Below are 135,301 nucleotides of genomic sequence, written 5' to 3'. Positions count from 1 at the left end.
AAAGCTCAGCACCCCCACCCCAACTCACTCCCAACAGGAGGTGCCACATGTCAGGCATTCTTGGTCATTTTCTCTGCTGTATGGGGGGATCCATGCAGGTGGGGCAATGGCACCAAACCACTTTTATCTTCCAGAAAAACTAGAAATTTACACCCTCAGAATGATCCTCTCATATTTCTTTGGCTTTCTCTCTTGTTATCCCACTCTCATCCCCTCATCAGCAATGCAGCCTCAGCTGCACCAGTATAGGGGGGTCCCACCTCCCCTGTGGCATATGCATGTGCCATGCACGTTTCTGCTTCCATACCTTTCCACATGTGCCCTGGCCAGGAATGCCTTCTCCTCTTGCTCATTCATCTTCCCCAAACATTAAGGCTCAGCTCAATTCCACTGCATGCCTTCCACCTCAGATCACTGTCTGCTGAGATCTTGTAGCACTTACCATCCTCAACACCACTATTTGGCTCTTGCCAAATACTGTTTTTCTCTTTGTGTAGATTACCTTGTATGAATATCTTTTTTTTTTTTTTTTTTTTGAGACCCAGTCTGGCTCTGTCACCCAGGTTGGAGTGCAGTGGCATGATCTCAGCCCACTGCAACCTCCGCCTTCTGGGCTCAAGCAATCCTCCCACGTCAGCCTTCGGGGTAGCTGGGACTACAGGTGTGTACCACCACACCCAGCTTATTTTTGTATTTTTCCATAGAGGCAGGGTTTCCTCATGTTGCCCAGCCTGGTCACAAATTCCTAGGCTCAAGTAATCTGCCTGTCTTGGCCTCCCAAAGTGTTGGGATTACAGGCATGAACCACCGCGCCTGTCACTTATGCAGATCTTTTATCTGCCCAACTAGATTTCAAGCCTTTTTAGGGGAAGGACATTTCTTCAAACCATCCCAGACCCTACATCCATGGGAATATGACCTATTTTTTTTTTTTCATGGAGGTGAAAAATAGCTTAACCCAAATATGAGGACAATGGCATTTTTCACAAGGTAGGAGACTGGTTGGGAGGTGTTTGATGGGGATGACGGGGGGTCCTTTCTGGATCTCCTGCCTGTGTTTCACCCTGTGAATAGTACTCACATTGGCTCTTCATGTAAAGATGAGTAGGTCAAGCGATGCTCAAGTAGGTCAAGCGATGGAGCAAGTGGGTTTGCTCCAGTGTGGGCGGAATGCAGTGCTCAAGTTTCGCAGGCTGCTGTCCGTGGTCCTGAACTAACACCTTCTGCGAAGGAAAGCTGGGTACTGGTTTGGTGACTCTTATCTAACAACTCCCAGGGGTTATAGTTTTAACATCTCACTTTTTTTTTTCTAGCTGTTTAAACTTTTGAAAATTTCAGATAGCGACAGATTAATTAGAATCATGGCTTTGTTTCTCAAAAATGTATGGAGCTTTATCATGTTTCCAATAGTCAGACATTTTTCACCTCTGAGAAACTGGAGGTGGAGTCATGTGTCTCCTCCATCATGTCCCTCACAATATTTTTATGATTTTAAGACCCAGTTTGCTCCATGAAGGAGTGCATTCCCACCTTTTTACATCATTTTGTAAACATCGTATTAGCTTTACCTCTTGCTGACTGGGTGAACTTGGACAGGCCAATTCACCTATATCGGCCTCAATTTTCTCTTTTTAAAATTATGGCAGTGACTAGGCACAGTGACTCATGCCTGTAATTCCAGCACTTTGGGAGGCTAACACAGAGGATCCCTTGAGCCCAGGAGCTCAAGACCAGCCTGGGCAACATAGTGAGATTCCCATCTCTACAAAAAATAGAAAAAAAATAGCTAGGCATGATGGCACATGCCTGTGGCCCCAGCTACTCAGGGGGCTGAAGGAGGAGGATCAATTAATCCCAGGAAGTGGAGGCTGCAGTGAGCTGTGATCTCACCACTGCACTCTAGCCTGGGTGACAGAACGAGACTCTATCTCAAAAAAAAAAAAAGTAAAATGGTGGGAGTGATGGTGCAGAAGATTTGGACTTGATTACCTCAGAGATCCCTTTATTTGCTGAAATGGTGGCTCCTGATTCAATGCCCCTGTCTCCCACATCTCCGTGGACGTTTCCTCCCAAGCTCTTTAAAATAAACAAGAAAATCTAGGTCATTCCCTGCATCAAGCTCAAAGGCAGTTTCTCAGGGATGGCCTTACTTCAATTGCTAGTCATAAGGGGAGGGCTTCTGCCTGTGAGACCCGCTCCCATCACAGAAGGGCATCCAAAAACACCTGTTCCTCATCTCTCATGTAGCAGTGACCTTACCCATATCCTGGCTTTCCTGGTGGAAGTCACATGATAAAAAGCACTTGGTCCCAAATGTAAGCAGTGGGGTGGTGTCTACACATTCTGGAGTAGGTCTGTGCCTGAACAGGAGGTTTTGAGGACAGCAAAGGCTACTGAATTGGCCTCAGAACCAGGGAGCCTTCCCAGCATGGAGGATCTCAGAGGCCTCCAGCTGCTGTCATATCCCTGATGAAGGGGCTTAGAAGAATCCACAGCCTCCCTCTCCTATCAGTCCCCTTGGCTCCCAGCTCCAGGATAAGTGGTTCAGGGCCAGTGGGTAGATAAATCCCTAGCTTAAGCCTGGACCTCCCTGGGTGTTGCAGCTACCTCATCCTGAGATCCCAGTGAGAGATCTTCCTCCTGAGGCATTGAGTGCTAATAAATAATAAATGCCACAGTAGGCACAGAACAATGATACTGAGAGGCCAGAGAATTTTTACAAAAGTGGGGAGCCGAGCCTCAAGTGCATTTGTCCCAGAATCACAGGGCCGGAAAGGTCCTCAGGAGGTGACCTTGTGTCCCTCATAGCCTTGCTGATAGCAGAAAGGAAGAACAAAAGATGCATACAACAAACTCCGGATGCGGGGTGGGGGCGGGTGTGGTGGCTCACACCTGTAATCCCAGCATTTTGGGAGGCTGAGGTGGGCAGATCACTTGAGGAGCTCGAGACCAGCCTGGCCAACATGGTGAAACTCCCTCTCTACTAAAAATACAAAAATTAGTCGGGTGTCGTTGTGCATGCCTGTAGTTCTCCAGCTACTTGGGAGGCTGAGGCGGGAGAATCTCTTGAACCTGGGAGGTGGAGGTTGCAGTGAACTGAGATTGCACCACTGCACTCCAGCCTGGGCAACAGAGCAAGACTCTGTCTCAAACAAACAAACAAAACAACAAACACACACTCCAGGACCTCCAAGCCCAACCTCACCTCCTAACTAAGAAAGAAAACCTAGTCCTGGGAAAGGGGCGTGGGGACGCAAGTGCTTCTCTGAGCAGAGCTCACTGTGCAACCTTGAGTATAGTTCTTAAACATTTTGGGCCTCAGTTTTCTCATCTGCCAGTTAGAACTGTGTGCAGAGGAGCAAGTGTTTGGGATGTCCTTCTGCAATAAGAGTGGGCCCCACAAGCAGAAGTCCCCCATTACTGACTTGGGAGAATACTCAGTCTAGTTCAATGACCATTTAGTATTTCACTCATTCATGTATTCATTCAACAACTAATTATTTGAGCACTCACTAGGTGCCAGGCCCAGTGTCTGGTGTTGGAGATGCAGTGACAAACAACACAGGCAGGGCCCCTCTTCTCACAGAGCTTGCTCTCTAGTGCCTGGGGAAACTTCAGAGAGCTCTGAGGCAGTTGGTGAGACTGCTTCAGAGGAAGGCAGGGTCTCTCTTGGCCAGGGCCTTGGAGGAAGCAGAAAGGAGGAAGATGAAAAGGATGGTAATGATGATATGGAGGGTTGATTGATTGAATGAATGAATGAATGAAAAGTTTTGGCTTCTTCATGTGGTGTAAGGAAGAGAGGGGGGTGGTTAATGTGTTGATATCACTAATCCAGGCCAAAACACTCAGATTTTAAAAGTGACCAAAATATGTCAGCAATATTAATTTAAAAGTCTTAAAATGTGCATGCCCTCGAACCCAGACATTCATCAAGGATGCAAATATGAGTATATAAAGATGTTCAGACTGGGTGTGGTGGCTCACACCTGTAATCCTAGCACTTTGGGAGGTGCTAGGGAGGCCGAGGCGGGTGGATTGCTTGAGCTCAGGAGTTCAAGACCAGCCTGGACAACATGGCAAAACCCTGTCTCTACTAAAAATGAAAAAAAAAAAAAAATTAGCCAGTGTGGTGGCACACACCTGTGGTCTCAGCTACTTGGGAGGCTGAGGCATGAGAATCACTTGAATCCAGGAGGTAGAGGTTACAGTGAGCCGAGATCATAGCACTGCATTCCAGCCTGGGGTGACAGACACTCTGTCTCCAAAATAATAAAATACAATGAAAAATAAAATAAAAGTTCCTTATGGCAATGTTTATGAAAGCCCCCAAATGGAAAACATCCAGCTATCCATTCTACTGGGGATCAACTAATTCACACACACAATGGAGTATTATACAACCATTTGGACTGATGCTCTAGAAATATAGCAACATGGCCAGACGCAATGGCTCATGCCTGTAATCTGAGCACTTTGGGAGGCCAAGGCGGGTAGATCTCCTGAGGTCTGGAATTCGAGACCAGCCTAGCTAACATGGTGAAATGCTGTCTGTACTAAAAATACAAAAATTAGCCAGGGGTGGTGGCGGGCACCTGTAATCCCAGCTACTTGGGAGGCTGAGACGGGAGAATCACTTGAACCCAGGAGACAGAGGTTGCAGTGAGCCGAGATCACACCACTACACTCCAGCTTGGGTGACAGTGAGACTTCACCTCAAAAAACAAAAAGAAATGTAACAACACGGTAAAATATTCATGATACATAAATGGAGAAGACATGTATGGTACAACTTCCTATGTACATGAAAAATGTCTGAAGACACACATCATATTAACGATAGTTGTTTAAGGTGGTAGGTTCATGGGTGTTAAAAAATTTTTCTTTATGTCTACTGGTATTTTCTTTTCTATTTTAATTTTTAAAAAATTTTTTTAGAGATGATGTCTCTCCATGTTGCCCAGGTTGGTCTCAAACTCCTCGGCTCAAGCAATCCTCCTTCCTTGACCTCCCAAAGTGCTAGGGTTACAGGTGTGAGCCACCATGCCCAGTCCCAGTGGTCTTTTCTTTTTCTTCTTTCTTTCTTTCTTTCTTTCTTTCTTTCTTTCTTTCTTTCTTTCTTTCTTTCTTTCTTTCTTTCTTTCTTTCTTTCTTTCTTTCTTTCTTCTTTCTTCTTTCTTCTTTCTCCTTCCTTCCTTCCTTCCTTCCTTCCTTCCTTCCTTCCTTCTTTTTTTTGATAGAGTTTTACTCTTATTGCCCAAGCTGGAGTGCAATGGTGTGATCTCAGCTCACTGCAACCTCAGCCTCCCAGATTCAAGTGATTCTCCTGCTTCAGCCTCCCGAGTAGCTGGGATTACAGTTGCATGCCACCACACCCAGTTAATTATTTGTATTTTTAGTATAAACGGGTTTTCACCATGTTAGCCAGGCTGGTCTCGAACTCCTAACCTCAGGTGATCCACCCACCTTGGCCTCCCAAAGTGCTAGGATTACAGGCATGTGCCCCCACACCAGGCAGAACTCTCATACACTGCTGGTGGGAACGTGAAATGCTACAATCACTTTGGAAAGCAATTTGTCAGTTTCTTTAAAAATGAAACATATACCTCCTAAATGACTCAGCCATTCCACTCCTAGGTACTTACCCAAGAGAAATAAAAGTGTTTGGATACTTGTACATGAATATTCATGGAAGCTTTATTTGTAATACCCCCAAAATGGAAACAACCCAAATATCTATCAATGGATAAATGAATAAACAAGTTGTGGTATATCCACATAATGGGATACTACTTTGCAATAAAAATAAATGAACTATTGATATATGCAATGACATGGATGCATCTCAAAATAGAAGCCAGACAAAAAGAATACATTCTGGATAATTCCATTTATATAACATTCTAGGACATGCAAATGAATCTGCAGTGGCTGAAAGCAGGTTTATGGTTGCCTGGGGATGGAGAGGGAGGAACGAGGAGAGAGGAAGCAATTGCAAAGGCGCAAGAGGAAGTTTTGGGAGGTGAGGGGTGTGTGCTCACTGTTTTGATTGTGGTGATGGCTTCACAGGTGTATACATATGTCAAAACTTGCCACATTGCACCCTTTAAACGTGCACAAATGTATGCCAATAAAGCTGTTTTTAAAACAGAGACTGCCACGAGAACAGAGGCAAAACAATCAATGCCTCCCAGTTTCAAGCTGCTTTGGTCATCATGGGAGAGCATCGCTGTCCTCATCTCACGCACACAGAACCTGGAACCCAAAGGGGTTAAGTGCTAGTCTGGACAGAGCCCATGGCCAGATTCTTTCTTCTCTGGATCCAGTGCTTTCTTTGCAAAGCATTGGGTGTGCTTCCAGGAGCCTCCCAGAACCTATCAGCATGCCCTGAGCTGAGGGACAGGGTGTCCCTGCCACCTGAAGGTATATTCTCCCCTTCAGTTCACACTCCTCCCCCAGTCGTGGTCCCTCAGCCTGTGTTTGCAGCCAGGAGGCTAGCTTTATTTGCAGAGAGGCTGTGGTTGCAGCATCTCCCCAGGGAAGTAATAAAGAGTGAGAATGAGATAAGGGACAGAGGCAATTATCTAACAACCTGCTGTCTATGGCAGAGAAGGACTCAGGCCAAGCTGGGGATTCCTGCCCCATCCCATGTCCTTGAGATACTGGCAGGGCCATCCTGCCCAGAAGAGTTCTCCTGGGCAGAGGGTCACAGTGGGGGTTAGAGGGGAAGGAGATGGTAGGAGGTGGGGGTGGGTGGGGTGGGGGTGCCAGGCTGGGCCCTAGAAACACTTGGTTTCTGTCCATGTGTTCCTCCCAAGCTCCAGGGCACCCCACGGCATCTGGAGTCAGAGCTGGCGTGGGATCCTGGAAGAGCTGAATGAATGCAGGCTTTGCGTGTGGACAGACCTGGGTATGCATCCTGGCGCATACATATGTCAAAATAGTGGGGTCTCAGTGACCACCCCGGTGAATTGGGGGTAACAACTGGTCCCTGCGCCATGTGACCATGCCTGTAAGGTTCAGTCAACCCCACTTGCCCTCCCCTTGCTTGTTCTTCTAGTTTATGTTCTCCTTAGACTCTGCAAACCAGAGAAGGGACGAACTGAGGCAGGAGGCCTTGAGCCTTGAGAATGGATGGGAGAAGGAGAATGTGGAGAAATGGGGCAACCGTGTTTGCTGGGCACTTCCTGTAGCCCAGTGCTGGACAGAGCACTTTACACGCTCTGTCCCCTTTAATCCCCACAACAGCCCCATGAAGTATTCACTGTCCTCCCAGCTTCCCCAAGAAGAACATTGAGGCCTCCCAAGAGCAAGTCATTCATCCAAGGTCACAGAAAGTAGACAGGCAAAGATAGGCCTTGAACCCAGGCGGCCTGACTTCCAAGTCCCTGTCTTGCAGCTGAAATTCCCCACCAGTTTTCTGGTCTTTGCATTTCTGAGTCCTGTCCCTACTAGTTGGGATGCTTTCCCCAGCAGGGATGCAAGTTCGGATTCTCTCTGCAACTCCTTGTTACTCAAGCCACCCCATGATTCCTCACGTGTGCAGAGCGCTCTACAGTTTACAAAGAACTCTTTCATTACTACGTGTACCATGGGTGGTTCCGAATCCCTTGAAACAAGAAAGGACTGTTATTATCCCCGTGTCTACCATGAAGATGGTACAGATCCCTTCCTAGAGAGAAACAGACATTGATGTGCATTGGACCATTTTATCTGTACAAAAAGTAAACATTATTAGGCCCAGTTTATAGACGTTAAAACTGAGGCCTGGAGGAATTAAACAGCTTGCCTAAGTTCACGAAGCTAGGGAGTGGTTGAGACAGTATTTCCTCCCAGATTTGATTGTCCCCAAAGCCCAGGCTCTTCACCACTTAATCCTCTGCAAGAAGTAATCACTGTCTGCCTTCCCCAGCCTCTCCCTAAAGAAGGCTCTGAGGTTCTTTATCTGAAGACTCAGTCCTGCCATTTCCTGAGTCGATCAGACAATATTCATGCATTTGTTCACGTGTTCAACAAACAGGAATGAGGACTTGCTGTGTACCAACAGCCAGACACTTGGTGTCTGTTAGCCACAGGCCCTGCTCTTGAAGGATTCACTGGAGGACAGAGATGAATGAGGTGGTTCATCTTGGGATACAAAGTGCAGAGACCACACAGGCACCTTGGTTCATTCTGTGCAGAGAAAAGCTATCTATTTTGAGTCTCAATATTTAGCAGTTTCCATAGACACCAGATCATAACTAATTAGGCCAAAGCAAGTGTTTATTTCAATCTTTGATGTCATCTACTTCTAACGTTTTATCCAGTTACATTTATTTCAATCATTCATTCAACACTAACTGAGCGCCTACAAGGCCTTGTACTTGAATGAAAAAATTAATAGTAATAATCATAACAATAACCAAAAAGATTTACTCACATTGATTGATAATTTCTTTTTTTCTTTTTCTTTTTTTTTTTTTTTTTTTGAGATGGAGTCTTGCTCTGTCACCCAGGCTGGAGTGCAGTGGCACAATCTCTGCTCACTGCAACCTCTGCCTCCCGGGTTCAAGTGATTCTCCTGCCTCAGCCTCCCAAGCAGCTGGGACTACAGGTGCACACCACCACACCCAGCTAATTTTTGTATTTTTAGTAGAGATGGGGTTTCGCCATGTTGGGCAGGCTGGTCTCAAACTCGTGACCTCAAGTGATCTGCCTACCTCAGCCTCCCAAACTGCTGGGATTACAGGCGTAAGCCACTACATCCAGCCCGATGATTGAGAATTTCTTATGTGCCAGGCACTATTCTGAGTGCTGCACAGGTATTAATTCATTTACTGCGCAACGGCCCTTTGAGGGAGGCACCGTTATTATCTCCTGTACAGGACGAGGAAACTGAGGTGGAGAAAGGTTAAAGATTTTGCCCACTCAGAAATACTATTGGAGAGATATCTGTCACCATCTGATTTCTGGTGATCCAAATGCAGCTGAATCTGAGAGTTAAGACTTCCCTCCCCAGGTCCCAAGCCCCATGTTCCTCTTGCTGGTCTCTGATTCTAGTATCAATCTTTTATATCCTTGTGCTTTTTATATAAGGCTACCATGAAAATAAGCACACGCCCACCGGCCCAGGCCCACAAGCTGGCTCCACGACAAGGCCTACCTAGACTAAATGCTCGGAATTGGGGGTTGGGGAGCATTTCCAGCAACCCTGACACACCCAATGGCCTCAGGACAGGAGGTCTCTGAGAAACGTTGTGGGGGAACATGTGACTTCCCTTCCCCTCCAGCCTCTTCCCACACCTCAACACATCCGAGTCCTCATACATGACCAAGTAGAAGTCAGGCCCTGATTCTGGTGAGAAGGTCGCAGGGATTTGAGCCAGACAGAGTGCAATGAAAGCCCACTTCTTATCCAGAGGTCCTGGGAGTTAGGGAACAAGCTGGAGGGTCCTCAGTGCTGAAATCCAGGGGGTCTGTACTCATTTGTTACAGTGTCACTAGAGCCCTGGGGACAGGGTTGCCTTCCCTTCCCCTCCCTGCTGTCCTCCAAGGCCAGCTCCCAGGGAGGCCTTGCTGCCCCTCCAGCCCTCGCGGACCTCTCAGAGCTTGTGGCCATCAGATCATTGACCCTGAAGGCACCCTACCAATTACCTTGATGAGAAAACCAAGACCAGCCGGAAGGCGAGTGGAATTTGGACTAGAGTCCAGAGCCCGCGACTCCTGTGCCCTGGTCCTTACTCCCTGCTTCCTTCCAGTACCCTAGGAGTGGTTTGCACCTGCCAGAAATGCAGCCCAGTCATACGGTTGCCCCCTTCCTGTGTGTCCTTCCTCCTCACCTGCTCAGGAAGTCAGAGCAGGAGTGCACAGGTCTTCCTGTGGGTGTTTCCACCCAGAAAGCTGCCTTTGGGTTTATTCCAGAAACATGAGATCAGAGGACCTTTGAGCTGAGACTCAAAGAGGCCTAGTTCAAGTCTGAGGTCTGATGGTTTGGGAGGCAGGACCTGGGGCAGGTGACTCACCCTCTGATCTCAGGTGCCTCGTCTGCATCGTGGGACATGGAGGCTGGCAATGGCTTGTGAAGGTCAGATGACGAACATCATCACTGCACCTCCCAGCTGTGAGCTTTGCACACAATATTCTGTGTGATTAGTGGCATCAAGACTTGAACCCGAGATCTCTGCTTCCAAGGCTGGGACTCTTCTGCCTGCAGCACTCTGCCCCTTGCTGTGGAAAAGGTTCTCAGAGAGGCAGGGGCAGTGTCCTCTACCTCTTGGAATTCCTAGCATGCGAATCACAGAAGGTGTCCTAATAGACATATTTCTGTGTCCTTGAATGTCCCATTTACATTTTCCTGACTTCTGAACAGCCTGTGCCTGAGCTGGCAAGAAGCCTCCCTCTCGGGCACCTGTGGCTGCCTGCCATCCCATTCCCACGCCTGAATCAATTGGTCCCCAAGTTCTGTTGTTTTCTCTTATTGTTTTCACGCGGAGGAGTTACCTCCTGCCAAATCGGGAAAGGAGGTTGGAAGAAAATAGCGCAACAGCTGTCCTGAGTCGCGCACTGCCCTTGATTGGCCAGTGCCAGGTTTGGGTGGGGTTTCCACGTGGCTTCGTGACAGGCGTCACCTCTCCCTTGGCATCTGTAGTAAACGCTGTTGCTCTGAGCCTCGTCCCCTCAGCCCCCCGCTGACATCAGCTGTGTCCCTGGTGGTTTGTCTTCAGGCTTGATGGTGGCTTCCCAACTGAAAGCTTTACTGTGTCTCTCAGTTTCTGTACTTCAGACTTTTTCCCAGCAAAGTGTGGGGATTGGGGGACAGTGGTCCATGGGTACACACCCAAGCCTCATCATCATTCAAGACAATCCTGAGGTGCATTTTACACCATTCCTCACGTGGTCCCCAGTGGAATCAAGCCCCAGTTACCCACATCAGTAGCCAGCTCAGTAATGCACACTGAGTGGCTTTCTCTCCTTCCTGATCTCACTCTCCTACGCCCTCACTTTGGTTTCCTGGCATGGATTCCATGTCAACTCCCTGCACCTGAGTCCTTGTCTCAGGCTCTGCTTTAGGAAGAGCTCAAGCTAAGACCAAAATGTGAGCCAGACTTGTGGAAAGTGTGAGGAGGATGAGGAGGAGGAGGAGGAAGAGGAGGAGGAGGGAGGAGGAAGAAGAGAGTGATGCCCTGGTTGAGGAGTCAGGAGGCCTGAGTTCCAAACCTACAACACCTTACACACTCAAGATTCATGGATTGAATGCATAAATGAATGAGTGAGTGAAGAAATTAAGCCAGGCGTGATGGCTCATGCGTGTAATCCCAGTGCTTTGGGCAGCTGAGGCAGGTGGATCACCTGAAGTCAGCTTGGCCAACATGGTAAAACCTGGTCTCTATTAAAAATACAAAAAATAGCTGGGTGTGGTGGCGTGTGCCTGTAGTCCCAGCTACTCAGAAGGCTGAGGCAGGAGAATTGCTTGAACCTGGGAGGCAGAGTTTGCAGTGAGCCGAGATCACGTCACTACACTACAGTGAGACTGTAACACACACACACACACACACACACACACACACACACACACACACACGGAAAGGAAAGAAAAGATGGTAGATATTATCTTGACTATTTTGTAGATTTGGGAACTATGGTTGGCATTTCTAGTGCCCATAAACAGTTTCTTTTTTTTTCTTTTTCTTTTTTTGAGACAGGGCTTTCTCTCCTTCCCAGTCTGTCACCCAGGCTGGAGTGCAGTTGCATGAATAGCAGGAAGAGGACACATATTCTGTGGATGTGGCCTGTGTGTCCAGAGTGTGTGAGCCACTAGCTCCCTGCAAGGCTAACAGATAGTGAGTGATTAATTAGCTGGGGAGGCTGGAGGTGGGTGGTTGCTGAGTTGAACTGAGCAACAGATGGAAGTTATCCCCACAAAGGGAAAAGGGCCCCCACCCCACCATACACCCATCATCCAGCACCAGGAGCTGTGAGCTGTTGAGCTGTGGAAATCCTTATGTTGACCCACTGGGGGCAGGGCATGAATTGGGACTCGCTGCAATTGAAAGTTAATTTTAAGTATGATACAGAAGGGGGGCTGGCATGGGGCTGTCCTGCTTTGGCCTAGAGGTGAGCTAGGATTAGATTGATTCTACAATTGCGAAGATGAAACCCCAAAGCCAGAGTCATCTCAGGTTGCATTACTAGAAGTCTATCCCCCAACACAAGGGAAGGGAAAGTCTACCATGGACCAGACTAATGAAGTCCTCACTTTGCTCCCCTCCAGTGGACTGGAGACCTGGTCCTGAGCCCAAGACCCTTCAGCTGAGCTGCAGGGACTCAGTGTGCCGGAGCTGAGAAGCTGCAGAGTCCAGTAGACCTGGGGCTTGGATTCTGCCTCCATCCTTCACGACTGTGTGACACTGGGTGAGTCACATCACCTCCTTGAGCTTTCTTTTTTTTTCTTTCTTTTTTTTTTTTTACTTTTGAGATGGAGTCTAGCCCTGTCGCCCAGGCTGGAGTGCAGTGGCACGATCTTGGCTCACGGCATGAGCTTTCACTTTCTACATGTGTAAAAAATGTGGCCAATAACACTTTCTGGAGTTGTTGCAAAGATTAAATGAGGTAATATAGATAAAGAGTCCAGCACAGTGCCTGGAACATGTCAGGGCTCCACAAATATGAGTTTCGTCTCCTAACCTCCTCCCCTCCATGGCAGTCCTACTCCCCACCCACAGACTGCCTGCACCCCTCCTGGTTGACTGAGGCTGTGTCTGCCTCGCCCACCTGACTGCAGGGCGTGCCTGCAGGGTCCAGGAGGACCCAGGCTGCTGGAGTCTGAATCCTGTCTCCACCTTATCGGCTGTGTGACCCTGGTCAAGTAACTTTACCTCTCTGTGCCTCAGCTTCCTTGTTGTAAAGTGAGGACAACAACAGTACCTACTACATAGGATCGTGCCCCGCTCCCCTGCGTTTAGAGAATTTGTTGTTGTTGTTGTTTTGAGATGGGGTTTCACTCTTGTTGCTCAGGCTGGAGTGCAATGGCACAATCTCGGCTCACCACAACCTCTGCCTCCCGGGTTCAAGCGATCCTCCTGCCTCAGCTTCCCGAGTTGCTGGGATTACAGGCACGCGCCACCATGCCCGGCTAATTTTGTATTTTTGTAGAGATGGGGTTTCTCCATTTTGGTCAGGCTGATCTCGAACTCCCAGCCTCAGGTGATCCGCCCACCTCAGCCTCCCAAAGTGCTGGGATTATGGAGAATGTATTTTAAAATCATGAAATAGTTCCTAAATACAGAAAAGAATCCAGGTTTCACATTTTCACATTTGCCATTTGCTTCAGACCTTCTTTGTTTACGAAGAAATACACTGTCGGTGATTTGACTCCATCCTGCCCCCGGCATCCTGGTTCCTTGCACAAAGCCAGAGCCTGCAGCCTAAGGCAGGATGGAGTTCAGGGTCGGAGCATGCAGCATGAAGGAGCTGCTGGCATCTTGGGAGCTCAGGGTGGCTGCGGGATTAGTATCCCAGAGACGTCTGTTTTAGGCAGATGACTTGCGCAAATGTTGCAGGTGTGGATAGAAAAGGGGAAGGTAAAACAGGCAGCAGGGAGACCAATTGAGGGTGGTTTCTGTCATCCAGGGAAGAGGGGTTACAGCTGGGAGCAGGGTGGAGGTTGTGGGAATGCAGATTTGAGGGTTTGTTAGGAGGCGGCTTGGCGAGGGGGGAAGAGGTGAAGATTGGATTCAGGCTCAGGTGGTAAAGTGGATGGCGCTGCCTGTGGCTGCAGTCCTGAAGGGCAGCGCCTGACCTGGAGTAGATGGAAGCAGTATTGGTTGTGGTGAGGGTCAGGGCCTGAGACCAGGGCCAGAGGCATTGATGTGAAATGGGGAGGATGGGCTGGGGAGAGTGGAGGGGACAGAACAGAAGCTCGAAGGCACTGGGATTTAAGGGACCCACGGAGGACCAGCCCACAAGTATGTTGGCACCTTCTGCCTCCTGGCCCCAAGGTGTGTTTCTGACACCCACATTCCTATTCCCAGTTCTGAGTCTATTGAAGGCTCGAGCCCTGCTGATTCAGCCCCTTTCCCAGGTCCATGCCCCTCGCTCATGCCCTTGTACTCCAGGGAGCCTGACTGAAATTGGGCAAACCCAAAACCCACCTTGCCTAATGGCAACTCCACCCCTCCTTCCAAGTCACATCATCTACTTATAGGATAAGACCTCCCTTACATTAAAAAAAATGTGTTTAAGCTCGTTTAAGTTTCCATCCTTTGTAAATGAAAGAACTCTCACTAATGCATGTCCCAAGGCTAATGTCTCCTGGATGTCACTCTTGAGACCTAATGTGAACACTTTGTTTTAGAGATTTTTCCAGCCAGCCATGGTGGTTCTTGCCTGTATTCCCAGTACTTTGGAAGGCCTAGGTGATGTTATTGCTTGAGCTCAGGAGTTCAAGACCAGCCTGGACAACACAGCAAGACCCCATCTCTTCAAAATAAAAAAATTAGCGGGGCGTAATGGTGCATACCCAGCTACTCAGAACACTGAGGTGGGAAGATCACTTGAGCCCAGGAGTTCAAGGCTACAGTGAGCTATGATTGCACCACTGCACTTCAGCCTGAATGACAGAAAGAGACTATCTATCTATCTATCTATCTATCTATCTATCTATCTATCATCTATCATCTATCTGTCTATGTATCTATTCTATTTCCAGAATCACCCACACCCTTATAGTGCTCAAGCTATGCCAGTTTCTCTAGGTATATCCTGTTAGTATTAGTCATCTATTATTGTGTAACTAATTATAGCAGTGCCCCCTTATCCATGAGGGATATGTGCCAAGACCCTCCCCTGCCCTGTGAATGCCTAAAACTGCAGATAGTACCAAACCCTATATATACTATGTTTTTCAACCTGGCAACTAAGATGGCTGTTAAGTGACAGAGAGGTGGATATGCTGGACAAAAGGATGATTCACATCCCGGGTAGGATGGAATGGCAAGGTTTTATCATGCTACTCAGAATGGCAAATAATTTAAAACACATATTAATGTATAACATTTTCCATTTAATATTTTTGGACTGCAATTGACCAAAAGTAACTATAATCACAGTAAGTGAAACCTCTGATAATGGGGGACAACTGTTCCTCAAAACAGTGGCTTAAAACAACTCTCAATGTTTATTATCACACAGTTTCTGAGTGTTAGGAGTCCAGAAGTGGCTTTGCTGGGTGGTTCTGGCTCAGAATCATGAGGTTGTGGTCAAGTGGTTGTAGTTGTGAAAGTGTAAGAATCAAACTAGAGTCACTAATGCTAAGAAAACCCTGACAAATAGAGCCAGGAAAAGGCCATGAATAAAGGCTTCTTGCGCTTGTATGCCTGATAATAAAAAAGACTACAAAAACCACAACCTTACACAGAGGCCATTACAACCTTACACAAAAAATACATCTGCAAGGACACCTACCCAGCAAATGCATGTCCAACTTTCAACTGGTATCACCCTTGTTACTGATTTTTGTAGCCAAGGATAATTATTTCAAGACAGTTATCTAATTCTCCTCATTTTTCCTTTAAAAACCTTTGTCTTCCTTTATCTCCCTGAATATGCACATAATTTACTACGGCACACAGATTCCCATTGCAATGCTCTAGTCCCAAATAAACATCTTTTATTTTAGAGAGCCTCTCTATATTTGTTATTTAGGTTAACACAGTCAAGGTGTGGGCCAGGGTTGCAGTCATCTGAAGGTTCAAATGGGGCTGGAGGACCCACTTGCAAGGTGGCTCAAGCACACAAATGAAAAATTGGTGCTCCAGCCTGGGCAACATAGGGAGACCTTGTCTCTACAAATAAAAAATTAAAAAAAAAAAATCATCTGGGCATGGTGGCACATGCCTGTGGTCCCAGCTACTTAGGAGGCAGAAGAGGGAGGATCTCTCGAGCCTGGGATGTTGAGGATACAGTGAACCATGACTGCACCACTGCACTCTGTCTGGGAGACAAAGTGAGATCCTGTCTCCAAAAAATAATTTGTGCTGGCTGTTGGTCGGAGGCTTCAGTCCCCTACTCTATGGGTGTCTCCATGGGCTGCTTGAGCATCCTCCTGACATGGTGGTTGGCTTCCCCCAGAGAGAATAATCCAAAAGAGTGCCAGCTGGAAACTGTAATGTCTTTTACGACCTGGCCTCAGAAGTCATTTACCATCATTTCCATAATATCCTACTGGTCACACCAGTCAGCTCTATGCAGTGTGGGTGAGGACTGAACCATGGCGTGAATACCAGGAGGTGAGGATGACTGGGGACATCTTGGGGGATGCAGACTCTAGGCTACCTCATGGTAATGACTTGGGCACGTTCCTAATACCCCTGACATCCTGGAGAGAAAGGCTCACCCACCACCCCTGCCTGCATGAGCCAGCCCTATCTGGCTGTCTCTCCCACTCCTGTGGGCAGCTGCCCCAACTCTTCCTCCAGAGCTGGGGGGCTGGTAGGACCCTGAGAACAGCCTCCAGCCCACCAGTCTAAGCTGGACACCATGGCAATGGACTCTTGTCCACTTATCTCTTTGGCCATCTAGGGAGCATTACTGTAACTTTGGTGAATCCTTTGATTTCCTTCTCTGACGGGGTGACAGGCTGTGGGCCAGAGAGGCAGGGCTGAAGCCATATGTGGCAGGACATGGTCCAAAGCTCCTCTTCCTAACACAGCTACTCCCAATAGCAAGTATACAGGAACTAGGGCCATTTTTTAAAATCTCATCTTTAAAAAGTGGTGTAGGAAAGAGCACAGACACTGGAACAGGTGGCCTCAAATCTCCACCCCAATGCTTGCTATTTTTGCTTGGCTAAGACAACAAAATATCCTGATTCTCAGTTTCCACATCTGTAAAACAGGGGCAATAATAGTTGTTTTAGTACATTTTGTGTTGCTGTAAAGGCATGTCTGAGGCTGGTAATTTCTAAAGAAAAGAGATTTATTTGGCTCATGATTCTGCAGACTATATGAGCATGGCACCAGAAGCATGATGCCAGCATCTGCCTCTGGTGAGGGCTTCAGGAAGTATCTAATCATGGCAGAAGAGGAGGGAAGCCAGCGTGTCACATAGTGAGAGAGCAAGAGAGATGCCGGGCCTCTTCTAAACAACCAGCTCTTACGTGAATAATAGAGTGACAGCTACTCATTCCTGTGGGGGAGGGCATCAAGCCATTCATGAGGGATCTGCTCCTATGACCCATACCACTCCTAATTGGCCCCCACTTCAACACTGGGGGATTACATTTCAATATGAGATTTGGAAGGGACAAACATCCAAACCTTATCAATAGTGCTGTCAAAAGATAAAATTACAGCAAACTTAGTTATAGATCTAATTGTCTTTTATTCATAATTCATGAATAAAGGCTGCCTCTACTCTACAAAATAGAATGAGTGCTCTCACTAGGCAAAGCAGAGCAGTGAGCTTTGTAAGGTGAGAATAAGGAAACAGAATAGTAGAAGAGAAACTGATTCATTAATGTCAGGTTACTTCAGGTTACTTTCTCATAAAGGTCAAAGAAGAGGGAATTTTCCTATTAGGTTGACTCTGGTAGACTGAAATTTACTGTTTTCAGGAGAAAAAAAATGGTCTGTTTTAGGATTTATCTGCTTCCTTAGAGTTTCAGTTCGATTATGTGGCATTTAGAATGAGTGACTCCATTTTGATTTTGTCTATTCTGTTGGGGTCTAGTGCAGGGGCTCAGTCCATTGTTTTGTTTAACAATGCCTATCTCTGGCCAGGCATGGTGGTTCATGTCTGTAATCCCAGCACTTTGGGAAGCTGAGGTGGGCAGATCACGAGGTCAGGAGATCAAGACCATCCTGGCTAACACGATGAAACCCCATCTCTACGAAAAATACAAAAAATTAGCCGGGCATGGTGGCAGGCACCTGTAGTCCCAGCTACTTGGGAGGCTGAGGCAGGAGGCATGAACCTGGGAGGCGGAGCTTGGAGTGAGTGGAGATCACGCCACTGCACTCCAGTCTGGGCGACTGAGCAAGACTCCATCTCAAAAACAAAAACAAAAACAAAAACAAAACAAAAACAAAAAACAATGCCTATTGCTAGTGTTTTAACCACCCAACTGGTTCTTCTTGCCCACTGCATAGATAGAGCTAATTTACTGAGACAGCGGTATGGCAGTAGAGAAAGAGTTTAATACATACAGAACCAGCTAAGTGGAAGACAGGAGTGTATTACTTAAATAAATCTCCCTAAAAGCTCAGAGGCTAAGGTTTTTAAGAATAAAAACCTAGGGAATGGGGAATGCTGACTGGTTGGAGATGAAATCCTAGGGGTGTGGAAAATGATCCTTATGCTCTGAGTCAGCTTCTGGGTGTACCAGTTGAGTCATGAATCACGGGTCCAGGTGGAGTCTGTAGGTTGCCACAATGCAAAAGTCTGAAAAGCATCTCAAAACACCAATCTTAGGTTCTACAATAGTGATGTGGAGCAATGACTGGTTATCATTTAACTATGCCTGTATTTTAGCAGAATTCTAGACCCTTCCCACATTTGTAATCTAGTAGGCTTTCATTAGTTTTATAAAGGTGGTTTCAGGGGTTAGTTTCAGGGAAGGACTATTATCATCCTTGCTTCAAAGTTAAACTATAACCTAAGTTCCTCCCCAGGTTTGCTTGGCCTACGTTCAGCAAAGAGTGAGGACAGCCAGCCTGTGGGGCTGGAACCAAGAAGGAGTCAGCCATGCTGGACTCTCACTGTCATCATCTTTGCAAAGGTGGTTTCACTGTTGAATGAGAAAACGTGTAGTCCCAGCCCACACCTAAGACTGAGGATGACTTTTGTGTGATTACGATTGTTAAGCTTTATGTTCGTGAGAGGAAGGGCAGGGAGGGATGTAGTAGCTGAGGCAGGATTGGAACCTGGCTCTGGTAACTGGCTTCCTTCCCCTAGGGCTGCAGGAGCGTCCTTGTCCCCTCCCTCCATGTCTCCCCTTTCACTGGATGCCGTCCACTCCCCCTGGGAGCCTCTTGGCTCTCTCTGCTCTTTCCCACACAACGCCTAGAGCTCACACAGGCTGTAGGGTTTCTTTTCCTGACGGAAACTAGAGCACCTCCCCTGCCAATCAATCACCCATCAATCCGTCCACTGTGTGGAGGGAGAGGTGCTGAATTGTAGACTTACCTCCACTCCTTCTCTCCAGAAAAATCCTTCCATGGCTCCTCCTGGTCTAAGGCGAGTCCTGAAGGCACAGCCCTCCCCAGGGTGCCAGGAGTCCCAGGCTGTGGGGACAGGGAAGGGACTTTTATCAAACACCTGCCCTTTCAGAGATCCTGATCTTCCTGTCCACCCCCCACATCTGCCCTTGTGATGTTCTCTTACTGATGGGAGCGTGTCCTGCCCATCAGGGTAACCTGAGGCAGAAAGAGAAACAGTGAACACATTGAAAACTGCTGATTTACACTACAGATGCTACAGGATATCATCCCCAGATTCCTAACCCTGAGCTTCCAGTGCCTGAGATTCAGGGCTGACCTGGATGCGGACTGTGATGTCAGCTCTGCAGCCACACCCTGATCCAGCCAGGCACATAGGAGGTTCTCAACAAACATTTGCTGAGCCACTGAAGTTGCTTCAGAAGGGCTGCCTTGGACTGCTGAGTCCTTGACTTCCATTTCTCCGGGTGGTGGGTGCAGGAGTTTGGGTGGAGGAAGCTGGGGCGGTTCTCTCCAGTGGAGCTGTGGTGGGAGGGTCATTACCTAGAAGCACAAGGCCTGAGAGGCTCTGGGTTCCTGGGGTGGCGGGTGGAGGCTGCTGTTTGCTTTAGTCTCTACTCAATCCCTGCTCACAGGTTGTCTGGCAACCATTGTTCATTTACTCACCATTGACTTTGAAAATAAAAATCAATTTCCTTTATGACGTGAGCCAGAGGGCTACATTAACCCCCAAGTTTAAGCAGTCCAATTTTATTGCTCAAAGATTTATGAGCAAGGATGTACACAGAGCACTATTTATAATAAGAAGGTTTTTGAACCACAGTATCTATCAGAGAGGTGTGATTAAAGGAAGGCCCTCTCTTACAACAGAATATTCTGCAGCTGATAAAATAATGATAGAGATCTGAGTGTACTGATAGGGGAACATTCTCATAATGTAAGTGAAAGACACAAGCGGGTTATGGAACAGCGTGCAGTGTGTTGCTGTTTTCATTTAACAAATGTGCATCTGCGTGCATGTGCCTGTTACTTAAAAACATTCTGCAAGGGTACACATGGCAAACAGAAACAGTGATTTTCACTCTGGAAGGGGATTGCAAATTTCAATTATCTGTCTATCTTTCTCTACTATTTAATTTTTAAAATAAAGCAAGCCCGTGTTACTTTTTCAATCTGCAAAAACAATAATGTCATTTCTTTTTCAAATGGAGAATTCCAACTCTGAGGGCCAGAGGAACTGCCTCTCCAGGGCCCACTGGGGGTTGAGACTGCATGGATCGTGCTGTTGTCCATTTGGGCTGATATAACAGAATGCCTTAGACTGGGTGGCATAAACAACTCACATTTATTTCTCATAGTTCTAGAGGCTGGGAAGTCCAAGATCAAGGTGCCAGTAGATCCTCATTGTCTGGTGAGGGCCTGCTTTTGGTTTATAGATGGCTATATTCTCACAGTGTCTTCACATGGTGGAAGGGGCAAGGCAGCTCTCTGGGGCCTCTCTTATAAGGGCACTAATCCCCTGCCCCATGACCTAATTACCCCCCAAAGGGCCTACCTCCTAATACCATCGCACCAATGATTAGGTTTCAACATATGACTTTTTGGGTCATATGTTGAAACCATCACAGGCAGCCAGGGCCAGGCTGGGGTTGAGCAGAGGAGTAGTAGGAGGAAGGGAGGCCAAGACTTCCCCTGAAGGGCAACCAGAACGCTTCCAACTAGGGAGTTCTTCTCTCCAGTCCCTGGGAGTGTCCAGGCTGAAGCTGGGTGCTGAGGAGGGATGTCCTGCAGTAGTGGAGGCTGAGCCAGATGCCTCCTAGAACCCCAGAAGTGGGAAGGTTGAGCCAGTTCACTGAGAGGGAGGGAGGACAGGGCATGGACCAGAGTTGGAGGCAGTGGAGGGGCCCAGCTCTTTTGACTGATCCTCTCTTTACTCTTTCTTTCCAGGCTGGTGTTCCCTCAGGCTCCCTCTTGGCCTCACATTCTATACCTTACTTCTGGGTGTTCTCATTCATCCTTCTGGGTGATCTCATTCATGCTCATGACTTCAGCTACCATCTAGAGCCTGACCATGCCCTCCTCTCCACACTTGAGCTCATCCTCCAGGATGGCCCCTGTTCCTAAAAGTCATGCTTGGTTATATCACTCTCTTGCCTGAGATCTTCCATGGGCTTCCTTATGTCTGCAGAAAGGAATAGAAGGCCTTCTGAACCTGGCTCCAAGCTAAGCCCTCCCCAGTTCCATGCATCTTTTCTTTTGCATAAGCATTTATCTCTCCATAATGCCACTCCTCTTGTCTACAAAACAAACTCTTCTTTTTTTAAGACCCAAAGATCAACCTCCATGGTGAAGCCTTCTTAGTTTCTCCAGGCACCCTATACTCTGTGCTCCCATAATCCTTTGCACACCCCTTGACCACAGCACTCATCACACTTTGCCATTAATAGTATTGATTTGTCTTTGTCTCACTCTCAGCTTGTGAGTTCTGTGAGGCAGATGGCTTTTTCACCCCATCTCCAAGCTCAGGGCCTGCACATAGAGGTGTCCAGAAAGTGCTGGTAGGATGGATAGACAAATGGTTGAATGAATGGATGGATGGATGGATAGATGGATGGATGGATGGATGGATGGATGAATGGATGGATGGATGCTTGGGTGGATGGATGGATTGGTGGATGAATGAATGGATGGATGGATGGATGGATAGATGGATGGATGGATGAATGGATGGATGGATGCTTGGGTGGATGGATGGATTGGTGGATGAATGAATGAATGGATGGATTCCATTGTTCCCCTCAATATATGAACATGTAATTTCTCCCATCTAAAAAAAAAAAAAAAAAAAACAAAGCAAGAAACTCCCTTGATTCTACTTCACCTCCCTTTCTTTATAACAAAGACTCCCACAAGAGTGATCCACTATACCAGTCTGTTTCCTCTTCTCCCATGCTCTCTAGCACCCCCTCCAATCAGGCTTTCACTACTCCACCAAAACTGTGCTGAAGGAAATTGCCAGTGACCTCTACATTGCTAAATCTAGTGGCCAGTCTCAGTCATCAGCTTATTTGACCTTGGCAACATTGGACACATGTACATTTTTGGAAACACATTCTTCTCCTGGCTTCCAGGAACCTGGCTCTCTTGGCTTTCTTTCTACCCCAATGATGGCTCCTTCTCACTCTCCATAGCTGGCTCCTCCATATCTCCCCAACCTCAGACATAGGACTCCTCTTCTGTTATAACTCCCTTAATGATCCCATTCATTTCATGGCAAATGCCTTACCTTCCCCTCAAAATGTGATCCTTGCAACCTCTCCCCATCTGAAGAATCAGCAACTCCATCCTTCCAGGTACTCAGGCCAAAGATCATAGAGCCGTCCTTGACTTCTTTCTCTCTCTCACCCACATCCAACTCCTCAGTATCCCCATGGCTCTACCTTCAAAACATATTCAGAATCCACCCACTTCTCTCCACCTCCATGGCTACCACTCTGATTCAAGCCATCTGGCTTTTGCCTGCTAACAGTTCACTCCACTGTTGTCCTCTACTCCTACTGTCTCTTCTTAACCCAACTGCCAGAGTGGTCCTTTTAAAACTTAATCCAGATTGTGTCACTTCCCTGTGCCAAACCTTCCTATGGCTTCTTATCTCACTCACGGTGGAATCTGAGGGCCTCATAGCGGCCCTGAAGGCCATACATGATCTGCACCCCCTGCTGCTGTTACATCTCTGACGTCATCTCCAATCTTCTTCCCCTACTGCATCCATACCACTCCTCAAATATGCCAGCTCTGCTTCTGTACCACAGAATTCACATTTATCATGCCTTCTGCCTGGAATGCAATGTCCTAGATACATACCTGGCTCATTCCTTCACCTCCTTCAGGTATGGACTCGAATGTAACCTTCCAGGTAAGGCCCTCTCTGCCTCATCGTTCTCTAGAACACATCACCAGCTGTCACTCTTTAGAGCTTCCCACCTATTTATACATCATTGTCTTTCTCCATTAGACTATTAGCTCCATGAGGGTAGGGGTTATGAGTTTTTCTTCCTGCTGCACCGCTGGTGCCTAGAACAGTGCACAGCATGTGGTAGGCTCCTATGTGGATGAGTGAATGAATGATCTGATGAATCCTCACATAGCCCTCATGCAAGTATTGCTCTACCCATGTTTTGGATGAGGAAGCAGAAGCACAGAGAGGTTTGGGGAGCTCATCCATGGCACTTGGCTCTAGCGTACATGTTCTAAATACCATGCAATACTATCTGTGGAATGGGGATGATAATAATATCACTGCCTTGCAATTCTCACGAGGTTGTTTGGGGCTCACATGAAATGATGCTCGTGTATATTCTTTCAAACTATAAAACTGGATACAATGATAACTGTTATCATTCTCCCTCCAGTGAGAATTAATGTCTCACTGGGGAGGAACTGATATGAAGACCTTAGAGATCACCTAGTCTAACCCATGATTGTAAGATGGGCATGAAAGACTTAAGTTCAGGACAACTGGATCACTTCTAGGCAGGTGCTGGATGGCTTTAGACAAAAAAAGCTGGCTGACCTCTCATACCACTACCTCTGTGTGAGGAGCAGAATCTCTAGGTATCCATCTTTCCACCCATCCATCCATCCTTTCATCCTTTCTTCCATCCATCCATCCAAACATCATTCATCCTGTGCATCTATCTACCCTTCCTTCCATCCATCTACTTATCCATTCATCCATCCTTTTATTCTTCCTGCCCTCCATTTTTCCATCATGCATCCTTCTGTCCATGAGACATTCATCCTTTCTTCTGTCAGTTCATCTATGCATCCATCACTTCCCCTATCCTTCCACTCATCTATTAATCCTCCATTTCTTAATTTATCCATTTTTTCCACCTAATCATTTTCCCAACTATTCATTTTCCCATGTACCCATCATTTTGCACAACTCATTTCCTGAGAGCCTGCTGTTTGCCAGACCCTAAAGTCAGAGCCAGTGACACAGAGGTCAATAAGACATCCGCTCTCCCAGAGCTGAGGGGAGCTTGAACAAGTTCAAAGAGATAATGTGGGAAAGTACCCAGTGAGGCTCTTGGGGTGCACAAGTGCTTTAGGTCCTGGAGCTCTGTTTGCGACTAAGTTGCTTGCCTGAGGCCCCATGCTGGTAAAGACTAGGACTAACTGGAGTGGGAGCTGGCCCCAGAGCCCAAGCTTTGAGTGATAATTCTTCTTGCTCCACCATGCTGTCTCTTTTCCTGAGAGAATCGCCTGACCACTGTCAGCTGTGGGGAGAAAATGCTAAGCAGGGGGAAATGCCAGGGCTGCATGCACCGAGGGACCCCATGCTGGCCATCCTCCTGGTGCCATGCTCTCCATGACATGAGTGCTCTCAGTCCAGGGAATAGGCAGGCAGGAGAGGGGACTGGTGAGCCAGCTGGGTGCCAGCAGGCAGGAGGCCGTGTGGGGGAGGGAACAGTTAATTCATTAGTCCTGCAGGCCAACCATGCTTTTCACATTAAGCCCCTTTATCTCCTTGCAATTGCATCTGATCAAGGCAATAGAAAGCAATTTGGTTAAGTGGTTAATTTAATCACGCTGCAACCGTTCAGAAACCACTTAACGCCTCTGACTGCGATCGGCTCTGCCGTTCTCTGCTTACCTGGCAAGCACGCTTCTTCTAAACACAAGGCTTTTGGGCCCCCAGCAACTCGTTTTGCAGAACGATAAAAATGACAGCACGCCTTCCTGGCTCAGCCCTTTCAGCTTGAAAACCTGAGAGAGAGGGAACATGATGAATTCTGTTCCCCATTTTTTTCTTCCCAACAATTGTATGGGTGTAGGCACACCTTCAGCTCACAGGTGCTGGAACTGCCTCTCAGAGAGATGGACTTCCTTGCCATTCCAAGAATGTCTTATTCCTAAGCCTTCACCTTCGAGCCAATTGTATCATTTTTTAATTACTTCATTCTCCCATATTACTTTTGTAATTAAAATTCTTTCCATTATACTCCCCAGCCCCCTGAGTTTTCCATTTTATCTCCTAATTACTCAGCAATTTGCTACCCTCTCCACCCACGACCACCAAGGTCAGGCCCATATGACTTTGTGCCAGAACGACTGCCACCCCTATCCTGCCCCTACCGTCTCGCTGTCCCTATCTTGATGTCCTCTACCTGTCCGCTGCGTTACTGCCTGCAGGTCTTTCTAAAGATCTGATCTAGCCAAGCCTCTCCCCTGCTGAAAACCCCAGTGGCTCCCATCACCCACCGGGGCACCAGAGCCCTTCCCAGAGCCCCCAAGTGATGGTGAAGTGACCAGGGAGGCTCCAGGGCTGCCTTTCTGTGAGATTTACTCTAGAACTCAGCTCCCTGGGTGCATGGTATAGGACACCATCATTGCCACTGCTGTGTTCTGTTTCTCCTTGGCTCAGAATCTGCCCACAGCTTCCCACTACCTGCAGGATAAAATCTAAGCACGTTAGGGTTGCATTCAAAGCCCTTCACACTTCAACCCTCACCTGCCTTTCCTCCCACTTGAAAGGCCCTCACCATTTCCAGAACAAAACGTGCACTTTCAGCCTCAAATTTAGGGAGCTCTTTCCTACCACAGAGCCTTTGCACGTGCCCTTTCCTCTGTCCAGATCCCCATTCCTCACACTCTTCCCTGAAATCCAGCTCCTCAGTCTGCCCCTCAGTGGCTCTCCCCATGACTGACCACGTCTCACAGTTTAGGTCTCAGTTTGAGACTCATCTCCTCACTTACACCAAACCCTGACCCAGTGATTCCCAGGTGATTGATTTATTAAGAAGTGCTGTGTGGGTAGAGATGTCGGGAAGGGGTTGGGGAAAACAGGACAGGCAAAGGGGAGAAGCTGAGCAAGCGTGGGATCTCAGCCCAAGTCCCAGACTCAGCCTGACCCCATGGAGAGCTGTGGGGAGGAAATTAGGTCTCAGGTTTTGTTTTGTTTTCCTGGAGACAGAGTCTCACTCTGTCACGGGCTGGAGTGCAGTGGTGTGATCACAGCTCACTGGAGCCTCCACCTCTGGGCCCATGCTATCCTCCCACCTCAGCCTTCTGAGTGGCTGGGACTACAGGCACGTGCCACTACACTCAGATAGCTTTTGTGTTTTTTGTATTGATGGATTTTGATCATGTTGACCAGGCTGGTCCCAAACTCCTGGGCTTAAGCAATCTGCCTGCCTCGGCCTCCCAAAGTGCTGGGATTATAGGTGTGAGTCACTGCACCTGGTTCGTATTTTTTCTGGACTCCAGGCAAGGGACCTACTGGGCATTCATATTCCTGCAGCAGTCAGTCAGCGGCTACCAGCCTCCCTGGAGAAGACCTGCAAAGACTGCTGAGTTGCAGTGTACTCAGCTGAAAACTGGGGCTCTGGAATTAAATAAGAAAGGGAGATGGAGGTTAGGTTAGGCGGTTCACAGGGTCTGCCACAGTCACCATCATTAGATGGTGTTTTGGAGATTCTGGTCACTAAACAAGGCATAAAACAATCATAAAAGTTACAGCTCTCGGCCAGGCGCGGTGGCTCAAGCCTGTAATCCCAGCAGTTTGGGAGGCCGAGACGGGCGGATCACGAGGTCAGGAGATCAAGACCATCCTGGCTAACACGGTGAAACCCCATCTCTACTAAAAAAATACAAAAAATTAGCCGGGCGTGGTGGCAGGCGCCTGTAGTCCCAGCTACTCGGGAGGCTGAGGCAGGAGAATGGCGTGAACCCGGGAGGCGGAGCTTGCAGTGAGCTGAGATCCGGCCACTGCACTCCAGCCTGGGCGACAGAGCAAGACTCCGTCTCAAAAAAAAAAAAAAAAGTTACAGCTCTCACAAAGGAATAGACACAGGAACCTTATCTGAAGATAGTGTAACTTACAAGTCCAGTGAATCTCTGAGGGGAGGGACCTCTTTAGAAAGATACTGCAGAATCTCTGGGGAACAGATGATTGGAAAATGTTGACTGAAGGAGATAAGAGAAAATGGGAATACTGAGCAAATGAAATGAGATAACAATAAAGTTCTGTGTTTTTAAATTTAAAATGTTTACCTTTATTTAAATTTTATCTTTTAAATAAAGATAAAAATACAGTTTTTAAACGTTGGAAAAACCGGTCATGGTGGCGCATTCCTGTAGTTCCAGCTACTCAGGAGGCTGATGCAGGAGGATCGTTTCAGCTCAGGAGTTTGAGGCTGTAGCGAGCCGTGATTGCCCCACTGCACTCCTGCCTGGGTGACAGAGTGAGACCCTGTCTCTTAAAACAATGCTGAAAAAAAGAAATGAGCATAACCTAATATGAAAATATAAAAAGACAATAATTAAGGTGATGTAGTAGTGGTGTGTGGGATTAAACAGATAAACGGCCATGGTGGCATCACTGAGGCAGACTCTAATGGATGGTTTGCAGCTGTAAGGGATCCTATGGAGACACCTGAAGAGAGGCAAAGCAAAAAAAAAAAAAAAAAAAGAAAAGGCACAGATGTAGAACTTTCAAGAACACTACACTTGGAGTCAGGAGACCTGGGCTGAAATCCTGGGGACCAGCTGGGGACCCTGAGATGTCAGGTACATGACATGTACATTACATCATGTACGTGTACATTACATGGCATGACATGATGTAATGTATCTGAGCCTTGATTTTCCCTCCGTATAATAGAGACACTCACATCTGACTGTTGGAAGATGATCAAAGAACTTTTAATGGTAAAAAAGAAAAAATAATACTCGTGACAAATGACAAGTATTTTGGAGTAAGGTTCTGAATTTGCGAGGTTAAGAAAAGCCAAACTTCTTATTACCAGCAGATAGTAAATGGACTTTTCTTTTCATTCATTCATTCTTTGTTTTTGGTGGGGCACAGAGTCTTGCTCTGTCACCCAGACTGGAGTGCTGTATACAACCATGGCTCACTGCAGCCTTGACCTCCTGAGCTGAAGCGATCCTCCCCGCTCAGCATCCCGAGTAGCTGGGACTACAGGTGGGAACCACCATGCTAGGCTAATTTTTAAATTTTTTGTTTAGACAAGGTCTTGCTATGCTGCCCAGGCTGGTCTTGAATTCCTGGCCTCAAGCAGTCCTCCAGCCTCAGCCTCCCAAAGTGCTGGGATTACATATGTGAGCTACCATGCCTGGCCAACAGTAGACTTTACTGAAACCCCATCTGAAAATCCGTATCTTTTAAATTTTGTATATAGTTCATTTACCTTTATTGTGATTAGTCATAGTTTGGATTTGTATCTAACTCCTTATTTTAGGTTTTCCATTTATCCGGCTATTTCATCTTTTTCCTTCTTTAATGTTGTATATTGGATTGATCAGGTTTTCTTAATTCCTCTTTGTTCCACTACCAGTATAAAGTCATGCATTCTAATTTTCTTCATTAGTGGTTACCCTTAAAATTTTAACACATTTGATTTAATAAACCCTAAGGTTAACCAAGATTTCTCTTTCATCCCAAATAATAAGAGGGCCTTAAAGTGTTTACCTTCAATTCTACCCTCTTGTCTTACATGTTATTGTTAACCAGAGTTTTTATGCTTAAACGTCTCCAAATTAATCATAGTTATTATTGTGGTTCCCCATAGTGAATATTTATTTAAATTTATCCATGTTGACCAATTTATTTGATCAAGATTTCTTTGAATAACTAATTCCTTCCTTGAGATCGGGTTTTTTTCTCTAGCACGTTCTTTAGTAGTGCTTAACATGGATTAGTGATGGTGACTCTCTCAGTCTTTATATCACCCTCATTTTTTTTTTTTTTTCTGTTTTGAGATGGAGTCTTGCTCTGTTGCCCAACCTGGAATACAGTGATATGATCTCGGCTCAGTGCAACCTCCATCTTCCAGGCTCAAGAGATTCTCCTGCCTCAGCCTCCCGAGTAGCTAGCATTACAGGTGCCCGCCACCATGCCTGGCTAATTTTTGTATTTTTAGTGGAGATGGGGTTTCACCATGTTGGCCAGGTTGGTCTCGAACTCCTGACCTCAGGGGATTCACCCACCTCGGCCTCCCAAAGTCACCCTCATTTTTGAATTGATGCATATGCTGGCTGGTAGTTATGTCCTCCAGCACTTCAAAATCTGATTAAAATATTACTCCATTATCCTCTGGATTCCATTGCTCTGACTGAGAGTTTGTTGTTCCTTTGTAGACAATTTGTCTTTTCTGAGTCTTTAAGATCTCTTCTACTTTAGGGATGTAAAGTTTCTCTAAACTATATCTAATTGTGGAATCATTTATTTTTATCCTGTTCAAGACTCATTGTGCTTCTTCAACTCCAGGTTTTATATCCTTCCTCTATAAATAATGGCTGGGAATTTTCCCCAGTACAAGGAAAATTCCCAGCCATAACTTCTTCCAATATTACCTTATTCCTGTTCCTGTATTTTAGTCTTCTCATTTTATCCCCCAGGCCTCTGAATTTTTCCTTCATATTCTCTATCTCTTTAACTTGTTCATGTTTTAGCTTCTCTTTATGTCAAGTTTCTATTCCTCTTGTACAGAGATGAGCACCCTCCCTGCCCACCAACTGCTTTTCTGAGTCACCCCTGACTCAGGGCGAGGATCTCCCAAGCCCAGCCCCAGAAAGGACCAGTGGCTCCCAAGGCCCCAGATGCTGGTGTTGAGCTGCTCGGGGTGGTGGGAAGACTCAGAAGCAGGAGATGAGTGCTCCTTTTTCCAGGCTGCCTCAACCCTGGGCCTACAGGCGTGAGCAGAGGGCTCAGCAGGTCCCAGCCACATCGGAGACCTGAAGGGAGGAGATGCTTCCCTGGAGCCTTGACAGAGGCCACCTGGGTCCCCTTCCTCCTACACCAGGGAAAGCTCCAGAGCCCCTTTGCCATGGCCCGGAGTGAAGCACAGACTATGACCACACATCCTGGTTCCCCTCCACTGGCTCCAAAATCAGGGCCAGGCTCCAGGCGTGTTTGCCTCTCCACTGTTCTTCTCCACCTCCCTGCGCCTACCTCACCCTTTATCTTAAAATAAGGCTGACCTTATCTCAGCCATCATGGTATGATGGAGTGTTTTACTGTGCTCTGGGCTCTGTGCAAAGAGTGAGGTGGGAGCTGTCTGCCTTATTTTACTTACGGGAAGACTCAGAGAGGTTGGGCTATTTGCCCATGTTTACACAGCAGACAAGTGGCAGGGTCGGGATTTAGAACCATGCACCTAACCACTGGACAAATGGCCCCTGAGGATACCAGGCCAGAGGAGGGAAAGGAGCCTCCCACAGCTGGTGAGGGCAGAGGCAGAACTCGAATCCAAGTCTCCCTACCCCCCTATTTGTGTGTTGCAGGTAATCGAGCCAATTCAATGGAGGCGGACCCTGCTTTATGCAACTCTGCTGTGACCCAATCCTTCCCCATGGGGCAAAACCAGAAGGTGGCTCTTCAAGCTGCTGAAGCATCCCTGTCCCTGCAGGTTTTGTTAAATAGCAGCTCCCCCTAGTGCACTGAAAAATGACAGAATTGATTATCCGAGAGGGGAAAAGAGCAGAGAGAGAAGGGGAGATGTGAGGGGAGAGAAGGAATGAAGAAAATGAAAGGAAAGAGAAGGAAAAAAAAAAGCTGTGAATTGTTCACAGGGAGCTCTGCTGCTGCAATCTCTGGAGGTATTGAAGAAGAGAACCAGCATTCACTTGGGCCTTGAGAACAAATGTTCCAGTCAATGTGAATGGGAGGCAGGTGGATCTAAACCGTATTGGGAAATCTGCAACCCAGGTGGGCTTCCCAAGCCCCATTCCTGAGTGCCCTGTTAAGGGTCCAGTGGTGGTTGTGCAGGGAGCTGGGGCCTCCTTGTACTGGGTAGACCCGTTGTCTTCGGTTATTGGGTTGGAGAGGCTGGGCTGAGTTTGTTGCTGCTAAGCAGAGATGTCCCTGGAGGCCATATTACTCACTGATTCTAGAAAGCAGCCCCATAGAAGAGCCTTGAGACCTCATGGTCCATCTCCCTTACTCCCTTCCCCATGTAACAGACAAAAACACTGTGTTCAGACCGGGTGTGGTGGCTTACACCTTAATCCCAGCACTTTGGGAGGCCTAGGCAGGTGGATCACCTGAGGTCAGGAGTTCGAGACCAGCCTGGCCAACATGGTGAAACCTCGTCTCTACTAAAAATATTTTTTAAAATGGGTGTGGTGGTAGGCACCTGTAATCCCAGCTACTCAGGCAGGAGAATCGCTTGGACCTGGGAGGTAGAGGTTTCTGTGAGCCGAGATTGCGCCATTGCACTCCAGCCTGGGTGATAAGAGTAAAACTCCATCACAAAAACCAAAAAATGTGAACAAAAAAAACCCCACTGTTCCACCCCAAATGGCATATACAGTGGGTCAGTAACAGAGCCGGTCTGTTGACTCCCATCCCTAGCGTCCCTGACTCTTTTCCAAACCCTCTTTAAGGGAAATTCACACTGATTAACAATCTTCTCGGCACGCTTTCTCTTTGTGTTGTCAAAACAGCTCTCAGACTGACTACTAGTTTGCAGGAAATACAAGGGACAAGGAAGGCTAAATGACACTATAAAAATGCAAACAGCAAAATGGAAAGAACTCTACAGGACAAATGACCCAGTTTCATCCAGAAATGTATTGCAAGAGAAGAAGTGAGGGAAGGATAACAAACAGATTAACAGAGATTAAAAGACATGCTATCTCAGACTATGTGAACTGCAATAACAAAATTCCTGAGACTAGGTACATTGTAAACAACCAAAATTTGTTTTCTCACAGTTCTGGAGACTGGGAAGTCCAAGATCCACACTGGCAGGTTTGGTGTCTGGTGAGGGCTGCTCTCTGCTTCCAAGTGGCACCTTCTTGCTGTATCCTCCAGGGAGGACAAAGGCTGTGTTCTCACAGGCAGACGCTGGAAGAGTAAAAAGAATGAACATTAGTTCCCTCCAGTTTTTTAATGAGGTCATTAATCCCATTCATGAAGGCAGAGCCCTCCTGACTTAATCACTTCCTAAGGGCTCCACTGTTAAATACTATCACACTGGAGCTGGCCACAGTGGCTCACGACCATAATCCCAGCACTTTGGGAGGCTGAGGCAGGTGAATGGCTCAAGATTAGGAACTCAAGACTGGCCTGGGCAACACAATGAGGCCTCTGTCTGTACAAAAAATAAAAATAAAATTTAAAAAGTTAGCTAGGTGTGGTGGTGCTTGCCTGTGATCTCAGCTACTTGGGAGGCTGAGGTGGGAGGATCACTTGAGTTCAGGAGGTTGAGGCTGCAGTGAGCCATGATTGTACCACTATGCTCTGGCCTGGGTGACAGAGCAATACTCTGTCTCAATAAGTAAATAAATACATAATTATAAATATATACTATCACACTGGAAAGTTTGAATTCAACATATGAATTTGGAGGACATATTCCAACCACAGCACATGCCAACCAAATGCAAATATGAGCCTTGTTGGGATAATTTGAACAAAGCAACTATAGAAAAATAAGGACATTTAAACATTGAGTAGATATTTCCATGCTACTATTAAGTCATTGTTATTTTTTAGGTGCAATCCATTATTAGGATGATGTTCAAAACAAGGGGTTCGTTATCTTCTGCAGACACAAACTGAAGTGTCTGCATGTCTACAGAGGAAAATCTATGATGTCTGGAGTTTGTCCCCTAATAATCTGGAGGGAGTGTAGTAATGGGGGATTGGATGAGCCCGGGGTGATGAGTATCACCTGGCGGCTCATCATCCTATTTTCTCTCATTTTATGTATTTACATTTTCCTTTGTTAGAAAAAAATTAAGACATGGAAAAACTGTGATGAGGAAGAGCCAAGCCCGGAATATTGACATTTATTTTGCTTATATTTTCCTTTCTATGACTGCACAAAAGAGTGATAACTGATTTAATAAAAATTTACACACAAAATAACAATGGTCAGCAACAAGACAGCATGATGTCCTGGTGGCCTCGGCAGGATTCTTCCTCTGTTGTTGTCTTTGTGTCTGTGAGCCTTGGCATTTTCCATCTTTCCAGGGAGGAAACGAGCTCTGCTACATGCAGGGGCTTATCCAGTTTCAGCAGGTGAACCCTTCTGCATCCTGAGCTCTGTGGGGCCCCCTCAGTGTGCCCTGGGAGTTTTCCATTGCACCACAATCCCTTCTCCCGGGACACAGAGCAGGCCTCAGATGCCAAGAACCCGCTGGAGCGGACGTTGATCAATAGCAACCTTGGAGGCTGTGGACTGCTGCTGACGCTCAGCAGGTGGCCTCTTGGAAACAAAACTGGGGTTGGCAGCGGGTCAGATCCCGCAGGAAATGTCGAACCCAAACAGGAATAACTCTCTGTACTCCCTGGAGTTTGGAAGGACAGATGGGGCGTCCTTGCTCAGACCAGACAACTGTACTATTTCAAAATCTCGGCCAAGCGGCTGATCCAAGGGGACAGGACCGGGAGGATCCAGGCGGACAGCAGGTCATCGCTTTCTCCAGGTCAAGGGTTGCTTGTGGAAGGTCATGTCTGGTGACTAAAGTGCTGGTGCTGGTATAAATCCAGGAGAGAAACAGGGACAAAGGACACCACCAGGCAATGCACAAAAGGAAATATACAAAAGAGCAGTTCACACCAGAAGAAATATTCAGCTTTGCCAGAAGTAAAATAAATGAAAACAACAACAGGACATATTTGGGCCTTTTAAATTGACAAACGTATTAAAAATTTATAATGCTCCAGATGAAAAGGGACTAAAAAGATATAACACCTAAATGCAATGTGGGATCCTGCATTTGGATTGGGGTAGGGGGGAGGTAGAGAGGGCGTAATTGAAAATGTTGGTAAAATTTAAATGTGGATTGTGGATTAGAAAATAGTAGTAACTTCTGACCTCAAGTGATCCGCCCGTCTCGGCCTCCCAAAGTGCTGAGATTAACATGGTGAAACCCTGTCTCTACTAAAAATACAAAATTAGCTGGGCGTGGTGGTGGGCACCTGTAATCCCATTTACTCAGGAGACTGAGGTAGGAGAATTGCTTGAACCTGGGAGGCGGAGGTTGCAGTGAGCCAAGATTGCGTCGCTGCACTCCAGCCTGGGAGACAGAGTGAGACTTTGTCTCAAAAAAAAAAAAAAAAAAAAAAAAAGTAGTAATCATACCAAGGTTGAATTTACTGATTTTTATAATTGTACAGTGGTTATGTAAGACATTGTTAGGAAATGCACACTGAAACAACCAGGGACAAAGCACTGTGATGTTTGCAACTTACTCTTAAATAGTCCAGAAAGGAAAAGAAAGAGGATGGATGGGGTTGGGAGGGAGGGAGAAGGAGGAGGAGAGCAAATGGGGCAACTGTTGGCACTTGGTGAATCTAGGTAACAGGGGAGGTCCTTGTTCTCTTGCAATCTTTCTGTAAATTTGAAATTATATCCAAAAGGTTTTTTAAAAGCTTATAGTGCTCAGTGCTGGCAGAAGTGCAGGGAAATGAAAACTCTTGTCCTTGGAGTGTAAGAAGAGGAAACTGGCACCTGTGTGCTAGAAGAGAATTAGGCAATGAGTAGCAAAGCTTTTGACCCAGAAATTCCACTTCTAGATATTTAGCCTGGAGAAATAAGTATACAGTGGTAAAGAAAATAGTGGAATATTGTTCAGTCTTAGAAGGAAGGAAATTCTGACACGGGGTACAACATGAATGAAGCTTGAGGACATCATGCAGAGTGAAATAAGCACGTCGCAAAAGGACAAATGCAGTGCGATTCATTCCACTTACATGAGACATCTAAAGTGGCCAAATTCATAGCGATGGGAAGTAGAATGATGGCTACCAGGGCCTGAGGGTGAAGGGAATGGGAGTTGCTGTTTAGTGGGTATAGAGTTTCAGTTTTACAAGACAAAGAGTTCTGGCAATGGTTGTACAACATTATAAATGTATTTAATACCAGTGAAATGTCCAGTTAAAATGGTTAAGACGGTACATTTTATGTTATGTGTATTTTACCACAATAATAAAATTGGAAAAAAAAAAGAGAGAACGAACCATAAATGTGCACAAAGATCAAGCCACAGAGATTTTCACCAAAGCACTGACTGTTCCATAATAGACTGGTGAAATAAATGATGGTAGGTTCACAGAATAAAACACTGTGTAACCATTTGAATGGTATTGTGACACAATATTTAATCACATGGGAAAGTGTTCATAATACATTCAGTGGGGGGGAAAAAGGTTCCAAGACATTATGTTCAGTACTCTGTGTGTGTGTGTGTGTGTGTGTGTGTGTGTGTGTGTGTGTGTGTGTTGTTGTGGGGGGTCCATTTTAAGCTCCTTGAGGTCAGGAACCAAATCTTATTCATTATCATATTCCCAGTACCTAGGACAGTGCCTAATACCCAGGAGGTGCTAATAAGTGTTGTTTAATCAATGAGCAAAGAGCCATAGAAAATAGGACCAGAGAACATACTTCAAAAAGTCCACAGCTGTATTTCTGAATGGTGTAAATGCAGGCGATCTTAATTCTCTTCTTTGTGTTTATATGTGAGCTCTGACTGTCCTACACAGAACACTGATCAGTTTTGCAGTGAATTATTTAAAACAATAAATGAAATTATTTAAAGCAATCGGGAATTTTTAAAGCAATAAATGCAATTACTTAAAACAATAGTAAATTATTTAAAACAATAAATGCAAAGCAGGAAAGCAGCCTTAATCTTAGCACCCTTGGGTACAGGATCTCTCTGGCATAGGGTTCAAAGTCACCATAGACCACTGGAAATTACTCCCAGTGCGTTAGTATTCCCAAAGCCCACTCACCCCAGGTGGAAGGGGACAGTGACCTTAAGCAAGTCATTGGCTCTCTCCTTGGCCTCTGCTTTCTCCCCTGGAGCACCCAGGACAGGGCCTGTGTCATCAGCCCCTCCCCTCCAAGCAGCCATGGGTCCAGGGAGATGTGGCAGAGATGGGGAGAAAATGAGGATTGTCTCCATCGGACAGACGCGGTGGCTGATGTCATGAGGCTGAAACCCCAGTGGAGCTGCGGGGTTGTGGGGTGCTGTGGCAGGTATTCCTTATATCTATGCCCCCATTCCCATGGCTGATATCCAAGAATCCCTCCCCAGCCCTGCTGTGACACTGCCTGATCCCAACCACCTGAGAACTGACCTGCCCAGGAGGTGAGACTCACAAGTGTCTGCTGTCCTGTGAGCGCTCCTGGAGAGCGCAGTTTCCTGCCAGGATTATAAACGACTGCTCTCCAGCCCTGGTCCAGACAGTCACTTCTCTGACCCAGGGAATGATCCATAGCTGACCCACTCTCCCAGTGCAAGAGCGGGGCCAGATCCGCTGGGAAGGCACCCGGCCTATGGAACGCTCATCACAGGACAGCTGTTGACACTACCCAGGGCTTGTTTTTAATGAAAAGCAAAATGAGGATTAAAAAAAAAATAGACTTTATGTTTGGGGCAATTTTAGGTTCACATAAAAATTGAGCAGAAAGTACTGAGTTCCCAAATGCCCACTAACCACCCCCTACTTCCCTTGTTAACAGCTCACATTGGTGTTATACATTTGCTACAGTTGATGAGCCAATATTGTTACATAATTATTACTTAAAGCCCATAGTTTACAGATTTCTTGCTCTTCTTTTAATCATGGTAAAATATACATAACACATATTTTTGCCATTTTAACAATTTTTAATTGTACCATTCAGTGACATTAAGTATATTTGCACTGTTGTGCAACCAGCACCAGGATCCATCTCCCAGACTGGAACTCTGTATCCCTTAAACAAGTTCCCACCGGCTTCACTCTAGGTGTACATTCTGCAGGTGTGGACACATGCATAATGACTTGTAGCCACCATTACAGTGTCATACGGAGTAGTTTCACTGCCTTAAAAATTCTCCTATTCAGGCCGGGCGCGGTGGCTCAAGCCTGTAATCCCAGCACTTTGGGAGGCCGAGACGGGCGGATCACGAGGTCAGGAGGTCGAGACCATCCTGGCTAACACGGTGAAACCCCGTCTCTACTAAAAAAAATACAAAAAACTAGCCGGGCGAGGTGGCGGGCGCCTGTAGTCCCAGCTACTGGGGAGGCTGAGGCAGGAGAACGGCGTAAACTCGGGAGGCGGAGCTTGCAGTGAGCTGAGATCCGGCCACTGCAGTCCAGCCCGGGCGACAGAGCGAGAGTCCGTCTCAAAAAAAAAAAAAAAAAAAAAAAAAAATTCTCCTATTCATTCCTCCTTTCTCCTGCCCAAACCTCTGGCAACCTGACCTTTTTTTTTTTTTTTTTTTTTTTTTTTTTTTTTTTTTTTGAGATTGAGACAAAGTCTTGCTCTGTCACCCAGGCTGGAGTGCAGCGTGAGGATCTTGGCTCACTGCAACTTCCGCCTCTCGGGTTCAAGCAATTCTCTTGTCTCAGCCTCCCGAGTAGCTGGGATTACAGGTGCCAGCCACCATGTCTGGCTAATATTTTGTATTTTTAGTAGAGATGGGGTTTGGCCATGTTGGCCAGGCTGGTCTCAAACTCCTGACCTCAGGTGATCCACCCACCCACCTCGGCCTGCCAAGCAACCTGATCTTTTAACTGTCTCTATAGCTTTGCCCTTTCCAGAATGTCATATAGTTGGAATCATACAATATGCAGTCTGCTCAGGTTGACTTCTTTCACTTAGCAATGTGTACTTAAGGCTCCTTCACGTTGTTTCATGGCTTGATAGGTACATATCTGATATGGTTTGGCTGTGTCCCCACACAAATCTCACCTTGAATTGTAATAATCCCCACGTGTCAAGGGCGGGGCCGGGTGGAGATAATTGAATCACGGGAAAGGGTTTTTCCCATGCTGTTCTCGGGGTAGTGAATAAGTCTCATGAGATCTGATGGTTTTATAAACGGGAGTCCCCCTGCACAAGCTCTCTTGCCCACCACCATGTAAGATGTCCCTTTGCTCCTCCTTCATCTTCTGTCATGATTGTGAGGTGTCCCCAGCCGTGTGGAACTGTGAGTTCATTAAACCTCTTTCCTAGGCCGGGTGCGGTGGCTCAAGCCTGTAATTCCAGCACTTTGGGAGGCCGAGACGGGCGGATCACGAGGTCAAGAGATCGAGACCATTCTGGCGAACACGGTGAAACCCCGTCTCTACTAAAAAATACAAAAAACTAGCCGGGCGAGGTGGCGGGCCCCTGTAGTCCCAGCTACTCGGGAGGCTGAGGCGAGAGAATGGCGTAAACCCGGGAGGCGGAGCTTGCAGTGAGCTGAGATCCGGCCACTGCACTCCAGCCTGGGCGACAGAGCGAGACTCCGTCTCAAAAAAAAAAAAACCTCTTTCCTTTATAAATTACCCACTCTCAGTTATGTCTTTATTAGCAGCATGAGAACGGACTAATACAATTTATTTTTAGCATTCAATAATATTTCATCGTCTGGATATGCCAGTTTGTTTATTCAAAAATGAGAAATATTTTATGATAAAGAATTATGTTAATTTTTAGAAAAAGAAAATCTAAGAAGGGAGAAAGCCAATCCTCTGTCATTCTACCTCTTAAAGACCGTACTGTTAATACTCTGCTATATTTCCTTTTAGTGTGTGTATGTGCACGCACACGTGTGTATGCATGAATGTGTGGACATCATTTTGGCTTGACTTATAGCTACAGTCACATGGTACAGAAAATGTTTGACTCTTTTTTTTTCATTAATTATCACTTGAACTCTCTTCATATTGTAAATTCTTCATAAGCATTTTTTTTCTCATACTGTTTTTTTTTTTTTTGAGACAGAGTTTTGTTCTTGTTGCGCAGGCTGGAGTGCAATGGCACGATCTCGGCTCACCACAACCTGGGTTCAAGCAATTCTCCTGCCTCAACCTCCCAAGTAGCTGGGATTACAGGCATGTGCTACCATGCCCAGCTAATTTTTTTGTATTTTTAGTAGAGATGGGGTTTCTCCATGTTGGTCAGGCTGGTCTCGAACTCCCAACCTCAGGTGATCCTCCCACCTCGGTCTCCCAAAGCACTGGGATTACAGGCGTGAGCCGCTACGCCTGGCGTTGTGCATTGTTTTAAATGTCTGCAGTGATTTCTTTTGAGTGGGGATATCACAATTTTTTTTTTTTTAAGACAGGGTCTCTCTCTATCGCCTAGGTTGGAGTGCAGTGGCTCGATCTGGGCTCACTGCAAGCTCCGCTTCCTGGGTTCACGCCATTCTCCTGCCTCAGCCTCCTAAGTAGCTAGGACTACAGGTGCCTGCCACCGCGCCCAGCTAATTATTTTTGTATTGTTAGTAGAGATGGGGTTTTACCATATTAGCCAGGATGGTCTCCATCTCCTGACCTCGTGATCTGCCCACCTCGGCCTCCCAAAGTGCTGGGATTACAGGTGTGAGCCACCGCACCTGGCAGATATCACAATTTCTTAACTATGCCTCTGTTTCTGGACTTTGGGGCTGTTTTCAATTTTGTGCTAATATAAATAAGTTTATCCTGAGTTCTTGGTCCTTAACTAGTTGTATAGATCCCCTGGCTCCACCCATCCACTTGCTAGGAAATGGAGTAGCTGAGACAGAGAGCGTGAACGTTTTAAGACATCCCCAAGATTTCTTTCTTTTCTAATGCATTTTTTATTGTGGTGGAAAACGCATAACATAAAAGTTACCATGGTAAACACATAACATCACAATTACCACTGCGCCCAGCCTCCAGAACTTTTTCATCTCGCAAAACTGAAATTCCATATCCTTTAAAACAGCAATTCCTTGGCTGGGCGCAGTGGCTCATGCCTATACTCCCAGCACTTTGGGAGGCCGAGGCGGGCAGATTACGAGGTCAAGAGATTGAGACCATCCTGGCCAACATAGTGAAAACCCGTCTCTGCTAAAATACAAAAATTATCTGGGCATGGTGGCAGGCGCCTGTAGTCCCAGCTACTCAGGAGGCTGAGGTAGGAGAATGGCGTGAACCTGGGAGGCAGAGGTTGCAGTGAGCCAAGATCGTGCCACTGCACTCCAGCCTGGGCGACAGAGCGAGACTCCATCTCAAAACAACAATAACAACAACAAAAACAACCCCAAAACAACAAAAACAAAAAAACCAAACCAGCAACTCCTCTTTTCCCCCACTCCCCCAGCCCCTGGAAATCACCATTCTACTTTTTGCTTCTATGTGTTTGACTATTCTAGGTACCTCATATAAGTGGAATCAGATTGCCTTCCACTTAGTGTTTGTTATTTTGTGGCTGGCTTATTTCATTTAGCATAATATCCCCAAAGTTCATTCATGTTGAAGTATGTGACAGGATTTCTTTGCTTTTAAAGGCTGAATACTATTTCTGCTGTGGTCTGAATATTTTTGTACACCCCACCTCTGCCAAACAAAAATTCACATGTTGACACCTGATCATGAACGTGATAGTATCAGGAAACAGAGCCCTGGGGAAGTGATTAGGACATGGGGGCAGAGCCGTCATGAATGGGATAGTGGCCTTTATTAAAGCAACCCTAGAGAGACTCCTCACGACTTCCAACATGTGAGGATACAGGAGGAAGATGCCATCTATGAACCAGGAAGTGGGCCATCATCAGACAGCTCTTTTACCCACCACCATGCTGGCACCTTGATCTCAGACTCCCCAGCCCCCAGAACTGTGATAAATAAACTTCTGTTGTTTATAAGGCACCTAATCTAAGACACTTTGTTCTAGCAACCTGAATGGATTAAGACAATTCCATTGTATGTATATACCACATTTTGTTTACCCACTCATCCATCAATGGACATGTGTATTTCTACTTTTTTTTTTAGATAGAGTCTCACGCTGTTGCCAGGCTGGAGTGCGGCGGTGCAATCTCAGCTCACTGCAACCTCTGCCCCCTAGGTTCAAGTGATTCTTCTGACTCAGCCTCCTGAGTAACTGGGATTATAGGCGTGCCATCACGTGTGGCTAATTTTTGTATTTTTAGTAGAGATGGGGGTTTCACCAGATTGGCCAGGCTGGTCTTGAACTCCTGGCCTCAAGTGATCCACTCGCCTTGTGCTGGGATCCACTCCCAAAGTGCTAGGATTACAGGTGTGAGACACTGTGCCCGGCCATCTATCTCTTGACTAGTGTAAATGATGCTGCTATGCACATGGGTGTACAATATCTGCTAAAGTCCCTGCTTTCAATTTTTTAAAATATAGATCCAGAATTGAGGCTGATGTGTTAGTCCATTTATGCTGCTATAACAAAATACCTAAGACTAGGTAATTTATAAACAACAGACATTTATTTTCTCACAGCTCTGGAGGCTGGGAAGTCCAAAGGCAAGGTGCTGGCAGGTTCGGTGTCCAAGTGAGGGCTGCTCTCTGCTTCCAAGATGGTGCCTTCTTGCTGGATTCTCACATGTGGAAGAGAGCAAAAAGGCACAAATACTGCGTTCTCACATGGCAGAGGAGATGGAAAGGCCCAGCAGTTCCCTGGAGCCTCTTTTATAAGGCCATTAACCCCATTCATGAGTGCTCTGCCCCCATGACTTTATAACTCCCCAGAAGGCCTCATCTCTTAACACCACCACAGTGGGGACTAAGTTTCAACATGAATTTTGGAGAGACACAAACATTCACACCATAGAAGCTGGATCACATGGTAGTTCTATTTTTAATTCTTTTTTTTTTTTTTTTTTTTTGAGACGGAGTCTCGCTCTGTCACCCAGGCTGGAGTGCAGTGGCCAGATCTCAGCTCACTACAAGCTCTGCCTCCCGGGTTCATGCCATTCTCCTGCCTCAGCCTCCCGAGTAGCTGGGACTACAGGCGCCGCCACCTCACCCGGCTAGTTTTTTGTATTTTTAGTAGAGATGGGGTTTCACCGTGTTAGCCAGGATGGTCTCGATCTCCTGACCTTGTGATCCGCCCGTCTCGGCCTCCCAAAGTGCTGGGATTACAGGCTTGAGCCACTGCGCCCAGCCTATTTTTAATTCTTTTTAAAAGAAACTTCATATACATATATATATACACACACACATATACACATGCATATAAAAATACACATACACATATATAAAATATATACACACACACATATATATGTATGTGTATATATGTGTGTGTGTGTGTGTATATATATATATTTTAAAGGCCTCGTTGCCCTGGACTTTCTATCTCCTTCCTGTAAGCAGAACTCAGGACAGTGGCCCATCCTGCCAGCCTTGGCTTGCTGTGCTGTTACGTGGTCTTTTTGTTACAGAATGTGGCCTGTTCCCTGATTAATACAAGCCCAAAGGTCCACACACACCCATGCAAAAGGACCTGTGTTATTCATTGTTCATTCAGCATTATTCCTTGGATATGCTTTTAATAACTTAAGACTGGAAACAACCTAAATGTCTTCTAGTAGGTGACTGATTAAAGAAAATGAGACACATCTCTCCAGTGAAATTCCATGCAGCTATTTAAAAAAAAAAAAAAAAGAGGAAACTTAAATGTAAAAAATAGACTTTATTTTTCAGTGCAGTTTCAGGTTCAGAGCAAAATTGAGAGAAAAGTACAAAGAGTTCCTGTATACCTCCTTCCCCTACCCATGCACAGCCTCCCCTCATCAACATCCCCTACCAGAATGGTACATTTGTGACAACTGATGAACCTCCACTGATGCATCATAATCACTCAGAGTCCATAGTTCACAGCTCACTGCAGCCTCAACCTCCTGGGCTCAAGGGATCCTCCAGCTTCAGCCTCCTGAGTAGCTGTGACTATTCAGGTATGGGTAAGTATGTGCCACCATAACCAGCTAATCTTTAAAACTTTTTGTAGAGACAGAGTCTCATCATGTTGGCTAGGGTGGTCTCAAACTCCTGGGCTCAAGTGATTCTCCTGCCTCGGCCTCCCAAAATGCTAGAATTACAGGTGTGAGCCACTGCACCTGGCCCCAAAGTCCATAGTTTACATTCGGGTTGACTCTTGCTGTTGCATTTTCTGTGGGTTTGGACAAATGTGTAATGACATGTGTCCACCATTACAGTATCATACAAAGTAGTGTCACTGCCCTAAAGACAAGCCTTTTGGTTAAAGAAAAACAAAGTTCAAAACACATGTTTGTTAACATTTGCATTTTTAAAAAAGTTGGAGAGAGAATATATATTTGGATTTGCTTGTATAAACCTAATGGGGGTCAGGGTGGGAGGAAGATTTTTGGTTTGTCTCTCTCTCTCTCTCTCTCTCTCTCTGTGTATATATATATATATATATATATATATTTTTTTTTTTTTTTTTTAAACTGAGTCTCGCTCTGTCACCCAGGCTGGAGTGCAGTGGCATGATCTTGGCTCACTGGAACCTCCGCCTCCCAGGTTCAAGTGATTCTTCTGCCTCAGCCTCCAAAGAACTGGGACTACAGATGTGTGTCACCACACCTGGCTAATTTTTGTATTTTTAGTAGAGATGGGGTTTTGCCGTGTTGCGCAGGCTGGTCTCGAACTCCTGGCCCCAAGTGATCCACCTGCCTCCCAAAGTGTTGGGATTACAGGCGTGAGCCACTGTGCCTGGCCTGTCTCTTTATATATTTTGATGTTAGAATCCTGTGAATGCATTACCTATTCAGAACGTAAATAAATAAATACGATGTAAAAGTTTAAATAATTTGGCTGGGCGCAGTGGCTCACGCCTGTAATCCCAGCACTTTGGGAGGCTGAGGTGGGCAGATCACCTGAGGTCAGGAGTTCGAGACCAGCCTGGTCAACATGGCGAAACCCCATCTCTACTAAAAATATAAAAAATTAGCCAGGCATGGTGGCGGCCACCTGTAATCCCAGCCACTCGGGAGGCTGAGGCAGGAGAATCGCTTGAACCCGGGAGGCAGACATTGCAGTGAGCCGAGATTATGCCACTGCATTCCAGCCTGGGTGACAAGAAAATGACTCCGTCTCAAAAAAAAAAAGAAAAAAAAAAGTGTAAATGTAAATAATTCATCTTTCCATTTCACTGTAACTCAAAGTTCAGATAAGCCCCACTCAGGTTTCTTTTTTTTTTTTTTTTTGAGATGGAGTCTTGCTCCGTCACCCAGGATGGAGTGCAGTGGCACGATCTCAGTTCACTGCAACCTCCGCCTCCTGGGTTCAAGGGATTCTCCTGCCTCAGCCTCCCGAGTAGCTGGGATTACAGCCATGTGCCACCACACCCAGCTAATTTTTGTATTTTTAGTAGATAAGGGGGTTTCGCCATGTTGGTCAGGCTAGTCTTGAACTCCTGACCTCATGATCCGCCCACCTCAGCCTCCCAAAGTGCTGGGATTACCAGCGTGAGCCACCGTGCCTGGCCTCCCAGTCAGGTTTCTGATGTTGGCCTCCTGAGCTGAAAACCTGCTGGCAGAAGGGATGGGGTGTGGGTGTGGCCTCCACGCACAGAGGGCAGTTGGGCTACACTCCCCGCCCCTGGGACTCCTGCCTCTGTCCTGCCCGCGTCCAGCCTGCTGTGCCCAGGGGAGACCCAACCTTCCATCTGCCACCCCAGACAGGCAAGCTGCTAGCCCTCTTCCTGCCAACTGAGCATCCTAATTACACAATAAATACTAATTGCCCGTGACTAGGCTCTTCCACTGTTGTAGACATTAACCAAAGTCACGCTTAACAAGGCTCACCATTAATTATTTGTGCTCGCTGCTCTAGAATTTAATTACGCTTTGGCAGAAATAGCAATCCACGTAGGATGACTGAGAAAACAGAGCTTGCAAAGATGCCCTCTTCTCATCAGGTGGCCTGGCAAAGCTGCTCCAAGCCCCTAGGATTTTCCCAGTGCATAGAAGGAGATACCAGGGAAGGAAACAGATGCCAGTGCCTGCTGTACACTGAGAAAACCAAGGCATTGTCAAATACATCATTTCATCAAATCCTTGCAACCACTGTCGGAGAAGGGTCCCCACTTTACCGATGAGGAAAACTCAGAGAGACACAGTGACTTGCTAAGCAATTGGCAGAGCCGGACCTGAGTTGTAGCCCATCCATTTCCATTGCTTGTTGCTGGAGGGATAGTCTTCATGATGTTTTTCCTGTAATCTTGAGCTTACGTAGTACTTTTCTTTCTCCAAAGCACTAACAAGAATTATTACATCTTAGTTACACATGTGTTTATTAAGAAAACAAAACACTGAAGTATCTGAAGCCTAGAAAGATTGTGATGTACACACAGCCACACACCCAGGTTCACACTCTGAGTGTCATTGTCAGGAAGGCAACGGAGTAGGTGGGTAAGAGACTGGCCCTGATGTTAGATGACCTGGTTCAAGTCCTGTCTTTATCATTGACCTGGCTTTATCGAGGCAACCTCAGTCAGGTTACTTGCTCTCCCTGCCAATGACATCTAACTGCTTGGGTAGTTACAAAGATCAAATGATATATTTATAGGGCATGATGCCTGGGACTTTTCACAATTTCCCTAAGATTTCTTCCTCTGGAGCCACATCACACTAGCTTGTGGCCTTTATATCAAAGTCATTTTGATAAATTTGGGGGGAAAATTGGCCCCAATGATTCAGGATTCCCCTCCCTGCCTTTTTGTAAGACAACTTTTTTTGCTTCTTTCATTAAGAGGTAGAGTCTGTTTCCGGACCTCTTGAAGCTGGGCTGGCCTTACACTTTGACCAACAGAATGAGACAGAAGTGACAAGGTGCCAGTTCCAAGCCTGGTCTTGCAGTTTTCCTTACTCCCTTGGAGCCCTGCCATCCACATGAACAAGCTCAAGCTAGCCTACTGGATGGTGGGAGACACATAGCCCAGTTACCCCCACCAACTCCAGCCAAAGGCCAGCCAACTCAGATGTATGAGTAAGGCCACTTAGACCAGTCAGTATCCAACAGACCTGCCAGCTCACTGTAGACCATGAGTAAGCCCAGCTAAGACCAGTGGAGCCTGGTCCAGATGAACAGATTGTCCTACTGACTCATGAGCAATACTGTTGTTTTACATCACTGAGTTTGGAGGGATTTTGTTAGAAGCAGATAACTGATGTTACCGTTTATGTAACTTATCCTCAGGCAAGAATGCTGATGGGGCACAGTATGGTTCACATTTCACTTCCCTACTGCTCAGGCTGGGGCAGAAGGAGAGCCCAGAGCAACCTGAGGAATCATTCCAATCATGGGAATCGTCCTTCTTCTTCTCCCAGAATCTGGTGTAACTCACTTCAAACAGCCCATTTCTTTTTTTGGTCTGAAAAATGTCTTTATTTCAGCCTTATTCTTAAAAGATACTTTTGCTGAATATAGAATTCTAGGCCGACAGTTCATGCTTTCTGAGACATGGAAGGTAATCATGCCCTGTCCTCTGGCTTCCATTATTGCTCATGAGAAGTCAACTGTTAGTCTCACTGAAAGCAATCTCTCTTTCCTCCTTGGCTGCTTTAAAGATCTTCTCTTCCAGGTGCAGTGGCTCACACCTGTAATCTCAGAGCTTTGGGAGGCCAAGACTTGAGGCCAGGAGTTTAATAGCAGCCTGGGCAGCAAAGCAAGACTCCATATCCACAAAAATGAGCCAACATGGTGGCACACGCCTGTGATCCCAGCTACTTGGGAGGCTGGGGTAGGAGGATTGCTTGAGCCCAGGAGTATGAGGCTGCAGTGAGTTATGATCGTACTACCATACTCCAGCCTGCATAACAGAGAAAGGCAAAGAGAGAGAGAGAGAGAGAGAGAGGGAGGAAGGAAGGAAGGAAGGAAGGAAGGAAGGAAGGAAGGAAGGAAGGAAGGAAGGAAGGAAGGAAGGAAGACAGAGAAAGAAAGAAGGAAAGAAAAACTCATTCTGTTTTTGTGCAATTTCATTATGATTTGTCTATGTGTGGATTTCTTTTTATTTATTGGACTTCTTAAATCTAAACTTTGATTTCTGTATTAGTTAAAATAAGTAACACTAGCTGCTGTAACAAACAACTTCCAAATCTCAATGGTGTAGTAGAATAAGAGTTCATTGGGTGATCTTGGTGACCAACTATGCAACTTCCTCTGAACAGGGGGCCTAGGGACCTAGGTGCCTTCCAGCTAATGTAGGAGTTTTCAACCTAGGGTTTGCTGTTGGATCCCTGAGAAACTCGTAAACAGAATTTAGGGAGTCAATTAACTTAAATGGGGGAAAAGTTGCATTGTTACTTTCTTTACTCTCTAAAATTTAGTATTTGGCTGGGCAAAGTGTAATCCCAGCACTTTGGGAGGCCAAGGCAGGTGCATGACCTGAGGTCAGGAGTTCGAGACCAGCCTGGCCAACATGGCGAAACCCCGTCTCTACTAAAAATACAAAAATTAGCCAGGTGTGGTGGCAGGTGCCTGTAATCTCAGCTATTCGAGAGGCTGAAGCAGGAGAATCGCTTGAACCCCGGGGGCAGAGGTTGCAGTGAGCCAAGATCACGCCAGTGCACTCCAGCCTGGGTGACAGAGTGAGACTCCATCTTAAAAAATAAAAATTAAATTAAATTAAATTAAATTAAGCATTTTATGTAATTATGAATGTAGACAACAAACCACAATTTTACACCTGTGAATTTGTTACCAGTGTAAATTGCAAATATCTTAAATGATTGTTTACATGTATTTATGACTTTGAAACTATGGCAGTATTAAACCTACCATGGAATTGCATGTAATCAAAGTCTTTCTGTCCATGGATGCTTGGTTCAAAGTAGCTGGCCCATTACTGGGCAACTCAATATTCAATAATCATTCATCCAAAATGGTGGCATTGTGTCTGTCACGCTGGTGCGTCTGTCACGCTGGTGGGTCTGTCACGCTGGTGCGTCTGTCACGCTGGTGCGTCTGTCACGCTGGTGCGTCTGTCACGCTGGTGGGTCTGTCACGCTGGTGGGTCTGTCACGCTGGTGGTCTGTCACGCTGGTGGGTCTGTCACGCTGGTGCGTCTGTCACGCTGGTGGGTCTGTCACGCTGGTGCGTCTGTCACGCTGGTGGGTCTGTCACGCTGGTGGGTCTGTCACGCTGGTGCGTCTGTCACGCTGGTGGGTCTGTCACGCTGGTGCGTCTGTCACGCTGGTGGGTCTGTCACGCTGGTGGGTCTGTCACGCTGGTGCGTCTGTCACGCTGGTGGGTCTGTCACGCTGGTGCGTCTGTCACGCTGGTGGGTCTGTCACGCTGGTGCGTCTGTCACGCTGGTGCGTCTGTCACGCTGGTGGGTCTGTCACGCTGGTGCGTCTGTCACGCTGGTGGGTCTGTCACGCTGGTGCGTCTGTCACGCTGGTGGGTCTGTCACGCTGGTGCGTCTGTCACGCTGGTGCGTCTGTCACGCTGGTGGGTCTGTCACGCTGGTGCGTCTGTCACGCTGGTGGGTCTGTCACGCTGCGTCTGTCACGCTGGTGGGTCTGTCACGCTGGTGGGTCTGTCACGCTGGTGCGTCTGTCACGCTGGTGGTCTTGTCACGCTGGTGCGTCTGTCACGCTGGTGGGTCTGTCACGCTGGTGGGTCCTGTCACGCTGGTGCGTCTGTCACGCTGGTGGGTCTGTCACGGCTGGTGCGTCTGTCCACGCTGGTGCGTCTGTCACGCTGGTGGGTCTGTCACGCTGGTGCGTCTGTCACGCTGGTGGGTCTGTCAACGCTTGTGCGTCTGTCCACGCTGGTGGGTCTGTCACGCTGGTGGTCTTCACGCTGGTGCGTCTGTCACGCTGGTGGGTCTGTCACGCTGGGCGTCTGTCACGCTGGTGCGTCTGTCACGCTGGTGGGTCTGTCACGCTGGTGCGTCTGTCCACGCTGGTGCGTCTGTCACGCTGGTGGGTCGTCACGCTGGTGGCGTCTGTCACCTGGTGGGTCTGTCACGCTGGTGCGTCTGTCACGCTGGTGGGTCTGTCACGCTGGTGCGTCTGTCACGCTGGTGGGTCTGTCACGCTGGTGGTCTGTCACGCTGGTGCGTCTGTCAAGCTGGTGCGTCTGTCACGCTGGTGGGTCTGTCACGCTGGTGCGTCTGTCAACGCTGGTGGGTCTGTCACGATGGTGCGTCTGTCACGCTGGTGGGTCTGTCACGCTGGTGGTCTGTCACGCTGGTGCGTCTGTCACGCTGGTGGGTCTGTCACGCTGGTGGGTCTGTCACGCTGGTGCGTCGTCAGCTGGGGGTCTGTCACGCTGGTGAGTCTGTCACGCTGGTGGGTCTGTCACGCTGTGGGTCTGTCACGCTGGTGCGTCTGTCACGCTGGTGGGTCTGTCACGCATGGTGCGTCTGTCACGCTGGTGGGCTCTGTCACGCTGGTGGAGTCTGTAACGCTGGTGCGTCTGTCACGCTGGTGGGTCTGTCACGCTGGTGGGTCTGTCACGCTGGTGCGTCTGTCACGCTGGTGGGTCTGTCACGCTGGTTGCGTTCTGTCACGCTGGTGGTCTGTCACGGCTGGTGGTCTGTCACGCTGGTGCGTCTGTCACGCTGGTGGGTCTGTCACGCTGTGCGTCTGTCACGCTGGTGGGTCTGTCACGCTGGTGCGTCTGTCACGCTGGTGCGTCTGTCACGCTGGTGGTCGTCACGCTGGTGCGTCTGTCACGCTGGTGGGTCTGTCACGCTGGTGCGTCTGTCACGCTGGTGGGTCTGTCACGCTGGTGCGTCTGTCACGCTGGTGGGTCTGTCACGCTGGTGCGTCTGTCACGCTGGTGCGTCTGTCACGCTGGTGGGTCTGTCACGCTGGTGGTCTGTCACGCTGGTGCGTCTGTCACGCTGGTGGGTCTGTCACGCTGGTGCGTCTGTCACGCTGGTGCGTCTGTCACGCTGGTGGGTCTGTCACGCTGGTGCGTCTGTCACGCTGGTGGGTCTGTCACGCTGGTGCGTCTGTCACGCTGGTGGGTCTGTCACGCTGGTGCGTCTGTCACGCTGGTGCGTCTGTCACGCTGGTGGGTCTGTCACGCTGGTGCGTCTGTCACGCTGGTGGGTCTGTCACGCTGGTGCGTCTGTCACGCTGGTGGGTCTGTCACGCTGGTGGGTCTGTCACGCTGGTGCGTCTGTCACGCTGGTGGGTCTGTCACGCTGGTGCGTCTGTCACGCTGGTGGGTCTGTCACGCTGGTGCGTCTGTCACGCTGGTGGGTCTGTCACGCTGGTGCGTCTGTCACGCTGGTGGGTCTGTCACGCTGGTGCGTCTGTCACGCTGGTGGGTCTGTCACGCTGGTGGGTCTGTCACGCTGGTGCGTCTGTCACGCTGGTGGGTCTGTCACGCTGGTGCGTCTGTCACGCTGGTGCGTCTGTCACGCTGGTGGGTCTGTCACGCTGGTGCGTCTGTCACGCTGGTGGGTCTGTCACGCTGGTGCGTCTGTCACGCTGGTGGGTCTGTCACGCTGGTGCGTCTGTCACGCTGGTGGGTCTGTCACGCTGGTGGGTCTGTCACGCTGGTGCGTCTGTCACGCTGGTGGGGTCTGTCACACTGGTGCGTCTGTCACGCTGGTGCGTCTGTCACGCTGGTGGGTCTGTCACGCTGGTGCGTCTGTCACGCTGGTGGGTCTGTCACGCTGGTGGGTCTGTCACGCTGGTGCGTCTGTCACGCTGGTGGGTCTGTCACGCTGGTGCGTCTGTCACGCTGGTGGGTCTGTCACGCTGGTGCGTCTGTCACGCTGGTGGGTCTGTCACGCTGGTGCGTCTGTCACGCTGGTGGGTCTGTCACGCTGGTGCGTCTGTCACGCTGGTGGTCTGTCACGCTGGTGGGTCTGTCACGCTGGTGCGTCTGTCACGCTGGTGGGTCTGTCACGCTGGTGCGTCTGTCAGGCTGGTGGGTCTGTCACGCTGGTGCGTCTGTCACGCTGGTGGGTCTGTCACGCTGGTGCGTCTGTCACGCTGGTGGGTCTGTCACGCTGGTGCGTCTGTCACGCTGGTGGGTCTGTCACGCTGGTGCGTCTGTCACGCTGGTGGGTCTGTCACGCTGGTGCGTCTGTCACGCTGGTGCGTCTGTCACGCTGGTGGGTCTGTCACGCTGGTGCGTCTGTCACGCTGGTGGGTCTGTCACGCTGGTGCGTCTGTCACGCTGGTGGGTCTGTCACGCTGGTGCGTCTGTCACGCTGGTGGGTCTGTCACGCTGGTGTGTCTGTCACGCTGGTGGGCTAGTCCTCTGCTGTGTCCAATATCCTCTATCAATGATTGCTTATTGATCAGCACGTGGAAAGGAAAAGTCAATACCACTGTTTAATGTTATAGAAGCAAATTAAGAGCAGCCTTCACCCTGATACGTCTTTGAAAAATACAATTTAATTTTAACTTGCCTACATTTTAAACGAATGGTCTTGTTTTTTAGTGTGTTAATAGAGATGCACATAGAGGTCTTCTTTTTTGGTCCTTTTCTTCTCTTGGATGTCTGCTTCTTATTCCACTAAGTATCTCTTTCAATTATTATACTTTTTATCCCCAGAAGTTCCATTTGATTCTTTCCCTTTTTTTGACCATTTCTTTAATAGATTTTAAAAATTCCTAAATATCTTTTCAAGCTCATATCCTGCTATAAACTAAATGTTTGTGTCCTCCCCAAATTCATATGTCAAAGTCCTAATCACCGATGTAATGGCATTTGGTGGTGGGGCCTTGGGAGGTAATTAAGTTTAGATGAAATCATGAGGGTGGAGCCCCCAGGATGCTATTAGTGTCCTTATAAGAAGAGGAAGAGACAACAGAGCTCTTGCTCGGTCTTTGCCATGTGAGGACACCACAAGAAGGCAGCTATCTACAAGTCAGGAACAAGACCCTCGCCAGACACCGAATCTGCCAGCATCTTGATCTTGGACTTTCCAGCCCCCAAAAATGTAAGAAATAAATGGTTAAGCCACCCAATGTATGGTATTCTGTTACAGCAGCCTGAGCTACGACATATCGCTAGCACCAAGAATAATGCTTGGTAAATAACAGGTGCTCAATAAACAGGCGCTGGATGAAAGAACACCTGTTACATGGCATCATGTGTGCATGAAGGCGGGGGGCCGATGGAGGGGAAAGTGCAGGCCCTCCTGTTGAGGACTCCATAGGGCTGAGGCAGGTGCAGCCACACTCACTGCTTACCATCTGTGGTTTCCTCATGTATAAACAAGGGATAATAATTATGTTTCCTTCCAGACAGTAGTGGGGAAATTGATTATGAATCACAGCAAACACCTATAACATTGCCTGGCAGAACTTACTAAGTGCAAACTCATTAGTATACTATATATTACTATAATACCAGTAACTATTTTATTTTTGTTACAGTTATTGTTGTTATACACCAGGCTCTGCACTACATACAATTCATCTTATTTAAACCCTTATAACCACCCAAAGCAATGGACATCATTAGCCACATTTAACATGAAGAAATGGAGACTGTGAGAAGCTAGGTAACTTCCTTTTGTTCAAAAAACGGTAGCTAGAGTGATTATTATGTTCCTAAGTACTGTAAGAGTGAGACCAAGTTCTGTGAGGGGTGAGGAGAAAAGGATGGTTTTCCATAGGAGACCACGTGTGATGCTGCCCTTCACACAGAATTGCTTCATTATCCTCTCCTCTAAACTTCCAGTGCCCTGTGGCCTGGGCAGCTTTGTCCTGCACAGATGGGGTCAGCACTGTTGAGTGACATGTCCAGGCCCCCAGCATAGTCAGAGCCCACGTCTGTATGACAAGATGAGGCTCCCTCCCTGCCCAGGTGCCTTGGCATACTCAGCAGTGGAGACACCAGTGGCCTTTCAGAAACCAAACGTGGCCTGGAGTGAGCCAAGGCAGGGTGTGGAGTGGGGTGGGGGTGAGAGAGAGGAAGGCGTAGGCAACTTGGCAAAGCAAGCGGCAGGAGGGCTGGGGACAGTTCTGTGTAGGAGAGGCCCTGGCCAGGTGCTCTTGGGGAAGGAGACTGATATGGTTTGGCTGTGCCCCCATGCAAATCTCATCTTGAATTGTTACTCCCACAATTCCCACGCGTTGTGGAGGGACCTGGTGGGAGGGAATTGAATCATGGGGGAAAGTCTTTCCCATGCTGTTCTCACCATAGTGAATAAGCCTCATGAGAGCTGATGGTTTTATAAAGAGGAGTTCCCTGGCACAAGTTCTTTCTCTTTGGCTGCTGCCATCCATGCAAGACGTGACGTGCTCTGCCTTGCTTTCCGCATTGCTTTCTGCCTTGCTTTCTGCGGTGATTGTAAGGGCTCCTCAGCTATGTGGAACTGTACGTCTATTAAACCTATTTTTCTTCCCAGTCTTGGGTATGTCTTTATCAGCAGCATGAAAAAGTACTAATACAGAGACTCTGTCCTGGAGGTGCAGGCTGTGTAGAGGAAGTCAGGGAGAGGGATCTGAACCTTGCACCCAGCTCCCAGGCTGCAGAGCTCAGTGACCCTCTGTACTAGAGCAGGCGTCTTCCATTTCCTTCAGGGTCTGTTGGGCCCCAGCTGAGTTTCCATGACCTCCAGCAACTCCAGTCTTGGTGTTTTTTGTTTTGTTTTAAGCAACTACAAAATGCTTCCTGTATGTTGTTTCCAGTTTCCCCAGGAATGAATCTCAATTGGGCTTGGAAGCCACAGATAAGGTGATCTTTACCTAATATGGCTGCGATTTCAAACTTCCTGTGGAGCATGAGACCAAACTGCATCAGAGCAGGATTCTGCACACTTGAAGATCATCCTTTGTCAGGTCACAGAACCTCTGTTGTATACAGGGACAAAAGGTGAACATTCCCAGAAATGTTCATGTCCCAGAATTCAGAAAGGTGCCTCCCTAAGCTTCCACTTCTCACCAATGCAAAGGTTGAAGCTCTTGGGTGTTGAGAGGGTTGGTCCCTGGTACCCAGCTGGTGGTTGTCGGAGGGGTGGGGGACAGTGTTCTGCCTCTTAAAACTGAGTTCATTGAGCTGCATCCATCACTATGCCCTGGATGTGTGTCCCTGCCGGCCTTTGTCACCATTTGTGTGATGGAAGGACCAGAAGCCAGGCACCCTGCAAGGTGCTGGGGACACAAAGATGATCACAATGCAGTTCCTGCCTCAAAGAGCACCCAAGTGGTGAGGGCTACAGCCAAGGAGATGCTTCCAACGTGGGTGATGGGAGTGGGGTGGAGGGTTATCTGGCTGGGTTAGTGGAGCCCATTGTGGTTTCTCCTTCCAATCTTTACTTTTCCTTTCCAGCAGGCATCGCAACCCATGGCATTGGAAATTGCACATTTATCTGTTATTTAATTTGCCTCCTTCCCTTAGCTATGAGCTCCCTGGAGGGAGCGACAGATTCTGTTTAGTGCGTGACTATAGTCCTTGTGTTTAGCACATGCTTGGCACACGGCTAGTACATAATTGGCTTCCAGGACACTTTTGGATAATGAATGAATGAACAAAGTTGGGGGGATGGTGGGCATGGAATGAAGGTGTAGCCAGGAAGGGTTTGGGGGGTAGCGATGGTGGTGACTGGGCTCGGATAAGACTGAACCAGTGAGGAGGATGCTTTGCAGGTGCATGTGACATGTGGATGGGTGGGTATGGCATGAGAACCTGGGGTGCTTGGGTGAGGCCAGTATGAGAACCCTGAGGTGTTGCTTTCTTTTCGTAGAATGTTCTCATTTGCATTTCAACCCATCTGTTTGAAATCTTTCTCCCTTTCAAAACCCAGGCTGATTGCTGTTCCTCCCGACAGCTATGTTAACCCTCAGAATGAAGTACTTGGGCTGAGGTGTGGGATGGGGTCCCACGACCTGTGGCTTAAGCAACTATGGAATGGGAACCGGAGGCTTAAGTCTTGCCTTGGTCCCATTCTCTCCTGCAGCTGTTTTGCCATGGGTAGAGGGACTACATGTTCCCCTGGGAGCCCTTGGGTCCTGAGAGAAGAGGCTGTAGCAGGTGCTGACTCGCAGTGGGGCTGTGGACCTTCGAGCCTCATCTGCTGGTGATGACTCCAGCAATGTGTCTGCCACAGGACAGTCCACACCTAGGAGTGACCATGTTGTCTCGATTTAGTCCTCCCGCTCCTGGATCATGCTATGCATATTATCCATACATTAGGAGAACATCAATAGTATTTGCTTAGTTCTTATTTTGCTGAGTCTTCCCATTATAAAATATGGTGATATAAAAATGCTAAAATTATCAACAGGAAACATGATATTCAACCTAACCCATTAATCAAAGACATGAATATTCTCTAAGGAGAACCAAGCTTTCTATAGATACGGATTTGCAGAGCTGTCCCTTCCCCTCTCCTTTTTTTTTTTTTCCTATTTTTTTAAATTATAATACTACTGCTGGTAAGAGAGCACTAAGATTCTGAGTCACTTCTAATGAGTGGGCAAATTACCACAATCTTTCTGGAGGGCAATGAGGTGATTTGCAAAGAGAGTCTCAAAAGTGTCTCTACCCTTTAACCTAGTTATTCTAGAATGGATCCTAAGGCACTCATTCTCAATTCAAAACAACATTTTATGCACACAGGCTTTTATCACAGTATTATTTTGAATAGTGAAAGATTCTTACTCTTCAGAATACCCATTATCACTAAAATAGTGAAGCTGTAGTCCAACCACTTCATGGAAATATTATGAAGCAATTTAAAATGGTGGTTGCAACTTTTAAAATTGTATGGAAGATTCCAAAGTGAGGTCCTTGGATTCTAAATACCATTCTTGGCTGGGTGCAGTGGCTCACGCCTGTAATCCCAGCACTTTGGGAGGCTGAAGTGGGCGGATCACTTGAGGTCAGGAGGTCAAGACCAGCCTGGCCAACATGGTGAAACCCCATCTCTACTAAAAATACAAAAATTAGTTGGGTGTGGTGGTACGTGCCTGTAGTCCCAGCTACTTGGGAGGCTGAGGCACAAGAATCATTTGAACCCAGGAGGTGGAGGTTGCAGTGAGCCGAGATCACACCACTGCACTCCAGCCTAGGTGATAGAAGGAGACTCTGTCTCAAAAAATAATAATAATAAATAAGTAAAATGGTGGTTAGCAACCTAAAAAATTGTATGGGAGATCCTCAAGTGAGGCCCTTAGATTCTAAATACCATTCTCTGCTAAAAGGAATCACAGGGTTTTCTGCAGAAATGGCTGATTCCAGGTCTAGAGAAGGGAAGAACTAGATTAGACTGGAACATCTTGGCATGCAAAGAAGCAAAGTAAAGAAAGCAAAGAAGTGCTTGAAAACTAATGGGGAGAGAGGTGAGGCCACAGGTTGAAGGGGCTCCCACTGGCCAAATCTGGGACAATTTAAATATCAACAATGGTGGTGCAGTGGCTCACATCCGTAACCCCAATACTTTGGGAGGCCGAGGTGGGAGGATTACTTCAGCCCAGGAGTTGAAGACCAGCCTGGGAAACATAGTAAGACCCCATCTCTACAAAAAAAAAAAAAAAAGCTGGGTGTGGGGGTGCACACCTGTGGTCCCAGCTCAGTTGGGGTGGGAGGATTGCTTGGTCCCGGAAGGTTGAGGCTGCAGTGAGCTGTTATCATGCCACTGTACTCCAGCCTGGGCAACAGAGCAACATCCTGTCTCAAAATAAATATATATATAAGAATAATGAGGATAATTATTTTAACATATTTAATTTTTAAAAAACAATCTGTAAGTACATAGTGATAGTATTTTTATTTTTATTTTTTATTTTTATTTTTTTTGAGACAGAGTTTCACTCTTGTTGCCCAGGCTGGAGTGCAATGGCGTGATCTCGGCTCACTGCAACCTCACCTCCTGGTTCAAGCAATTCTCCTGCCTCAGCTTCCTCTGAGTAGCTGGGATTACAGGCATGCGCCACCACGCCTGGCTAATTTTGTAGTTTTAGTAAAGACGGGGTTTCTCCATTTTGGTCAGGCTGGTGGCAAACTCCTGACTTCAGGTGATCTGCCTGCCTCGGCCTCCCAAAGTGCTGGGATTACAGGCATGAGCCACCGCGCCTGGCTGTGATAGTATTTTTAAAAAGGGGGAGTAGAGAGAGAGAAAATAGCCAACTAACAATAGAAGGAATGATGATAGAACTAGAAAATCACCATTCTGCATCTAAATATAATTCAGACAAGGATCTGAATGCATTCTAAAATTGCTGAAAGTTTGTTAGGGAATAGGAAATTTGCAAGGTCGCAAGGTGTCACACATTTATTGACTAAAAAGGGGAAAATATACCTTTATAACAAAGAGAACTAGAAGAAACCATTTTAACCAAGTGATCAAAGTTAGCATCACTGACATTGCCTGCCTCTTGAAATGACGTAGTGATTCAACATCACCTACACAGTATTCTTTCCAAAGTGTTGAACTTGAATCTAATCACAAAGAAATAAACAAATTCTTATGTTATAACTGGCTCATACTCTTCAAAATATCAACATTTAAAGGACCAAAAAAGGGAAGAAAGAGAGCTGTTCTAGATAAAGGAGACAGAAGAGAATGATAATCCAATGCAATCTTGGGCTGGATCTTGGATCAGAAAATTAAAAGTAGCTCATAAAAACATTTTATATATGGACCAATTTAAATATGGACCATATATAATATCATTGCACAATGTTAGATTTGTCGGATGTGTTAATGATTTGGTTGTTACATAGGAGGCTACTTTATTCTTAGGTCCAAGCTGGAATATCCTGGGATAAAGTGTCATGAGGTCTATAATTCACCTTAAGTTATTCAGAAAAAACCAGAACAGCTGGGGCAAAATGTTAACAATGAAGTCTAAGTGAGGGGCATACGGATATTCGTTGTGTTATTTTTTCAACTTGTCTGTAATTTTTTTTTTTCTTTTGAGACAGAGTTTTGCTGTCACCCAAGCTGGAGTACAATGGCACAATCTCAGCTCATTGCAACGTCTGCCTCCCACGCTCAAACAATACTCCCACCTCAGCCTCCTGAGTAGCTGGTACTACAGATGCGTGCCACCATGTTCAGTTAATTTTTTAACTTTTTTTTGGTAGAGACAGGGTTTCATCATGTTGACCAGGTTGGTCTTGAACTCCTGGGCTCAAGCAATCCACCTGCCTTGGTCTCCCAATGTTTGCTGAGATTGCAGGCCTGAGCCACTCCACCTGGCCTTCATGTTTATTTTCATAAACATGTTAGAAAGTTTGTGGGAGGTATTTACTGTAATACTGTTATATTGTTACATCAACAATGGATACATGGATACGTATCCAAATGAATATGCAATTCCATATTCCATTGTATGCAATACGAAGATACATATCCATGATCTGGATGACTGGTGTTTTAATTCAGCTTCTGTTCCACCTTCTCCACCCAGTAGCACCCTTATTTTCTTTCTTCTTTTTTTTTTTTTGAGAGGTAATTTCGCTCTTGTTGTCCAGGCTGGAGTGCAGTGGCACGATCTCAGCTCACCACAACCTCTGCCTCCTGGGTTCAAGCGATTCTCTGCCTCAGCCTCCTGAGTAACTGGGATTACAGGCATGCACCACCACACCTGGCTAATTTTTTTTTTTTTTTTTTTTTTTTTTTTTGTATTTTTAGTAGAGATGGGGTTTCTCCTTGTTGGTCAGGCTGGTCTTGAACTCCCAACCTCAGATGATCTGCCTGCCTTGGCCTCCCAAAGTGCTGGGATAACAGGTGTGAGCCACTGCTCCCGGCCCCCTTATCTTCTTTTAGTGCTCAGCTCTCCCCCTTTTGGCTCATGAGGTCTAGATAGGGCATATGAACCACATCCACCTATCCCCAGGGACTGGTAGGCACATGTCTTAAGTTAGTCCAACCAGAGCCAACAGACACCAAGCCCAGGGCTTTTTGCCGGACATACTGGGAAAAGGCAGTATACTTTTCCCCAGAGGCCACCAAGCTGACTAGATGTGAACCGAACGATGTGGTCATCTTTGGGAAGTAGCTGCCTGTGAATTAAGCTGACACAACAAAGAGCTAAAAGGAGAAAGTTTGCAGTGTTTGAGCCACTGAATGTAAACATACCTGAAGTTAGGTGAAACTGGCTTTCCCTGCCAGTGTCAGTTGTGTATTTCCTGCTTAAAACCTGAGGAGTCCTGACCACTGCAGGATGGAAATGCGTAGAAAACGTAGATTCCTCCCACTGCATAACAAATTACCTCAAGTTCAGCAGCTTTGCTTAAAACAACACATACTTATTATCTCACAATTGCTGTGGGTGAGGAATCTGGGCATAGTTTAACTAGGTTCCTTGTTTTTGGTTTCACAAGGCCACAACTAAGATGTCAGCCAGGCCTGTAGTCTCGTCCAGAGGCTCAACTGGGGAAGAATCTGCTTCCAAGTTCATTCAGATTGCTGGCAGACTTCCTTTCCTTGCACTTGTATTATTGAGGGTCCAGCTTTTTGCTGGCTGTCAGCTGGAGGCTGCCTAAGGCCCTAGACACTGCCCATAGTCTTTTGCCACATGGACTCCCCCACATGGCTGCTCACTTCATCAAGCCAACAGAAGATGTAATCCTCTACAACATAATATAACCATGACCCTGACAGCCTATCACCTTTGCCATAGAATGTAACCCAGTCTTAGGAGTGACATCCCTTCACATTTGCCATATTCTATTGGTTAGAAGCAAGTCACAGATCTCATGTGCACTCATAAGGAGGGAATTACATGAAGGCATGACCAGGAGGCAGGAGACTACCGGAGGTCAGGTAAGGGTCTGTTTACCACTGATGGGATGGGAAGAATCCACTTACCAACTGCTATTCCTGCCCTTACCCACTGCTAAGCACTCACTTACTGAGTACTTGTGAATACTAAGTAATGTACTCTGGTATTTATCCCCGTTCTTCCTAATAGTAGTTATCACTGGAAAATGGGAAGAAGGTGCAGTGCTGAAGAGCACTGGAACTTTCTGCTCTGCATATGGTATTGTTTGGGATCTTTACAGTGAGCATGTATTCATGTGTTATGTAATTTAAAAATGCAAATGAAAATCGTATATACATTATGGCTTCAACTAAAATCTGCTCCCTCTCCACTTCCAGATCTTCCTACATACATACACATTCACAATTGGAAAAAAAAAAAAAGACTGGAAGGAAACAGGCCAAATGGGACAACTCGTTAGTCTGGAGTGTTGGGTCTATGGGTGAATATGGGTGAATATTTTCTTCTTTTCTGTATTTCCCACAATTAAGGAATATAATTCAAATAATCAGAAGAAAAAAAACTCCAAGTGATTTGAAATGCTTTTTGCGTCCAATTTTATGGCCAAAAATAAAGAAAACCCTCCTGTTTACCTTCTGCAGAAAGGCAGTTTCCTGCTTGGGTGGCTGATGAAGTGTCTGTTCCAAGATCTCAAAGAAATAAATCAGATGTCAGCGGGGAACCCACACCTGCTTCCTCTCACACTGATAAAGAACAATTAACTGTCATTAGAACGTATCTGGCTTTGTCCCAAAACTAAGCACTATTTGAAAAAATATGGCAGGTTTTCTCCCTGCCTAAAAGCTACTGGAAGGTCCTAGTCAAGATGAGAAATAGAAGATTCTGTGCCAGACAGATTTGATACACTGACATGTTTAGTGACCAAATAGGCCAAACCTGTGGCTATGTGAAAACAAACAAAACATATGCTTGATCTCATTTCTACACTATTTGGAGGACCTTGATGGGTCTTTGGATCCGTCTGCTTGTCTGTAAAATTATAGAACTGAATATGAGGAGCTTCTATCAGAGCAGACTGAAGACCACACTTGTAGTCAAATAAACAAAACAAAACTATTAGGTTTATTAGACTTGCTGCAGCAAGGGAGACTGTGTACTCAAGAACATCTCAGTAACGGGAGATGATAGGGGCCTTTTAAATTTTTTTAAGAGATAGGGTCTCCCTCTGTTGCCCAGGTTGGAGTGCAGTGGTGTGACCATAGGTCACTGTAACCTCGAACTCCTGGGCTCAAGTGAACCTCCCACCTCAGCCTCCCAAGTAGCTAAGACTACAGGTGTGCACCACCATGCTAGGCTAATTTTTAAATTTTTTGTAGAGACATGATCTCGCTATATTGCCTAGGCTGGTCTGGGATTCCTGGACTCAAGTGACCCTCCCATCTCTGTCTCCCAAAGAGCTGGGATTATGAGCCCAGCTGATGGGCTTCTTAAAGGGTTTTGGCTTGTGTTGGAACATTATGAGGGAGAATAAGTAATGGGGGCCAGTTCTGGGATGGATGTTGTCGAGAAGCAGGGACAATTTGGTGACAGAGTAGCTCAATCATTGTTATCTAGAGGGTTAAAATGGGGCTCGAGTTGTTATTGGCAAAGCAGCAGCAGTTGTTCAGAAAGGGGCGATGCTCATTAGAAGAAGGGAGTGTTTAGTAATTTTTGTGCTCCCAAGACTGGCCTTGTCAATGTCATTCTGAGTATTGTTTATATTATGCTGGACACATGGTTGATTGTCTAGCAGGGCCGCTTTTCACTATCTCAGCTTCATTTGGCTTTATAAACATGCCATCCAATAAAACTCAAATTGGAATGCACTTTACAACATAGAAAATGCTCTTTTTCCCTATGGGGCACTTATTTGTGATGGTGGCATTTTCTCCATTTTTAACAAGGAAATTGAGGGTCAGGGATGGTAAGTGGCTTCTAAGGACCACAGCTACTTAAGCCATCAAGTCAGAAAATAGTAGCATTCAGTTCTAAGTTAGTCCTGGTTTTGAAAATTGTTCATCCGACAAATCTGCACTGAGCACTTACTAGGTTCCTTGCACTACTCTGAGCTCTGAAGAGACAACTGTGATAGAGTTGAAATGTCAAGCCTGGAGTCCAGCTGGTGGGGTGGAAAGTGAAGAGGCAGCCCTGTGAAGCACAAGGACTGTGATGAGGGTATTGTGGGAGCTCCTCACCAGGGAGGGATGCCATGCCCATATTCTACAGCTGTTGTAACAAATTTCCACAAACTTTGTGGCTTAAAACAACATGAATTTATTATCTTGCAGTTCTAGAGAGCATAAGTCTGGAGTAGGTTTCACTGGGCTAAAATCAAGGTGTCAGCAGGGCTGCATTTCTTTGTAAAGGCTTTAGGGGAGAATCTGTTTCCTCATCTTTTTCAGCTTCTAGAGGCCTCCTGCAGTCTGTGGCTCAGAGCCCCTTCCTTCCTCCACCTTCAAAGCCAAGAACAGCATTGCTGCAACCTCTGCTTCCCTTGTCACATCGTCTCTTGATTCTTCTGCTTCCTTTTCCATCTTTTAAGGATCCTTGTAGAGTAATTCAGGAAAATCTCCATATTTTGTGATCCTTAACCATATTGGCAACACCCCCTTTGCCTTGTAAGATGACATATTTACAGGTTTCAGTGACGAGGGCAAAGAAGGGCACAAGCATCTTTGTGGGGGAGCATCATTCTGCCTACAAACACCCAGGCTACTATTTTTTTTCTTTTTGCAGGGAAAGATGGAGTTCTGATTTCACCAAGTGGCATCTATGCTGACATTAGCAGGGGACAAAAGTCAAGAAGGAAAGGTCTGGCAGGAAGCAGGAAGAAAGCTTGGTTAGTGCACTGGTGGACACACTAGTCAGCTATTGTTAGCTATTCCTCCTAATTTCAGGAATCCACAAAAGCAAAGATTTACTTTTCATTCCAGCCACATGTCCACTGTGGACATGCTTCATTCCAGGGCCTAGGCTGAAGGACAGCTCCTATCTGGGACATGCTAAACTCATGCAGGGGGAACAAGTTAGGTATCAGAGCCACAGATGACTCTTAAAGCTTCTGCTGAGGAAGGGAACTGTTTCACTAATATTTCCCCACTAGTATTTGGCTGGTGAGTCAAAGCAAGTCAGGTCATGTGGCCAAGGCTGATATCAGTGAGACAGGAAGTGGGACAGGCAGTAATAATCAGAACAGTAATAGGCTAGTATAGTGGTCAAGAGACGAGGGTAGAATGAGATGTGGGGAGTGGCTTGAAAGTCATGGGGTAGTGAGGGTCAGGTCACGCATGACTTTAAAAACCAGTTTCCTTTTCACAATAGCCAAAACATAGAATCAACCTAAGTGCCTATTTATGGATGAATGGATAAAGAAAATGTGGTATATACACACAATGGAATATTACTCAGCCATAAAAAGAATGAAATCCTGTCATTTGTAGCAACATGGATAGAACTGGAGGTCATTATGTTCAGCAAAATAAACCAGGCACAGAAAAACAAATATTGCATGTACTGACTCATATGTGGTAGGTAAAAAATTGGATCTCATGAAGATAGAGAGTGGACTGGCAGTTACCAGAGACCAGGAAAGGTAGAGGGGAGGAGGGAATGAAGAGAGGCCAATTAATGGATACAAATAGTTGATGGAATAAGACCCACTGTTTGATAAATCCATAGGGTGACTATAGTTCACAATAATCTATTTTACATTTTTAAATGGCTAGGATATTTAGAGTATTTCCAGCATAAAGAAAAATAATTAAGGTGATGAAATGTCCCAATGACACTAATCTTTACAAATTATGTGAATGTATTAAATTATCACAGGTACCCCAATAATACGTATTGATTTAAAATTTTAATAAAAATCCAGGTTTCGTTTGTTAGAATGTAGGCTCCATGAGGGCAGGAAACAGGTCTCTGCCTTATCATTCTAGCCCAGTGTTTCTCAATTTTTTTCATTATTACTACCTGTATGTCTTTTTTACATTACTATCTGTATGACTACTGTATGTCTTTTTTATTTTTTCGAGACAAGGTTTTGCTCTGCTGTCCAGGCTGGAGTGCAGTGGCATGATCACAGCTCACTACAGCCTCAACTTCCCAGGCTCAAGTAAAACTCCCACCTCAGCCTACTGAGAAGCTGGGACTATAGATGCATGCCACCACAACCGGCTTTCATTTTTTTTTTTTTTTTTTGGTAGAGATGGGGTTTCACCATGCTTCCCAGGCTGGTTGTGAACTCCTGAGCTCAAGCAATCTGCTTATCCTGGCTTCCCAAAGTACTGGGATTATAGGCATGAGCCACCATGCCCAGCCCACACGTACAATCCTAATACCACAGATATACTGTTACATACTGCATGCATATCTGGGCTCTTTATGCATGCAGTATGTAATGATGAAAACAGTAAGGTATCTTTACCCTCCTAGGAAATTTAACCCCCTTGGGGGTGACATCACCTATGTTGAGAATATGTGTTCTAGTCCTAATTAAGTTTTAATTCTTTGATTCAAGTGACTTGTGCCATGTTTATGAATTAAAGCAAATTGCTAGTAGCTAAGTTTATTTGCAGATGGTGTCTTTGGAAGTGATTAGCTCCTAAGGATGGATTAAGAATGGGGTAAGTGCCCATAAAAGAGGCCCCAGACAGGAGAATCGTGTGAACCTGGGAGGTGGAGGTTGCAGTGAGCCAAGATCGCGCCACTGCACTCCAGCCTAGGCGACAGAGCAAGACTCCGTTTCAAAAAAACAAAACCAAACAACAACAAAAAAGAAGCCCCAGAGAGATCCCTCGCCCCTTCTGCCATGTGAGGTTACAGTAAGAAGACTGTCTACGAGCAAGAAGACCCTCACTAGACACCAAATCTGCTGATGCCTTCATCTTGGACTTCCCAGTCTCCAGAACTGTGAGAAGTAAACCTGTGTTGTTGATAAGCCAGTCTATGTTCTTTTGTTATAGCAGCCAAAACAGACTAACAAAACTATGAATATCTATGGCCAGCAATATCTTCAGGCCATCTTTTGCTTTTAAATTCTTATGGCTTTTCCCATTTTGAGGGAAGCCCTGCCAAGCTGCTCGATCTAAATCCACACTGTTGTCAACATACCTGGCCAGTTGCAATTTCTCTTCTTTACTATGGTTTTAGAAACCAGATGAGCTGTATAAATAGGATAGATGCTGAGTGAAGGTCTAGGAAGCTCTAAAGACTCGTGCACGAGCTGAGTGCTTTGCCCGATTCAGTGAAGTTCAGTGAACATCAAGTGCAGGCCAGTTATGTGCCAGACACTGTTCTAGGCACTGGGGATACGACAGTGGCTAAAAAAGCAATGTCATTCCCCTCAGGAGATCAGAAAGGTTCGAAGCCATTTCAGATTATGAGTTCTGGCAGCATGAGAGTGGTGGTGAGTCACACTAAGGTTGGTCAAAGGATGGAAGATGTTTGCCTTCAGACACGAAGGGCTCTACTCTTGATTTCATTTTTTGGTTCGTCCCTGACTTGAATAAAGATGAGTTGACTGTGAATGTGGAGACCAAAAGTTTTTGGGGAATCTACAAATTCACGGATTTGGTGTTCTTAATACATAGCAAAGTACCTCCTCAGGTATAGCTTGTTCTCCACAAAATGAATTATTACTATTCAGCATTTGCATGTGGAACAACTGCAGTCTGTAGATGCCCAAACATAGATTTTTAAAGGTTTTCTCTATTTAAAGAAGGTAGGGTTCAGGGGCAGATGGGGTTACCAAGCAGAAACAAAAAGCGATTTTTAATACAAAGTCCTAACGCTGGCCTACTGGTCCCTACAGGGTTGGCTCCACCTTCCTCCTCTCCTCCTCTTGTCCCCTTCCAGCCACTCCGGCCTTCCTGCCAGTCTAGTTCTCCAACACACTAAGCACATGCGCACTCAGAGGCTTTGTGCTTCTTGCTGAACCTACTGCGTAGAAATCCCACCCTGTATTTCACATGGCCCACCATCTTCATGCTCTGCCTGCAGAGAGAACTTTGCTGGTTACCCTCCAACCTACTCACTACCTTCACCCCATTCTATTTTTCTTCATACACTTAACGCTGAGTGACGCGATGTGTATGTTTGTAGTCTTGTCTTTCCCACTTCAGTGAAAGCTCCACAGGGACAGGGACTTTGTGGCTGCTGACCACTCTATCCCCAGTTCCAGTGGCTAGTACAAAGCGTCCTCATAATTCAAATTACTTTGCAGTCTTATCGTGATTTAAAACAAAATTATTTCACTACCCACTTTTCTCCTTGAGACATCTTCTATAAATAAGCCTTCCATATGTAGCATGCTTGTCGCTCCAGTGTGCTTATGAAAGAGTTTCACTTATTTTGAGGTGTTTGTGTGTTTTTATTGTGTCTAGAAAGCAGATAGTCGATTAGAAGTACGGAAGTTTGGGGCTGGGCGCGTTGGCTCATGCCTGTAATACCAGGACTTTGGGAAGCTGAGGAGAGCGGATCACCTGAGGTCAGGAGTTTGAGAACAGCCTGGACAACGTGGCAAAACCCCGTCTCTACTAAAAAAATACAAAAATCAGCTGGGCATGGTGGCAGAGACCTGTAATCCCAGCTACTTAGGAGGCTGAGGCAGGGAGAATTACTTGAACCCGGGAGGCGGAGGTTGTGGTGAGCTGAGATCGCGCCACTGCACTCCAGACTGGGCGACAGAACAAGACTCCGTCCCCCGCCCACCAAAAAAAGAAGTATTAAGTTCAGAATCATTTAACTCATGTTCTTCTCATTTGGGAAAGAATAGAAATATAGTATCAGTCTCAATGTGTGCAGAACAGCCACAAAGACACCCTTCTCAAGTTATTTCTTTTTTCTGGCCAGTTAGAGTCTGAAGTCCCTTAGGTCTTTAGTCCTTAACTACCCCTTAGGCTTTACCAGTCCTTTCCTTCTACTTCCTACCAGACCAAGACACCCATATCGGCCTTTTCCAACACTCAGCTGGCCTATTATACCAGGGAGCTGGAGTCCAGCAAGACATATTTAAGCAGCTTCCACCTCCCTGCCCCACAGGGTGAGATGGGTCTTAGTTTTAAGGTAAAGCTGAACTGCCCTGACCAGACATTCTATTCCCTCATTTACAGAGTTAACAGGGAAAGCCTATTTCCACCATATTTTAATAAAATCCATGCTTTTTCTTCAAAGTTTTTGTTCCATAGAAATAAATATGGCATTTTCTTTTTATTATTTTAAAATGTGTTACCCAGGCTGGTTTCAAATTCCTGAGCTCAAGCAATCCTCCCACCTTGGTCTCCCAAAGTGCTAGGATTACAAGTGTTAGCCAGCACGCCTGGCCCAAACTGGTATTTTTCAGCAAGCAGAAAGTCTAGAGAAAGGGAAATTTTAGAATAATCTTATTTTCCAATTGACAACTATAAATAAAAAGAAGAGCTCTGATAATATATATGTATGTGTAAATCTATGCATACAACTGACAGTGTCTTTAAATAAATACATTGATTTGAGAAGGAAAAACTCCGCTCTCATGCAACCCCTTTAGTTAGGTCAAGAAAGCTTTGTGTCATCTGAGGATAAGTGAATGGTAGCACGTTAAAAAACTGCCTAGTTTGTTAGTAGTCAAGATTCCTGAAACTGAAACCCAATTAAATATTTAAGTAACTGCAGAAAAACAATCCCGGAAGCACGCTGTCAAACTATTTTCAAAGCCAAGAATGTTTAAAGACTGAACAAAGGACTTAGAGACAGCTCAACAAAAGCCAGGAGGACATCCACGGAGATGGAAAGTTTGGCAACACCTGATGATGAAGCATGTGCTGTTTTCTGTTTGAAGTCTGTAACCTGGTTTTAATCATTTTCCAGAAGTACTTCCAAATCAGAAGAGAGGGGAAAAAATACCAAACCTTTAAAATATATTAACAAGGCCAGACGTGGTGGCTCACTCCTGTAATCCCAGCACTTTTGGAGGTCGAGGTGGGCAGATCACCTGAGGTCAAGAGTTGGAGACCAACCTGGCCAACATGGTGAAACCCCATCTCTACTAAAAATACAAAAATTAGCCAGGCGTGGTGGCACATGCCTGTAATCCCAGCTACTCGCGAGAATGAGGCAGGAGAATCACTTGAACCCAGGAGGCGGAAGGTGCAGTAAGCCAAGATCACAACACTGCACTCCAGCCTAGATAATGTGGGACTCTGTCTCAAAAATAATAAAAAATAAAATAAAATAAAATAAAATATAAAATAAATAAAATAAAATAAATAGAATAAAATAAATAGAATAGAATAAAATAAAATATATTCACAAGACTAAACTGTTACTTTATTCTGTTTGAGAGCAACCCTGATTTAACAGCTTAGACAGTAATGGGCTACCACACCTGAGTAAGACTGTGCCGTAAATCCTAGACAGACTTAGTCATGTGCCGCTACCTCCAATCCCAGCATCTGCTTTCATATGATGGGGAACTTGCTGCATTTTTCACCCATGCCAAGTTGAAAAAAAAGGCCCAAACATACCTAAGAAGACCTTTAAAACTTCATTTTCCGATGAAAAATAAGAAACATACGCATCTAATAGTGTACCAGAACCTCTGAAGCATTTATAGGGCTCCTATGTCAATTAAAGTCATGATGGAGACAAAAGAGTAGAAACTTCAGTCAGGCTTTCGGTGAGGTACCAAGCAGACTGCTTCCAAGATGTTCCCCCTGATAGGAAGGACTAAGCCCTTGCACAGCCCAAGATCCACATATATTAATTACCTATGAAGAGAGTAGCCGGGTGACAGAATGACTTAAGAATTCAGAAATGTACAGTGGCTTATGCTTGTAATTCCCACACCTTAGGAGGCCGAGGTGGGAGGACTGCTTGATGCCAGGAGTTTGAGACCAATCTGGGTAACATAGTGAGACCCTGTCTCCACAAAGAAAAAAAGAAAAAAGAAAGAAAGAAAAAAAACTGAGCCAAGCGTGGCGGTGCATGCCTGTAGTCACAATTCCTTTTGAGGCTGAGGTGGGAGGACTGCCTAAGCCCAGGAGTTTGTGGCTGCAGTGAGCTATGATGGTGCCCCTGCACTCTACCCTGGGTGCCACAGTAAGACCCCATTTCTAAAAATTAAAAAAAAAAGAGAGAAAGTTTAAATCAAGTTGGAGGATGTATAGATATAAAAATTAATTCAACATGGATCATAAACTTAAATGGAAAACCTAAAAGCATAAAATTTCTAGATGAAATGATAGAGAAAATCTTCGTAACCTTGGGTTAGGCAAAGGTTTCTGTGATAGGAAGACAAAGTATGAACAAGAAAATTATAAAACTGACAAATTGGACACCTCAAAATTTAAAACTGCTCTTTGCTGGGTGTGGTAGCTTAAGCGTGTAATCCCAGCTACTTGGAAGCCTAAGGCAGGAGGATCACTTGAGTCCAAGAGTTCGAGGCTGCAGCTAGCTATGATTGTGCCACTGAACTCCAGCCTTGGGGACAGAGTAAGACTCTGTCTCTTTAAAAAATAAAAAATAAAAAAAGAATTCAGACATGTGGATGAAACTCAAAACAAATACATTGGACCCAATGTAAAAGAGACAACACAATGGACATTTTCAAACAAAATGTCTCATTTTGAAGAATATCTCTGCACTAGAGTACCTTAAAAAAGCACAGGTTGCTAAGGCAGATTTGATACCTAAATGCTACAAGCAGGGGTTATGAGTATCATGAGCTAATCCAATGTATAGGCTGGAGAAAAGGAAAAAGGGAGGAGGAAGTCAATGAGTGAGTGAATAAGAATCCAAGGAAGACAGCACAGGGAGATGGAAAGGGGAAGACAGGAGCATCCACTGGAAAGAAGTGGCAAACACTAAGAATTACTTACAAGTGACTTCAGCTACTTTCTGGTTCTATACACTAAAGTCCACCTGGAAAGGTGTTGTTTAATGGGGATGAAAAACCATTATTTTAGAAAAGAAAAATGCACATTTTTCTTTTATTTATGTATTTATAAAAAGATTTACACCAATCAGGCCTATAACATGTAAAAAGTAAATCTCCTTGCAAAGTTAAATATATGAAAATCCAAAAGCAGACTGAATTATCAAAAAAGAAAACTTTTTATTTTTGTCACTAAATACAATTAGTTTCCCTGATTATAACCCATAATCAATGTCACCTAACATACAGATGGTCTGTACAGAGATAAACAACCCCAGCAGCTTTCTCTACATATATATTAAGACCACTGAACTCAGAAAAAGCAGAGCTGAGCTTGTTAAATTATTGTCTGTTTTAGAAACTCTTACCATTTAAAGGAAATAGGAAGATTTAGGTGGAATACTTGTATAATAACTTAAAAAGTTAAAAGCTTATAGTGATAAAATAATCTTGTGCACTGTTCTCAGAAATTTTAGGCAACTGGCCTTCTTGCAGATCCCAAGTCTACAAAAAGACAACCAATCACTGCAACAACTGGGCTTGGTTCATTTGCCATATGGTTGGTCGTGGTGCATTTCTGGTGTATAAGTCAACAGAACAATCATGACCCAGAGGTGGAGCAAAGCCTAGAGAAAGAAAAAGCAATTTGTGGATTAGCCAATAAACCAATCTTTACCAAAGGCCCACTGTACACTGAGGGCAGGCATTATGTCTTACCTGCCTCTGTATCCCCTATGGGACACATGAAGGAATGAATGAAACAAACAACTAAATGAGCTCAGTGCAATGGAGGGTAATAAAGACTTGCTACTCCTACAGAATTCAGTTGAGAGGAGTAAGCCCTGAACTTCAACACATTCACAATATGCACGTGTATGCAAAATAATCAATCAGGTGATTATAATGCAGAGTGATTAAAACTGCTAGATACACATGAAGTTGGTTAGAAAACATTTTTAGAACAGTTATAGTTGGTATTTTGAAAGAGAGTTTAACCAATGTTTGGTGAAGAAGAGATGGGAAAATATTCTAGATAGGAATAAAGTGTCAGGTTTCAGAGGCTGACCTAGGGCCCAGAACATGATCCACAGTGACAAATTTAATTCCCTCATGGCAGTACTGAAATGATACAAGATTCCATTCGTTCTTGTCGCCCAGGCTGGACTACAAAGCCTCACCACTTTGTAGTGTGCCAGAGATCACATCTCCTGGGCACTATCTCATGACAGTGCCTGTGTTACTCATAATCACTAACACCTGGGAAATCAACCCCTCTGGGGCATATTCTGAATGCTTTCTGATGGCATTCAATTTTTTTTGTACTCCCCATGCTTTTCTTCTTAAAAACTTGTTATTATGCTAGGTGCAGTAGCTCATGCCTGTTATCTCAGCACTTTGGGAGGCTGCGGCGGGCAGATCACTTGAGGTCAGGAGTTCGAGATCAGCTTGGCCAACAGAGTGAAAACCCATTTCCTAAATACACAAAAATTGCCAACATAGTGAAAACCCATCTCCTAAACATACAAAAATTCGCTGGGTGCAGTGGCGCGTGCCTGTACCCCCAGCTACTCAGGAGGTTGAGGCAGGAGAATCGCTTGAACCCGGGAGGCGGAGATTGCAGTGAGCCAAGATCATGCCACTGCACTCCAGCCTGGGTGACAGAGCAAGACTCAGTCTCAGAACACAAAACAAAACAAAACAAAAATACAAAACCTGTTATTTAAAGGAATAACTCTTCCCTCTAGTGGATCACAGAGAAATTTCTTTTTAAAGAAAAGACATTTCATTTCGTTTTAAAGAAGTTTCTTTTCAAGAAAACAGCCCATCTTAATTCAACCCAACTACTTTTAGACATACCCACTCCAAATAGTAGCCTTCTTAGGCACACAGTACAAGCAAAATAGCATCCCAAACTACCATAACCATTTTACTAGAGGCAAGAAATCTGGGAGAAAATAAATCAACCTTGAGGCTCTTTTAGAAAATAAAGCAAAACACATGAAAACAATTAAAGCAACTGTACAACATCAAGATAAAAAACTGTTTTGTATTCAAATTATTTTTATCATTAGAAGGGCTTTAAAATGGAGGTAACTATTAGACTGCATTTAAGTTAATTTCATTTGTAGGAAAAGTCTTTGAGGAATTCATATTCTAGACATAATGAATTGTCAATTTATACTCTACCAAAAGAAATCTTAATTACTAAAACTGAGTTCTCTCTTTCCAAACTGTCTGCTGGCTGGGTGCAGTGGTGCATGCCTGTTGTCCCAGCACTTTGGAAGGCCAAGGTGGAGGATCACTTGAGCCCAGAAGTTTGAGACCATCCTGGGCAACATGGTGAAACCCTATCTCTACAAAAAATACAAAAATTAGCTGGATGTGGTGGTGCACGCCTGTAGTCCCAGCTACTTAGGAGTCAAAGGTGGGAGGATGGCTCGAGCCTGGGAGGTAGAGGCAGCAGTAAGCCAAGATCGCACCACTGCACTCCAGCCTTGGCACAAGAGCCAGACCGTGTTTCAAAAAAAAAATTGATTGCTAAAACATCAATAAGATCAGCAGCCAAAAAAAAAAACTAGTTAAAAATAAAAAAAATTAAAAAAAAAACTAGTTAAAAATCAAATGCAGCATTGTTTTTTCAAACAAGTGTACTCACCATATATATAATTACAAAAACTCGCGCTATGGGGTATCTTCGGAGAAAAATTCCCAGGCGAATACTGTGCAGACACAGGTGTGGGGGAGAGAGGAGAGAGGAGAAGAGAGTCACACTCAAAACAAATCTTCCTGTGGTAATATCTAATGATGCTGACAAATTTCATTCATTTAAACTATGTGGCTACCACAGAAGAACAATGTTTATAGCAGACTGTTAAATGATTACTTGAAATAGTAATACAGAAATAGTAATATAGAAATGATAAAATGCTTTTATCATTATTTGGGGCTTGGCTGTTAAACTTCAGCACAGGTATTTCTTTTAATTCTAGGGTCACAATTGCAGGATGCAAACTTGATCCCTCTCTAAATCTTTTTTTTTTTTTTTTTTTGAGACAGAGTTTCACTCTTGTCGCCCAGGCTGGAGTGCAATGGCACGATCTCTGCCCACTGCAACCTCTGCTTCCTGGGTTCAAGCAATTCTCCAGCCTCAGCCTCCCGAGTAGCTGGGATTACAGGCATGCCGCTACCACCACACCTGGCTAATTTTTTTGTATTTTTAGTAGAAACAGGGTTTCACCATGTTGGCCAGGCTGCTCTCAAACTCCTGACCTCAGGTGATCCGCCTGCCTCAGCCTCCCAAAGTGGTGGGATTACAGACGTGAGCCACCACACCCAGCCTAAATCTTTTTTAGCGGAATTAAAGAAGTTACGAAAGATAAGGTGGGTGTCAACTATGTGACTGGGGAAAGAAGGAGTCTGGTTGGCATTAACCTGCAAATAGCTAATCTAGAAGCTTTTGCACAGATACATGCTTCTAAAAGGTACAAAACTATAAAAACTCATGCATTTGAATAAATAGTGTGGAAGCAATATACTGTCCAGACCTATTACGCCTCTGCAACATTTTTTCCCCCTATCAAAACAGGTACATGTAGAAGCAAATACCCCTTTTTCTGCTTCTTTCATTGCCACTAGCACAATGTCTTGCACATAGGTTCTCAAACAACTATGTATGTTGAATAAATGAATAGTTGAACTAGATGTGCTTGATTTGGAGATAATGGCTGTGGCACCCTATTTCTGAGGCTTGGCACCCTATTTCTGAGGCTTCAGTCATCTTGGTATATCATTCTTCTTATTTTTAATACGATAGCTCAATTCTGACACAAAAAGGTAAAAAAAGATTATGCCACAATTCATTAAAACTTTTCATTATAAACACTACAAAGAAAAAAAGGCACAGTAGATTATTTAGACAAGAACCTTATCAAGGCTATATGTAAACTATTAAAGTATTTTTTTGATAAGGCAGATGTCTGCTAATATAAAAACTTACATATAAACATAAATTTTGTTATCTAGGTAAAATATATAATACAATGAGTACTGTTCAGTTATATATAGTAGCATCTTTTATTCTAATCACATGATAAAATTCTGGGATAAAACATTCAAATGGATACTTTTACATGAAGCAGAGGCTTTCTCAATAAAATCTAATGAAGTTTTTAAAAACAGAATTTATTATAGAAAGAAGAGATACAGTCAGGGTTAATCATCTTCAATAAAATGTAGGCATTGGCAGACCTCTTGACATAATTTCCTGACACTGAAATCTCATGAAAGGAGTAAGTCACTTTGTGAAAGTGTAATGTAACTGTAAAATAAATAAAAACGTATATAAGTGTAAAATCTCATGAAAGGAGTAAGTCACTTTAAATATAGACTCTGTCTGATGGGAGTCACTGTGATTGAAACCCTGAAAAACATAAAAACAGCTGATGGTCCATCACTCATCCCTACTGGCTGTGCTTACCTAAACTGATCAATTGAACTAGCAGCTTTGCGAACTTTTCCGTACATTCCTGCCAGATTAGTTTCTGTGTCATTAAAAAGAACAGGAACATTTCGCAGACGAGTGCCTGTTTAAATAAAAAAATAAATTAATGTACTGACATAAAAATTAACTAAGACAATTATAATAGGAAATACACTGGATTACATGTGGAAGAAATTTTCAAGGGCAACTTTCTAAGCATCACCCCCAAGTAGATGAAACGATAAAGAAAGGACAGGTAAATCTGATGACATAAATGTTTACACGTCCGTATCCACAACAAGAAAACTTTTTTAAATAAGATGATTTTAGCAAAAATTAAGAAATTTACAAATACTAAGTGTTAATGGGCCCTTTGTTCCTGTGTGAGGAGGAGTGAGGCCGGGTGGTCTTTCCATGAAGCAGAGGACTCCCAAATGTGTACTCCAGCCCAGAGGCTTCCTCCCCTGCCAGACTCATCCAACTGCCTATTCACTTCCATCTGCATGTCTAATAGGCACCCCAAAGCCTGCCCAACACTACAATTTGGAGTTCTTGCCTTAGCTGTCAACCTGCCTCAGCTGCCATTTCCCTGTCTCAGGACATCACAATTCCAATCCTTCCATTTGCTCAGGCCAAAACCCTTGACTCCTTTCTCTCAAACTCCGTATCTGATCTGCCAGCATATTCTGTCAACTCACCTTTAAAATAAATTCTCAGTCCACCCTCACAATCCCACTCAGTTCTAGACTACCATCTCTCACATGGATTACTGCAATGGCTACCCACCCACCTCTGGCCTCCTCTCGCCCTGTCTCCCTGCTTCCACTTTTAGCCCTTTGCAGTCTATTCTTGACACAGCAGTCAGAGGCAGCCTATTAAAGTGCAAGTCTGTCCCCCCTCTCAAGATCCTTCAATGGCTTCCTACCTCATTCAGAGTAAACGTCCCCATATGGGCCTCAACAGCCTACTCCAAGCTCTCTGGATTCATCTTACACAAGTGTCTTCTCCACTCAGTCTACTCCAGAGGCCCTGGCCTCCTTGTTATTCCTGAAACATGCCAGGAACATGCCTGCCTCAGGGCCTTTGTGCCTGCTCTTTCTGCCTGGAACACTTTTTTTCTATGCCTCCTCATTGTTCACTATCTTACCTCCTTTGGGACTTTAAAGCAGTGAAACTTTTCAGTGAGGTCTTCCCTGTCCACCCTATTTAAATTACAATGCCATTGCCATACCTGGCACCCAGTATCTCTTAAACAATATTTTTTTGTTAAAAGAAATAAAGCCAAAGAACTGAGAAATTTGCTGAATGACAATTTGTAGACTTTATGAAGTTTCAAGACTAAAAATCTGATCTGTTGATGCTTATACTATCTTACACATTTTTTTATTACATACATTGGGAATCTATAGATTTCTTTATTAAAATTATAGAGCACAGATATGGTTATGCGCACCAGGTATTAGCTCTAATACTCGTAACTATTTACTAGATTATTAAAGCAAATCTTGTTTCAAGTGTCCTGAAAGCTCCTCTCTACTGAACTTCTCGCCTTATCAGCATCTTCTTCTTAAGTATCTCAGACATTTCAATATAATTATCAATCCTCAGACTATTTTCCCCAAGTCTAATACCAGTGAGGAATATTAACCAGTCTATTATCTGGTTCACTAACAATACTAAACAGTGCATGGCCCAGGTCTCATATCAGAAAATTGAGTCCTTCATTGGATGAACTTTCTTTCAAATAAAAATGGTCCTTCTGTAATTTTTCAAAACCATGTTTTAATGAAATGTTCTTTTGAGATTCCTTTTTTGGTTACCTTCACCATTGTCAATTCCAGACATATTAATCGAGGACCCATTACTACTACTTCCAGAGGCGGAGTTCATCTGCTGTTCGAGGCGCTCCAGTTGAAAGACCAGGGAGTTCTTTTCTGTGCTGAGACTCTCCAGCATGGTCTGTTTCTGGATGAGAGTCTCTGTTAGCTGGTGGAGTCGATTTTCTAATTCAGACTGACTGCTATTGCTTAAAGTTTTATTGGTAAGCTGAAAGAGAAAGTGTTCACAAAATTGGTACATAAAATGAAAGTCCTACAATACAGAAATCACACTACTACATTTTCATAGGTAAACTGTGGCATTCATGGATTTCTCTAAACGCTATACTGACTCAACGTCTACAGAAGTGATTTTCAAAAACAGTGGGGTCATGAAATCAATTTGGTGGGTCAAAATCAGCATCTAAAAAAATGCAATAGAATAGAATGGGACATATTCTGATATTTATGTAACACATAGTATATAAAAGTATAATTTTGTGAAACTCCTGTTTCGGTTTTGTACATGTAAGTGCATGTGAGTATTGAGACAGGATGTAAACTGTATTTCTTACTGAGGCATCACGGTCAAAATATTTCAAAGCATGGGTTTAGAGGACACAATCCATACTTTTCAATGGGGATTCAAAAGCCTCTATCATTCAACAGTTATGGTGTAGTGCAAAGATCACACTCTGAGGTTTTCATCTCTGCTCTGCAATTTTCAAGCTATTTGACTTCGGGTAAATTGCTGTACTTCTCTGAATCTGTTTCCTCATCTGTACGTGAAGATGACAGCACCTGTTGCACATGGTATTTAGCGACAGTAAATGATAGTTGTCCTAGGAGGCTCTGGCTGAAAGTTGGTACTTAACAACTTCCTTCGTTCCATGTTCTATCTGGTAGTGTCTATGTCTGTCACCATCTCCCTCTACTCTCATCCAGCCTCTGCTTTGCCGGCCACATTTCCTCTATTTGGAAACAGTCCTCTTCTCTTATCTAGGCTCCACCTGCCTTTCTTTCTTATAAATCCTTTACAGCACTCCCCACAAATTCAGCACACCACAACAAATAACTACCAGATGGAATTATATTGAATATAAACTAAGATTTACTACTTTAAAAAGAATGCTCCATTTTAATATTGCACTGTGATCCCCTAATCAACATACTTCATACTCTTTGTTGAAGTCCTCTCCAATCACTCTAGCCCAGGTTAATCTTAGCCTTCTTGGTAAGTGTCTTGGTATTTATCAGTCACTCCGATAACGCTGTTTTATGGGAGTCAATTTCGCCTCCTCAATGAAACTGTAAGTCAGCTTCATGTGGGTAAGAATCATTGTCTACATCAATACAGGTTTGAAAAAAGTTTGATCTAAGTTTAAAATCCCAGCTCTGACATTTCCTAGCTACAATATCTTGGGAAAGCTATTAAATCTGAGCCTATTTCCTTGTTCATGGATACGATGTTTACTTAAATTAATATATAAAACACCTAACATGCTACCTGTCATATGGCAGGCACTTAAAAAATTAGCTTCCTTTCTTATGAATTCTTTACAGCACTCCCCACAAATTAAGCACACCACAACAAATAACAACTAGATGGAATTTCAGTATAAACTAAAGTTTACTATTTTTAAAAGAATGCTCAATTTTAGGATTGTACTATGATCCCCTAATCAACATACTTCAAGATTTTTTAATCAAGGTAAAACCTATATAGTGAAATACCCAGGTATTAAGCATAAAATGAATTGTGACAAATGTTTGACGGCATAGCCAACATCCAGATCAAAACAAAGAATATTTCCATCACCCTAGACAACCACTATTCTGATTTCTATTACCAGAATTTAGTTTTGCCTATTCTTGAATTTCTTATGAGTGGAATCACACAGTATGAATCCTTTTGCATATGGCTTTAAAAAAAAAAATTCATCTGAGTTGTGTTAGTTTGCCGAATGGTGTGCAATTTGTTTATCCATTAGGGGCTGATAGACATTTGAGTTGTTTCCAATTTGGGCTATTTATGAACAAGTATGTTATAAATATTCATGTACAAGTCTTCTTGTGGTCATACGTCTTCATTTACACTGGGTAAACACCTAAGGTCACAGGTTAGATGTATGTTAGCCTTATCAGAAATAGCCAGTTTTCCAAAGTGGTTGTGCTGCTGTGCACTTCTACCAGCAGCGGGTGAGAGTTCCAGCTGCACCACATCCTCACCAACACGTGCTACTGCCAATCTTTTCCATTTCAGCCATTCTAGTGGGTGTGTGGTAGTATATCTTAGTGATGACTCTGAGCACCTATTCACATGCTTATTTCATCATTCATACACAGGCACACCTCAAAGATAATATGGGTTTGGTTCACTGGAATAAAGTGAATATTGCAATAAAGTCAGTCACATGAATTTTTTGGTTTCTCAGTACATATAAAAGTTATAGTTAGCCCAGGTGTGGTGACTCACGCATGTAATTCCAGCACTTTGGGAGGTCAAGGTAGGACTGCTTGAGTCCAGGAATTCAAAACCAGCTTGGGCAATGTATTAAGACCCCACCTCTACAAAAATTTTACAAATTAGCCAAGTGTGGTGGCGCATGCCTGTAGTCCCGGCTCCTCGGGGGCGGCTGAGGTGGGAGGACCACTAGAGCCTGGGAGGTCGAGGCTGTAGTGAGCTGCCATCGCACCACTGCACTCCAGCCCGGGTGACAAAGCAATATCCTGTCTCCAAAAACAACAACAACAAAAAGCCGTATTTACAATATACTGTAGTGTATTAAGAGTGCAGTAGCATTATGTCTAAAATAACAATGTGCATATTTTAAATCAGGGATGTCCAATCTTTTGGCTTTCCTGGGCCCCAGTGGAAGAATTATCTTGGGCCACACATAAAATACACTAACACTAATGATAGCTAATGAGGTAAAAAAAAAAAAATCACAAAAAAATCTCATAATGATTTAAGTTTACGAATTTGTGTTGGGTTGACTATGGGTCAGACAAGTTTGCTTTTTTTTTGAGACGGAGTTTCACTCTGCGTCCCAGGCTGGAGTGCGATGGTGTGATCTCGGCTCACTGAAACCTCTGCCTCTCGGGTTCAAGTGATTCTCCTGCCTCAGCCTCCTGAGTAGCTGGGATTACAGATGCCTGCCACCATGCCTGGCTAATTTTGTATTTTTAGTAGAGATGGGGTTTCACCATGCTGGTCAGGCTGGTCTCAAACTCCTGACCTCAGATGATCCACCCGCCTCAGCCTCCCAAAGTGCTGGGATTACAGGTGTGAACTACCACACCCGGCCCACGCTTGCTTTAAATAAACACGCTAACCATCATTTGAGCCTTCAGTGAGTCCTAATCTTTTTGTTGATGGAGAGTCTTGCCTTGATGTTGATGGCTGCTGACTGATCAGAATGGTGGCTGCTGAAGGCTGGGGGTAGATGTGGTAATTTCTTAAAATAAGATAACAACAAAGTTTGTCACATTGATGGATTCTTCCTTTCACGAAAGATTTCCCAGTAGCATGTAACAATGCTTGATAGTATTTTACTCACAGCAGAACATCTTTCAAAACTGGAGTCAATCCTTTCACACCCTGCCACTGCTTCATCAACTAAGTTAATGTAGTATTCTAAATTCTTTGTTGTCATTTCAACAATGTTCACAGGATCTTCACCAAAAGTGGATTCCATTTTAAGAAACCACTTTCTTAGCTCATCAGTAAGAAGCAATTCCTCATCTGTTCAAGTTTTATAATGAGATTGCAGCAATTTAGCCACATCTTCAGGCTCCATTTCTAATTCTAGTTCTCTGGCTATTTCTACCACATGTGCAATTACTTCCTCCAATGAAGTCTTGAACTCCTCAAAGCCATCCTTGAGGGTTGGAATCAGTTTCTTCCACACTCCTGTTAACGTTGATATTTTGGCCTCCTCCCATGAATCACAAATGTTCTTAATGGCATCTAGTGTAGTGAATCCTTTCCAGAAGGTTCTCAATTGACTGTGCCTCAAGATCCAATTGAGGAATCTATGGCAGTAATAGCCTTATAAAAAGTATGTCTTAAGCGATAAGACTCACCAGGCATGGTGGCTCACTCCTGTAATCTAGGCACTCTCGGAGGCTGAGAGGGGAGGATTACTTGAGCCTAGGAGTTTAAGACCAGCCTGGGGAACATAGTGAGACCTAATTTCTAAAAACAATAAACAAAATTAGCTAGGCATGGTAGCTTACACTTGTAATCCCAGCCACTTGGGAAACTGAGGTTGGAGGATCACTTGAGCCCAGGAGGTGGAGGTTACAGTGAGCCAAAATCACACCACTGCATTCCAGTCTGGGTGACAGAGTGGGACGTTGTCTCAAATTAACTGGTCAGGTGCAGTGGCTCATGCCTGTAATCCCAGAACTTTCGGAGGTTGAGGCAGGTGGACTGCTTGAGGCCAGGAGTTCGAGACCAACCTGGCCAACATGGCAAAACCCCATCTCTACCAAAAATACAAAAATTAGCCCACTGTAGTGGCACACACCAGTAATCCCAGTTACTTGGGAGACTCAGGCACAAGAACTGCTTGAACCCAAGAGGCAGAGGTTGCAGTGAGCTGAGATCAGGCCACTGCACTCCAGTCTGGGCAACAGAATCAGGCTCTGTCTCAAGAAATAAAAATAAGAAAGTTAATTAATTTAATTAAATAATGAGACTTGAAAGTCAAAATTATACCTTGGCCTGCCAAATGGATATTGTATTAGCAGGTATGAAAACAACATTAATCTCCTTGTACAGCTCTATTAGAGTTCTTGGGTGACCAGGAGTGTTGTCAATAAGCAGTAACGTTTTTTTTTTTTTTTTTTTTTTTTTTAATTTAATTATACTTTAAGTTCTAGGGTACATGTGCATAACGTGCAGGTTTGTTACATATGTATACTTATGCCATGTTGGTGTGCTGCACCCATCAATTCATCATTTATATCATGTATAACTCCCCAATGCAATCCCTCCCTCCTCCCCCCTCCCCCCTCCCTATGATAGGCCCCAGTGCGTGATGTTCCCCTTCCCGAGTCCAAGTGATCTCATTGTTCAGTTCCCACCTATGAGTGAGAACATGCGGTGTTTGGTTTTCTCTTCTTGTGATAGTTTGCTAAGAATGATGGTTTCCAGCTGCATCCATGTCACTACAAGGGACACAAACTCATCCTTTTTTATGGCTGCATAGTATTCCATGGTGTATATGTGCCACATTTTCTTAATCCAGTCTGTCACAGATGGACATTTGGGTTGATTCCAAGTCTTTGCTATTGTGAATAGTGCCGCAATAAACATACGTGTACATGTGTCTTTGTAGTAGAATAATTTATAATCCTTTGGGTATATACCCAGTAGTGGGATGGCTGGGTCATATGGTACATCTAGTTCTAGATCCTTGAGGAATTGCCATACTGTTTTCCATAATGGTTGAACTAGTTTACAATCCCACCAACAGTGTAAAAGTGTTCCTATTTCTCCACATCCTCTCCAACACCTGTTGTTTCCTGACTTCTTAATGATTGCCATTCTAACTGGTGTGAGATGGTATCTCATTGTGGTTTTGATTTGCATTTCTCTGATGGCGAGTGATGATGAGCATTTTTTCATGTGTCTGTTGGCTGTACGAATATCTTCTTTTGAGAAATGTCTGTTCATATCCTTTCCCCACTTTTTGATGGGGTTGTTTGTTTTTTTCTCGTATATTTGTTTGAGCCCGCATTGCCAAGACAATCCTAAGTCAAAAGGACAAAGCTGGAGGCGTCACGCTACCTGACTTCAAACTATACTACAAGGCTACAGTAACCAAAACAGCATGGTACTGGTACCAAAACAGAGATATAGACCAATGGAACAGAACAGAGTCCTCAGAAATAATACCGCACATCTACAGCCATCTGATCTTTGACAAACCTGAGAGAAACAAGAAATGGGGAAAGGATTCCCTATTTAATAAATGGTGCTGGGAAAATTGGCTAGGCATAAGTAGAAAGCTGAAACTGGATCCTTTCCTTACCCCTTATACGAAGATTAATTCAAGATGGATTAGAGACTTAAATGTTAGACCTAATACCATAAAAACCCTAGAAGAAAATCTAGGTAGTACCATTCAGGACATAGGCATGGGCAAGGACTTCATGTCTAAAACACCAAAAGCAACGGCAGCAAAAGCAAAAATTGACAAATGGGATCTAATTAAACTAAAGAGCTTTTGCACAGCAAAAGAAACTACCATCAGAGTGAACAGGCAACCTACAGAATGGGAGAAAATTTTTGCAACCTACTCATCTGACAAAGGGCTAATATGCAGTAATGTTTTAAAAGGAATCTTTTATTCTGAGCAGTAGGTTAAAAGGAATCTTTTATTCTGAGCAGTAGGTCTCAACAGTGAGCTTAAAATACTCAATAAACCATGCTGTGAACAGATGTGCTGTCACTCAGGCTTTGTTGTTCCCTGTACAGAGCACAGGCGGCACAGATTGAGCATTATTCTTAAGAGTCTTAGGATTTGCAGAATTGTAAATGAGCACTGGCTTTAACTCAAAGTCACCAGCAGCATGAGCCCCTAACAAGAGAGTCAGCCTGTCCTCTGAAGCTTTGAATCCAGGCATTGATTTCTCCTCTCCGGCTATGAAAGTCCTAGATAGCACTTTCTTCCATTAGAAGGCTGTTTCATCTACATTGAAAATCTATTCTTTAGTGCAGCCATTTTCATCAATGATCTTAGCTAGATCTCCCAGATAACTTGCAGCAGTTTCTCCATTAGCACTTGCTGCTTCACTTTGTATTTTTACATTTAGGAGATGGCTTCTTTCCTTATGCCTCATAAACCAAACCTCTGCTAGCTTCAAACTTCTCTTCTGCAGCTTCCTCACCTCTCTTAGCCTTCATAGAATTGAAGAAAGTTAGGGCCTTGCTCTGGATTAGGCTTTGGCTTAAAGGAACGTTGTGGCTGGTTTGATCTATCCAGACCACTCAAACTTTCTCCTTGTCAGCAATAAGGCTGTTTGGCTTTCTTATCATTCGTGTGTTCACTAGAGTAGCACTTTTAATTTCCTTCAAGAACTTTTCCTTTGCATTTAAAACTTGGCTAACTGGTGCAATAGGCCTAGTCTTTGGCCTATCTTGCCTTTTGACATACCTTCCTCACTAAGCTTAATCATTTCCAGCTTTTCACTTAATGTGAGAAACATGTGACTCTTCCTTTCACTTGAACACCTAGAGGCCACTGTAGATTTATTAATTGGCCTAATTTCAATATTGCTGTGTCTCAAAGACTAGAAAGGCCCGAGGACAGGGAAAGAGATGTGGGAATGGCCAGTTGATGGAGCTGTCAGAACACACACATTTATGGATTAAGTTCACTGTCTTATGTGGGTGCAGTTTGTAGTGCCCCAAATACAATTACAATAGTTACATGAAAGGTCACTGCTCACAGATCACCACAACAGATATAATAAAAAAATCAGAAATATTGTGACAATTACCAAAATGTGACACAGACATGAAGTGATCATATGCTGTTGGAAAAATGGTGTGGATAGACTTGCTTGATGCAGGGTTGCCACAAACTTTCAATTTGGTAAAAATGCAGTATCTGCAAACTGCAATAAAGAGAAATGCAATAAAACAAGGTATGTTTTTTTCTTCTTTTTGGAAGGGTCTATTCAAGTCTTTTACCTATTTAAAAGAAATGGCTGTGTACCTTATTATTAAGAGTTCTTATCCTGGTTATAAATCCTTTATCAGATATATGTATATACATAGAGAGAGTAAATATTATCTCCCAGTCTGTGGCTTACCTGTTTTCATTTTTATAGTGATGTCTTTTGAAGAGAAGAAAATTTTAATTTTTATGAATAGCAATTTATCATTTTCTTCTACAGTTAGTGCTTTTTGTATCTTCTCTAAGAAATCTGTCAGCCTGAAAATTGCACAACGATTCTCCTATACTTTCTCCTAGACGCTTTATAGCTTAGAGCTTAGCATCATCTCAAATTAATTTTTGGTAACTTTACAAGTCTAATTAGGGGATAAAAATAAAGGTTCATGTTTTTCTCTGTATGTTTTCATCTACTCCCATGCAATATTTTCTTTTTTTTGAGATAAAGTCTGGCTCTGTCACCCAGACTGGAGTGTAGCAGCACAATCTTGGCTTACTGCAACCTCTGCCTTCCGGGTTCAAGTGATTCTCCTGTCTCAGCCTCCCAAGTAGCTGGGATTACAGGTCCGCATCACATGCCCAGTTAATTTTTTTGTATTTTCAGTAGAGACAGGGTTTTGCTATGTTGGCCTGACTAGTCTTGACCTCCTGGCCTCAAGTGATCTGCCCACCTTTGCCTCCCAAAGTGCTGGGATTACAGGCGCGAAAAATGAAAAAATATTCAAACTGGCAACCTATTTTTTTTTTAACTTACATGCAGAAAGCCCAAAAGTAATATGATAAGCATAATTCTTTATTGTGCATTCAGAATAAATCTTACTCCAATGTGTGATTTTTTTTTTTTTTTTTTTGGCAACGTATTAAGATGTTGCTCTTTTTTCAAATTGTACAAGTTAACTTAATTCTATGGGAGAAAGGTTTTTCTGTCTTCTAATTTGATGAAAAACCTTTAAGAGAAATCTTCCTATGGTTCTTTCTTTCTTTTTAAGAAACAAAGTCTCTCTCTGCTGCCCATGCTAGAGTATAGTGGGGTGGTCATAGCTCACTGCAGCCTTGAACTCCTGGGCTCATGTGACCCTCATGTCTTAGCCTCCCAAGTAGTTGGGACTTACAGGTACATGCCACCATGCACCTAATTAAAAATATTTTTTAGAGATGAGGGTCTCACTATGTTGCCCAGGCTGATCTTGAACTCCTAACCTCAAGTGATCTCCCTGCCTCAGCCTCCCAAGTAGTTAGGACTACAGGCATAAGCCACCTTATGGTTAATTTTTTTTTTTTGAGACAGTGTCTCACTCTGTCACTCAAGGTGGAGTGTAGTGGTGCACTGAGAGGTCACTGCAGCCTTGACCTCCCAGGCTCAAGTGATCCTCTGATATCAGCCTCTAAGTAGCTGGGACTACAGGTGTGTGCCACCACGCCTAATTTTTTTACTTTTTGTAGAGACAAGGTCTCACTATATTGCCCAGGCTGGTCTCAAACTGCTGAGCTCAAGCAGTCCTCCTGACTTGGTCTCCCAAAGTGTTGGGATTTCAAGCATGAACTACCTCACCTGGCCTAATTCTGGATTAACAAAAATGGTGCAATACTTCAGATACAGTAGATACTCAATAAATATTTAGCAAATATAGAAATGTTTAAGGATTAAACCAGTTGGTAGTTTTTGCTTCTTCTTTTCTTTGACTTTCTGCTAGCACATCATGTTACCATTTATAAGTATTTCACAAAATAGGCAAGGGAAGAAGGGAATGCTTAAATCAGTGCGATGTTCTCAACTCTTATAAAAAATAAGTCCTGGCTAACACGGTGAAACCCCATCTCTACTAAAAATACAAAAAATTAGCCGGGCGTGGTGGCAGCACCTGTAGTCCCAGCTACTCGGGAGGCTGAGACAGGAGAATGGTGTGAACCCAGGAGGTGGAGCTTGCAGTGAGCTGAGATCGCGCCACTGCGCTCCAGCCTGGGCGACAGAGTCATAGACTCCGTCTCAAAAAAAAAAAAAAGAAAAAGAAAAATTAAGACAAAATATTTCAAAACATTTCAAATTATGGACTATTATCAAATCTGGAAACTTAAAAGACCAAAATTATTTGACTTTTCATAGTTCAAACTAAGCCATTAACTAAAAAATAAAGAATAAATCTTTATGTAAATTATTCAAATTATTATTAAGTCCATTAAATCAATCATCTAAACCTAAAGAAGGAAAGGGCAACTACAATTACAGGGAACGTGAATGCATGAGTCTATCAACTAATGATAAAGGCTTTGGTAAGTCTGGGTGGCAGGCACGAGTGTCATTATTTTCTGTATGTTTTACGTTTTCAGGGTTAAAAAAAGATCTTGGTGACTTTAAGGAACACTGATCGACCATTAATAGGAAGATTTATCATTACATTTTTCTTAGGAAAATGAAATCACAATTACGAAACTGGCAATCAGTGTACCCACACTGAAGTCCAAAGGTCTGAAATTCCGGGGTAATTCTCATCTACCTGGTGACTGGCTACAAGATACTTCCATAAGAAGCAAATCATAGAACAGAGCAAATGTAGACTCAAATGGCATTAGATGAAATTTCTATACCAGGTTGAAAAGAACTTATGCCACCACTGTTACAACAGAACTCAGGTGAAAACATGGGGAAAGGTTTTACTGTGTCCTTTTGTAAAAAATGTAGCTTTTCCAGTGGCATCTTTTCATAAGTTGTGAATAGTGAGTCATACCTGATTCCTGAGTTTTTGAATTTCTTCTTCTCGATCTTTAATTCTGCTTTGCAATGTGTTCTTTGTTCGATAAAGATCTTCTTCTATATAGTGGAACTCCTACAAAGTGAGGCACAAACAAAACAGAAGCGAAGTAAGTGTACTCTATTCCATCCTCAGTACCTAAATCAGTGCCTGGCACATGGTAGACAATCGGTATGTGCTGAGCATATAACTCAGTGTATAACTGAGTGTATTATACAATGAGTATATAACTGAGTGAATAACAGACTTGGATGGGTCTGATGAAAAGTTAGCACTTCAGTATGTATTGTAAACAAAGGCTTGTAATAAATATTAACAGCGTAAATAATCAGAAAACAAAAAAATGTTTATCTTGTAGTAATGAGGAAGAATGGATAATCTCTTCAAGAATCTCAGGTATACAGCATTAATATGACAACAAACTGGAAAAATATTCATAAAATGTATGATAAAGATCAATATAATGTTCATAAAATAGACTAAAAACACAAACCAGGAACATTTTAAAAAGAGGGAAAGTATGTGAGACAAAGAAAAACAATAATTCAGTAAGGTGGCAGAATACAAAATAATATATAAAAATCAATAGTTTTATATAAAGCAGTTAGAAGATATGAGAACAAGGCCCCAATAAATAATAGTAACAAAAACAAATTTAACAACAGATGTGTAAAACATATATAAAGAATACTTTAAAACATTTTTAAAGGGTACAAAAAATACTGGAACATATAGAAAGTCGCACCATATTCTTAGGAATATAACATCATAAAGATGTCAATTCTCCTCTAATTAATTCCTAAGTTTGACATCATCTCTACAAAAACAAAAGCTGTTTTTTTTTTTTTTTAAACTACGTCAAGTTATTCCAGAATTCATATGGAAAACTGTAAGAAGGAAAAGCCAGGTTGGGCATGGGAGCTCACACCTGTAATTCTAGCACTTGGGGAAGCTGAAGTGGGTGAATTGCTTGAGCCCAGGAATTCAAGACTAGCCTGAGCAACATAGTGAGACCTCATCTCTACAGAATATAAAAAAATTAGCTGGGCTTGGTGGTGCGTGCCTGTAATCCCAGCTACTCAGGAGGTTGAGGTGGGAGGATTACCTGAGCCTGAGGAGGTTGAGGCTGCAGTGAGCTGTGACTGTACCACTGCACTCCAGCCTGGGTGACAGAGTGAGATCCTGGCTCAAAAAAAAAAAAAAAAAAAAAAAAAGGAAAAAGAAAAGCCAGAATCTCTGAAAAGGAGAATGGGTCATAAAGACATTAAAACATATAAAATCTCAAAAATTAAAAGCAATGTGGTACTGATGCATAAACAGACAAACTGACTAATAGCAGAGAATAAAAGTCCAGAAGCAGATCTAGATACCTTGAGAATTTTAGGACATGATAAAGGTGACAAATCAATAAACATTTTTAAAAATGACACTAGGAAAACAGCCATATGGAAGAAAATTAGGTTGGATCTGTAGCTCACCTCACACATCAGAGTAAATTCCTAATAAATCAAAGATTTATATGCAAAAATGAAACCAAAAAAGTACTAGAAGAAAACTACAGAGGCAAATTTCTTCATAATTTCAGAAAGAGGAACACTGTGACTGAAAATCCAGAAGCCTTGGTAGAAAAGAATGATAAAGCTGACTACACAAAAATCAACTTCTGGCCGGGTGTGGTGGCTCACACCTGTAATCCCAGCACTTTGGGAGGCTGAGGCAGGTGGATCACTTGAGGTCAGGAGTTCAAGACCAGCCCTTGGCCAACATGGTGAAACCCCGTTTCTACTAAAAATACAAAAATTAGCCAGGCATAGTGGTGAACATCTGTAATCCCTGTTACTCAGGAGGCTGAGGCAGGAGAATTGCTTGAACTCAGGAGGCGCAGGTTGCAGTGAGCTGAGATCGCACCAGTGCACTCCGGCCTGGGTGACAGAGTGACACTCCGTCTCAAAAAAAAAAAAAAAAAAAAAAATCAACTTCTGCATGACAATAACACAAAATAAAAACCCTATGCAAACTAAAACACAAATGACAAGCTGGGAAAAATTATTTGCAATTCATATTACAGACAGAAGGCTCATCTCCCCAAAAAGGCTAATACCTCCAAACTCATTAACAACTGCACTAATGCACTGTTCGTTTGTAGAATGATCACTCAGAGTCAGCTCAGAATCTAACAGTAAAGTGCATGCCAATCCAAAAATGTGTCCAAATCACTGAAATACAACGTAGAACAGAGAAAAAGGAGTAACTGGAGTTACTGAGTACTTTCAAAAGCTTTATGCTTAACCGCTTAACTGTGAAGAGAGTGAAGAGTAAAGCAGCAGTTTGGGAGCTAGCTGAACAAGTAAAGGTGATATGGCAGCACATTGCTAGAGACTCCGTTAAACATTTAGCTCAAGTTGTTCATCTCACAAATGGAAAAAAATCAAGAGAGATGAGAAAAGAGATTATGAGAAAGGTAACTAGGGTAGGAGAATCACACTTTACAAGGTTTGTCTGCTTTCTTTTAAGTTCTAGGCAAGTACAAAACTTAAGGTTGATATCACTTAAATTAATAAGAAGCACTAAAGGACTCTTCAATTGCAAGATTAAACACTTTCCATCTGGAACATCTGATTACTGAATAAACAGCCCATAGCTACATGAAGCTCCATTTTCTTCTACTTAACTCCCTCATTTTAAAAAGGCACTGGGAAGAGGTATAGTAAAAACCATCTACCACAATAAAATGAAAATTATCTCATTAAGCATCAAGAACATTAAATTGTTGCCTTTAAATATATAATAGTCCCTTGAATAAATTAAAATGCAATTTCTGAAAGGATAGCTAATCTCATAACTAAATTATCTAAAACTGCCTATGACGTACCCTGCAGGTTGTTACTTGGTGAGTTTTTCACTGAGTACTCAGGAAACAGATTTGAAGTACAACTTTCATAATAAAAAACATTTCTCTGAGAAGAGAACCAGTTTCAGAAGTAATAAATCCTAATGAAAAATGTCTTTAAAGAATTTAAATACACAAAGATGGAAACATTAACAGTAAAGCACTGAGAATTATAAGAATAGTTTTCTTGTCTGTAAAATAAAGAGAATAGTAGTGATTTACTTATGAGTAGGAAATAAGATAATATGTACTAAATGCCTAAAACAATGTTGTCACTTACTAAATTAGTGATGCTATTAACATTAGATATAGAACTTTATTCTGAAAATGTGGCTACATTTAACTGTGTTAATATTGAAACTATTATATGAGTACATTAAAGTAAAATAATTTGGCTTGGGAGCATACAACTGTTAATTGAAAAATGAAATATAATTTTAAACATGATTTGTTAGAAGAGTCTGTATAAGACTTTTTTCTCAAGCAGAAAGAACAGTTAATATGGTACTAACATTGTATCTGTATTTTTATTAAATAATATTTACTGTTGTTCCTAGAAAGCACAAATGCAATAAACTATGAAAACCAACTGATGAATATAATATGTTTTGAAGTTTTCTATACTAGGAGATATAATAAAATACAGACAGGGTAACAGAAAGCATTCTGGACTCAGAAACAGGAAACCTTGGTTCTATTCCATCTTTAATTAGTTGTACCAGGCAAGTGCCATCACCATTCTGTGCCTCCATTTCTCATCTGTTAAGAAACAAAAATCAAGGAAGATGGTGTAGGGAAAAGAAAGAGAGATCAGACTGTTACTGTGTCTCTGTAGAAAAGGAAGACATAAGAAACTCCATTTTGACCTGTACCCTGAACAATTGCTTTGCCCTGAGATGCTGTTAATCTGTAACTCTGTGCCCCAACCTTGAGCTCACAAAAACATGTGTTGTATGGAATCAAGGTTTAAGGCATCTAGGGCTGTGGAGGATGTGCCTTGTTAACAACATGTTTACAGGCAGTATGCTTGGTAAAAGTCATTGCCATTCTCCATTCTTGATAAACCAGGGGCACAATGCACTGCGGAAAGCCACAGGGACCTCTGCCCTGGAAAGCCGAGTATTGACCAAGGTTTCTCCCCATGTGATAGCCTGAGATATGGCCTTGTGGGATGGGAAAGACCTGACCGTCCCCCAGACCGACACCCGTGAAGGGTCTGTGCTGAGGATGATTGGTAAAAGAGGAAGGCCTCTTGCAGTTGAGATAAGAGGAAGGCCTCTTTCTTCTGCCTGCCCCTGGGAACTGAATGTCTCGGTATAACACCCGATTGTACATTTGTTCTATTCTGAGATAGGAGAAAAACCACCCTGTGGCGGGAGGTGAGACATGTTGGCAGCAATGCTGCTCTGTTACTCTTTACTCCACTGATGTTTTGGTGAGAGAAGCATAAATCTGGCCTACGTGCACATCCAGGCATAGTACCCTCCCTTGAACTTATTTGTGACACAGATTCCTTTGTTCACATGTTTTCTTGCTGACCTTCTCCCCACTATCACCCTGCTCACCCACCGCATTCCTCTTGCTGCAATAGTGAAAATAGTAATCAATAAATACTGAGGGAACTCAGAGACCGGTGCCGGTGCAGGTCCTCTGCATGCTGAGCACTGGTCTCCTGGGCCCACTGTTCTTTCTCTATACTTTGTCTCTGTGTCTTATTTCTTTTCTCAGTCGCTTGTCCTACCTGACAAGATATACCCACAGGTGTGGAGGGGCAGGCCACCCCTTCAGATGGGATGGGAAGGCAGGAGGAACTTGTGGAGTAACCCTGAGCCCATACTCTAAAAATTTCAGTAAGCTGCTTTGCTGGGAGGTCTCCTCATATGACTGCTAGAAGACAGAGTCTCAGTAGTCATCAATCTCAAATCCTGACCTGCTTCAGCCGCTCCAGTTCTGTCTCTAGTTCTTGTTTAGATGCTTTTTGCCCAGCTATTTGGTCGTGCAGATCCTGTAACTGTTCTCTTGCTGATTCTGCTTCACTAACTTGCTGTGACTCCATATCCTAAAGAGAAAAAGCTTACATGTAAAAGCAATAAATAACATTCAGTTCAACATTTATTGAGCAATTATTATTATTTTTTTAAGAATCGGAGTCTCATGGTCACCCAGGCTGGAGTGCAGTGGCACAATCATAGTTCATGGCAGCCTCAAACTCCTGGGCTCAAGGAGATCCTCCCACATCAGCCTCCTGAGTAGTGGGACTATAGGCACATGCCACCAGGCCTGGCTCAATTTTTTTTTTTTTTTTTTTTTTAGAGATGGGGTATGGTTTTATTGCGCAGGCTGGTTGCAAACTCCTGGCCTCAAACAATCCTCCCACAGCACTGGGATTACAGGTGTGAGCCACACGACGTGACTACCATGCAATTGCTATGTGCTGGGCTCAGGAGGCACTGAGTAATAAAGGTGAGTGAGACATGGTTTCAGCCTATAGGGAGCATATAACCTGACACCTTCATTGTCTACTATGGCTAACGGCTAACAGAATGAATGGGGCGCTACAGCTGCTGCAGCACATAAGCCATGTGGTTTCATGAGTATCAGCAGAGGCTCACTGGGAGGCTTATATCTTTACTCAAAAGCTAACAGTTTCAAAAAAAAATCAGAAACATAATACCACAAAGGACTTCACTGTCTTAGTCCCCTGAAATTGCAGGTTGTAATTAGTTTTGGCATGCATCTGTGCCCAGTGATCAACATATGATAAGAACATAACTTGTCGCGCATATCACCAGAAGCTGGCATATAATTTTCTTCTTCTAGCTTTATTTCTTTATCACTATTACTGGTTTTTACATGTTCCCGTGTTCCTTACTCTTATTTCTTTGAACTCACCTTCTGGATTTCCTGTCAAATCTCCTAGTAGCAAAAACATGGCTCTAGGTTTCTATATTTTCCCCAAATGGGTTAAGCATGAGTCCATTCACATGGCACAACAGGAGATTAAAATCAGCATCTTATTTTTGTTTTTTTATCTTTTGGTACATTCTTTTTCATATTCATCACCACAAACCTTGGAACTTCACATGCTGTTTGGAAGAACTAACAAGACACCCAGATAATCATAGTACAATCCTCTGAACTCACACAACTTTGTAGATTTAGAGGAAAAAGCAATAATGACAACTATTTTTCCCTACCTTTGAGTTTTCAGGGTTAGCAGAAGGTAGATTAATCTTTGTCATCAATTTGACTACATCGGGCAAACTCTTGAGAGGCAGGCACTATGCACAGTGGTCAAAACCACGTCCTGGAGTTAGACTAGGTTCTAATCATGGCCCTGCCACTTTACTAGTCTTGCGGCAAGTTACTTTCCTTCTCCATGCCTAAATTTCTTCAACTATAAAATGAGAATATCATCATCTCCCTCAAAAGGTTACAGTAAGGAATAAATGTAAGGATGTATGTTAAGAGCTCTGTGCAGTATCTGGAACGTATGTGCTCAGTAAACAACAGCTATTGTAATTATTTACAATTCTTCCATTTTGTTAGACCTAATAGTTATTATACATTGCATACATTTTGAGAAGGGTAAGAAAATGGGTCAGTGTCATTAATGATGCTGAGATACTAAATAAAACAAACATTTTTCATAATCTCACCAAAAAGATGTGAACAGAGTAAGTTTAAGCATCTACCCAATTTCTAAGTTCGCAGGACCGAATTCTTTGGAATTTAAATTCACAGTTTAAAAAAAAAAATCCTACTTTAATGAGTAACAATAAACCCAGAAATAGTAGCAGCTATTATTTAACTGAGGGTCTATTACAGGTCAGAAACAATGCTAGGCTCTTTATATATAACCCCTTATTGTCAAGAGAACCTTTGTTTTCCTGCATTCTGTAGATGAGAAAATTAAAGCTCCGCAAGATGAAGTGCCTTGTGCAAGCATCATCTGTTAAGTACCAAAGACGGAATCTATCCAGGTCTGTCTGCTATTCAAGTCTATGCTCTAGACAAGGTATCCTATTCTCACAACTTTCATGCTTTCTTTTGTAGTTCACAAGTCTCACAATGTGCAGAGTTAACGCATGGATGAACAGTCTTTACAAGAAGTTCCTTTCTTTTCAGAAAAGGAAGCTCGCTACGCTGCACTTTATCTTCTCTCACCTTCAGAGACTCCTTCCTACGATATTGATGTCAAACACCCCCAAGTTTAAGCAAAATAAATGGCCCAACTCTACTTTTAGATTAAATACAGTAATTATACATAAACTATAAATTATAAGAGTAAGGATAAAACTGTAATTAGAAGACAATCCCTGAGCCCATACTAATATCAGAAAACATCTCAGCTTCACATACAAGCTCAAATCTGATTTGCTTTTAATCACTAGAATGTAACATCTATAATTATGAAGATTCTGTTCTAACTCCAAACCTAGGCACACGGCAGGCACTTGGTAACTATTTGTTGAATGAATGAATCTGTTTTTTATCCCCATAACTTTATGGTCAACTTATGGATTAGAAACCTGGTTGGGCATGGTGGCTCATGTCTCTAATCTCAGCACTTTGGGAGGCCGAGGTGGGTGGATCATTTGAGGTCAGGAGTTCAAGACCAGGTTGTCAACATGCAGATACCCCATCTCTACTAAGAATACAAAAATTAGCCGGGTGTGGTGGCACATGCTTGTAATCCCAGCTACTCAGGAGGCTGAGGCAGGAGAATCCCTGGAACCTGGGAGGTAGAGTGGAGGTTGCAGTGAGCTGAGATCACGCCACTGCACTCCAGCCTGGGCAACAGAGCGAGATTCCATCTCAAGAAAGAAAGAAGAAAAGAAAGACAGAAAGAAAGAGAGAGAGAGAGAGAGAGAGAGAGAGAGAAAGAAGGAAAGAGAGAAAGAAAGAGAGAAAGAAAGAGAGAAAGAAAGAGAGAAAGAGAGAAAGAAAGAAAGAAAGAAAGAAAGAAAGAAAGAAAGAAAGAAAGAAAGAAAGAAAGAAAGAAAGAAAGAAAGAAAGAAAGAAAGAAAGAAGGAAAACTACTGCTTTAGCCCAGCACGGGCTGCAACAGCCCTGCAATCCCAGCACTCTGGGAGGCTGAGGAGGGAGGATCACTTGAGGCCAGGAGTTTGGGACCAGCTTAGACAACATAGGGACACCCTGTCTCTACAAAATACAAAAATTAGCTGGGCGTGATGGCGTGTGCCTGTAGTTCTAGCTACTCGGGAGCCTGAGGCGGGAAGACTGCTTGAGCCCAGGAGTTTGAGGCTGCAGTGAGATACAATCACACTACTCCAGGGTGGGAGACAGAGCATCCTAGCTAACACGGTGAAACCCCATCTCTACTAAAAATACAAAAAATTAGCCGGGTGTGGTGGCGGGCGTCTGTAGTCCCAGCTACTCGGGAGGCTGAGGCAGAATAATGGCATGAACCTGGGAGGTGGAGCTTGCAGTGAGCAGAGATCGTGCCCCTGCACTCCAGCCTGGGCAACAGAGCGAGATTCCCTCTCAAAAAAAAAAAAAAAAAAAAAAGAAACCTATCGTTTTAGTAATGCTGCTTCCCCAGAATACAGAATCTATCATGCTCAAACTGTTAACACCTGAGGGTATATGGTGTCTGCTAAGCTGAACCACCATGAATCTTACCTGTAATTCGGATCTGAGCTGATGTATCTGACCCATCAGCTTCTGTATTTCCTCTCTCTGCATCTCTTTCTCATGCCGAAGTTCTTCCAGCTCCATGCTATTGGCAGTGCTGCTATCTAGGCCTTCAAAACCAGAGCCTTCCTTCAGGCTGTTAATCAACTTTTCCTTAGACTGTTATAAAAAAAGAAATATGTTTAAGCAAAGCAGAGATTAGTTTGTATATTGAATATCATCTACTATACAGAAAATAACTCACTAAAAAAAATTCCATTATCTCCATCAAAGAAAGTCCACAGATTTTCTTAAATCCCTAAGGATAAAAAACACAACAGAGCCTTGCTGTATGATGTCCTTGGACTTTAGCCTCACAATCATGGTAAAGTTGAAAACTTGTTACAAATATGTTATGAATAAGATTTTTTTTTTTTTTCCAGCTGGGTGTGGTGGCTCATGCCTGTAATCCCAGCACTTTGGGAGGCGGAGGCGGGTGGATCACGAGGTCAGGAGATCGAGACCATCCTGGCTAATACAGTGAAACCCCGTCTCTACTAAAAATCAAAAGAATTAGCCGCGCATGGTGGTGGGCTCCTGTAGTCCCAGCTACTTTGGGAGGCTGAGGCAAGAGAATGGCGTGAACCCGGGAAGCGGAGCTTGCAGTGAGCCAAGATAGCGCCCCTGCGCTCCAGCCTGGGCGACGGAGCGAGATTCCATCTCAAAATAAAATAAAATAAAATAAAAGATTAAAAACAAATTATTTATTTATTTGAGACATGGTCTTGCTATGTTGCCCAGGCCGGTCCTGAACTCCTGGCCTCCAGGAATTCTCCTGCCTCAGCCTCCCAAAGTGCTGGGATTATAGGAGTGAGCCACCACACCTGGCCAAACAAGACTTTTCTCACATTTTCTTCTCACACTTTTTATTTTCCATCACATTCTACTCAACAAGTATTTATTTGGCATGGTGCTAAGTGTTCTGTGCAATATGCAATAAAGACAATGTCTCTCTCTATAGATAGTACCCTCTGCCTTACAACCTAAAAGAGAAGTTAGAAGTCTCCAGCAGAAGGCAATCAACACAAGTAGAAGTAGAGAGAGGGATATGGTCGGATTACTTGCAGAGTTCTGAGAGGAAAAACCACTTCTGGGTAAGAGGAGGCTTTAACTCTAAAAGAGTATAAATGTTAGCCTTGAAATATGGGTAGAAAAGTGCAGAGAAAAACAGACAGCAAAGAATAAAAATGCAAAAAGCACAGAAAGTCTGTAAGAAAATATTGTGAGATGCAGCTCAGACAGTATTTTAGGACCAATTTGGAGGGGCTCCAGATCTCAGGCTAAAATGTTTTAATATTATTTGGCAGGCTAAAACAAATTACCAAAAAGTAGAGAGAGGAGTGACATGACTAGAGATGCATTTTAAGAGGCTAACCTGGTGGTGCTATGAAGAAGATGCTCACAAACGATGGTCCGTGGGCCTGTTTTTGTACAGCCTGAAAGCTAAAATTTTTTTTTTATATTTTAAAATGATCATAAAAAATAAAAACAAAGAATATGTGATGGGAGACTACAGGTAGCCCACATAGCCTACAATATTTACTATCTGACCCTCTCAACGTTTTCTGATCCCTGAGATAAAAAATGAGTTTGAAGAAGAGATTTGACATGCAAAGACCAACTTATAAAGTCCTAATTCTAGTCTAGGAACAATAAGGACCAGCAGCTTTCATGTTAAATTAAAATATTTTAAAGTCATTCTCCTCCATCAAAAATAATTTTTCCTTTTCTGGGTGGCAGGATTATGGATTATTTCCATTTCCTTCTTCAAACTTTTTTTGTATTCTTCAAATTTTCTATAATAAATATGATCATTTATAACATTTTAAGTTTTTAATAAAAAACCAGAAACCTCCCAACCTCATTCCCCCATCTAGCTACTGTCCTAGTGTCCACGGTCAGGCACCCTGCCTCGGTGTCTTCAGCTCCCAGTCCACCCCGGAACGCTCTGTTGAGCGGTCCCCAGGGACCTCCTCGTCGCCAAGTCCAGGAACTCTGCTCGGTACTCGTCACATCAGAGCCGCCTGCTGTGGTTGGGGATCATGCCCCACTTGAAACTCTCCCCCTGCTTGGCTTCACTGGATGGCATCAGTCTCCTCCTGGTTCTCTCCAATCTCTGACCGCTCATCTTCTCAGTACTTTTCTTTTGCAGGCTATCTCCCTTTGCCCAGTCTCTAAATGCTGATGTTTAAGACTGTGTTTTTAGACCTCAGCCTTTCTCCCCATTAGGTTACACATCACTCTTGGCTAATCTTACCTACTCTCCCAACTTACTTCTAATTACCTTTCTAGCATTGTCACCTCAGTGCTGCATCAATTTTGCATACTTACCATAATTTGTCATACTCTCCTTTAACCCTAACCTGCTCTCTTTCCTATGTCCCGTTTTATTAACACAAGGAAACATCATTCATACACTCAAACCAAAAACCTGGAGTCATCCTAGATTCCATTTCTTTTTCCCCCATCCTTCCAATTAAATCTCCACGTATCAAATATTCTATCTCCCACATATCTATTAGCTGTCCCCTGCCTGCCATCCTCACTGCCACAAACTTTGATAAGGTCCGCATTATTTCTTATGATCACCTCTTCACCATCTACATGCCACTGATGTCACCATACCACCCCTTATCACTTCCATATTTTCAATAATTTACCAAGTACCAGGCACAGTGCTGGGGATACAACGATGAACATGACAGAGGCCCAGATCTCCCCTAACCTTTTCATCAGGCTGCCACAGTTCTCACACTCAAACCTGACCATGGCTTCTACCTGTCGTTGAGCTTTATCAGTCTTTTGCCTCCCATCTCTGAAGACATTATGTTCTAGCAGTATGGAACTAGCTGCAGTCCCTTAAATATGCCATGTTCTCTCTGGCTCCCTTGCTCTGGCACAGGTTGTTCTCTCAGAAATCTCTTCCCTATCATGAGTCTTCCTATTCATCTTTCAAGTTTCTCTTTATACCACATCTCCTCAGTGCAGTGATCTTTGACAGCTCCAGGCAAGTTTTAAGGGATTCTTCTCTCAAGCTTCCATCGTACTGCATCAATAACTTTATTACATTAATTATCTCAGTTTCTTTCCACTAAAATGAATGTTTTCTTAAAGGAAGAGGACATATCTTTTGAGCTTTGTATCCTCTGTGCCTATTGAGTAGTTAGGTGCTCAATAAGTAACTTTTCAATGAATTAACAAATTAGGGTGATACAAAAAAGTACTTAGGAAGAAGGGTTTGGGGAGTAGATGAATATGATACTTCATAGAAGCAGCATTAGAAAAAGGTATTCACAGCCATTAGGAGTTTGACACCAAAGGAAAAAGGTAAAGTCAAAAATGACCCTGAGGTTTCAAGCTTTACTGCCACATGGCAGTAATGCTGACCAAAAGAGGGAAATGCGGGAGAAGCTGGTCTGGGAGCTGAACACCCCATGCCTGCAAAGCGGGCAGCTGGACAATGAGGTCAGGAGGTCAGGCTTGGAAACATGCTTGAAGTCATATGCAGGCGACTATCAGAGGCAGAGTGAGCATACGGCAATGCAAGGTAAGAAAGGACGATGAAAGAGGGTTCAGGACAGTTTAGGAGGACTCTTACTCTTCGGAGATTGGGAAGAGGGCCTAAGAGAGACAGAAACAGCTGAAGAGGATAAAAAGAGAGCCAAGGAGATGTGAACAGCATAGAAGGCAGGAGTTCCAAGAAAGTGGGAGGGTTAACAGAGCCAAATGTTCTACCAAAATACAAGGTATGGAAACTAAGAAAAGGACAGAGAATATTTATTTAGGTCATCAAATACTTTTGAGAAGAAATTTCAGACATGTAGTAGGAAAAGAAGGAGATAAGAGTTAACAAGTTCTACAGAAACGAAGACAGCATGTATACAACAATTCTGGTGACTATGACGTTGAAAGAAAGGAAGATAGGGAAATAGTGCAAAGTGGTCACAAAGCTAAAAGAGACTGTTTTTCTTGTAAGCAGGAGTCCGAGATCTAGTCTTCATTTTTCCACTAAGTAACCATGTGCTCTTAAGTAAGCTGAGCCAGAAGGCGGCAGCCACAGAGAGGCACACACGGGAAGGAAGGGCATAGATTTACGGAGAAAGGGCTTACACATGAGATGGGAGATGGAATCAATGCACAGGCAGGAAAATGATCCTAGAAAAAAAGGAAAGGACATGTTTTCCCTCTGAAATGAGGGGCAAAGGAAAGAACTCAAAAACGACATTAGATGACTGCAGTCTTTCTTAATGAAGTAGAGGGTAAGGTCACCTTAGATCTGAAGGAGGGGAAAAAAAGCTGGGTGAGGCAATTCTGAGAACTGGATGAGTCCTAGAGCAGTTGCTGCAAAAATTCAATAGGAGATCAACAAGGAAGAATGAAGAGCTGCTCAACAACAAGCATTAATATCATCACAGTGAGTAAGGTGACAGGTTGAAGACCTGAACTAGGCAGTGGCAGAATGAATTTTTTTTAAAAGAAGTGGTAGGAACAAGACACACCACATCCTTTTAATAAAATTTCTAAAGTAGAGTAAGGCACCTAAAGCTAGCCAATCAGCCAAACACGAACAAAGCACCTCACACAGTATCTACACAGAATCTCGAAGTGTCTTTCAGTTAACTCGCACATCTTAACATCCAAAAGTGTACATTTCATGCTTACTTGGAGTATTCTAGTAGCTTTTTGCTTGTAGTCAATTAATTCCTGCTTAGAGGACTCCAAGTTCAACTTATATAGCTTGACTTGCTGCTGCAGTTCATCAACCCTCTTCTTCTCATCTGAATATTTTCTTTCTGCCAGTGTAATTGCTTCTGCTAAATTCTGACGTTCCATTTCCACTTTATTAAGGCGTGCAGCAAACTCATTCTGTGACAAATTTTTATATCATAATTATGATATCATTTAGCTTTGAAACATATTTTACAACCATCCATTTGGATATCTTATGAGATTTATTAGCTCAGCCAAACAACATAATAGGGATGGGAAAAAATTCTTAATTTGTTAGGAGCTAAAGTATAGGAAATCTAAGGTTGTGGCTCCCAAACATGGCAATGCATTAAAATCAACTAGGAAGTTTGTTAAAAATACAGCCATCCAAGGCCTTTTCCAAGCTTACTAAATTGGAATTTTCAAGATGCGCCTGGGAATCTGTTTTTTAAGAAATTTCCCAGGTGAACCTGGTCACTTGGATAGTAGGTCTGGTCTGATACCAGCTGATCAACTGCTTCCAATTCAATAAGTAAATAAATAAGTGTAAACTACACCATATTTTAAAGAACCAGTATTAAAAAATAACATAAAATATCTCATCAATAACTTTTAATATTGACTACATGTTGAAATGATTAATACTTTGGATATACTGTGTTAAATACATCATTAAAATTAAGAAACACACACTACCTGATATTTATGTTCAGGACTAAACTACTTTCACCTGTTGAAAAACTAGCCCAGACCAGTGGTTTGCAACCCTGACTGCTCATTAGATATACCTGTGAATCTTGTAAAACCAAAGTGCCAACACCTAGGCCCTACCTCATACAATGGAATGTGACTGTGTATGGAGATCAGGCAGCACAAAGTATCACACAGGTGATTCCCATGTGTAGACAGGGCTGGGACTGAACTAGATGCAAAAATTCATCTAAGAGTGAAACTCTTTACATACTACATATAATTTTCTCCTGAAATAAATGAGCCAGATTAATCTGGAATCAGAAAAAGCTTAAATTAATAAAAAAACAAATACGACCCCCCAACCATTAGCATTTAATCAAATAATGACAATGATTATTGCAAAAATTAAGTAAAAGATGTATATCTCTAATGCACATTAACTATTGTATAATTGTTTCTCAACACATAAAATTAAATTTAGCAAGGATCAAGCTAAATTTTCAAATATGTGATTTTTGTCACAGAAACAGAATTTTCTGAAAATGCATTGCAGAATTGTATTAAAGAGTTAACGTGCTATGAAACAGCATACTGGTCATTTTTTCTGTGTCCAAGTAACAATAGGAATCTGTTGTCTCCCATTCTGACCTGCATCTGTTTATAGCTCTCCTGCTCTCTCTTCAGAGTGGCATCGGCTTCATGCAGTCTCTCCTGAAGAGTCTGCAGAGCTTGATTCTGCAGGCTATTACCTTCACTTTGATCCTGTATTATTCTAAAGGAAAATGCATCATTTGAAATAACTCATGTCCACAGTGTACAAGTGATAAGGCAGAGTAATTTTTAGAGCATCAGCTTGTCAGTCAAGCACAAAAAAAGATAATTTGACTGAAATATTTTTAGATAAATCTTTCCTGTCTAATGGAATATAATCTATGTTTTTAGGCATCTAAATATAAGCACACACCGTATAATGAAAGATTAATGACACTACAAATGCTTTTAAATTCAGAATTTGCTAACAATGCATCTCAAGGTTCAAACAACGAATACATTTTATGTTGTTGAGATGGAGTTTCGCTGTTGTTGCCCAGCCTGGAGTGCAATGGCACAATCTCGGCTCACTGCAACCTCTGCCTCCTGGGTTCAAGTGATTCTCCTGCCTCAGCCTCCTGAGTAGCTGGGATTACAGGCATGCGCCACCACCCCCGGCTAATTTTTTTTTGTATTTTTAGTAGAGACGGGGTTTCTCCATGTTGCTCAGGCTGGTCTCGAACTCCCAATCTCAGGTGATCCACCTGCCGCAGCCTCCCAAAGTGCTGGGATTACCGGCTTGAGCCACCATGCCCAGCCAATGAATCCATTTTAAACATACACACTTCTAACACTACCAAAAGAAATATTCCCTCTTGTAAATTTCCAAGAAAGCTAAATTTCATAAGAGGATACACTACAATGTTTACCATGACTTGCTCATTTTTTTCATTATTCATAGAATCACCTACCGTAATTTTTCACTCTGTAAGTCTTCTAATGCTTCTGTGCGAGTACTCAGCAGCTGGTCAGCTTCCTGGAGTCTCACTTTCAGGACAGCCAGCTGGGAATCCTTTGCAGCCACAGCTTCAGTCAGGTCATCTACTTGGGCTCGGAGTTCTCGAGTCATTCGGTCACTCTTTGAATGGTCAGCATTCCACTTTTCAACTCTTGCTCTTGCTCTGTTTAATTCTACAAAAAATTTTAAATTTCTCTATACTAGCAAAATCAAACACAATTTTCTCAGAGCACATATAGTTTCTACTTCGAGTGCCTTTAGTACTTTCCTTATTGACAAAATTAGGAGCTTACACGTATCTTCAATCTTCTATGCCCCAGTGGGTCCTCCACTCTTGAAGGGCAATATTCACGGCTAGATTATAGTTAACAGATTAGAAAAGGACATGAAGCTAGCTGCTCTTCTACAATGCTGTTTGTATATCATAAAGCATCTGGGAGCCGAAACTAGTATTAATAGATAGCAGAGTATATTTTCTAAAGTTCTGCTAGTGACAGGGGAAGGAATGCAAATCCAAATCAAAGGTACACCCCAGTAAGAACAAAACAAACAAAACAAAACCTAAACACAGAAAAGAATCTACTTCTTTCAATTACTGTTGCAAAAAGATGTTATTCTTTTGACCTAGGAAATCAATGCAAAAAGAGCAAAGGAGTGTTCTATTTCAGAATACAATAGCATTTCCATACCCTCACATACCGTATATAATTGCAGTTAGCGACCAAAACATTTTTTAGAATACTGAATCAAACTTTACAGGGTGTCAAAGCTTTTTTTTTTCTTTCAGTGAAACAGACCTTTTTAAAGAAACAAAACACAAAAAACAAAAACATGAGACAGAGCCTCACTCTGCTGCCCCAGCTGGAGTGCAGTGGCATGATCACGGCCCATGACTCACTGCAACCTCCAACTCCTGGGCTCAAGCGATCCTCCCACCTCAGTCTCCAAAGTAGCTCAGACTACAGGTACACATCACCACACTCAGCTAATTTAAAACAAAAAAAAATTGTTTTTTGTAGCCCAGGGGTCTCACTCTGTTGCCCATGCTGTTATTGAACTCCTGTCCTAAGCAATTTTCCAATCTCAGCCTTACAAAGTGCTATTACAAGTGTGAGTCACTGTGCCTGGCCAAACAGCTCTATTTCTATGTCTAAATTAGTCTGGGTAAACTAAAACTTTATTTCTAAAGTCAGCCTGACCAGTGATTATTTATTTATTTATTTTTGTTGTTGAGATGGAGTCTTGCTCCGTAGCCCAGGCTGGAATGCAGTGGCCAATCTCGGTTCACTGTAATCTCTGCCTCCTGGGTCCCGAGTCCTGGTTCAAGCAATTCTCCTCCCTCAGCCTCCCGAGTAGCTGGGATTACAGGCACGCGCCATGATGTCCAGATAATTTGTTTTGTATTTTTAGTAGAGACGGGGTTTCATCATGTTGGCCAGACTGGTCTTGAATTTCTGACCTTGTGATCCGCCTGCCTCGGCCTCCTAAAGTGCTGGGATTACAGGCATGAGCCACCACACCTTGCCTAGTGAGTCTTAAACTATCTTCCCATTCCTCTCTTCTGGGCTCTATTCATGGCTTGGCAAAACTTTTCCCACCATCCCCTCACTCCTTTCTAATTAGCCCCAAGAACCAAAGCAGCAATTTTGTCCTCTTGTCTTCTTCTCAGCCACACTTACGGTAACATTCACACCTTCCTCAGTGACTACCTCAGTAATGAGATTATTTCCTTCTTAATTACCCATTTCTGAGGAACTTGAGGTTTCCTACTCCAGGGCCACCTCACTGCACAATTCCCAAGGGCACTGAACTGAATTCTATGTACTTTTATGTGCCCTAGAGCAGCAATACTGCAACCCTATTAGTGTCTACTACTTTGTTTAACGGAACAGCTTCCCTTGAAAGTTCAGAATAAAGAAATGAACTAGACTACTACTCTCAGTTCTTCAATTTCATGGTTCTTAAAGGATGACCAAAGAAGCGAATACTCTTATGTTTTGGGTTGGTGGGAGGATGACTGGTCCCACTTCCAAATCTGGGCACTGTTTTTCTATGAAAATATCATTTTACAAGTCTCATCTAATTTCTCACAGTTTAAATGTAAATATTTCTAACAGTTCAAAGTTTTTAAGTTTATTATTATTTTATTTTTATTTATTTACTTATTTTTGAGACGAAGTCTTGCTCTGTTGCCCAGGCTAGAGTGCAGTAGCGTGATCTCGGCTCACTGCAACCTCCACCTCCCTGGTTCAAGCAATTCACCTGTCTCAGCCTCCTAACTGGCTGGGATTATAGGCACCTGCCACCACGCCCGACTAATTTTTTTGTATTTTTAGTAGAGACAGGGTTTCACCATGTTGGCCAAACTGGTCTTGAACTCCTGACCTTAGGCAATCCGCCTGCCTCGGCCTCCCAAAGTGCTGGGATTACAGGCACGAGCCACTGCGTCTGGCCTTAAGTTTATTTTTAAAAGTTAAATTCCTAATCCTGAACAATTTAAATAAGCCTCTACCTTCTTGAGTCTCTTTGGATCTTTGAAGTAACGAGGCCATTTCTTGATTTAAAGACTGAACTTCATTCCTCAGCAGCTGATTCTCCAGTCGAAGGTTAGACAGTTCATGTGATTTGCCATCATCATTAGGTGTTGGAGTGTGGTCAGGGCAGGCAGCATCTGATGATGCATTTTCCTTTGAAGATTCCTCTTGACCTTCACGGCTAGAATCTGAGTTATTGGCAGCTTCTGTATAAAAAGAATATATTTTTGTTACACTGGCGTGTTCATCACATATGCGTTAATAACTTGCTTTGGTAGGATGCTCAAGTTGACTTTTAGGACTTGGTAGGATGCTCAAGTTTAGCTATAGCTAAAACACCATAAAAAGTAAACAAATTCTCAGTTAGGCACGGTGGCTCATGCCTGTAACCCCAGCACTTTGGGAAGCCGAGGCAGGCAGATCACCTGAGGTCAGGAGTTTGAGACCAGCCTGGCCAACACGGTGAAACCCCATCTCTACCAAACATACAAAAATTAGCCAGGCATGGTGGCGTGCACCTGTAGTGACAGCTACTCAGGAGGCTGAGGCAGGAGAATCACTTGAGCCTGGGAGGCTGAAAGTGTTGCAGTGGGCCAAGATTGCACCACTGCACTCCAGCCTGGGCGACAGAGCGAGACTCTGTCTCAAAAAAAAAAAAAAAGTAAACGAATTTTCAATAGTCTTCCCTCTGATGAAATGTCATTCTCATAAATGGGTCATATGGACCTCTAAGGATCCTCAAGTCTGGATACACTGAATGAATGGCAACATAGAGTACAACACCGTTCTGGGGAGAACATCAGAGATCATTTGAGTGGTTGGGTTCAGGTAAAATGGGTTTGGATTTCCTTTTGTCTCCAAATGTTTTTGGAAAAAAAAAACAGGAGAAGTCTCAAACACTGAAAAATTGGGAAGGCACAATATAGCAGCTGCAGGTTTCAAGGCAAGAAGAGTAGTAACAGGTCACTGTAATTTTTTTTTTTTAAATCAAACTGGAATCTAAAATGTCTTACCCAAAGAGAGAGAGACTCATGAATTCAGATTAATCTTGTTTTTCTTACTAAATATAATGCAAGTATACTTTTAAATTACTCTAAAAATTATGTGATGAAAATGAACCATGTATCTAAATAATAAAACTGACTAAAACAATCAATATATGGGTAAAAGACTTAAAACTGTATAAGGTTATATAAACAAATATCAATAATCAAATGAAAAAGTTCTGAACATCTTTAGTCATCAAGGAAATGCAAATTAAAATCACAATGAGAACCAAGAGACATCCCCTAGAATGGCTAAAATTAAAAACACCAAATGTTGGGGACACTGCAGGGCAACTAGACCTGTCACTGCTGGTGGGACTATAAAATGGTACAATCACTGTGGGAAAAGGTTTTATAATTTCTTATGAAATTAAACATGCAGCTACTGTTTCACCCAGCAATTCCACTCCTAGGTATTTATACAAGACAAATGAAAACATTTGCCCACAAAAAAGCAAGTACAAAAATGTTTATAGCAGTTTTATTCACAATAATCCAAAACTGGAAACAAATCCAATGTCCATAAAAGAGAAGAGATAAACTGTGGGACAACCATAGAATAGAATACTACATAACAATAAAACAGAATAAAAAAAGAACAGTAACATGGATGAATCTCACTAACAGTTCAGTAAAAGAAGCCAGATTAGAAAGTATATACACTATATGATTCAATTCATATGAAGTTTTAGAAAAAGCAAAACTAAGGAGAGAAAAATCAGAGCAATTAGTTGCTTCCTCCTTCATACTTCCAGAGCACTCTGACCATACTTCAATTGCCACATTTACTAGACCACATGTAAATTATCTGTTTACATGTCTAGCTCACCCACTGGACACTTCCATATACTTGCACCTAGTAGGTTCTTTGTATAATTAATTGAAAGATAGCTGAGAATAAATTTCGGAATGTGTGAACATATTAATCAACTGCTACTGCACGATCCTATTTTGACAATCCAAAACCTCTTCTTCTATACAAGTTTTTGTCTTGAAAATACAAGAAAGATTTTATTCACTAACAGCCAAGACAATGAAAGAAGCTATAACATCTAAGAACATGACAAACTCCCATCAATAATCAACTCTATAAAGAATCCCTGGCTGGGTGTGGTGGCTCACGCCTGTAATCTCAGCACTTTGGGAGGCCAAGGTGGGCAGACTGCTTGAGGTCCAGAGTTCAAGACCAGCCTGGTCAACATGAGGAAACCCCATCTCTATCAAAAAATACAAAAATTAGCCAAGGGTGGCGGTGCACACCTATAGTCCCAGCTACTTGGGAGGCTGAGGTGGGAAAATCGCTTGAACTCAGGAGGTGGAGGTTGCAGTGAGCTAAGACTGTGCCAGGGTACTCTAGCCTGGGTGACAATAAGACCCTGTCTCAAGTTTTTTTTTTAAAAAAAGCCAGGTATAGTCGCTCACGCCTACAATCCCAGCACTTCAGGAGGCCGAGGCAGGTGGATCACGAGATCAGGAGACCAAGAGCATCCTGGCTAACACAGTGAAGCCCCGTCTCTACTAAAAATACAAAGAAAAATTAGCCGGATGCGGTGGCGGGCACCTGTAGTCCCAGCTACTCAGCAGGCTGAGGCAGGAAAATGGTGTGAATCCAGGAGGTGGAGCTTGCAGTGAGCTGAGATCCGGCCACTGTACTCCAGCCTGGGCAACAGAGTGAGACTCTGTTTCAAAAAAAAAAAAAATTCCCTGTGGCCAGGCCATGGTAGCTCATGCCCATAATCCCAATGCTGTGGGAGGCCAAAGTACGAGGATCATTTGAGCTCAAGACCAGCCAGAGCAACACAGTGAGATGCTGTCTCTATTAAAAATAATTTTTAAAAATCAGCTGGGCACAGTGGTATGCACCTATAGTTCCAGCTACTCGGGAGGCTGAGGCAGGAGGATCACTTGAGCCTGGGAGGTCAAGAGTACCACAAGCTGTGATAGCACCACGGCACTTAAGCCCGGGCAACAGAGCAAGACCGTCTCAAAACAACAAAAGAATCCCTGCAAGAACCTACTATCAAGTTTCTTGCCTTTTTTCTTTTTTTATCTTTGGAGACAGGGTCTCATTCTGTTGCCCAGGTTGGAGTGTAGTGGTGCAATCTCAGCTCACTGCAACCTCAACCTCCTGGGCTCAAGCAATTCTCCCATCTCAGCCTCCCAAGTAGCTGAGACTACAGGCATGTGCCACTGTGCCTGGTTAATTTTTGTATTTTTTGTAGAGACAGGGTTTTGCTATGTTGTTCTGGCTGGTATCAAATTCCTGGGCGCGAGTGATCTGCCTGCCTCAGCGTTCCAAAGTGCTGGGATTACAGGTGTGAGCCACCATGCCCAGCCTATTGCTATTTTATTTTATTTATTTATTTTTTTGAGACGGAGTCTTGCTCCGTGGCCCAGGCTGGAGTGCAGTGGTGCAATCTCGGCTCACTGCAAGCTCCGCCTCCCAGGTTCAAGCCATTCTCCTGCCTCAGCCTCCTGAGTAGTTGGGATTACAGGCGCCCGCCACCATGCCCGGCTAATTTTTTGTATTTTTAGTAGAGATGGGGTTTCGCTGTGTTAGCCAGGATGGTCTCAATCTCCTGACCTCGTGATCCGCCCGCCTCGGCCTCCCAAAGTGCTGGGATTACAGGCGTGAGCCACCGTGCCCGGCCTATTGATATTTTAAAACACTTAGTAGGTACCTGAATTAGCCACATTTACGATGTTAATCTCATTTCACAGGAAAGAAGGTGTACTTGTAGAGGTAATCTCACAGGGAATTAAACAATTGAAAACAAGAATTCTAAGCTCTTGCTTCACTACCAGGTCAATGCCTTCAACTCTTCAACTTGGATCAAAGTTCAGTCTCTCAGCTTTATTTGTGGAGGATGTGGGGGGAAAAACATACAAAAAACACAACCCAGAAAATACGTGAAGCACAGTCTCCTGTCATTCTTACAATCCTAGTAACAAAAAGATATCAACTGGGATAGCCCCTGATCCAAAGTGACATGCTTTCTTTCAGATTTCAAAATTTTCTTTTTTTAATCTTAAAATGTCTTAGGGAATCAAATATGAAATACTTTGTTAGATGCTGAGTGGGTAAAGTTGCCTTCCAGACAATATTAAGTCCCTGCTACAACTGTCTATTGACTAATAGTAGTCAATGATGTCTCCCTTGTTTACACCACACATTTGCAGGGAGTCTGCCCTTACACCAGTGGAAACAGATCCCATAACAGTGAATGAGAAACACCATTGGATCATATGATGACACATTCAATTTGGTTAACTCTAAAAGAAAGAGAGGACTGATTAACTACCGTGGGTTTGGCTCCCAAAAGAATTTTCTTCAGTGGTTTTGATGGTGGTTATACTGGGGTTCACAGAGCTGACACTTGATGTCTGAGAACTCTGAAAGACAGGTGTCTTGCCTTTTTCCTTTTTGATTTCCACCCTCCCGGTAGGCTCCTTCTGTGAACTATTAAGAAAATCAAACAGCAGCTCATCATCAGGTTCTGACTTTTTTCTTCGCACAAACTGGGATGAAGGCCTAGGAACAGATGCATTTTCAACAGGATGAGAGGCCTCTACTGGTGTCCGAGATCCTACTTTCACATTTGCAGTGCCAGCTAAGATGGTGGCTTTTTGATTTCGAATGTTATCAGCTGCTGATGAAATATACGTAGCTTTAGGTCCAGTCTGATACGTCAAATCTGTATTTTGCTGGTGAAACTCAGTATAGTCAGTATTTTTGCTATATATGTTGCTGGTATTGTCTTTCCTACTGAGAGCTGTTGCAGCCCCTTGATCAACTCGGTTTAAAAGATCTTCTGCCTTTCCAGCAAGATCAACAAACCAAGACATGATGGCAGCAAGATAATCCTATTGGCAAATCTGTAAAAAGGACATAAAATGATCATTGTGGCATAATGGCAGAGTATGAAAAATGGTTAACACCAGACTCCGCAGTCAGGTAGTCCTGGGTTGAAATCCCAATCCTACCTTTTACTAGCTAGGTAACCTTGAGCAAACTACTTAAACGAGGCTGAGAAATCTTATGTAGAAAACAGGAGGAAAAGTGTACTTACCTTAAAGGATGGTTTTATGATGAAATAATATATAAAAGACACTTTGCAAAATGTTTGGCACATAATAAGCACTCATTTTAGTGGCTGCTATTATCCTTATTACAACTACCACTACTGTTCTTATTACTATTTCAATAAAGGGCAAATCTCAATGTAGCAGAAGCATCTGTTATGGGCTGAACTGCATCCCTCCAAATTCCTTTATTTGAGTCCTAACCCCCAGACCTCAGAATGTGACTGTTTTTGGAGATAGGGTCTCTAAAGGGATAATTAAAATGAGTCATTAGGGTGGGCCCTAACCAAATATAACTGGCATGTCCTTCCAAGTGGAGGAAATTTCAACACAAACAGACATACAGACAGGACACAGGGAGAAGGCAGACATCTGCAAGCAAAAGAAGTAGGCCTCAGAAGAAACCAACTCTGCCAATACCTTCATTTTGGACTTCAAGCCTTCAGAACCGAGAGAAAATAAATTTCTGTTAGCTCAGCCAATCAGTCTGTGGTACTTTGCTACAGCAGCAAATTAGCAAATAACCAATATGGCAAAATTCCAGTACAACCAAATAAAAATAAAATTCACTGAAGTTTGTTTTAAAGTGCTAACACTTGAAAAAACTTTTTCGTTAAATACAAAAGCTATCTTAATATTAAACTGCGGCACTATTACATATAATTCAGGCGTGCATATAATTTGTCTAAAGTACATGCTCAATAATTCAAATACTCAATACCTACCACGTGCACATGAAGTTCAGAATAAAAACCAAAACTGCATAACCACTCATTCCATACATACATTTGAGTACTTACTATGTGCCACAATACATCAAAGTAATGATGAAGATACAGATATAGAAGGGCTCTATAATAAAGTCCACAACCACTTCTAGAATGTGCATGTTGTTCCTTTTGCCAAGAACTCTTTCATGGTTAACTTTCTTGTTCTTGGTGTTTACTCAAATGTCATCTGCTTCAGAGTTCTCCTTTCCATCTAAGTTAGGTCAATCATTATCTGTACATACCCTATTCTTTTGCCTCACAGCCCTTCATGTGTTATAACTATGTATTTTTTTTAACATGTCTCTTGTTCTTGCGGAAAGGGGGGCAGTGGTTGGATAGAGATTGTGTCTGCTTTGCTCACCAATGAATTCTCAGAGTCTAGCACACAGTAGGCACTCATAAATACTGCTGAGTGGAATTTTTATATGACAGATGCTGTACACAGGTACACATGTATCTTTCATCATATGCAATTTTCACAGTCACATTATGAGGTAAACAGCAATATCCTTTTTTAAAAGCAAATGTGGAAAGGGTTGAGAAAGATCCCCGAGTTTAGATAGCAGCTCAGATACTCAAGTCTAAGTCATCCTAATGCCAAACCCACCTTTTAACCCTTGCCTCCCTATACCATATAGCTCAAAATCTAAAAAACCTCCAGAAGAAACTCATCCTTTAAATCTGTTCTTTACACATGTGACTATTACATGCCTATGTCTTTCGGAGTTTATAAAAAAAACCAAATGAAAATGGAGATGAAATGCTCTGTAACATACAGAACACCATACAGGTCAGGCACTGTGGCTCACGCCTGTAATCCCAATACACTGGGACGCCAAGCGGGGAGGACCACTTGAGGCCAGGAGTTTGAGACCAGCCTGGGCAATGTGGCAAGACCCTGTCTCTACAAAAAAAAGTAATAAAAAAATCAAAACACACTAATTCTTTCTATCTTGCCTCTCATTTTAAAATTAATTGGGCTTTAAAACATACCATTAAATTGCTACTAAAGTTGCAATTAATGTTGATTACCCAATTAAATACTTAGATGGGCCCTGGGCACTTGCGCCATTGACAAACATCTCAAAGACACAAAGGACTTCAGAGGCACCCGTCAATTCCCCAGGCACTGCCCAGGGGCAGAGAGAGTGCGTGGGATGGGGATGGATCTGCAGAGGGCGGTGGCAGGGCCTGCTTCGAAGGACAGGCGTCAGCACAGAGCAAGGGAGGCTGCAGTTCAGTCGGGTAGGCCCAGTCGGTAGTGCCCTGGGGTCTTCAGTCTGTGGATCTGAGGTAAGCGAGCAGAGACCCCCCCACTCCGCTCCCCACCCATCTCGTTCCGTGCGGGAAGAACGGCCAGGCCAGGCAGGGGTCAGGAAGAAAGAAGACAGAGGAGGGCAGTAAACAACGTCGGCTGAAGCCCATGGGGTCTCTCCAGCTACCCTCCTCCGCCCCTAACAGAGCGAAGACGAGCGCCACCCGAAAGAAGACGGAGAGACCAGGGTCTCCGCTGAAGAGACGGTGCCCCCGCTCCTAGGACCGTTAACACCCCCGTCTCGTCCAGTGGGCCCTCGCCTCCGCCTCACCTGAGGACTCCGGAGAGGTTGCACCACGGCCTAGTCGCCGTCCTGGGCCGCGCCCCCTCGGCAGCTGGCCCGGAGGGGGCCCAAGCAGAGTAAACCTTCTCACCGACCCGCCGTGGCCGTGCTACTGCTTCCGGGAGACGTGGAAGGGGCGCGAGGACCCCAAAACAGAGTGGCTTTCGAGATGCCTGCACGGCAGGGAGCCGAGAACAGCCACCTGCAGGCGATTCAGGCGGTGGCGCCGGTGGCTACGGGGTCCTTGCGCATGGCCACGCCCCTTTTCCGCCCGTGGCGAGACAAGGCGCGGCGCAGGGCCTGCGTGCGTGTGACGTGGCTGTCCTCTCGCGGTGGACGGCCCGCACGCGGCCGGCGCAACATGAAAGGCCACACCCACAAAGGGCGGGACCTCAATGTGGGTCACATGGGTTCTCCCTTTACTCACCATCTCCCCTGAGTTTTTCAGAAGAGAAATGCCGGAGGCCAACGGCAGAAGGTGGAAATAAGAAAACATGATCCGGATTGCATAGCGCTTACTTTCTAGTGGCAGAGACAGATACTACATAACAGTGAATGGACAAGACAATTTCAGGGCGTTACCAGAGCTGTAATGACAAGAAAACGGGGAAAAGTGACTGGAGGCACGGGAGGTACTTTAAATCACGTGGTCAGGGAAAGTCTCTCTGAGATGATATTTGAGCTGAGACCCAAAGGATGGAAAAGGTGGTACTGTGGTTAAGTTATGCATGCAGTTCATTGACTATCTGAAATAAGTCTCAAATCCACATTCAATAATTCAAATACTCAGCACCCACTATGTGTACAGGATTGGGCTAATTTGGCCCTAATGACAAGCCTACAATACAGTTCCAAGTCTCACATCTTTGAGTTGAGGAAAGTAAGGCTCAGTTTTAAGTAATTTGTCTAAGACCATCTGTCCTAATAAGGAGTCCACATTACTCCAAAGCCTGTGCCCCGTAGACTCAAAGTTTTATTGTCTCCAAATTAAATATTGGAAGTAATTACAGCTCCTGCTTTTCTTCCTCAGGTGAGGTTTAGCCCAGTACAAGTGAAGAGAAAATTTTTCAGCACCAGGAGGTCATAATAATGGCATCTAACATTTATCAAACCTTTTATTAAGCGTAGAATACTGTGTTAAGCATTGCATGTGCCTCACCTCATTTTAATCTCACATTCATAAGAAAGGTACTATTTTTCTCTGGTAGGTGGTATTGTTGTTCCTAACTATTAAGTTGTTTTTCCAGTTAAGGATTATACATCATCGTCTGTTGCCATGTAACTGCAGTGCGTCCTGTAGGAGGAGCATTCTTTTTTTTTTTTTTTTTTTTTTTTTTTTGGAGACGGAGTCTCGCTCTGTCGCCCAGGCTGGAGCGCAGTGGCCGGATCTCAGCTCACTGCAAGCTCCGCCTCCCGGGTTCACGCCATTCTCCTGCCTCAGCCTCCCGAGTAGCTGGGACTACAGGCGCCCGCCACCTCGCCCAGCTACTTTTTTGTATTTTAGTAGAGACGGGGTTTCACCGTGTTGGCCAGGATGGTCTCGATCTCCTGACCTCGTGATCCGCCCGTCTCGGCCTCCCAAAGTGCTGGGATTACAGGCTTGAGCCACCGCGCCCGGCCCAGGAGGAGCATTCTTTCCAGCCTCACTGATGTCAGGCTTGATCGTATGATCTTCTTTTGGCCAGTGAAATAGGAGCAGGGGGTCTTTCTGAGCAGAAGCATTAAGAGTTATTACGTATTTCAACCAGAGAAATGTTTCCTTTCATGAGAAGAGTCTGTGTCAGATGGGCTGCTCTTTCAGCCTTGGTCCTAGAAGAAAAAGGGGATGTGAAGCAGCTCACATCTGAGATTTCACATGAGTGAAATACCAACTTTTGTTGTTGTAAGCCACTGAGATTTAGGATTGTTTCTTACACAGCCCTACCTAATAAAATCAGACTACTATTAATATATTATCCGATTTTACAGATGAAGACACTGAGATTCAATGAGGTTTAGTTACTTGCCCATGGTCACATAGAAGCAAAAGTAGAACAACTGGGATTCAAACTTGGGTCTGTGTGACTCTAGAAACAATGTTTTAATTGTCAAAGGGATGAGAATGAAAGAAGTTGAGGAGGAACCAATCTTCCACTGTATTGGACTAAACCTGACCTGAGAGGAAGAAAAGCAGGAGCTGTAATTACTCCCAATATTTAATTTGGAGACAAAACTTTGAGTCTAAGGGCACAGGCTTTGGAGTAATGTGGACTCCTTATTAGGACTGATGATCTTAGACAAATTACTTAACCCGTTTTTTGGGGGGATTTTTTTGTTTGTGTGGTTGGTTTTTTGAAATTGAGCCTTGCTCTGTCGCCTATCCTGGAGTGCAGTGGCGCTATCTCGGCTCACTGCAACCTCCACCTTCCGGGTTCAAGTGTTTCTCCTGCCTCAGCCCCTTGAGTAGCTGGGACTAGAGGCATGTGCCACCATGCCCGGCTAATTTTTTGTATTTTTAGTAGAGACAGGGTTTCACCATGTTGGCCAGGCTAGTCTCAAACTCCTGACCTCAAGTGATCTGCCTGATCTGGCACTCAAAGTGCTGAGATTACAGGCATGAGCCACTGTGCTGAGCCCTTAACCTGTTTGAGCCTTACTTTCCTCAAGTTAAAGATGAAGACTAGGGACCATGTTGTAGGCTTGTCATTAGGGCCAAATTAGCCTGATCCTGTGCACATAGTGGGTCCTGAGTATTTGAATTATTGAATGTGGATTTTAGACTTAATTCAGATATTCCAAAAAATGGCAACGGGCAGGCCCCAAAAAAGAGTGTGTCAAGAATTCCCACATATACCCCCTAAGAGGTCAGCATATTGATGCCTGCCATGCATACATTGTTGGGGCCAGGGTGGATTAGCCAGAGAAACAGCACAACAGAGAGAGGCTACACCCTTGCCCAATGGGTTAGAAAATTTGCCCTTTTCTTCCCGCCTCCTCCCTGCCCTAATGCCACCAGCAGAACTAACGCCTAGAAAAGAAAGGGGAAGAAGGAAGCCTCTAGTGCTGTAGTGCAACCAAGCTAGTCTGCTCCAGAGATCAGGGAGAGGAACTTCGAGTAGAGCTTAAGGATGAAGTTTTAAACAAACGGGGCTTTATTGTGACTTCTAGAATGGCAGAGTAAGGAATTCAGCAAATTATCTTCCCCCAAAAACAACGATGAAATTGGACACAATTGTGAAAAACAACCATTTCAAATTCCTGGAAATCCACCACTGGCATAACATAAATTAAAAAGCATTTATTCAAGAAAAAAACTATTAAACCTTGGGTAACAACAGTGAGTCTGTGACACGTTACCATGGGGAAATTCCCAATCCCTCTCCTCCAGTTCCATGGGAATCGTTCTATCAGGGCTGAGTAGATGTGAAAACCAGCAGCTTTGCTGCCAGAGGAGGCTGACTTGGTAAGGAGTGGTGCCAGAAAAACCCCATGGCCAAGGAGAAAGGTTGATTGGGAATGCCAACATCACAATTACCTGGGCTGCAAGACTGGTTGAGCAAACAACTGATTAGAAAGCCTGCTGGAAGTTCAGCAGTGAGATCCAGGGAATCAGATAGGCATGGTGGGGTTTGGCGATGGGCTTATGGTCTGGAAGGCTGTGTCAGTTCAGGAGAGTTTGGCAAAAGCCCCAGTCATCTACTGGACCCTGGCGGAACATGAAGCCTTACACAGAGGCAGAGGAGACACAGGAGAACAAAAGCCAGGGAAGCCTTGCAGAAGATGCAGAGGAGACACAAGAAAACTCAGCAAAACAAAAGTCAGAGCAGTCTTGTAAATTGCCTGAATTTTGAATGTTCTTCAACACATTTAGATGACACAGCTCCATCAAGAAAGGGTAGAAGTCTCACTGGCTTGAGGTGTCTAATTACCACATCTGATCAATCATTGACTAAATTCTAAGCTATCTTGACCTTGGCGAAAACGTTAGAAAACCAGCCTTAGAAATAAACATAAAAGAGGAAAAAAAAAAAAAAAAACTGAGCAGAAACATCACTGTCAACACATTATGGAAGATAAACTCTGCAGAATCAGTCCAGGCAAGTCACAAAACAAATGTATAAGAAAAACAACAAAAAACACCCTCTGAGGGGCACATCAAAACACGAGAGTTGCTATATTATCTAAACTGTCCAGTTTTCAATTAAAAAAAAGCAGACATGCAAATGAACAGAAAAATGTGACCATACACAGAGGTGAAAATCAATATAAATGTCGTGAGATGTTGGACTTAGCATATAAGGACTTCAAGGAAGTTACTCAAACATGAGATCAAGTCTCACACAGCGCATCTACTCTATTAAAAAAAAGAGAGAGAGAGAGAAAAAATATGTTCAAAGAACTAAGTGAAAATATGACAACCAGCTGTGGCAGCTCACACCTGTAATCCCAGCACTTTGGGAGGCCAAGGCAGGAGGATTACTTGGACTCAGGAGTTCGAGACCAGCCTAGGGAACATAGTGAGACCCAGGCTCAAACAAACCAAAAACAAAAACAAAAATATTACAACAATGCTTCATAAAGTAGGGAATATCAGTAAAGAGATAGGGATTGTTTTTAAAAATATCAATGGAATTCTAGAATTGAAAAGTACAATAAGTAAAAAATAAAATTCACTAGAGGAGCTCAATGCAAATTTGAGTGGGCTGAAGAGAGAATTAGAAAACTTGAAGATAAATAGATAAATCAATAGAATTTGTCCAATCAATATAAAGAAAAAGGAATAAAAAATGAGGTGATTCTCAGAGATCTGTGTGACATCATCAGATATACCAATATGTATATAATGGGATTTCAAGAGAGAAGGATTGGGAGGAGGGGGGATATTTGAGGAAGAAATGGCCAAAAACTTTCCAAGTGTGATGAAAACATTTATCTGTACATCTAGGAAGCTCAATGATCTTCAAATAGGACAAACACAAAGACACTCAACCTGGCACATAATAGTCAAGCTGTTGAAAGAAAGAAAATCTTAGAAACTGTAGGAGGAAAATGACTCATCAAAGATAGATGAACAAGAGTAACAGCTGACTTCATATCAGAAACAATGAAGGAAGAAGGCAGTAGGATAACATGTAAAATCCTAAAGGGGAAAAAAAATGTCAACCAAGGATTCTATTTCCAGCAAAACTATTCTTCAAAAATGAAGGCTGGATAGAGACATTCCCAGATAAACAGAGACTGAGAGAAGTTGTGGCTAGTCGTATAAGACTTGCTGTATATGAAATAATAAAGAAAATCATTCAACCTGAAAGGAAATGACACCAGGTGGTAATTCAAATCCTGCATAAAGAAATTAAACAGAGCAGAGTGTTAAATACTGAAACAAGTCTGTTCTAAATACTAAAAGGGGCTGAAAATTATGGAAGCAAGCAAGCTGTCATCAAGGAAACTATGGCTCAGAGGAAAAAAATGGGAATTGATATAAATATCTTTGAGAAGTATTGGAAGAAATTAAACCATTTTCTGTCAGTGCTCCCAGTGAGTTGAGGCTACCTAATAAGCAATTAAACTAATATCTCAGAGTGTTTCCCTCCTCCAGCAGTGGCAACATAAGCTTCTTTTTGGGAGTGACTCCCCTTCTGAGTCTCCCACTTAACTGGCATCACAACTGGTATACTCTTTCTTTTACCCTATACTTCTTCATAACATTTACACAATTGTAATTATATGAGGGAGGGCAGGGACAGTGTCTGTCTTGTCTATGACTGTTTCAACAGAACCCAGCAAAGGACATGGCACAAGAAGATACTCCTACATACTGAATAATGAATGAATAATAATGTTCAGTAAATTGAGATAGCATGGAAAAGAGGCAGAAATCAGATAAACTAGTTTTTATTTGACTGTTAATTACCCTCAAGTAACTTAATCTTTCTGGCCCTCTATTTTATTATCAGGAAAAAAGACTGTACTCAACTGGAATATATCTAGTCTAGAAAGTAGGAAAACCTTGGTTCTAATCGTGATTCTCTAGTTTCTAGCTATAGGAACTTGAGCAAACCGCTTCTCTTCCCAGGCATCATTTATTAAATGGAGATACTGAACTAGAATTAGAGATTACAAGTCTGCAGCCTCAATTAATTGCTTTCATTTTGTTTGTTTTGTTTTGGTCACAGCACAGTGTTTAATTTCACTCTGTTGCTCAGGCTGGAGTGCTGTGGTGCAATGTTGGCTCACTGCAGCCTCAACCTCCTGGGCTCAAGTGATCCTCCCACCTCAGCCTCCCAAGTAGCTAGGACTACAGGCACATGCTACCATGCCTGGCTAATTTTAATTTTTTTTTTTAGAGACAGGGTTTCACTGTATTAACCAGGCTTGTCTTGAACTACTGAGCTCAAGCAATCCACCCACCTTGGCCTCCCAAAATGCTGGGACTATAGTTGTGTGCCACAGTGTCTGGCCAAAATTAAGAATTACTGTTCATAAAAATTAAAAGAATGAAAGGAAAGCCACAGATTGGGAGAAGGCATTTACAACACATATATTTGACAAAGGACTTATATCTGGAATATAATGCACTCTTACAAATCAAAATTTAAAAAAAAAATCCATCCAATAAGAATGAGCTAATAAATAAACACTTCGCAAGAGAAAATATCCAAAAGCACATGAAAAGGTGTTCAACATTATTAGTCATCAGAGAAATGTGAATTAAAATTATAATGAAATACATTTGCATACCTACCAGAATGGCTAAAATGTAAAAAGATGGAAAATTCCAGGTACTGATGAGGACATAGGGCCACTGGAACAGGCATATATTTCTGAGAGGAGTGTAAGTGATAGGAACACTTTGGAAAACATTAGCTATATCTACTAAAATTAAACAGAGGCCTACTGTATGACCTAGCATAGATTTACCCCATGAGTCAATAATTCTGCTCAGGAGAAATGAATGCAAGTATCCACCCAAAGACATTTGTTTACAAGAATGTTCAAAGCAGCTTTATTCATAATAATGCAAACTGGAAACATCCCAAATGCTAATAAACTGGTGAATGGATTACAAATTTGTAGTATAGCTGTACAACATGGTACTTCATACCAATGAAAAACAAGAAACTATAACACCATAGATGAAACTCATAGGCATAATTTTGACTTAAAAGAAGCCAGTCCAAAAAGACTGTAATTCTATTTCTCTGCAGGTCAAGAACAGGCAACGTGAATCTGTGGTTACAGAAGTCATAATAAGGCCAGGCACGGTGGCTGATGCCCGTAATCCCAACACTTTGGGAGGCTGAGGTGGGAGGATCACTTGAGCCTGGGAGTTCGAGAACAGCCTGAGCAATGTAGGAAGACCCCATCTCTACAAAAAAAAAAAAAAAAAAAAATTAATTAACCAGGAGTGGTGATGTGTGCTGCCTGTGCAGCTACTCAGGAGGTTGAGGGAGGAGGATTGCTTGAGCCCAGGAGTTTGAGGTTGCAGTGAGCTGTGATTGCGACACTGCACTCCAGCCTGGGTGATGGAGTGAGACCCACTCTCAAAAAAATAAAATTAAAAAAAAAAGAAAAGAAGAAGTTATAGTATCAGTTATCTTTTGGGAGGGCAGATATTAACTGGGAGTGGTCAAGATGGAGGTGCTCATAGTATTCTACATCTTAACATTGGTATTGATTATATGTAAAAATCCATCCAACACTGTACTTGACAGTTCTTTACATATATCATGTTATACTTAAAACAATTTTCAAAAAATACGTACCTTTAAGAAGGTAGTTCCACTTTTAGGAAATTACCCTACAGATATACTCACACTTATGCAAAATGACATATATGAAGTTATCAATTACAGTGTTGCTTATAACAACAAATAAGTTAAATGTTCGTTGATTTAAAACTCTTGGTACCTTCATTCAGTGGAATATTATGTGGCTGTTTTTAAAAAGAAACAGGATCTCTTATGCAAAGATATGAAAAAACTCTAAGATCTTAAGAATATATGTTAAATTAGAAAAAAACACAAAAGGAAAATAATGGTGTATATAGTGTGATTTTGTAATTGCCTGATGGGTTCTTCTTCCACTGCACAGATTTACTGAGACAGCAGTATTGCAGTAGAGAAAGAGTTTAATTAACACAAGGCTAGCGAAGTGGAAGATGGGAGCTTATTACTTGAAATCAGTCTCCCTGAAAATTTGGAGGTGAGGGTTTCTTAAGGATAGCCTGGTGGCCTGGGGTCTAGGGAATGAAGGATGTTAACTGGTTGGGTTGGGGATGAAATTTTAATAGAGGGTCAAAACTATCTTCTTATGCTGAGTCATTTCCTGGGTGGATCACAAGACCAGTTGAGCCAGTTTCTTGGTATGGGTTACAGGTCCAGGTGGCACTGAGAGGAGTTAGCCAGCTTGCCTGAGGTAGATAGCAAGGGAAGGGTCCCCAGAGAGCCCCCAACCCACAGGTTAGTGCCTCATCCCCACATAACAGAAAAAGCAGCCTGGGAAAAAAAGTCAAGCTGCAAGCAACAATAAGGGAACTAGCACAGGGAGTTGTGCCTGGAGACATGCCCAAGGCTGCACAGATAGAAGAACCTCCAGCCCATTCAGATAAAAACTTGCACAAACCTCCAGTTCACTCAGATAAGGAGACAAGACCTGACATAGAAATGCCTTTGTCCTTTTTATAATCAGTGGGCTCCTGGGAAAAAGTTTCTTCTCCTCTTTTGGGCATGAACACAGTGGGCTCCAATGGGTTCTTGTGGGCACTTTCCTTTCCTCTTCAGATTGTGAGACTGGCCTCTGTGAATCATCACTTCAGCCCCTGATTGGTTCGAGGCCAAGGTCGTCGGGCCGAGCTGAATCACTTTCTCCAAGACAGCCCACAGACTAAGCACATTCCTTCCCCTTCCCACTTTATAAAAACCCTGGACCCCAGCCTCATAGTGGGCAACCCATTCAGGCTTCCCTCTCTGCTGGCGGACAGCTTTTGTCTTTCGCTTATTAAACTTTCGTTCCCACCTCACTCTTGTGTCTGCACTTCTTAATCATCTTGGACGTGAGGTAAAGAACTCCGGGTGATACCTCACAAGAGAGATCGCCACACTGTGGTGCATTGGTGAGACTACAACACCACCAGCTGGTCCATCAGAATTCAGGGTCTGAAAAATGCCATCAACATTTCAGATTTTAACAATAGTGGTGTTGTCTACAGGAGCAAATGGGGAGGTTATTAATCTTGTGGCCTCCAGAATAATGGCTAGTTATAGTTTAACTACACTTATATCTTAACAGATGTAGGCCCCTCCCATAATACTAATCTTGTGGCCTTTCATTAGGTTTTTTTTTTTTTTTTTTTTTTTTTGGCTTTTTCTTCAATTATTGTTGTTTTGTTTTGCTTTCTTAAGACAGGGTCTTGCTCTGTTGCTCAAGTGAATGCAGGGGTGCAGTCTCAGCTCACTGCAACCCCTGCCTCCTGGGTTCAAACAATTCTCCTGCATCAACCTCCTGAGTACCTGGGACTACAGGTGCCCACTGCCACACCTGACTAATTTTTGTATTTTTAGTGGAGGTGGGTTTTCGCCAGGTTGCCCAGGCTAGTCTCCAACTCTGGCCTCAAGTGGCTAGTCTCCCACTTCGGCCTCCCAGAGTGCTGGGATTACAGGTGTTGGCCACTGCGCCTGGCCAGCCTTTCGTTAGTTTTTAAAAGGTAGTTTTAGTCTCCAGAAAAGGAGGGGGTAGTTTGCGGAAGGGATACTATCATCCTTGCTTTAAGGTTAAATTATAAACTAAATTACTCCCAGAGCCAGCTTGGCCTATGCTCAAGAATAAACAAGGATAGCTTGGAAGTTAGAAGCAAGATGGAATCAGCTATGTCAGATGTTTCTTCTTGTCATGATTTTGCAAATGTGGTTTCACTATCATTTGTGTAAAAATACTTTTTATAGGTAGAGTCTATGTCTTGAAGGACACTTTGTTTGCATCCAGAGAGGAGGACTTGGCTAGGTAACAGGAGTGAGAAGAAGGTTTATTTATTTATTTTTGAGAGAGCATTTCACTCTATCGCCCAGGATGGAGTGCAGTGGTGTGATCTCGGCTCACTGCAATCTCCACTTTCCGGGTTCAAACGATTCTCCTGCCTCAGCCTCCCAAATAGCTGGGACTATAGGAGTGAGCCACCACGCATGGCTAATTTTTGCATTTTTAGTAGAGACAAGGTTTCGCTATATTGGCCAGGCTGGTCTTGAACTCCTGACCTCAGATGATCCACCCGCCTTGGCCTCCCAAAGTTCTGGGATTACAGGCGTGAGCCACCATGCCCGGCCGGTTTATTTTTTAATGTGTCCTTTTTTGTATGTACCGTTTGAACTCTGTACCATAGGAATCTTATTTTTGAAAGTAAATAACATTAAAAAATTATTTTAAACTTTGAATATCCCAGGAGATAGAACGTACTCTCTATGTCTTCACAGCCCTGCCTCTCTGAATCCTTACACCCCATATTTAAAGCATCTATCCAGCCCCTGCAAGCTTCCCCTAGGTACTTTGTGACCCACACTAGAAGATTCCTGTGTCTTTCAGCTCCTTGGTGCTGTGATTCTACTTTGCACAGATCTGGAGAATGAAATTGTGAGCCATTTTGTGCATTTTTATCTTCCAGCAGCAGAGGGCACTTAGCACTTAAAAATATGTACCTTATGTTCATATGTATGTTGTATAATATCTAGATTGACAAGTAACATGAGTATTGCTGTATCCTTTCTTTTATAGAGCACAGAGTGTAGTATTCTTATGAACTGACCTTGAATGATCCAAGGGGATTTCATATTCCCACTCCTTTTCGGAAGTTCCCCAGATGTGACAGGCCAGTTCTGGTGTTTTCCATGTTATCTGGGCTGCTGAACTGCTCCCAGGGATGAATCCCTTCACCCCTGAGCCCCTGGTGAACCTCTTAGATCCCCCTCTCTCCCTGTCCTCAGTTGTCATGCCTTTGAAGAGCCCTCCAACCCCCATATGTCCCCATGTTGGTAGTGAGGCTAAGCGGAGAAAGTGCTTTATGTTGTCCTGGAAATAGCACAAGCGTGGGAGTAAACAAACTATGTTGTGCCTTGCTATGGTGTCATGGACAACTCTCTCAGTGCCTCAGTTAGTGGCTTATAAGGTGTATGTGGGTGATTGTTTCTTATGCCATAAAATTCTTTCTCTTTTTTTTTTTTTTTTTTTGAGACAGAGTCTAGCTCTGTCGCCCAGGCTGGAGTGCAGTGGTGGGATCTTGGTTCACTGCAACCTCCGCCTCCTGGGTTTAAGTGATTCTCCTGCCTCAGCCTCCTGAGTAGCTAGGATTACAGGCTCCTGCCACCATGCCCAGCTAATTTTTGTATTTTTATTAGAGACGGGGTTTCACCGTATTGGCCAGGCTGGTCTCGAACTCCTGACCTTGTGATCCGCCCACCTTGGCCTCCCAAAGTGCTGGGATTACAGGTGTGAGCCAGTGCACCCAGTCAAAATTATTTCTTTAAAGGGCTACATTGAACTAAATTTGGCCTGAGGACGCCTCTATACTTGAGTTCTTACGTAAGGAACTGCAACCTAACTTGGCACATAAACTAACTGAAAGCCTAACTTAGGAGTATACTTTTATAACAGAAGTCTCAGCCAATCACAGCAGCAGAGCTTCAGTCAGTTATAGGTGGGCAACTGATCAGACCATGTCAAAATAAGGCCTCTCTCTCCAGTTCCATCTTAAACTGCTCTCCTCTTTACCCACATGCTCCAGCCATCCGGCCCTCAGGAACATTGGCCTTGCTATTCTCACTGCCTGGAAATTTACTCTCTGCACCCCTTATCTCCTACAGCGAGCAATCCAAGGGACCAATGAGGAAACCACAATGTCTTTTATAATTCAGCCTTGGAAGTCAGAAACCAACGTTTCTACCATATTGTACTAGTTTCATAGACCATCCCCAATTCACTGTGGGAGGACAATACAGGAGGGCATGTGTACCAGGAGATGAGGATCTGTAGGGGCCATCTTGCAGCCAACAATTACAGATAAGAAACAAGTAATGTCTGCGATTTGCTAGAAGATTATCTGGACGGGGGAACTTGGCGAGGGTACAAATCAGACAAGACTGCTCATCATTGTTCAACACTGAGTTTGGCTGATCATTACATATGGTCCTTTACACTGTGCTGCCTACGCTACTACATATTTGAGAATTTTTGTAATAAAAAGTTAAAAACAAAAAACACAATGTATATAGTGTGGGAGTTCACCTGCTCAGAGTGGAGCAACTGCTATTCCCAAACCCAAGTTCACCTTTTCACCAGGACTTATAGAGTATATGATACACACTTGCCTAGTTGGTCAGAAGTAGCTAGAAGTGAACATAATTATTAAAACAAGTTGCAGAAATACATGTATGATATAATAGCATTTATTTAAAACTTTCAAATCTATAAAATAATACTATATAATTTGTATAGATATTGAAAGGCATGTTAAGGGTATAAAAATTTACAGGAATAATAAACATTAATTTATTATAGTAGTTGCTTCTGGATGGAGAAAGCAGGGACAGACGCCTTTAGAAATATGTTTATAGGCCGGGCGTGGTGGCTCAAGCCTGTAATCCCAGCACTTTGGGAGGCCGAGACGGGCGGATCACGAGGTCAGGAGATCGAGACCATCCTGGCTAACACGGTGAAACCCCGTCTCTACTAAAAATACAAAAACTAGCCGGGCGAGGTGGCGGGCGCCTGTAGTCCCAGCTACTCGGGAGGCTGAGGCAGGAGAATGGCGTAAACCCGGGAGGCGGAGCTTGCAGTGAGCTGAGATCTGGCCACTGCACTCCAGTCCGGGCGACAGAGCGAGACTCCGCCTCAAAAAAAAAAAAAAAAAAAAAAAAAAAAAAAAAAAAAAAGAAATATGTTTATAATTTTTTAAGGGTAAAAAACAAATACGGCATAATATCATCACTTGATAAAGTTGGTGCTAGGTAAATGGGTGTTAGATATTCTATAGCTTTGTCTTTTTTTTTTTTTTTTTAGAGGGAGTCTCACTCTGTCTCCCAGGCTGGAGTGCAGTGGCGTGATCTCTGCTCACTGCAACCTCTGCCTCCCAGGTTCAAGCGATTCTCATGCCTCAGCCTCCTGAGTAGCTGGGACTGCAGGTGCACGCCACCACACCTGGCTAATTTTTTGTATTTTTAGTAGAGACAGGGTTTTGCCACGTTTCGCCACGTTGGCCAGGCTGGTCTGCAACTCCTGACCTCAGGTGATCTGCCGACCTCAGTCTCCCAGAGTCCTGGGATTCCAGGAATGAGCCACTGCGCCTGGCCTATCTTTCTATTACTGATGGCGATTTGGGTTGTTTCCAGGTTTGGAGTAATACTGATGGGAATATGATTATTCATGTATCCTGAGGCACATATGCATGAGTTTTCTTGGGTAAATGCCTGGGAGTACAATTTCTGCATCTCAAGAAGGGTGCATTTTCAACTTTTCTTCTTAACGCAAAACCAATTTCCAAATGGGTTGTCCCACTTGACGTCCCCACCAACATGTCTGCAAGTTCCCTTGCTCCGTAACCTCACCAACATCTGCTATTGTCAGACTTTTTGCTTTTTGCCAATCTGGTAGGTTTATAATAAGGATCTTGTTTGGGGTCTTTAATCCACCTGAAATGGAATTTTTTTTTTTGTATATTGAATGAGGTATTTCTTCCCTTCATTCGGTCTCTGCTCAAATGTCATTTTTTCACTTCCCTGAATATTCTATATAATAAATTCCCCAGGGCTCCCGTCTCTCATTTTCTATTCCCTTACCTGGTTTTATTTTTCATTAACTTCTGACATCGTATTCTACATTTATTTCTCTTATGTCATGATATTTATGTGGTTGAGTTATTTTTTTCTCTTAACAGATAGCAGCTGTGGTCTAAAGGCTTTGTGCATATTCATTCTTTCAACTCACATTACAACCTTGTGAGGAGCAATCCTATGTGGTGAGTCCTATTATTAGCTTGATATTATAGATGAAGAAACCAAAGCCGGAGAGATTAACGTGCTCAAAGTCACACAGCTGATAAGTGGCAGAGCCAGGCAATGGCACAGGGACCGCTACTTATTTATTGCCTTGTTCTCCATTAGGATATGAGCTCCAGAAGGATGAAAGCTTTGTCTGTTTTGCTTACCTCAGTGCCCAGAACAGTGCCTGGCACACAGGAGGTGTTCAGTACATACTTGTTGAATAACCTAGGTAAGCCCCAGTTTTAGTTCTCTCTTAGAGCTGAATGCCATATCTGACCCTGATCTGCAGAGATGTAACAGGAGATTATTAAACCTAGCTGTTTATCCTTCACTTGCAAATCATATTGCCTTAGGGTGCTTCCTCAGTGAAGGCTATGTCTGGTCACCCAACCTCAGCATGATTCACATTTTAGGCTGCATAATTCTTGGCTGTGGGACACTGTCCTGTTTGTGCATTGGAGGATGTTTAGCAACATCCATGACCACTGACCACCAGACATCAGTAACAACCCCCCTTTGCCCAGTTGTGACACTTAAAAATGTCTTCAGACATTGCCAGGTGACCCCTGGGGGACAAAATTATCCCCAGTTGAGAACCACTGAGCTAAATTTTGAAGTTTGTCTTTGGATGTGGAGCGTGAGTGGGGGGAGTATCAAAATGCCACAGAGAGGCCGGGTGTGGTGGCTCACACCTATAATCCTAGCACTTTGGGAGGCCGAGGCGTGTGGATCACCTGAGGTCAGGAGTCCAAGACCAGCCTGGCCAACATGGCGAAACCCCATGTCTACTAAAAATACAAAAATTAGCCAGGGGTGGTGGTATGCGCCTGTAATCCCAGCTACTCTGGAGACTGAGGCAGGAGAATTGCCTGAATCCAGGAGGCCGAGGTTGCAGTGAGCTGAGATCACACCAAGGTACTCCAGCCAGGATGATAGAGTTAGATTACGTCTAAAAAAAAAAAAAAAAAAAAAAAAACCCCACAGAGGAGGGAAAGAGGAGAAAATGATCCGGAGATGCGGGCATCCAGCAAGAGAAAGCTTCTTCGTCTCTCTGTGTTGGGGTAGTGGGTGGGAAGGGGAGGTCAAACTGCAAGGCCCTTCTTTCCTCCTCCCCACCCCCAGGTTCAACTGTGAAAGGAGGGGTTCCTAAGCTGCACATACGTGCTTAGAGAAGTCCTAGTACATAGGATTTTCTCTCCACTTCTCAGCACACAGGCCAGGAATCTGCAAGCCCCCCATAGCACAGGCCCACATTCAGGGGTTTGTTAAGAAATGGCTGAGGAATGTGCCAAGGCAGGTGTGCAGGTGTTCTGGAGAGCAGCCGAGAGAGACCTACACACATCAGAGTAGTTTGGAGAAGGTGGCTGAAGGTTTCTGGACCCTTGCAAAGTACAGAAGTTCAGAACAAATCTGTGGTGTGCAGCACGGTGCCCGCAGCAAGTCCCAGTTCAGCACCTCGAAAACCCAAGTGGGACCAGCCAAGCAAGGACCAGGGCCCAGGAACTAAACCAGAAAAGTCTCAAGACATCAGAGACCACTAAATCCCGAAGAACCGCATGTGAGAAAGGATTATCTTCCCAGTGCCACGAGGCTACAGAAGCCAGCCCTGTCTCCAGACACCATCTTGGAAAAGAGATGTGGGAACAGGAAGTGTGTTAGTCAGAATGCAGAGTCAGTTACCATGACAGAGACCAAAGTGACAGTGACATAAACAAGATAGAAGGTTTCTCTCTTGTGAAGCATCTAAGTATTAGCAGTCCAGAGTTAATGGAGAAGCTCTTTGGTGTTGGAGACCCAGGTTCATTCTCCCTTGAGCTCTTCCATTCCTAGACTGTTGGCTTCATCTGGTCTAAGATGGCTCCACACCATGGCACTTTCCAGGCAGCAACATAGAGACTGTATGAATATTATCCAATTGGCCAGAACTGAGTCACATGGCTGTACCTGGCTTCAAGTGAGGCTGGGAAATGTAGTCTTTAATTGGGAAGCCATAGGCCTGGCTAAAGCTCAGGAGTTCTATCGCTAAAGGAAGTAAGGGGGCTGCCAGGAAGACAGCCTGAAAGACAAATCCACTTTCCCAAAGGAATCTGAAGGAAAGTGATTTAAACCAGTGGAATCTGAGCTGTCTCTAGGCGGCAGCTTCAAGTCATCTCTTCCTTATGCGCTGGTCTTTCTCCCTGCAATGGGCACTCCAGATCCAGAGAGCAGTTAAAGGAAATAGTGAAACAGTATCTTTTGCAGAGCTGAGGGTTACTTCATATATTTTTAACCCTTTTGAGAAAAAAAACAGAGAACTGGGTAAAGTTTGAATTGCAGCTCCTCTGTTTCAGAGCACTCAGGCAGGCTGGCGGCTCACTCTTGGGAGAAAGGGACCAGACAGGCCTCTGTCGCCAGCATTAATGGCCATCCCACGGTAGGTCTAAGGAGAGGCACTTCAGCCTTTTAAGGAAGTCTCATGAGTATTCAACAAGTATCAGCTGATGACAGAATAGGAGGAAGTTTAGGGTAGGTAGGAGACAGGCCTGAAGTCAAAGACCCCATGAGCCCAATACTGAAATGATTTTCACCCTTTGGTATTAGAGGAATAATAAGTGCTCTTGTTTCATTCTTAATACTAGCTCAGAACCTACTAGGCAGAGTATTATTTTATCAGCTAATCTTCATGAAAAATTTGTGAAACAGGGACTATTATTATTCCCATTTTACAGATGAGAAAATGAAACCTCAGAAAAATTAAACAAGAGTGACCCAACATCTCTAAGGCAGGTGAGCCCAGAGAGCAGAGGAATTGAGCTGGGCTGGGGCTTTTCTTCCCTAAGGATCCTATCAAACATGTTGCATCACCATCAATCACGGTGGAGTATGTTTCTTAGAAAGATGGAGGAAGAAATTCCTGGCAGGTCCTGGTGGCTCATGCCTGCCATCCTAGCACTTTTGGAAGCCAATGCAAGAGAATTACTTCAGCCAGTAGTTCCAGACCAGCCTGAGCAACACGGTGAGTCCCTGTCTCTGTAAAACTACAAAAAAATTACTGGGGTGTGGTGGCACATGCCTGTGGTCCCAGCTACTCGGGAGGCTGAGGCCAGAGGATCACTGCACTCCAGCCTGGGCAGCAGAGCAAGACCGTGTCTCAAGAAAACACAGAAAGAAAAGAGGAAGAAATTCCTGATTGCTCTTAATAGAGTTATTTTCCAGAAGGGAGACACTGAATTTACAAATGATCATATGTGTGTGTGTGCATGTGTGTTGATAAATAGGTTTATTGCAAAATCTGTGACCCACCCAAGGGAAGCCCACAGTTTTCAGACTCACTTCTAGTCACATTGTATGTCACCACCTCTGTTCTGTCTCCTTATACTTCCACTTTTCTCCCCTAAATCACTCTTTTTTTTTTTTTTGAGACGGAGTCTCGCTCTGTCACCCAGGCTAGAGTGCAGTGGCCGGATCTCAGCTCACTGCAAGCTCCGCCTCCCGGGTTTACGCCATTCTCCTGCCTCAGCCTCCCGAGTAGCTGGGACTACCGGCACCCGCCACCACGCCCGGCTAGTTTTTTGTATTTTTTAGTAGACACGGGGTTTCACCAGGTTAGCCAGGATGGTCTCGATTTCCTGACCTCATGACCCGCCCGTCTCGGCCTCCCAAAGTGCTGGGATTACAGGCTTGAGCCATGGCGCCCAGCCCTAAATCACTCTTAATGCAGAAACTTGTTCTTGGGAGGAAAAGACTCTGTAGAGTCAGGGTCAAGCGCAACTAGGTGTGTGCAGCTTTTAGCTGCACAAATGGAGAAAAACATTAACGATTTTCTGTTTGTTTGTGTTAAGCAACACTGTGGACAATGAATTCCATATCTTTGCTAAGATGAACTTCCATATAATATCTTGCAAGACAAATCACCATATATTAATACTAGGAAGACAGGGACAGGCCATAGGAACTCTCAGAGACCACTTCCCTACAAGCAAAGCCTAAGATGTGTTGCAAGTGAGTTATGCAGGGCATGCTGTCAGGAGAAATCTAGAGGGGAGGGAGGGAAACAGAAGAGGGCAAAGGAAGATGCTCTGCAAAGACAAAGTTTCAGGAGGAGGTGGGCCTCAGCCTGATCCCGCAGAGAGCTCTGGAGCATGGCTGATACCATAGAGATAGATCCTTCCACCCAGAGGCAAGAAGGCTGAGCTGTTACAACCTCAGCATCCCTCAGTCGTTGGCCAATAAGGCGGGTATAACCTCCCAACCACTGGGGGACAGCTTCCCACAACCAAGGGCAGAATGGGAACCAGCCTGAGAGGGGTAGGGAGTGAGCTCATAGCAGCCAACACCACAGCAGGGAAGAGGCAGTGCACAGGCCCAGTACAGGGGACCTGGACAGGGCACCAAGAGCATCCTCTACACTTGGAGTTATCACAGCAGATGCATGAGACTAAAGTCACAGATCTATGATAGGTTTTTGGTTGCATTAACTATTCTATTTATTCATTTTTAATGGACTTTATTTTCTAGAGCTGTTTGAGGTTCACAGCAATTTGAGTGGAAAGTTTCATTTTTCTTAAACTCTGTGTTTAACACAGAGTTCCCATATTCCTCCCCCCACCCCCAGCTTGTTTACAATCAACATCTCACATCTGAGTGGCACATTTACTGCAATCAATGAACCCACACTGATACATCATTATCATCCAAAGTCAGTAGTATATATGAAGGTTCACTCTCGGTGATGTATGTTTTCTGGGTTTTGACAAACATCCAATGACATGTATCCGCCATTACAGTATCATACAGAGTAGTTTCACTGCCCCAAATCCTCTGTGGTCTGCCTATTCTTCTCTCCTAATCCCTGGCAACTGCTGATTTTTTTTTACTGTCTCCATAGTTTTGCCTTTTCCAGAATGTCATATAACTGGAGTCATGCAGTCTGTAGCCTTTTCAGACTGGCTTCTTTCATTTAGTAATATGCATGTAAGGTTTCTCCATGACTGCTCCTGGCTTGATAGCTCATGTCTTTTTAGCACTGAACAATGTAATATTCCATTTTCTGGAGGTACTACCTTTAATAAAGAAAGAACACTTTTTTTTTTTTTTTTTTTTTTTTGGTGCCAGAGTGTTGCTCTGTCACCCAGACTGGAGTATAGTGGCACAATCTTGGCTCACTGCAACCTCTGCCTCCCGGGTCCAAGCAATTCTCCTGCCTTAGCTTCCCAAGTAGCTGGGATTACAGGCACCTGACACCAGGTCCGACTAATTTTTCTATTTTTAGTAGAGATGGGGTTTCACCATGTTGGTCAGGCTGGTCTTGAACTCCTGACTTCAATTAATCCACCCACCTCGGCCTCCCAAAGTGCTGGGATTATAGGCATGAGTCACCGCGCCTGGCCTCAATAAGGTTGTCATAAAAAAAAAAAGAAAGAAAACTTTGGACTATAGAGCTAACAGGTATAAACATTTTAGTTGAATATTCTCTATAGACATTTTTAATAAAAACTTGGGCTTCAAGTCAGGAACATGTCTTCCATTTCAACATAACTTTAGTATCACTCTCTCTTTTAATTTATGGTTTTTTATTTTATGTATCCTTGAAAGCTGCCTTCAATCCATTCTGGAATAAACTGGGTGGAAATAAATAAAGACCGAAACACCTGTTTCATCTTTGTATTCCCCAAGTGCCTTTGGCCTTAAGAGTCTGGGCAGTTTTACAAGTGCCTTTGAGGTATATTTCCAGTATCAAGAGTAAAACTGGGATTGTGGTGCCAGGGTTGAACCCCAGAGGTTGCAAGTCACGTGTTCCACTCTGTTGAGACTTGGGGAGGTATCCTTAGATACCAAGATAAATAGTCAACATCTTTTCCTTTGGGTCAGTAAGCACTTTTTAGTCACATGGTAAGTGCAATTCACAGACTTTGGCTGCCATATGATGGCGTAGGCTGGTCTAGGTCAGATGATTTATCCAGATTAGTTCAGCTCACTTGAGCCAAGCATTTCCTGAGATCTGTGTCTTGGCAAAGAGCTTCTTAACATTTTGAGCTGCCCAGAATGTCATTTCTTATAGTGTGCTGATAGGCAGGTTAATAAATGTTCTTAGATTCCTGAACTCAGAAAGCACCTTGAGGTCAACAGTGACAGTGGAAACAACATGAACACCCCAGAGACTGGCTGGGTGACCTTGGGCAGGTAGCAACACTATGGTGGTCCTGGGCCTTTTTCTCATCTTGAAGGTGAAAAGGTTGAACTCAAGGATTCGTAGAATCTCATCCAGCTTTTGCAGATCAGCTGGTCTAGCACTTGCCAAACTCTTGGATTTTACAGATCAGTATAGTTCATCAATTTTTAAGAACTGACAGAAGGTGTTTACTTTTTACTTTCCTAGGAAGGACAATAAAAATCAACTACTGCTGCCATTTTTTATCACATCGTTTCCAGAAGGAAAGAACATATTAACAAAACAACCAAAAAAAAAAGTGGAAGGAAATAACCTCAGCACAAAAGATAGTGCTTGTTAGGACAAGTGGGATGGAACTTTGCTTCAACATATATGCTTGCTGTGCACTAGCTCTTTCTTCCTCCTTTTTTTTTTTTTTTTTTTTGAGATGGGAGTCTCGCCCTGTCGCCCAGGTTGGAATAGAGTGGTATCATCTCCATCTCGACGGAGTTTCGCTTTCCTTGCCCAGGCTGGATTCAATTGCAGATCTGCTCACCGTACCTCCGCCTCCCAGGGTCAAGTCATTCTCCTGCCTCAGCCTCCCCAGTAGTTGGGGTTACAGGCATGCACCACCACGCCAGGCTAATTTTGTATTTTTAGTAGAGACGGGTTTCTCCATGTTGGTCAGGCTGGTCTCGAACTCCCGACCTCAGGTGATCCACCCACCTTGGGCTCCCAAAGTGCTGGGATTATAGGCATGAGCCACCGCACCCGGCCCCATTCTTCCTTTTTAAAAAGTGCATTATTGAGGTGTTATCTACATATCATACAATTCACTCATGTTGAGTGTGCAATTCAATAATTTGTAGTAAATTCATGGAGTGTGCAAGTACACTACAATCTAATTTTAGAACATTTCCACCATCCCTAAAAGATCCCTGCAGTCATTCCTTTTCCCATCCACCAGATCCAGGCAACCACAAATCTACTTTTTGTCTCTATAAATTCCACCTTTTCTGGACATTTCATATAATGGTATGGCATTATGTGACATTTGTGTCTGGCTTCTTTCATTTAGCATCATGTTTTCAAGGTTCTTCCATGTTGTAGCATGCATCAGTGAGTGCTTCATTCCTTTTTTTTTTTTTAATGGGGTCTTGCTCTGTGACCCAAGCTGGAGTGCAGTGGCACGATCATGGTTCACTGCAGCAGCCTTGACCTCCAGGTTCAAGCAATCCTCCCCCTCCTCCAGCCTTAGGAGTATCTGGGACAGGCGTGCACCACCATGCCTAATTTCTTTTTTTTCTTGTACAGACAGAGTCTCACTATGTTGCCCAGGCTGATCTCAAACTCAAGCAATCCTCTAGTCTCAGCCTCCTAAAGTGCTGGGACTAAAGGGATGAGCCACTGCACCTGGTGCTTCATTTCTTTTGATGGCTCAATAACATTTCATTGTAAGGAAAGGCCACATTTTGTTTATCCATTCATCTATCAATGGACACTTGGTTGTGTATGGGCATTTGGGTTGTTTCCACTTTTTGGCAATTATAAATATTGCTGCTGTGAACATTTGCAAACAAGTTTTTGTGTGGACCATGTTTTCAATTCTCCTGGGTGCATACCTACGAGTGGAATTGATGGGTGTAGTAGGCAGAATAATGGCCCCCAATGATGTCTACATCCTAATCCTCAAAATTGGTGAGTATGTTACCTTATATGCAAAAGGGATTTTGCAGATATGATTAAGGATCTTGACATGTGGAAATTATTTTGGATTATTGGGGTGGGCCCAATATAATCACAAGGGTCATGATAAGGGAAAGAAGGGACAAAACGGAATATGTGAGAGTGATGCAGCTTGCAAATGGCTCATGTGGCCATTACTGGATCCGACGACGGAGGGAGGCCATGAGCCAAAGAATTAGGGGGCCTCTAGAAGCTGAAAAAGGCAAGGAAGCAGGTGTCCCAGTAGCACTTCCAGGAGGAACACAGCCCGGCCAACACCTTGAATTTAGACCTTGGGTGAGCCCCATTTTGGGTTTCCAAACTTTAGAATGGAAGAGAATGAATTTGTGTTGTATGGAGACACCAAATTAGCGGTAATTTGTTTCCACAGTCACAGGGTCATGTAGAAACCTCAGCTTTACTTTTTTTTTTTTTTTTTTTTTTTGAGACGGGGTCTCGCTCTATCGCCTGGGCTGGAGTGCAGTGGCCCAATCTCAGCTCACTGCCAGCTCCACCTCCCGGGTTTACGCCATTCTCCTGCCTCAGCCTCCCGAGTAGCTGGGACTACAGGCGCCCGCCACCTCGCCCGGCTAGCTTTTTGTATTTTTGTTTTTTAGTAGAGACGGGGTTTCACGGTGTTAGCCAGGATGGTCTCGATCTCCTGACCTCGTGATCCACCCATTTCGGCCTCCCAAAGTGCTGGGATTACAGGCTTGAGCCACCGCGCCTGGCCTCAGCTTTACTTTTACGTCACTAACAGACCCATTTAGGAAGGCATCATTGGTTGGGATGAAGGGCACGGTCTGCCAGTGTATAGATTCAAATTCCAGCTCCAGTACCTACTGTATGGAGGTACTTGAGTAAGTTGCTTAACTTTTCTGTGCCTCAGCTTCCCCAGCTAATAGTAATACTCCCCTCACACCCTTGTGAGGATTCATGAGTTGGTATATGCTGAGTGGGGCTTAGAATAATATCTGGCATATGGGCAGCCCTGTACAGAATCATGTGTGTGATCATTATTCACACAGTCTTCCAAGAGCAAAGGAACAGCAATAGCCTCCCCACAGATGAAACCAAAACTCTGCCTCATCCTTTCAAAAGATGTTTTCTTCCATCAACTCCATTCATATCTCAAAGTTCTTAAAATCAGATTTCCCCTAGCGCTCAAGCTAAAGCTTTCAAGAAAGTCCCCTCCCTGGAAAATTATCTGTGAGAGTACTTTGCCCAAGCTCTTGGCTGAGGAAGACTCAGCTCTGTCAATATCTTTTTTCTTTCTTTTTTTTTTCTTTTTCTTTCTTTATTTTTATTATTTTTTTTAAAGAGACTGTTGCCTATGCTGATCTTGAACTCCTGGCTTCAAGAGATCCTCCTGCTTCCTAAGTAGCTGGGATCACAGGCACACACCACCATACCAGCTAATTTTTTTTTCTTTCTTTTTTTTTGAAGAGACAGGGTCTCACTATGCTGCCCAGGCTGGTCTACCACTCAAGTGATTCTCCTGCCTCAGCCTTTCGAAGTGCTGGGATTACAGGTGTGAGCTACCTCACCTTGCCAAAATCCTTTTGACAGATTTTGTT

At 43.9% G+C, this 135,301-nt stretch overlaps 1 protein-coding gene and 1 long non-coding RNA gene across 3 annotated transcripts; one reads left to right on the top strand and one right to left on the bottom strand.

Annotated features, from left to right (window-relative positions):
* Nucleotides 1-6,006: 6,006 nt before the first annotated feature.
* On the top strand, nt 6,007-7,795 carry LOC104679046. Its single transcript, XR_750263.2, has 2 exons — nt 6,007-6,420; nt 6,822-7,795. It is a non-coding gene; the product is annotated as an uncharacterized LOC104679046 (long non-coding RNA).
* A 61,801-nt stretch (nt 7,796-69,596) lies between these two features.
* On the bottom strand, nt 69,597-112,075 carry GOLGA5 (golgin A5). Of its 2 annotated transcripts, XM_010384505.2 has the most exons (13): nt 111,852-112,075; nt 108,715-109,288; nt 104,345-104,572; nt 101,786-102,005; nt 100,932-101,055; nt 99,543-99,746; nt 94,830-95,000; nt 91,114-91,242; nt 86,270-86,368; nt 75,859-76,084; nt 74,036-74,141; nt 72,215-72,278; nt 69,597-70,184 (listed from the first exon to the last, which is right to left on the bottom strand). In XM_010384505.2, the coding sequence occupies exons 2-13, from the start codon at nt 109,256-109,258 to the stop codon at nt 70,104-70,106; spliced, it is 2,196 nt and encodes a 731-aa protein (XP_010382807.2). In that variant the 5' UTR covers nt 109,259-109,288; nt 111,852-112,075; the 3' UTR covers nt 69,597-70,103. The 2 variants fall into 2 exon arrangements, with proteins under 2 accessions (XP_010382807.2, XP_030787042.1); XM_030931182.1 differs by lacking the exon at nt 72,215-72,278 and having other exon boundaries at nt 69,606-70,184.
* Nucleotides 112,076-135,301: the final 23,226 nt, after the last annotated feature.

This window comes from Rhinopithecus roxellana, chromosome 5 (assembly GCF_007565055.1).
Source record: "Rhinopithecus roxellana isolate Shanxi Qingling chromosome 5, ASM756505v1, whole genome shotgun sequence".
In the NCBI taxonomy this organism is placed as follows: domain Eukaryota; kingdom Metazoa; phylum Chordata; class Mammalia; order Primates; family Cercopithecidae; genus Rhinopithecus; species Rhinopithecus roxellana.
The sequence above is the reverse complement of the archived record's forward strand: the minus strand, read 5'-3'. Positions and strand labels throughout refer to the sequence as shown.

Coding starts and splice junctions, on each gene's coding strand:
- GOLGA5 (XM_010384505.2), bottom strand. CDS start 109,258: ATGTCTTGGTTTGTTGATCTTGCTGGAAAGGCAGAAGATCTTTTAAAC. Junction 91,243..94,829: donor AGCTCAGATCCGAATTACAG/GTAAGATTCATG, acceptor TTTTCTCTTTAG/GATATGGAGTCACAGCAAGT. Junction 76,085..86,269: donor TTCAAAAACTCAGGAATCAG/GTATGACTCACT, acceptor TTTCTCTTTCAG/CTTACCAATAAAACTTTAAG.